We start from the raw sequence: 121896 nt of genomic DNA on the forward strand, positions 1-121896 counted from the left end.
GAGGTATTTGGAATATATGTGAGAGGCTTTGCTCCATTTGCATGACTGAGGGCACGCACAAAGACAAGACTGGTACACATCAACTCGTCAAAGCTAAGGTAAGAACATATCTTATTATGTAAAATCAGTGAACTATTCCTTTAATTTCATTGTCTCGCTGGGGTCATTCCTTATTCCATAGTTTTTATTTTTCCAAGTTAAAATATTTGTGAAAATAAGTTTTACTGTTACAACTTGTTACCCAGAGTGTCGCACCAAAGTTCTTTACTTGTGATACACAGTTTTATCTGTTTAAAAGGATTGTTTTAAAGAAAATGTTTTATTGGAAGTCCAATTGTGCAAACAAAAAACTTACTGTTCAAAAAAAACTACCTCAGAGACCACAAATAAATTCTTGTCAAAAAGTGGCTAGGAACAACTGAAATATTGTGTTTGTTTCTGAAAGAAATGTCTTCTTAGAAGCGCCATGTGTAAAAATTGGAATACTGTTCAAAGGAAAACAAAAGTCTTGTTTTGTTATAAATAAAGTAACAAAAAAAACAAGAAACACTTTAGTGGTCTTTGGTTTTGAGTGTGTTTGCCTTGACATATTAAGTTTTAGTAATAATAATACATTTAATTAAAAGACGCTTTTAATTAAACACTACGCAAAAAAGTGAGTTTTGTAATATTAGCACCACTTAAACAATTTAGTTTTTTCTATTAGTATTAAGTTAACTGTACTTAAACAAATTATTTTTGAAATATTGAATACTTAAACACTTTAGGTAGCGATGACTCAATATAGTAAATTGTGACAATTTTACTTTTAAGTTTACTTGACTAAATCAGTTAATTTTTTGTTTTGGGTTGATTACTCAAATCATTTGAAGGGAATCGGTTTCCTCAAACGATTTAAGTGTATTGAACTTATCCGGGTTTACAGTGTACATTTAAGTGTCGTCCAGCACTCCTCAACATCAAAATAAGATATTATTCTGAATTACCCTTGTTTTTGCAACACCTTCTCATCCCAATGCGTAACATACCAACGCATACCGACAAATCATGAGTATGTTACGTGTTCGGAGGCTTAAGAGCCGGTTGAAATGAATCTATACATGTAAATGTGTTTTACGTTCTGGTCATGAATCACTTTGGAAAATAGTATGTGATAGGGTTAAGGTTAGGATTAACGGTATGGTTGGGGCTGGAATGAATGGCTGGAGCCTCTTCTCTAAGCGTGTGTTATCACTGTGAGCGGCATTTAATTGAGAACCCAGAGCATCTCGTTACTATGAGACGCCTTGGGTCTTGATAAATCGTCGGTATGTTACGTGTTGGGAATGATAATGCTTTTTGAGTTTGGTAGGGTTTCATTTCCTAAACTGTTGTAGCTTTATGTAATATACAAAGAAAACTAACAACGTTACTCATCTAAATGGATTTTATTCTTTATGGGATCTTTTTGACTCACATTTTTTTAGAAGAAAATGTTTTGAAATCAGCTTCATAGTATAATTCGGTGTATAAATAAAAGCATGAACTTTGCAGCCAGTGGCTCAGCAGCTTGGTGCTCTCTGACAGATGGACTTTAGTGTGTTGGCTGCTCACCCATTGCAGCTTTTTGGCTGTCATGTGCAGTACACTCGTGTCATGTGTTTGCACTTAAATATAAATTTGTCTTTGCCAACCAGAAATATCAAGCCAAGGCAAGGCAGATTTAGCAATGTGATTAATGTTTTAGGGCCATGCCAATGGCTTCAAAAAAAATCAGAACAGGTAAGGAGCTCATTTATTTGAAATTGAATGTAAAAAAAAAAAAAAAAAATCATTAGTAATCTAAAAACAAATGTTGTAGAAGGTTTAATCCAGTAAGTATGAGACTTGCCAAATTACTTTTGGCAAGCGCAAAATAATTTTAAATGTTCAAGATTTTAAAACTAGGCTACAAAATTATCTTTGGTGTTTTTGTTCCTCCTTAGTTGCAACTGGACTGTGCAGGTATAGTTTTCCAAGATACACTGACACTGGTTGCAAGGTATGCAAACATGTTTTGAAGCATTTTTGGCTGCTGGACTGTCAGGCTGACAAACAGTTCCCACATTGCTTGGTTGATAATCAAGCTTGGCAACTTTTCATGGCTTCTATTGAAGCCAGTGAGCCATAAGTATTTAGTTATCAAAAGATAGATTTTCCTCTAAACCACCTGGAGAGCATTAAGACGACTGTGGCAGCATGCAGAAAAAACACAGCTTCAAGCAGAATCACTGTGCAATATCGAGCATGTCGTTGCAGACTAATGTTCTTCTGGGGAACTTTAGGTTCTGGTATTCATATGGACATTACTTTAATGGACCCTGTCACCTAAACATTGTTACAGGCCAAGAATTCCCACCCCTCGACATCAGTGGTCTCCCCAGTGGGATCTTCTGCTCTACCAAAATTAGCCCAAGTCCTCTAAACTCCCTAGAACTTAGTCCTATTATTGATATATGAGAACAAAATAATACTCCCACAGCTTAATGGGTGGGACGTGTTCTCCAGAACTTCAGACAGATGGTTTTAATGCAGAGGCAGATCAGTCAAGAATATGTTATCTATAAGCTGCTCTTCCACTATCTTTTAAACTGCTGGAGAACCCATGGGGTCAGAGCCGACCCCATTGGTTTTCTAGGGAAACCATGGGGTCAAATTTGACCCCATGGGATCTCCAGGGTTAACTTGCTCATTGCAAAGGTAGATTGTAAAAAAGTAAACTTGAAGAGTTTCTGGGTTTTTTGGACAGGGTAGAAAATGGCAGCCTTTCCTGGGCGTTCAGCACCTGTAGGATTTTCTTGGCCCTGCTGATGTGCAGTGGTGAGCAATGATTTTGGTTATCTGTGAGGAATTACAAAAAGTAGCCAACCACAGCATGATTAGTCATCGAGAGAAATGTTAACGAGACACATTATAATACATCTTGGTGCGGTGTCTTATTTATCATCCATCAAATTCTTATTTGCTCTACTTTCACTGACAGATGCACATCAGATATGAGAGTGACCCTCCCACCGATGGCAACACTCTCATAATTCTCTCCTTGTGCTTTAGTCCATTTATTTTAGGGAGCATATTTTTTTAACCGGTGTGTTGACTCCAGGCAGGAGCCACAAACACATTCTGACAGTGGAAGAAACCTACTATATATTTTAGCCTACAACACTGTGTTTCTAGGAAAGGGAACATGACAAATGAGCTCTATACAGACAATTTAACGTGTCCATTTCACCTGAACTCACCCACTCAAAAAGAGGCCCGTCTGAGAGCGCTACTCACTGAAGTCTGGCCACCAGTGGTGGATGATGCACTCATTTTAATATTTTCTCCGTGTGATGGGGAAACAATCCACAGCAATCCATCGTCTTTGCAGTGAAATGGAGGCCAGCAAGGCCTGCCAAGAGAAATGCTTCTTTTTTTATGAGAAAACCTGTTTTGTCTGCCAGCTGACCGTGTGAGTGAGCCCCACACTGTTGGATTTTATGTTCAGAGCAACTATTTAATTAAGTAGTTCTATTTTTATTAATCAGATCAGTAAAAATATTACTCAGTGGCAAAATTTCCAGCAAAAGGAAGTTAATTCAGCCTGAATAAAAATAAAAAGAGGTGCAGAGATCACATTCTGTTATTTAAAAACGATGAAGATGCTCCAAACCATCAGCTGACAGTCCCGTCCCATTCTGCGAGGGTTGTATAACAATGATGTAACTTTGTGTGATAGAGTGTTAGATAACCATTTATAAAAAGTGGACTTGATGGTTTCTGTGTTGACTGCAAACACAAGCGGTCACTGTGTTTATCAAACATGTGGCTCCCCCTCAAAGGGAAGTCTGTTATTTGGGGAATTTGTGTATTATCTAACCTGCAGGTGGTTTTAACACTTCCGCATGACCGCCAGATTAACTCAATAATGTCTTCTTCTTCTGCTGCTCACAAACAGCAGATTGTTGAATATAATAACATCAAAGTTACAGAAAAGGCTTCCATTAAAACATGAACTCTCAGTAAACGTGTCAGTTAGTTGACACATGAATCACTTTGGTTGTTATTTGCTCTGTAACCATTTTGCGTGGCCTGTTTCTGTGACAGGGAGGGAGAGGGCTTGGTCTCTCACTATGACTTCTGAAATCATCCATCAGTTTTATAGCATCAAGTCTATGCTATTTTCTATGTGTTCTAAATAGTTCAAATCAGTGAGAACACTTTCAATCATGAGGCACCTATATCCTAGTTTGTCTGCCCATTTGTGCCCATACCTTGATTTCCTGTCAGGAGCATGACAGGGATAGACATAGGTGTCATTAGAAGGTGCTGCTGGCATATGCAGTCTTTCTATTCCAATTATAGAAATCTGTGAAGTAATCTATAGTAATATTTTGTCAGGCAGAAAATACAGGGGGAAAAAAACAAAATCAAAAACTATTCTGCACAACGTAAAGAAAAAAACACAAATTAAATTTAGCTGTCTACATGTTGGGAGTTGTTCTAGTGCTCCTATTATGGTTGGATCGAGCCCTTGAAGTCGCGTTCAAAGTATACTGCCCCTTTGTTATTTTTACTATATCACCACTGTGTTACAAAAGCAACAACAAAAAATATATTGAATGTAATTTTGTCAGGGAGGGAAAAACTTTAGGCTCACATGGAGCCAAATCCGGTCAGCAGGGCAGAAAGTGAGCAAACATTGTTTTGATGTGGCCACAGAACTCCTATCTTGTGCGTACACTTGCAAACACCAGTTCCGGTCATTTCCACTTAATCTTCTTCCTTAGGTGCCTCGGGCAAAAGTGACAGTCTGACACAGGGGGATAACCTCATGACTGCCCCTCCAAAAAAATCCCTTCCACAGAGAATTTAACCCTATCTGTGCCGTCCCTCACAGGATGCCAGAGGCTGTTCTGAGAATTGTTCTCACATAAAAGCTAAATATTTGACATCTTGATGCCATAGTAGCTTATTAGCATACTAATATTATTATATTAAAATAAGACTAAAAGTAGAGGTGAAGCTAATGAGGATTTCATGTGTTGGTTAGCCATTCATAATCCTTAGTGATAGTGATGCTAAAAAAGTCAGAGGGTCCCAAAGTGATGTCATTTATCTCAAGGAGTTGTTACATCGTGACACAAAAGCCATCGTTCATTCAGTTAAAATCATGAAAACTAATCCTGTCATGATATTTCATCCTGTACCAACATGCCTAACCAACGAACTCTTACCATGGCTCCCCCAGAGGTGTGTTGACTGAATTGCAAGGTGATAGTTGTTCCCAAAACCAAAATTATCCCAGCCTAATTTTTAAATTCTGGAGATTTTTAAGCATTTTAAGGATATCAAATATCTCAAGCTTGATTTAAAAAGATATTTTAAGACAGTTATAATATCAGAATCAGAAATTCTGTATTAATGCAACAGGAAATTATCTAAATCTTTGGATGTGATGGAATAACAATTTGAAAAAAAAGGAAAACCCTGGTCCGGGGGTCAGCAGAACCTTGAACACAGAGAATCTCTGTCAGCATGTAAAAGGGTTAAGAGTCCTTTGATTACACTCAAAACTATTGATATTAAATTGAAATTTTTGTGAGCTTTTTTTCTGTTTCTCATTTTCTTTTTGTTATCAATGAAAACTCATGTGTGGCTTTTTTTTTTCTTTCAATTGTTTCAGCATTTTTTAATTACTATGTATAAAACACACAACTGAAACGAAGTCGCCATACATTGCTTTCTGCTGTGCTGGGCTCATAAAATCTGATTAATTTGGAACAGGACAGGTCAGAGCAAACCGTGTGACAGTAAAAGATCAAGGAAATGCTGGGAATAAATGCAGCATTGTTAGATACAGTTTAAAAATGGAAGTCACGCACAGGAGCAGTGGGTTTATGGTTGTTTTTATGGAAAGGGTTTTTTTTATTTTAAGAAAGACAGAAAAGGGGGTTTATGAATATAAAATAGAAAAGGAGGGAAGAAATGGGAGTGATAAATATGAAAGGGGTGGCAAAAGAGGGGGGTTAAAAGGAAGAATAGTGCAGAAACTAGGCTGAGAGTAAGGAGAGAAAAAAGAGACCTGAAAGGAAAAAGTGGCCAGGTTCTGTTTTGAGCAACATTTGATTTAAACTCAGATCCAGTCATCTCCAGTTAGTGATCATCCATCTGGACACAGCACTCGGAAAGGCCTGGAAGCAATCTTTCCCGGTCCAGTGATCTGTCCACCCACTACTCCCCACCTTCTGTACCCTGAAAAATGGGCAGTTGTACCAACCAGTCTGCAGGGTTGAGTCATCCAGGTCTTCATCCACACGGCATTAACATCACAAGACCGTACTGTAGCCCTGTCACAGCGCCGTGACTCAGCAGAGTCCCTTTTAAATTGATCAACATCATTCTTCTAACAGCATAGTTAAGTATTAAACACAAAAAGGGTCAGCTAAGGAATGTTCATTGTGTTCCACTTAATCAGCTATGTTGTAATCCTAATCTATCAACAGCCAGACCCACTTCTAAATGTTTGCTGTTCACAGAGCTTAAAGCCAAAGTCAACTCCTTTTGTGTGTAAAATTCCTCAATGTGCAGCAGCTACTCGTTACAGTTGCATCATTTCTCCGCACACATAGCAAAGATTCTTCTAACAGTAAAGGGTGGAAGAAGAAGTCACGTATCATTTTGTCTTTATTTTGAAAGGCATGTGAAGTATGCTGGACGTGCAAGGGTTAATTATAGTTTGGGGTTTCATTGTCATCTTGAATTTGAAATAGGGGATTACAGGATATTCTGGTTGAAGAATGTGTTCGCACAGGCACAGAGTGGGGCAAAAGTTTTCGTATGACACAAGTTCTGTTAGTTTGGCAGCCAGCCCAACCTAGATTTTAGCAGGACGGTACTATAATGTGACATTATGTATCACATGTCCATGATTCTGAAGTCGTCCCTTCCTTCACACAGTAAAGCAGGGTTAAAACACACACACTTTGCTCAAATATTTACAGTCTGGTTCAAATAGCTTCAACAAAACATCGTGAGATCATATGGTTGCACCCACGTAGGGCTTTTCAAAGGCTATTCTTTTTTTTCTCGCCTCTGATAGTTGTTGCCTTTGTAAACAAACTAATCCATTTCAGCGATCTTGCAGCACTAGTTTGACAGGAATGCTCCGATAGAGTTTTAACACGCATTAATACCTTAAGCTCATTAAATCTTTTTCTAAACAGTTTTCTTGGCATGTGCAAGATGATATCTGCAACATATCACATTTTGACACAGCCTTAGTAACTGCAGAGAGGTGGGCCAAGACAAACACAGTGACTCTATTTCTAGATCATGTGCATGTGCGGACACTGATGTCATCCTTACTGTGTTTCCCTAAAGATCTGCTTTGCCCATAAACTCAACTTTCTGTGACTGGTCACTTAAAATCAACTTCTGCTTTTTGTTAAATTGTGGATGTCTCCAACAGCACCTGTTGCCGTAGTAACAGATTGTTTTACAGGATGATGCTGGTGGAGCGATCCGGCAGCCTTTCGTGGTGTTGTGCACAGATAGAATGAGTTCCATGTGTGGACGGCCGTGGCGTTGCTGGAGCTAGGGGCAAGTCATCATTGTCAGTATAAACAGGGAGGGTGTGGGCCTGATGTGACTGGCTCGTGTTTATCCTCAGACTAACAGACAGTGAAGGCTCTGGAAGAAAATGAAGGCAAATACATAATGAATTAACTAATGCAAGAATTCCAGCTGATTCTCCACGCTGGGTTTCATTAATCCAGAAATGACAAAGCGCTGGTACTGACGTTCCCTACTTTGTGCAAATTCAACATCTGAGTACATCAAGAATCCCGTGGTTATTAGAATGACAGTGTGTCATTGAACTTTGGAGCTCAATGATGCACAGACGAAGAACCATCTATAAAATCCAATAAGAGCTCACCTCAAAGAAGAAAATCTGTTCAAATAAATCACAGTCACTTGTGTCTGCAAAAAAGAAATATGTACGGTGGCCCTGGGAGGTCAAACGCACTGAAACATAATGAAAGCTGAATAAAACACAGTCTAAGCAAAAAAAAAGAAAAAAAAACTAAAAAAGCCACAACTGAAGGAAATTACAGAACAGTTGGAAAGGCGACCAAATCCAATATCACAGCAAAGCGTGTAATAGACATGCCAGTCCACCGTGTGGATGTCACGCTTTGTCTATATAAGCGTGAAATGGACATGCATATTTAAGTTGCAGCAAACTGCAGTACCAGCAGAGGTAGATATTTTATTTCAAGCCAACGTGAAAATAATTACAGGACAGTGTTTAAATAGACTTTAATAACACATTTACATTTAAGTACATATTATCTACCTAGCTTGATATAGTTTAAAAGGTTTCTAGCATAGAAGGACACTGGCACTTCATACCTTTCTTGGTCACTGCTGACTTCTTGCCTTATATTAATATATTAAATGCATTATCTTAAGCATACGTGGAGAGGCAAAGTGTGTCTCTTACATGCTTTGCCTTGCACTGAGACACGCTAAAAAGAAGCGGAGGAATCTTCTGTATTGTGAGGAAGGAAAAAGATGCAGGTAATGTGTGTTTTGATTACATAATTCATATAATACTGTAGATACATGTCTATTTTTAGCTATTTACAGTTAGCTTATTGCGTACACAACTGTCCAGTCCAGTTAGCACCCAAAAACACTTTTGGTGTTTTAGCTTTGGGGGTTTTTTTGGAAGCTTTTGCAGCATTTTTCCTATTTGTGGGTGTGTAGGTTTTGTTTGTTTGTTTTTTTTACTTTGCAGAGCATTTGACCTCTCAGGGCCACTGTAAATATGTAATCTACTTGGGTCAGTAAGTAACCACTGCCTCTAAAAGTATCTAATACTCACCCAATGTAGGCTTGAGTCTGCAAAAGGTGCAAGGTGATAAGTTTTATAGCAGCTGCACTGAGCTGGATTGACAACATTGTATTTGAATGCTGACCTAAATTCGCAGGATGGAAAATATGAGCACATTAAAAATATTAGCATATTTGGAACAGATTTTGGAGCATGCAGACAGGCAGCGGGGAATCTGATAATGTAGCAGGATTTACTCGGCAGGTTTTAATGGCAATCTGAATTCACGTGTTTTTGAAGCTCAGAAGTATAGTATTTCAAGTTAGTCACAGGTTTTCCCGAATCCTCTTCTTTTGATGCAATGAGAAGTAAAAGCATTTTATCTAATGTGTCTGTTTTCCCCACTAAGTATCTTGGTGTTGATCTTTTCATTATACTGACATCCATCCCTCTGAGTCATATTTACAATATGCTTGGCTATGTGTATCTGCATGTCCATGCGTATTAATGCATGCATTAGTGTCACACAGCAAAGCATTGTGCCTCCCATCCTCTGTGCTTTAGTCAGTGTTGAGTGTGGAGCCTGGAGCGGGCAAGCAATAAATTGTACACTGAATTTAACATGAGGGGACGTCTAGTGGCATCATATTAGGCATGTTAGCTATTACACCCGTGTCAGTGGGTGATGTGGACCCATTTATGGGAACATATGAATCATAAAAGGCATGGAAGAAAGAAATAACTGTGAGCTGCAAAGTAAGATGGAGCTCTTTTATTGAGTTTTAGGGTGTCTGACATTCCTAGCTTGCATCAAGAACAATACCTTATGTCTGATCACCTTGGTGACTTAAGCAAATTTACAAGAGAATACTTAAGGAGGTCAATATGGTATTACAATGACACAACCATTGGCAAAAGCTATGAAAACAAACCCCATATTGTGTTCCTAATACAATAGATAAATGAATACATGGACTAATGGTGTCAGTCAAAACTACAATGGAAAAAAAAACAACTTCAACTTTCTACCTTTCCAACTTTTGAATGATATTTATTCTCCTATAAATTGATGTATGATGGTTTACTGTTATTCTCGGAAAATTCTAGGAAACTTGAAAGAGTTCATTCCATAAAAGAAAGTGAACAACCACAGGATTACATTATTGACAGTCTTACAGTCTCAAATTTTATGTTTGTATGTATAGTATTCAAAGAAGTTTACAGCCTTCTTTGAATGCTATAGTGCTCTTTGGTGTTTTATTTGGGTTTTTTTTACATTGTTTGACCCAAGAGGACAGGAGAGGAGAAAACACTGAGTACAAGAATATAAAACCACAAGGCTGACATTTCAGGAAGTCATCTTGCTGCCCATTTCCTTCAGATTACAAGGCCATGAGTGTGCCCGCGGCGTGGCGCCACACTTCACCGCCACATTAGTCTTTCATCACCTCCGAGTCATTCATGCAGGTGTTTCGCTGCAGTCACTGTCACGGTTTATCGTGGCCCTGACTGACAAGAGGCAGGTCGGCTCTGTGTTAGAGGTGTAATTATTGCTGTGGGTTTAAGGGCTGATGGCATTGTTGTCATCATCTGTCTGCAGTGACACAGACGGAGGAAGGGCAATAACAAAGACTCACTGTCTACCAAAGTGAAGAGGGGAGAAGAGGATAACTGTACGGTATTTTAGAAGGATGTTTGTGGTGATAGTAAAAAAAACAAGTGAATTCCAGCTGTACTTTGTTACATACAGAGTTGTTGTTGTTTGTGTGTGTGTGTGTGTTTGTGTGTAACTGCTGTTGTGCACACGGTCACGAGGACCTGCCTTCCTTACTGGAGCACAAAGCAAATGTGGCAAGCAGTTATAACAAGAGTTATAAGTGGGAAATAAATGCAGGTCAAGAAAATTTCTTCTGAAGTTATGGAGACACGAATGTGTGTGTCCTCGACCTCATTTGTGCTTTGATACTTTTTTTGAATTACTAACATGCTAACACTGATCTCACCTAATCTTTATTCAGTTCCACTTAAACCCACAATAAATCCAACACCGTTCACACTACTCAAATTATCCTATTGGGATAATCTCCTCAGAGTTATGGTAAACTACTACAGAAACACCTTATGTGATAAAATGAACATACTATTTAATGTCGTAATATGAGAAATCTTTTCTTGTACATAAAGGAAAAACAAAAGCATTATTATGATGTTCTACAACCCTGTTGTATTTTGTCACAGAGGAACTTCCTGTCAAAGGCTATTACACTACAGGCAGTTTCTGAACTGTATTCTTTAATGGCAAAACTAAATGGCCATAATGACTTATTTTTAAGTATAGCTTTAGACATTTCCAAGATGTAACAGGGTGAAAGGCATGGCACATCCTGGACAGGTTGCCAATCTAACTTCTGGCAAAACATAACTGAAGTTAATTATGTAATTGTAAATCTCCTATCTTATAAATGTATAATGTTAAACAATTTGTAAGCACACATATCAGCATAAATTCCTATGCTAATAACAATAACAGATGATAATTCATTCAACAGTAGATAGTGCATTCTGTTGTGACATTATTCCTAGGTCATTTAAAAGTAGAATGGAAGCCAGAGCCCAACTCCCAGTTTGGATTTGGGAGACAACTCCACTGTAATAACTCCAATGACATTACAGTGCTTTCTCAGCATCATTTTATTTCACTGTTGCTGTACACAGGCTGCAGCTTTGCAGCTTGCAGCCACACACACTAACAACAACAATACTGCAGGACCTAGTTCAGCTTTTAAGCCAGCGAGGCGTGATTGCAGATGCCGTGCAGGTGTGTCCATCACCCCTGCAGCTGCACTGCAGACCACGCCCTGCCACACACCCTCTCTACTTTTAAGATTAGGCTTAAAACTGTTCTTTTTGATAAAAAAAAACATGTAGTTAGGGATGGATCAGGTGAACATGAATCCTCCCATAGTGCTGCAATAGGTCTAGGCTGCTATGGGCTTCCCATGATGCACTGAGAGATTCTTTTTTACTCACTATGTGTTTATACACCACTCTGCATTTAGTCATTGGTTAATTAATCTCTGGCTCTCTTCCACAGCGTGTCTTTGTCCTGTCTTCTGCAGTGTTGGGTAAGTTACTTTAAATTAGTAACTTAGTTACATTACTAGTTACTTCTCTAAAAAAGTAACTCAGTTACTTCAAGTTACTCGTTACTTTCAAAGTAACTAGTTACTAGGGAAAGTAACTTTGGTTTTACTCAGAATTCTCTTGTTAATGTGTTGCTTCCGTAACTGGATACCCAGCAAGATTGCCAGTCTTCTAGCTTGCTTACTTGCCACACGTGCACTGTGCCACCTACCAACAGAAAGGAAAAAATAATGTGCATATTTCCACAAGAGAAATCCCACGCCTGGACCGTCGTTGACCGCCGCCATGATTCTAGCCTGCTTTTTACATCCAACACAAAAACTGCAGTCGTGGTGCTTTTGATTGTACTCAGAACTCGGAAATTCTGCCTTCCGAATAGGAAGATGTAGGTAACACCAGACTGCAGATGAGCTGCATACAGAGCTGGACTGGGACAAAAAAATCGTCCCGGGCATTTTGACTAGAGACCGGCCCACCATTATAGGAAAAATCATAAAGCCTTTGAATGAAAACAAACACTGTTGTGACAGTGATGTACACTGTTCTGATGGTATATATGTATCAATCTATCAATTGTCTGTTGTAAGACTCAGATAATTATTTTTTTAAAAGCGAGACATTTTAAATGAGAATAAGAAAGAAAAGTATTTCTTTGTCCCCCCCCTTTCCCTGTTAATGCCCTACCTGGCCCCCTGGCAAAACTTTGCTAGACCCACCCCTGCACAGTTACCAGCTGTCAGCTACGTAGAAAAGGATGCTGGTGTTATTTGTCTCTCAGAAACAGCTCATAACTTCCCTTCAACTCATTCATGTCACCTAAAAGGTAAACCTGTTTCTCCATCACCTGTTCAGCTCTGATGATTCAGTAAGGACATCTCCTGGTTTCATCTTCATGGTTCCCTCTCACCACATATCCAAACCAACATCATGACCAGCAGCTTTTACAGCTGTGGCTCCAGCAAACATCAGCTGATGCTAGAAATTAATATTAAATAAATTCTAACAACAGCTGATCAAGCTTAAACGTGCTGCTGTTGTTTAGCACAACATCCGCTGGTTTCCTCTTTCTGGCGCAAAGTGGACGATAAACAAACAAGAGAGAAAAGCCGATCAGCTGATCATTGATCAGTTTCGTGATTGAAGTAGAAACGGGAGAGAATGAGAGAAGAAGAGGCAGCTGTGCAGCTCCAGCTTTGTGTCTTTTTCATTGTAGCTGAAGTACGGGACAATCTGTGTTCCTTTTCACCTCAGTACGAAACGCGTAATATTTTCTCTAAATACGAGACGATTCTGTTTTTTAGGGGACGGTTGGCAACTCTAATAATTAACCGTATGAACAAAATAAAGTTCAACATCAGTAACATAGCACCCACCCAGCTGTATAGAAACTCCGTCATGCTAGCTAGCACGCAGTACGAAAATGTCAGCATACCGAAAATAAACTCCACCTAAACTTGGTTTATATCTGACTCCGATAGACTGCAGGTCATAACTTCTTACCTGAAGTTCAGTTCACCTGACACGCGGACCGGCGGCCGCTTCGGGTCTCTCCTCTTGCCTCCCTTTTCCTTCATCCACCTGCTGGCTTCCACCACTTGCTAATGTTACTGAATCTGTGGAAGCTCCGCGATATCCACCACACGAAGTAACGAATAACGAGCCTATCTAAATCCCAGTAACGAGTAACGCGTTCCTGGTTTTGGCATAATAACTAGTTACCGTGCTTGTTACCACAATAATAACATAGTTACTGTAACGCGTTACTTAATAACGCGTTAGTCCCAACACTGGTCTTCTGTCACTCTCCCCCAACCTGCCACTGCAGATGGCCGTACATCCATGAGCCTGGTTCGTCCTGTTGAAAGGGAGTTTTTCCTTTCTACTCTCACCAAGTGCTTGCTCATAAGGAGGTCCTCTGATTGTTGGGTTTTTCTCTCTATCATTGTAGGGTCTTAACTTCACAATGTAAACCACCTTGAGATGACTGTTGTTGGGATTTGGCCAGTGTTGGGGACTATTGGAATACGTATTTAAAATACAAAATATGAGTAACTGTATTCCGTTACAGTTACCATTTAAAAAGGTGCAGTGTAGTCCGTGCTGCAGGGAGAATGGACTGCCATACCCGTTATGTGTCTGTGAGCGCGAGGAGGGAGAAAAAGGAGCATGTAAATATAATAATAACCACTGCAGCCAAAAAGAGTGCCTGACGAGCCCAGTTGTAAGTACGCTATTAAGACTCAACTATACACTGTGTTTGTGTTTCCTCCGAAACAATAAGTCCTGTTGGAGCAGCCTTTCAACGCCTCTCTCTGTCTCTCGCTAGCAAAGTTGACCCAGACAACAAAGTAAAGCTAGTTTTCGGCTACGAGCCCAACACGAACCCGACGTATTAGCCAGAGGTCCCTTTACTGCGGTTCGGAGCCGCGGACCTGTTTTATATACGCGCTGAATAGTTTTCTATACGAGATCGCTGCAAAAAAAGTGCAGCCTTACCTAATGTCAACCTACTGTTACTCATTTTATATTAAGATTTAAAAATCTAGTTGGTATTGGTATGGCGAGTATCCTTCTGTAATAGTAATAAATCACACAGCAATAGTACATTCATGTAGTTGTAAAAAGCATGATAATATATTAAATAATCCAAAGTATTCAGAATACGTTACTCTCATTGAGTAACGTAACGGAATACGTTACAAAATACATTTTGGGGCATGTATTCTGTAATCTGTAGTGGAATACACTTTAAAATTAACCTTCCCAACACTGGATTTGGAACTATATAAATAAAACTGAATTGAATTGAATAACAACCCCACTAAAGTTACAGACCGTTCTGACCATTTTATCTCATTACGCTCACTGATATCAAGCGATAGTTGTACAAATGAAGCACACAGCAGAGAAGTTGTAAGTACACACATTATAGAGATAGGTTTCATAATAAGGATCAAGTGACAAATTAACAGCATAACAAAACTGACTTAAGCAGTATGACGTGTTCATGGTATTTTTAAGCTATACCAGGCTGTACAATTAAGAATCATACATATGAAATGATGTTAGCAGAGTCATCTGCTTACATCATCCATCTGCAGCAGTCACATAACTAAGCTTTCTTCTTTTAACATCTTCTTTTTCAAAAATGGATGTCACCTTAACCAGTGTGAGCAAGGTCCTCTTGTGTAGCAGCACACTTTGAGAAGGTGGTCTGGCACCTAGTCAGAAATCCAAATAAAGTAATTTCAGCATAGTTTAAAATGAGAAATGTTTAAATATATGAATAAAGACCTGCATATTTGTTTAAAATTTACTTATGCTCATGGCATTAATTTACCAATACAGACCAAGCCCTATTGGATTTATGCTCTTCATAAATCTTCCACTAAGCAGTATTTACATGTGTCATTAGTGAGTAATGATAGAAAAATGTACAAGGTCAGTGGTGAAAAATTGTAGTTATTAATCAGTGAACATAAAGCATGAATACAGTGAAGCCTATTTCACAGTCCCCCCTGCACACAACATATTTTATGTTGCTACATAGGAACCAGAATAGATGCATTAATTACCTTCTTGGGCTTTTTGTCTTTATGCACTCACAACGCCAACTTTCCTCTCATTTGTCTTCAACACTCCCGATTCTGGCCCAGGTGAGTGTGTGTATGTGTGAGTGTTTTCTGTAAGTCCCAGGCTATTTAAAGCAACAGTTTGATGATTAACAGAGTTTCATGTGCTTTCAGTATACAGTATAGTGACAAATAGTGGTTTTAACAGCCAATTCTAACCTGATCCTTTTAGGCTTTTGAAATTTCCAAGCAGTGTTTTGAAGCAGCTCACCACTTCATAGGAAAATAAATAGTGACGGTAGATTCCTGCCAACAAGCCCAGGTGTGTGTCATCTACCCCAATTCTGCCAAGTAAGGGAGATGTGTGTGAGTCACGACTGTGATGTGCGAGAGCATTAGTAACTCAATTTTCATTGCCAGCAGTAGTTAGTTTGAAGTGCAGCTCTTTCAGCACTCTCAAGCCAGCTTCTCCAGCAAAAATTAGATGAGGTTGAGGAGCTTCCTTATATGAGACCTGGTGTTCTTGTAGGTTCAGATGATTTAATTTTTATAAAGAACATTTGGAAGACTCAATGTACTGTTAAAAACTAAGTTTGAAAATCTGCAGAAGTGAATACATGAAGCACAGTCCCCTTTATTTGTTACACTTAAAGACATACATGCACATGAAGGACCTGATTTGCTGAGTCAAAGCATTTTAACTGTATCAGCCGTGCATAAAACAAAATCACAGTTCATCAGCTCAGTATGTCTCACTGTTTCCTTTGCCAAAGTATTTCTGTTTTAAATTCTCTTGGAGTCACCCGAGCAGCTGTTCCTCCATCTGATTCATGCAGGAATAATGAAGGTGGAAGAGCGGCACTTCTGTGTATGCCAAAGACCTGAATGTGGAATGCATCCTGGCTGAATCATGTCTCCTGACAGATGTCACCTCTTGAAAAACAAAAATCTGTCAGCACTACATCAACCAGAAGGCAAAACCGATGACGTTAAGCTTTACATTGGGAACAGATTTTTCTTTTCCTTTTGTCTTTTGTATTCTTGAGAGTCCTTTGGGTCCTGAGGTCATTCTTTCAAAGCAGGATTATAATACTGTGTTAAAACCTAGGAACCACTGGCAGGAAGATCGGAGCAGATTTTTTATTATGCAGAGAGACAAAGCTTGACAAATTAAATATACCCCTTTCAAAGCAGGCTTCTTGATTTGTCAGAGCAGTAAACGCGCAGGTGAAACCAATTTTGTTAATTATTCCATCAAGCGTCCCAGTGAGCCAGCGTTTACAACACAGAAACCTGGAAGCAACCCAGCTCAAAGGAATGCAGTAATTTTAATGTCATTAGTATCACCTCTTCCTGCTGTGACAAATCGAGAGCACATTCCATTAACTGTACTACCATATTATTTACTGTGCCAGAAATGATTTAATGTGTCCCAACATTTAGTGTGTCAAACGTAGTATGCTAAAAATGCAGAATGTCCAACTACATCGGGTCATATTTTGTTGCAGCACGCCAGAGCACTTTTTTATGCATTCTGCCCAAGTATCATTTGCAACAGCTATATGTCTAGTAGGGCTTAAAGTTAATGGTACAATGTTATGATGAAGTGGTGTGTCCTTACTTTAGCAATACTGTTAGTACAGCAGTACTTTTTAAGGGCAGCTGCAACTGAAAGAGAAAAGAAAAGCATGTAATCTGGTACTCTGAACTCTGGAGCTGAAGTCTGTCGACTTTGAGCTTCAAAATGATTAATTCTCAAGTTCATGTTTGTTGGCAGACTAAAGGTTAGTTTAATTTTCACCACATTTTACTTAAATTTAAATTAACTAACTCAAGCAAACAGCTGGAACAGTTAGAAGTACTATAGAGAAAAGTCAAAAATCATGTATAAAGGAAATAGCTCCTGTGATGTCATCTATTGTTTTCTGGACTACCGTTTTAAATCAATGGGCATCTTAGTCTTTTAAACCAGACATCAAAATGTATTTTGTAATATGTTATAGAGTACTGTTCTAAAAGAAATACAAGTTACTTTTCTTTTCATCTAAGCATTACTCTGTAACATGTCCTGAAATGCACTGTCAGATAATTACCAGTTAACAATATAAACCTCGTGCTACAGTCACACACACTGGCACAAATCCCTGTACGACTGAGGACGCATGTACCATTTTTATAGTTTTTCAATTTAAACACAGAGCCAACAACACAAAGCAAAGCTGAGAACCTGCCTAAAGAGACTGATGCATTCACCACACTGATTCAACAATACAAACATGTAGAAATGGAGGCCCAAATGCTAAAAAAGTTACCGCTTATGACTGCTACTTTTTCCTGTTCCACTGACTGCTGGGCGGAGGTCGGCATACCCTCAGCTTTAACATCAGTCTTCCTCTTTTGTTAGCTTTGTGTTAGCATGCTGTCTGTGCAGATGCTTGCGAAGATGTCATGTTAGCAGTACAATGTGCGTGTTTCTGTCCTGGATGCAGTTTGTGCTTTGCTCTTGTTTTTTCAGGCACTAAAAATAAAAGTAAGCTGTAGTTTTTTTCCTGAAATCGTCTGACTGTCCTGCAAGTACAAGAGAAAGGCGTGTTTGCTGCTTTTTCCCAAAGAACCATTTTTCTCATATAATTTTATGACATTACACATTTTACATTGTGGCTGTAGCTCAGGAGGGAGAGCAGGTGATCTGCTAATCGAAAGGTTGGTGATTCAGTCCCTGGCTGCTCCAGGCTGTGGGCAAGATATTAACATTCATGATCCAATGCTTCTACCGGTGTGTGAATGTTGGATCAAAATCACTTGTATAGAAAAAGCATAGCAAAAACTGCTTAATGAGGCAAGCTCCATAAAGCGCTTTGAGTGCTCAGAGTAGAAAAATGTAAATGAAAATCTCTACAAGTAAATATATACAGTCCAAAATAAAAACACTCGTTAGGCTACATTTAAAGACATGCAAGCAAGGAAAAGCATTTGTATTACATCAGACATTCATAAAATATTTTATCAGCATAGCGTGTTTAAATAGAAAAACAGATCTTTACTACTCCCCACCATAAGGTGGGAGGGGTAAAGTGGCAAAGGTGGGGCATGAAACCTGAAAAGAATTAATGTTACATAGTAAGTGTTCAGAATTGACTAAAGCAGACCTTAATATTACCTTAACTAAACTTTAATGTGTTTAATTCTATTTTACATTTATTTTTGACTTTATTTTTGACCACTTGCCTGTTGCCTGATTTGAGCCTAGTTCTGACTCCTGCCTCACAAGAGTAAAAAAATAAATGTGAAATAATCGTTGTGAATCATTTAGCAAACATTTGTTTCAATTGTTGATGAAAACTTATCTTTGCATTATGGCTCATGGATGTAACTCTTTGATTGCTTCATTAATGTTTTATTGCTTATAGTTATATGCTCCAACAAATATCTCAAACAGGTAGATTTGGTGGGCTAAACGTTGTACAGTTTATGTGCTGCAAACCAGACGTTGTTTGGAGGATCCCCAAAACATATGTAGCATTTTCTTTTCAGTTTGGGTCTTGTGATAAGGCAAATCACACAACACTTTGACATCTTTCCAACTTTTTCACCCCTTCTATCGCCCACCCATGAAGACCAAGACTCTCAGAGCCTCTGTCCCACCCGGGCAGCTGAAGCACACCATCACACTTACACATGTTCTCACTCACACAAAAAAACATTTCTCCTTCACGCAAACTCCCACATGGATCCAAATCCTGAGTACCAACCCCCGACTCACCCTGACAAATGTGCCATATCAATGCTGAGAAGCAGGTCAAGCATTCTGTAAGTGCAGCAAAGTGAGATAATTACAACACAGACTGCTCACAGCTTCCTATTAAAGCACACGGCCCCATCTGCACCCAAAATGATACAGCCCCCTCCACCCACCAAACACACACACACACCACCCCGCATCTTAAAACATCCTGTTTTGCAGAGGACAGTGGCCTCTGGTGCAAAAAGCTAAGTGGTAGAGGTGCTGAGCTCTTGTTTTTCTTTTCCTTTTTTTCTTAGGATGGACAGGGCATGAAATGCTTAATGACAGACCAGTAAGTCAGTATGGCTAACGAGATGATCTCTCATTTTCCCTCCCTCTCCCAAATCCTTCTCCTTGATGTGATTTTTAGCGGGTATTAGGTCACCCAGGCAGTAAGGCTGGTCTAAAAAACATGCCAGCTTTCCAAGTCACTCCCAATGACTGGTACCCATTCATCCACCGCCTACGCCTCCTAACTACGTCTTTGAGCATAAAGGATTAAGGTTTGAGTGTGAAGAGAGCATGACCAAGTGTACATGTGAACGAGTGCAAGTGATCATGTGTATAAGTAAGGAGGATGGAAGAAATAGGGAGAGGCAGCAAGCCTGAGGAAGGGTGACTAAGGGTTCATAGACATAGACACTAAGCCTGACTTTGAGTTGTTTTTAACAAGGGCTTTTTGGGATTATCTGGTTCTCTCTTAAGAATAGCTGTGCACTGCTGACACTAGTGTTATAGTACAAAACCACAGAATCTACCGTGCATGGTGTGAACAGAAAAAGGAATTCTGCAGAACAATCGTGTAATAAAAACTACCTAGTTTATTTAAATCATGATTGATTATGACCACATTTTAAAAGCTATACCTAATATACCAGTTCGTTTTCAGTCACTCAGCCTTTAGACTGTGCTTCAGATCAGAAACATCTTTTTTCTACATTTAAAGGGTTGCACATTGTGAATTTGTGGCCTGAAACTGACTGTCAGTAAAGAGTTCTACTGTAAAATCCGGACAAAATTTATGACAAAAAGTGGTCTGTATCAGTATTGCATATGTACCTACAAATCATTATGCCGTCATGTCCTGAAGCACAGTGCATACTTTAACAGAAACGTCCCTGCAAATTTGTCCACTTTCCACTAAAGGAAAGTCAAATTAGAGGGTTGTTGCTTTGACACAATCACAGAAGCAACTCTTCAGAACAGCTCTTAAGTAGAGCGATCTAAAAAACACACCAGTGGCAGAAGTAGTACAGTGGGGTGCAAGGACAATACATAAAAGGGAAGATATGTCCACAGGTATGCATTTCAGTTTTAAAGGTCAGAGTCATGAAATACACCTTTAAATATAGCTGATAAATGGAAAGTAAAGTCTTCATGTCTCCTAATGAGTATGAACTCTACAAATGCAGATCAACCCAAAGAATAAGGCTAAAGACTAATGTTTGTTGTCTATAGTTCTGGTCAAAGTTTGTGGATCAGAGAAAATCCAAAATAAATTAAAACTTGTTTTTGTTTTTTTGGTCACAAAAGGTGTGTTGTGTGCAATCATTCCACCCTGGAAAAATGTCTGATGGGCTGGTCTTAGTATTTCAGAAACTACTGAGCTACTGGGATTTTCCCAATCTCTAGAGTTTGCAGAGAACGGTCTGAAAAAAAAATAATAAAAAAATCCAGTGGGCAACAGATCTCTTGGCAAAAATTGCATTGTTAATGTCAGAAGAGGGAGAATGGCAAGACTGCTTCAGGCTGATAGGGGAGCAACAGTAACTTAATAACCAGGGTATGAAAAAGATCATCTCCAAATGCACAACAATGTTAAACCTTGAAACAGATGGGCTACAGCAGCAGAAGACAGCACTCGGTGCCACTCCTGTTAGCTAAGAACAGGCAACTCAGGCTACAATTTGCATGGGCATACCAGAACTGGACAATAGAAGATTGGCGAGACATTACCTGGTCTGATGAGTCTTGACTTCTGCAGCAACATGTTAATGGCAGTATCAGAATCTGGTTTGACCCATCCTGCCTTGTATTAAAAGCTCAGGCTGATGTTGGTATAATAGTGTGGGCAATATCCTCGGCATACTTTGGTCCCATTAGTACCAGTTGAGCATCATCTAAACACCACAGCTTGTCTTGATGCATGCTCAATCATCCAGGTAAGTAAATCCCAAAAGGTTGATCCTGTTTATGTGGACGTAGCATTTTCAGTAGGAGAAACGTTTCGTCGCTCATCCAAGTGACTTGTTCAGTCTCAGCTGACTGCAGCTTTCCCCAACTTTATAAACAGTACATTTGCACAATGACTGAAACCAGCCCACTAACAGAACAATTGTCTGTGAGGCCAGTACCTTCATCATTAATATCATTATACCTGAGTATTGTTGCTGACCATGTCTATCCCTTTATGACCACAGTGTGCACATATCCTGATGGTTTGCTTTTTTGTTGTGTTTTTTTCTGGTCATTCAGCATATATCTAACTACTTATGAAAAAGTTAGTAATGCTAGATTAAAAGGGAGAAGTCAAAGTGTTCCTGCAGTAGCTTAGATGATGACCTTAAAAGGTTGCTACTGAAAGTCTCTGGAAGCTGTCAATTGGAAATCTGTAAGCGATGGATATAATGTGTCCATTCTGAGAGTATTGTGAACAAATATGAAACACTCCCCACCCCCTGTATCATCATCATTATGTGAATTTCTGCGGTCACTACACATAAAAAAGGGCAGCCCTGTTTCTGTTTGTTTCAGCTGACCTGAATCTAATTGTAACAGCTATATTCAGGCATATATCTGTCAGTCAAAAACAGAAATGGACTTTGTCAAGGCCAAAAAACATTATGCACATGTAAAAAAAAATTAGTACATATCAAAATACATAAAGCAGTATAACCTTTCAATAATTAAAGCATATCTCTTGGAGTATTATTCTACCTAATGGGATAGCAGGTCTTTCTGTGGCCAGACAAAGAAATTACAGGAGGTACAAGGAAGCGACTGTCATTTACCATCGCCTCTGCTCTTTTCATGCTTTGACCAAGTGGCCTGCGGGGGTCAACCACTTAAAGTCAATGAATCTCCTTGCTTTGGATGTCTACTGACCTTTCCTTGTTTTCTTTTCTTTTTTTTACTCAAGTGACCCAAGTGGATGGGGGGTGGGTGGGGGTGGTGGTGGAAATTAATGGTTCAGTGGGGCTTCCTCAAAGATTAAAAAACGATAAGAGGTTCCTCGGTAGAAAAAAATCTATGATACTTCCTTAAAAAAATCGATATGCCAGATGACTGCATCAAGATCAATGGTTTTGTTTGTTTCGACCGATTTCCCAAAGCCGACTGATTTTTAAAGTACACGTTCTGAGTCCAGTAACATCAATACTCTGACCCGGGTTACCCTTAGAATGAAAGACACAAACAGGATGGGGTGGTTTGTGTTTTCTTTTAATAAGACCTTTGAAGTACACACAAATAGACTGCTTTCTATAGACATCATCTTCTGTCGCATGAAGTGACCCACAATAACCGATTTGGGAAATAGCCGAATAACAACAATAAAGTGAGCTGATGGTTGTTCAAGGCTTGTTTGAGGCATCTCGCTAGAGCTAATAAGACAGCAAAGCTTAATTAAGAGCATCATTAATGAGTGAGTGATTTGATAAGGTTTTGGGGGTGCAGAAGGGTTATTGTTCCTAAAGAAACACGAGGAAAATCACCCGAGGACGGGAAGTGACCCACATTTAGGAAGAGGAGCGATGGGGGGACAACCCCCATTCCCCTATCTGGCACCCCTACATCCTCCCCTGGGCAGCCTGCTGATTGGTTCATTACTTGCGGTAAACACAGTTACAACCCCCCGCCACAGTACATACACATATATGCACATATAGCCGTCCCTGCCCCCTTCCAGTCTGCCTATTATCATCCTGACCGATGTTCAGATTCCTTCAGTCCTCAAATCAGACTCATCATATTCTCTTCATCGATTCAAAGTGCAGAAAGGTAGAAATATTTATTTGTTTGATAGAAAGTTTTGAAAACCTGCTTGCAGACAAAGAAACAATGTAAAAAAAAAAAAAAGAAAAAAAAAGATTCTTTCAAAGAAAAAGAGATTTCAATTTTCTTTGGTCACTCTTGTAAAATGAAAGAAAATGATGAAGTACAAATAACTTTGCAAAGAAATGCAGAGTTACTATAAACACTGACCATTAAAGATGCAATTTCTTTCTTTTCTAAAGTCACTTTTGTTTTCTTAATTTAAGCAATATTTAAACACTATGTCAGATGCACTTGTAGTGGTACACATCCTTGAGCCAGTGTTAACTGATCTTGGATCTTGGATATTCTCCTGACTCCTAACTATTAGGAGGCAGGTGTTTTTATATCCCTGCAGGCTTGTGACACCGCAAAGGTGATCTGCTTTGACTTGAGATCAAAGCTAGGAGATGCATTAATTCAGACACTTACAGAGGTGGGTGTTATGCTAATAAAAAGCATGTATTTCAGGTTGTTGTTTGGAGGTGAATCCTGCCAGCTCGTGATGAAAAGTCCCTCTTCATGCGCTGCCATTTTATTCCCCCCTTAAGGGACCTGGAAGGATACTCTCTGAAGGTTACATTTTGGCAGTGTTACATACCAGATGATTTACCTTTACCATCTGATGTCTCTGCCTCTCTGCTCTCCACTGCCTTGTCACTCCCAGTTACTGCTGCTTCACTGAGTAGCTTGCCATTGTCCTCGGGCAGCGGTGCTGCTGGCAGCTGTGCTCAGATGGAAGAAGGGGCAACGTGCTGCCATTAGAATTGCCGTGAAGACTTGAAAATCAGTTCAAGAGAAAACAAAAGAATACATAATACAGCAAATAAGAGGAATGCATATTGTGAGAGAAAATACAAAAGAGATGGGTGAGAAATTCAAAACACTAAAAACAAAATTATACAGATTCATATTATTCCAACTTATGCAGTTTGTACATTCAGACCTATGAAACACATCTGAGCTTCCAGTGGGTATTTAAGCATTTTTCAAAACATCCATACACACCAGAGATGGGAGATGATGAGGTAACTTCACTAAGAAAGACAAGACAGGAGAGGAAGAATAGAGTCTGCCCAGTGGCATTTGATAAACCAGAAATTTTAAGCCTACACGTAATTAATTCATATTATTTTAATATAATATTATTATTATTTTTTGCTTTACCAGAGTGAAGACGTTAAATCAGTGCAATTTTTTTAACACAAGCATTTGTCCTTATAATTAAGCGAAAAATCTCCACAATGTTGCCACCTATGACACACACTTACCTGTAATGTTTAACCTAGAGGGATGACTAAAGGGATAAGAGCAGATCTATGGAGATATTCACAAGGGTGAAATGCAAATGTTCACTCCATAATCAGTCTTTTTAAATTACTTTAGATAAGAAGAAGAAAGAATGTCAAAGAGTGTATCTGCGCAAACACAAGAATATATTTTTCCAACTCGTCCGTTACGACTCTGCCTTAATCTTTGGTGCCCCCAAGTGTTCACAAAAAAGTGTACAAAATCAGGACTCAATTTTTCAGCCTTATTTTCTCAGCTATGGTTTAGATTTGATTTCACAAAATTATACAGTTTTTATAAATATTTACTTAATCAACTTGTTCAGTGGTTTTCCTAGAATCTATGTGAACTTGTAAGGTAATTTTGACCCAGGCTTGGAACAATAAGGTTAAGTAGATAGTTTTACAAAAATTTGGCAGGAAGTTTAGCACTAGGTTTGTTTTACTGCTAATGATTTGAAGAAAATTGAAGTTTCAGCTATTTAGCAATTACTTTTGGCTATCTTTTTGCTTCTTTGTAATTGTTTTTTATTATTATTATTTTTATTGTTGTTATTTTATATTTACACTATATGACTCTAAAAAGTGACTGCCTGTCTTATATAATGGATATTGACGCAACAGAGCATTAAAGCAATGCAGTAAATTAATAACGGTTCTGTAAATAAAAGTGTTTCATCACTCAACGACTCAATGAACATGCCTGGGCAGTAAACGCACCTGCGCCGTCACGTGACAAAGAAAAACTGGAGAACCTTCTCGATAAATCAGTTTAGGGAAGGCAGTTCGACAAGGATGGACAGAGGCGAAAACCACAGCGCTGCAATTTGCAAGTTATGTGGTGAGGTCTTCACGCTTCCTGGTAGGGGGTTTCAAATGTTTTTCTTACAATTTAACACGCCGTTATACCGACTCACATGACGGTATAACTTACTTCTGTTCGCTAGCTAGCAGCTGTATCAGTTAGCTAAGTTAGCTAATTATGCAAATATGTTCATATCAAACTTTGCCGAAAACAGCTAACCGCAAACTTATGAATTTTTCAGAATGTGTATTCTTCTGTCATGTAGCGACCTAAGGAAGAACTAAAATTGTCAAGTATATTGACCGAGCCCATAAAAAATGTTTTAATTGGGACAAGAGAAAAACATGTCTCAAATTTTAAATTTTAATAAGTTAAAGTTCGTAGTTACGTTTTCCATATGGCGTTATAAAAACCGGTATAGAAACCGGTACAGAAACACCCTTCAAATATGCTATGACTGTTGGTGTTGCATAGCTTGTCCACCAGATGGCACTTTGCAATCCTGTTGGCAATATTTCATTACTGTAGTGGTCATAACCTGTGAATGAATATATCTTATCTCCCCCTTAGTAAGGTGGGGCAAGCTCAATGAAACTTTGCACGAACATCGTCACACATACAGCTTCTATGTTTTTTAAAAAAACTGTTTATTATACATAATATTCGTTTGATTTTATATTCAATGCGAGGTTTCACTCTCCATTTGCTGTTGTTTCACGTGTCATAATCGACCTACGTTGCCCATAAATAACTTCACGTCACCAAAATTTGTATCCGCAACGGAATTTTGTTCGAACTTTGTTGAAAAGGGCCACACTAGTTGTTGTACTAGTGTAATGTCACAAGTACAACAACCTGCTGAGCAGAGCTGACAGAAAAAGAAAATCAGCTGATATATCAGATTTTTAAATATATTTCGGTATGTGTCTTAGTCGATCACACGTAGTTTGTCAAAATTGGTATTACTCCCAGATCACGTTACAAGTGTTGGTGTGTCCTAGCCAGGCCTTTTCCCCCCTTCCCTTGGTGATCAGACATATCATACAGGAATTTGTACATACACGGGCACAGAATAATTCTAAATGAATGAAGGATATTCTTGCTTCATTTAGATCAGTACAAAGTTTTAGGTCATAAATCAGCTGCAGTTATCCATATTTAACCTCTGGATTAGTTGCATGTCATTTAGCTAAACGTTGTCTTAAAAAACTTAACTACAATGTTTCCTGTTTCATTAATTTTTGAAGTACTGTGTCCAGAACAACTAAGCTAAATTTGGGTAAATTACAGACTAATGTATTCAACCAGTGATAACACTTTGTTATGATAAAATATGTATATCTGTATTTTGATAATGTATGTTTTTAAGATCAAAGTTCAAGGGAAAAAAAAACAAAGTTTATCCTCTTTTTTTTTTTTGTTGTTGTTGTTGTTGTTTTTTCAGAGGATGATATCCCTGGCAATCTCCCTCGTGTGCTTTTATGTGGCCACATCTATTGCACATTTTGCCTGCAGTCTCTTGAATGTGACAGTGTCATCAGATGTCCGGATTGTGAGGTATAAATTGTCTTTCCATTCAGTGGAGGCCACAACTCAGTTGTTGACAGTAGCAAATTTAAAAGGATCACTTTCATCATAGATTACTAAATTAGTGGCTTATTAGTTTGTAAAGCACTTCACGTATAAATGTGAAATGATTAGTTTGTCTTTCCTTAAGGGTAGGTGTAGATGTGCAAGAAATGCTAGAAACACATGTTTGTTGTAAGGTCACTGGATATTTTAGTAGTTTTACATAACACACATTGTGTTCGAACAGACCGAAAGTAGCTTTTTCTTTTATTTTATTTTTTTTCAAGGTAAATCAGCAACAGTTGCTATTGATGTGGTTTTGCATCAAAGTTCTTCATTGCAGAGAAAGTCAAAGGGTGATTGTAAGTTATCAAATTGATCCTCCCTACAGGTTGAGTCCACTCTTCCCGAAGGGCGAGTGTATGGTCTGCAGGAAGAGAGCAGAATCATAGGCCTTATCTACACTACTAAAATGAATAAGATGAAAAGGTAACATGCATCTCTGACTATTGAGCTAACCCACTGCTGTATCAGAAGTTAAATGCTAGATTAGATTAGATTAGATTAAACTTTATTAATCCCTCGGGTGGGTTCCTCCGGGAAATTCAGTGCTGTTAAGAACTTTGCCTCCTCTTCATGTAATGAATGTGCCATAGATTTTACAGTATCATTAGAGAGTCTTTATTCTCCCCCTGAAGGGAGCGAGTATGTTGTCAGTTCAGTTTGTTTGTCTGGTTGTTAGTAGCCTAGCTCCCACAGTTTTCAGGATATTATTTTCAAATTTTGTGTGATGGTAGATATCAATACCAGTTCAAGCTGATTTATTTTGGTGAAAATCAGGTGAAGGGCACACCAAATGTGAAAATCAGTAAAAACTTTATATTACCCACAGTTTTTAATAGATCATCTTCACATTTCACAACAATATACTAGGCCTTAGGTGACATAAGTACCTAGGTTGGCTGAGTGTTTGACAGAAGAAACTATATTGAGTAATATACTGTATTATATGAGAGAGCTGTACAACACTTTTTTTTTTTCAATACAACATCACAATGATGCCATAAAAGGCTGATGTCATCATTTTGTAAAAACAACATCATAAAATATGAAGTTGAGCTCTCTGCGTACTCTTGTTATGATAGATTTTCTGGTATTTCTCTTCTTAAACCTCAGATGTGACAAATCAAAGAACCGCAAAAAGAACAAGGGATCACCATCCACAGACACTCATGTCAGCTCTGATATGGAGCAGGTAAGTTTGGGTGAGGTTAGTAGTGGGGAATGAAAGTTGTTTTCACACCACATGCTGTTAATGTCAAACATGTCTGTAAATTTTCAAATTACTTAGCACACTGCATTAACACATTGACTGTGACATACATATTTATTCCAGCATGTTATGTGAGATGACATTTAAGCATAGCACTACATGTTTCTTTCTCAGGTTACTGGCATAAATGTTTGACTTATTCTCATTAGTACATGCTTTTAGTACTAACCACGAATGACTGGTAAATATTTAATAATTGTTGAAGTAAGATTTCTGATGCTGTTTTTTTCTAGCAAGCTGATATTGAGAGGATTCAGAAGACTGTAGATGAGGCATTGGCTCAGGCTGCAGAAACTCTTGCCCAGCTTGTGCACATCCATGAGGTAAAAGCTGCATTCCATACTTGTCTTTTTAAAAGTGGAAGCTGTCTTAAATGGAAACATCCAAAAATCCCTTTCTTATATACCACACCTGAAACTGATTTCATAGTTGACAGTTGCAAAAGCCCCCCCCAAAAAAAGGAAAAAACAAATGTAATGCTTAAAAGCTCACAACTGATAGAGCAAATCATAACTAATAAGGTTTATTAGCAATAGGTCCTTAACATTGATTTTGTGGGTTACGTGTTGCTCCCAAGTCTTTGAATGATAACTTAGGCAAATTGTGTTTTTTATCTTTTATACACCGCCTTTATATTTTAACAGTGTCGTACAAAAAGATAAAAACAACCTGAACACATGTTGTAGAATATTATCACTAACTGTTTATGTTATTTAACATAATATTAATTATAATACAAAAAATGTTCTTTGAGACTGTTGTTGGATTTGCAAATAAATGTTTTTCATTTGTGCAGACACTGACGACTGGTCTGGAAGAACAAGTGAAGAGAGAGGTAGCTCGGCTGGAGATGGAGATCAAGCAAGCTGCAGACAAGGCTTTACATGCTGTTCAAAACTGGTATGGATGTTAAGTCTCAAAATGTAGTTCAGTAGAAAGGCTTTGTAATGATATCCTGTGTTCACCTTTGGAAAAGTGGTTTATCAGTTTCTTAAGAGCTTGAAGAGAAGGAGACTGGACTTCTTTAAAAAGAAAATTATTATTTTTTGTCTTTTTGAAGGTTTTTCATCCAAGAAACTTCTTTAGTTTTATAATCAAAAGGTAGAGAGTACCAGATATTAAAATCTTATTTAGGGTTGTCCTTTATGAAATGATTGTTGCATTGTCACATTAGCCAAGGGGTGAAAAAAGGTGTGGGTCACTACCACCAGAGGTTTCAGACAAAACCACTGCGAAGACCTTCTCCCACTCTATCATGTGACCTATTGAGGTTGCCTGACACAAGGTGCAGGTTGGGGTTTAGATGGGGTCGGGAGTTTTTGTCTGTGGTTTATCGGATGATATGAAACTAACAATAGTAGATGGGTTCTTTTTTGTTTTTGTTTTTTTTGTTGTTGTTTTTACTTGCTTTAAATTGTTTCTTCTTTTAAAATCAAATCAAGGAACTGTTAAGAAAGTAAAACAGCTGAATTGCCCCCCCTCCCCTCCCCTCCCCCCAAAACAGGAAAGACGCACAGATGAGCCAGCTGACAAAACTGGAGACAAAATTCTCATCCAGCCAAGCAGCAGTGCGCCACATCCAGGAGCGAATAAAGGCATTGGAGATTGCCATGCAGATGGCCAGAAAAGTGCGCCGTGTCCCCTTTTTGGAGCAGTACTGCATACTAGATAAGGTGTTTGTTATTCTTACATACATCCTGACAGATTCCTCCTCACACAGTATATGTCAAATTCTGTAAAATTTGTAACAAATTGATGTGACTTCACCTGCTGCTTTAATAATTTATAGGAAAGAAGACAATATAGTGAATTCTGAAATATGCTGCTTCTCTTTGAATAATAGGTATTAGAGACACTGCAGGCTCCAGTGGATGACCAGTTGATTGATATGAAATGCATTACCATGGGGACTGGAATGAGGTTTGTTATTGTTTGGTTTGTAGGGGACATATATAGAACACTTTATACATGAAACAAGTTCTTTACTGTCTTCCCAATAGTATATTGACATATTAAAATAGTAACAATAACGTGTGCGGGAAAGTGCGGGAGTCTGAGTGCATGAGTGATATACTTTTATTTCTACATATTTTAAAACTGGGATATCTATGTATGTGTTGTAGCTGTGTTTTCCAGTTAGAGTGTCTGAATGGGAATTTAGCATTGTCCTTGAAGATGGAAGTCAGCGACCCAAAAGAGTGAGTGTTTAATTTATCCCTTATAGATTTCCCCTTGTATTCATTATTCCCTTTCAAGTGATTTAAGATTTGTCTTACCTTTTTTGTTTGTTTGTTTGAGCAGTTGAGAAAAGTATTGTGCCATAGACTTCTATATGCAGAATAGTGCTGGGCGATATGGAAAAAATATTTATCACGATATGAATTATTTTATATCACGATAACGATATATATCACGATATACCACCTGACCTGTGGTCATCTGGAAAGTATGCAGTCTTTAAACAGCGAGTGGAGAGGGTGCAGTCTTTGTTTTGAATTACTGTAAAGCATGTCGCAAATCCGGGTGCACGTAAAGCAGCACCATGTTGCAAAACCACAAGACAGAGTTTCTTTGCGAAAAATATCATTTTTTAATACTTTATTTTCTCTTGTTAAGAGTATTTATAGTGAGAAGACAACACTAATATATTTGCACAGGCTATTTAACCCTTTAAGACCTATCATAGAACCAAGTCCGCCAGAGCTTATCTTTACATTTATTTATTTTGTGTGTCTTCTTAGTTTTATTTTTGAGACACACAATTTTTTATATACTACAGGAAAAATAAAAATAAATAAATGCAAATTTGCAAAAACACAGCATGTGCATCAAAATAAACTATTTACAACAGTGTAATTTGACTTCTAAGCATCCCAGAAACGATACAGAAGAACATAAAGTCAAACATGACTTTTAAAAACACCAACATAGGCTTTGAAGCTTAAAAAACTACATTTTCCGTGAAAATGACGTCACTTCCGGTTTCGGGCAGGTAATGGCGGACATGCGAGAGTTGGGGCTGACTTATATACAAACTAAGAAGTGTTATGAACAGCTGATTGGATCGGCAAAGCCTGTTTCTGGAATATTATGTTTTTGTTGCTGCAAGTCTGGAATATTATGTTTTTGTTGCTGGAAGTGCTTTTTATGCAATTTTTGCAAAGCTATATGTGGAAGAAAACCGTGACCTAGGGCAAGCTAATGGAATAAGATGTAAGTACAACTCTTACGGTTTCATATGCAAAAAAACCCATTATTGCGCTACCTTACGTGGTTACAGTTCTACAGGGATTTAAAAATAGTTAGGCAAAACGGAGTGTGCCTGCTCCGGCCGGTTGTAAAGGGTTAATGATATATTTTATGTAATAATTTGTAAAATTCGGGCTAGAAACGATAGAAACGATAGAAGACAAATGGCACGATAGACACTTTTCTATCGTCCACACGATATATATCGTCATATCGCCCAGCACTAATGCAGAATATGCATTAATTACAGCTAATGGTCTTGTACTAACTAACTTAAGACTTGCACAATACTGTGCAAGTCTTAAGTCACCCTTCATCTTTTAAAAATATTTTTATTAGGGAAAAAATGGGGAAATGGTTGCAGAGATTTATTAAGCTTTCTGGTTATACCTTTAAGTAGTCTTCAGGAATAGTTCTTCGGGCTTCTGGAAAGACATCCAAAGCTCTTCTTTGGATTTTGTCTGCCTTACTTCCACTTTCTGTCCATTCTGCCTCTGGTGAGGCCAAATTCATCACTCATTCGTGGTGGGCTGAAAGGTATTCTTTTCCACACTGGCAATGTGTTTAGGGTTATTGTTATGCTGATAAATGCCAATCAGAAGCTTTCCCAATGTTATTACGTGATGGTGGCATTTATAATAGACCTGTTGCCGCTGATTTTCTGTCCAGTTTTTGGTTAATTTGGCATACCCCAGCCTTTTCTCCGTTTCCTTTACTTAAAAAATGCTTCTTGACACCCACACTTCAACTGAGACCATTTTTGATGAGTCCTTGGTGAACAGTAGATGGGTGAACTGGAAGCCTAGATGCCACTCTCCAGTCCTTTTTCAAATCATTGCTGGATTTTTTTTTTCCTATTTTATAAGGACATGACTTTCAGATACTGTTCATCTGCTGTACACTTTTTTTTTTCCTAAGGTCTCACGTAGGTCTTGGTCCCTCCAGTGATGCATAGAACATACTATACTACAACCTGGTACATGCCAAGTTGTAGTATAGTATTTTTACAATAATAGCATTTTAGGGCTTGCCTTGTTATCTTTGGCATTTCTTTTCATAGATTCAGTTAAAGAAATACACAATTATTCAACAGGTAACAAAGTCCCTAAAGATACAACTTCAAATCGGTTCTTTGCTAACTGCTATCTGTTATGTATGGACACAACGCTGGTTCATCTCTCTTTAGTTAGGTGCTTTTTTTTCCCTTTCTTTTTTTTCATTTTATCTTTTAAATGGTTGATTCATGGGTTTAATGTTAAGTTGCTCAAGCAAAAAACTTACCCTGAAAATGGGCAAGTAGAATGACTGGGCTGAAAATAAGCAAAGAGTGGACAATGTTCAAAGAAAACCTGTGAAAAACCTTCAGAAAGCCTGGAGAACTACTGCTGAATACTTAAAAACCTACATGAAAATCTGGCTGTTTGAAAGCAAAGCATTACTGTAGTAATGCTCTGAGAGTTTTATTTGCGGCACAATGTATTATTAAAGGGATGGTAGTGTGCTACTATAGGATTGTGTTGAAATATGTGATTGTTCTGTTGTAAAAGTTTTCAGTGCACTACTGGTGCCATCTGTATTGCCTTTAATTTTTGAAGGCATGTTAACTTGTGACATTTGTTGTAGCCTGGCTCAGTCCCCACCCAAAAACTACCAGCCAGGCAGGTTTGGTAGAAAGTCTCACTTGAAACGTCCAGATGGCAGAAACAGCAGCTGTATTCCACGCAGTGACAAAATCCACGCCCCACCAAAGCAGCGCCAGCAGAGTCCAAGAGCTAACAGTCCATCATCACGAGGCTCCTCTCCAAGCCCAAGATCTCGTTGCAGGTTCAACTTTTCTTGCCATAGCTCAACTTCAGACCTTGGAAGCCCAGATGTGATTATTGAGGACTTTTTAGATGAGGGACAAGGTGTGTTGCTTTGTTGTTAATACATTCTTTACATTGATTTTCTTAAATGATGTTTGAGCCAAATAGAATCTTAAAATAGAGGCAAAAGAGAAGCTTTAATCTATTTTTAAATATTTCCTGTAGCCCTCCCTCCAACTGGGCCTGAACTGGCCAGTGACAAACTAAGAATTAACAGGAGAAGAAAACATCAGTTCTCTGCTACTAAGAGAAGTGGTAAGGAATTGTTATATAGTGTTATATTGTTATAAAGATAAAGTCAATATAAGTAGATCAATAAGCATAATGTCAACCAGCAAAAAACAGTTGTCCTACCACACATCATTTAAAATTAACTGGTACATGCTCTAAATTTGTTGTCTGTTTTTAGCAGTCACACAGTGGGTGGTGGTAACCCACATTGTGAATCCAAGTCAGTTCTATGTCCAGTCTGTGGCTGAGAGGAGAGAAAGTGAGATCCTTTCAGACAAAATCAACCAACTCTGCAGTGGAGATGGTTGCAGCTTCACTGTAAAGGACACAGTGGAAACAGGTTTGTGTATGTGTGTGTGCACTTTGGTTTGTGTGAAAATTTTACATTTCAGTTTAAACATATTCTGCATTTGAGCTGTGCTATATTATAGCGTTTGTAATAATAGCAGTATAAATTTTTTTACACGATATAAGAATGTCATATTGTTTTTCTATCACAATGCCATTTTACGTGCCTTAGTGCAAACAACAACAATATAAGCTCAGACAGTAGTGTGGAGCTTATATAGGAGAGAGCAGTGTGTCAGGATTTATGAAGTGAATGGATCATGAGAATACTTTTTAATCAAAGCTAGATAATGTAAATTGTTCCGTAAACTGTTAATGAGTTAAGGTAACAAAGTGGTATTGAATTTAATTGTGCTTCCTTGGAAAATGTTTGTACTATAAGAATAAAAATGACTTGACAGTTAATGAAAAGGGGATATTCAATAATTTAGGAATTTTGTAATTTGTGAACTAATTACTATTGGTTTGATATTGGGTGGAGAAAAATACATTGCAAATCATTTTATTATACTTCAGTGGTAAAAGACTAATGTCGTCATCCTGCCAGGAGAGTGAACAGCTGGGAGAAAATTTGAGAACGAGGCAACATTGGATTTTCAAATTGATACCATTAGTGCATCTATTAAAAATCTTGGATGAGTTCAAATCTCAGTTAGTTCGACCTCAAGGTCAGAGGTCATCTGCATGTGATAACTCAAGGAAGTCACCTAGGATTTTCAAATTTATGCCATCAATGCACCTACTAGTAGGCAGAAGGGTTGTACTGGCAGCTTTCAATATTTTTTTATCTTGCTTCCTTGTTCCCTTTTTGATTATGCTTGAGTTTTCCATATACTGAGAATGCATCAAGCCATACTTTTAATTCAGAATGGCTATAGACATCGTCGTGTTTGATTGTTTTCTTTGATTTACTGTTTCTCTGCAGAATCCTTGATCTTTGTAAAGTGGAACGAGGGCGACTGGTGTCGGGCTAGAGTGGTCGAAGTCTTGCAGAAAGGCTCTTTAGAGCCTGTGAAAACCTGTGCAGTCACCCAGCTGGCTAGTATACGAGTTTTCTTCCTTGATCATGGACTCACAAAAAGCATCACCATAAATAGGTACACGCACACGCACTGCAGTAAACGTAGAACCCCAATTCCCCCAAGAAATTGGGACATTGTAGAAGATTATTTTGACTCTGTGTGTTATTCATTTCTTTTTCATCAGAGAGGTGGCACATAAGTATACTATGTTTGAAGTTTTCTGTTCTTAGCTTTAGTTAATTCTGTATTGTTTGGATGAATTTACCAGTGAAGACGGGGCTACTGAGGCTTCACTGAGTGCTGTGAACAACCAGCTGAGAAAAGTGGGTAGAGCCGTAAAAATTGACTTGGCTCACTTTGCCCCAATGGTCATCAGATGTTCACTCAAGGACCTGGTGCCTTATGATGTGGTAAGACTGCGGAAATGTATAGACGGATATAGAATTTGTATTTTGAAGAATACTTTCTTGGAAGGTCGATATAGTAAAAGCTCCTTTTTTTTTTTAAGTTTCACGTGCCAGTATTTCAGAAAGCACAAGAAAGAACCTAAATATCCTTTTTATGAGATATTTCTAATGAAGGAAAACAGTGAGTTTTTATTATTAAAGTTCTATTCCCAGTGAAAGATGATACTAGTTTTTCATTGCTTCTTGAAATGTTAGTTGTATTTTTTATTGTGGATAAATATTATCTGTGTGTGTGTGTGTGTGTGTGTGTGTTTGTGCGTGTGCGCACAGACAAAGGGCTGGAGTAAAGAGGCACAGGTTGAATTCCGCAGTGTGGTTGGCTCTGCAGCAGTGGAGATGCGGCCTTTGGGTCAGGACCGAGAGTCTTTGTTGGTAGACCTGCGGAAAGCTCCCATGGAACAGTTCAGCTCCAGTGTATTCATCTCTATCAGAGAGTATCTTGTTTTCATTGAAGTAGCCAGGTACCCATAAATGTCCAAATAACCCAAACCCATAAGAATTAAATCTTATTCATTAGGACTGAATAAAATTTATTTTGAAGCTCTGTCACCAAAATGGCCTAAACTTGTCTATGTTCCCCCCCAAAACTGCTCATAGGTTTTATTCTCCAGTGACACTGAGCAGGAAGCCTCTGCTGTACTACCCTCCTGTATATCCCAAGATTAACAGCGAGATCAGTGCTATGGTGTCCCATATCAACAACCCTGCTAACTTCTACATCAACCTGGTACTACACATGAACATGAATAAATATGTAATATCCTCCAACTAATGTCAGATGCCAGCAATAGAATTTAAATACAAAATATACACAAGTTGCATTGTGTCAAAAAAAAAATATATATATATACACATACTTTTTTTTTTATTATTATTATTTTTTTAAACAGAGAGAGAGAGAGAGAGATAGCATTTTGAATTTTTCCCACACTTATTGGTTAACTGAATCGATCTTCCAACATCGCCACCAGGTTGACAACATGGAGTTCATGTTGCTCTCAGCCAAGCTTCAAGAGTTCTACAATGATCTTGCATTGCTTGAAGAAGACAAGCTCAGCATCTACTGCCCTGTGATTGGACAATCCTGTGTTGCCCGTTTAGATGATAAGCTGTGGTACAGAGCTCAGGTGATAGGTAAGTGTGTGGGTGAGCATGTCAAGGATTGAATAAATGTTTTTACCTGTTTACCATACCTATTTAGCACTTCTTATTGGTCTGATATAATAATGTAGTAGGAAGTAGTAATTTTCCCAATATCTCATTTGATATTACTGTGTTGCTTCCATAGTCCACCTGCTAGATTGCAGGTTGCATTAGCACACAGTTGGTAAGAGAAGAGAGAGACCAATAAGTTTATATCCCTCTTCTCAGCTGTACAAGCAAAACGGCAGAAAATCATGCTAAACCCGGTCCCACACAGCATTAAATTATTTGGGCTTTTGTAATCTGTAATTAGTGGACATAAGTGTTTGAAAAGCAGCTGAACAGATAAGATGGTGCTAAATCTACATTTTCTATTTTTCATAATTTGTTAAACAGCTGCATAGTTAAAACATGCACTGTTACAAGTTTTAAAAAAAAATGACAACTGAATGTTAATCAGAAACACTGGTTTATTTAACAGCAGCAGCATTTTTGTTAGCAAAACAAAAAAAATTCTGTGGTTCTCATCCTCGACTGGAGTTAATTTAGGCTAGGTTAAAACTTTGGAACTGTTCGGTTGAGGCAGTAAGTATTTGGCTTTGTTAAAACAACAGAAACATTAACAGAAAATGATTATAAGTGTGCATGCTACTAGTTAAGGCTGTCGAGGTTGTGGGTTTTCATTAAAGGCTGTTGGTATTGGGGTTTGCCATGTAACATCATGCAAAAATGACTCAAGATTTATCTCACATTGGATGTGATCTAAGCATCGGTTGCTAAGGGAAAATGGCTGGCAGTGGTTTCTGGCTCTTGCTGACGCAAATTAGTTACATAGGAAATGCTGCACCAAAGACTTGTGATTCTTTGGTTGTTAGCAGATTGCCATGGCAATTTTTCAGGCTGCAAATACTTGTTATCGACTAGCAGAGTCATGGTTTTCTCATGAAGATATTTCTTCATACATAATTTTTTTTTTCCACTTAATCTTCAACCTTCTCTTAAACCTTTGTTCAGCAAAACAAATTTTTTTTTTGCTGTACACTAATGTAACTGTTTGTCTGTGTGCGTCTGTGTAGGGCATCCAGGGGGAAGAAAAGTGGAGGTACAGTTTGTTGACTTTGGCAATAGGAAAATCCTGTCAGTCAGCGACTTGAGGAAGATCAAAGATGAGTTCTTTGCCCTTCCTGCAAGGGTGAGAGCACAGAATTTTATGTTTTGTTTTGTTTTATTCTTCATTATCGGAATTTATTGCATGTAAACAGAATCTACAGTATCTGTAAGTTGTGAACAAAAGTAATATACCTAAAGATCATCCAGTAAAATGTGTTCATTTCTGACTCCAGTTCAGTTCAATTAAAATGGTCCAACATGAGGGTGTGTGCTCATTCCTTGATAAGGTTGAAAGTTATCAGTGTTTCCCACATATAGAGTTTAGTTATAATAATAATAATGGATTGCATTTATATAGCGCTTTTTGAGACCCTCAAAGCGCTTTGGGTGGGCTGGTCTGGTGTATTTGCCACCTTATTTTGGCATTTTGTTTAATATTTTATCATAAAATGAAAATGTACGTGTATTTGTTTATATTGTGTTAAAATTCTGAATAGCGTTGGTTTAAGTCATCAGGAAATGACTTCCTGTGTGCAGGCAATCAACTGCTGTTTGTCTGATGTGATTCCTGTGGATGGAGAGTCTTGGACCGATGCGTGTACTAACAGATTCATCAGCCTAGCCAACCAAAAACTGGTTACTATTATAGCTACAGGTACTGTTAATTGAAGTGTAAAACATAAGTTCCTCTGTAAACATAGCACACAAAAAAAGCCATTTATGTCGTCTTTTGTTGTGTGTATGCCCCTTCCAGGACAAGGCCCTAAGTCTGAGCCTCTCCCAGTCAAACTGTTTCAAGGTGAAGTGAATGAGCCACTAACCAACATTGCTGAACTGCTGGTCAAAGAGGAGCTGGCCTGCTTCAAAGAGAGGTTAGTTCTCCCAAGTTTGATATAGAACTTGCAATAGAAAGTGTTCATGATAAATAAGGGCATTCATTTGATTAGTGGGTAAATGTTTCCAACAAATTGATCATAATGAAATGATTGTAAACTTAGAATTAATCAATTAAAAATGGGTACTGGGTAGTCGAAGCTGCCATGTTAACCCTAATCTTGAATACAGTGGCTTAGATGGACATCACCATTGCCCCTAATCATGGCTCATGTATGTGGCTACAGACCAGCCACATAGCACGCCAAAGGCAGAGAAAAAGAGAGCTTGTAGACATTCACTTGCCGTGGAAGCAGATTTTAATTAGAGATATGAGGGATCTATGTTTTACCATCTGAGAAGGGGCGCCCTTACCAAAGAAGTGAAAATGCAAAGGAAAAGAGACGTTACCAGTATCTGGATATAAGGTTATCCTCTTCCTCCTCACCTCTAGCCTCATCTCATGACCTAATGTCGGAAAAGTTCCATAAATATGCAAATTTATTCCTGATATTGTCTCAATTACTTCATGTCAGCAGAATAAACATGTCTCTCCTATCTCTGTGCAACTGACAATGAGGTATAACTATAGCTGGTTAGAAGCTAACATTATGCAAGTTAAAGGTCACACTTCTCATCTGATAACAATTTCATTACATTCTCACACCGCATTAGAGTTTATTTGCTTTCAGTCCAACAACGTTAGATCAAGTTCAAAGAAAGTTTCAGTAACTCCGGCTAAAACCATAAGTAAACGTTACAGTTCTTTGCTAGAGTTCAGGATATCCTCAGCAACTCACCTCAGTATTGCCGTTATTGGACAGAGGTGAGCTGCACAGGCTCGTTGACTCACACCAGGCTCTTCTCACAAAGTTTTATAGCCTCCCCCACAGTAAATAGACATGAACACATATTGGCAGATGTGAGGTAAACAGGGGACCGACATTCTACATTCACTAAAGATGAACAGCAGCCACCGTAGCTAGGATTATGTCCTTGAGTTTGGAGGGGTAAGAAAACAGAACTCAGTTAACTGCAGTCTACAGTCAAATGATGCAGTATTTTTCATGCTCTAACTTTAAGAATTTAATGTATCTTGTGCTTGTTGTACCTCTTTATTTATATTTTTTTTTTTGGGGGGGGGGGGGGGGGGGGGGGGGGGTGTTCTTTGTTTTGTTCCTTACAATCAATCATTGCACCTTTCTGCCAATTTAATGTACATTGTTTCCAGTTCACTTAATTTTCTTCTTTGACTGTCCACTTACATCCCTTCTGATGTAGCCTGAACCCTAACAATGCCAGGCCCTCTGGTGATGATTCAGCCATATGGGACCCTCCACTTGAGGTTGGATTAGCAACAGGGCTAGTTGATGTCCCAGACCAAATAATCACTGGAAACCAAAAAGAGGACCCAATTGAGCCTCAGCTGAAGCTCCCTGCCCAACTCAAAGACCTGAAAGTGAGAGTCTGCCATGTCAACTCTCCAAGCAGCTTCTATGTCCGCTTCGCCCAGTATGACTCTCAGCTCAAAAGGTCAGCTTTTAAAAAGCAAGACAGTCATTATGATTATATCATTTTCTTGAATGAAATATTTATACAGATAGGTCATTCATCCAAGAATTATCTGTACTTTTCTATACTCATACTCAAAATGCTTATTCTTTACTACTTAGTCCTGTTAGCAGTTATTAGTACAATACAATACAACTTTATTTGTATAGCACATTTAAAAAACCAGCGGTACACCAAAGTGCTTTACAATAAAAACAGGAAAATTAAGACATGATTAAATAAAACAAAGTACCACATATGTCATCAGGTTGAGGGCACTAATTATACAGCAATAAAAGGGAATATAAGAACAAAGTTACTAAGAACAGATATAGCTAAAAGATAAAGTATATAAATAAAATATTGAACCAAATATAAAATAGGGACACTAACTAGATGGAAAAGCTATGTTGAATAAGTGAGTTTTTAAATGGGATTTAAAAGATAAAATGGAGTCTGACGCATGGATAGCAATGGGAAGGTTGTTCCACAGATTAGGTGCAACCAGGGCAAAAGCGCGGTCACCCCTAGATTTAAGTCTAGATCTAGGCTGAGCCAATTAGTATCTTGACAAGTAATTTAGGTTGTAGATTAATTAGATTTAGCTGTTTTATTGTATGATAGGTTGGCTGGCTGACTTGAAATGCAAGTTAAGAACTGAACTGGGGTTTTTTTGTTTTGTTTTGTTTTTTCCTCCCTCTTCTTATTGAGAACTAACACACGAATCACAACATATTAAGCAGTTGGTTGGTACTCCCATAATATAATACTGTGTAAATGTTTTGACCCTCTTCTTGTTTCTTTCCATTTTACTTCCAGACATTCTTGTCATTTTTAAGTGGTCTTGGGTGATAGTTCTCCAGTCCACTCTTTGTACCTTATCATTTTCATTGGAATGTTTTTTGCTTAAGTCACTTAAAACTGATCTCTGAATCATTCAAGCATTAAAAAAATGCCCAACTCAAGGCATGAAAAGCAAATAATTAATTTTAAATTGTATCAGAACTTTTATAGTAGCAGCCAAAACACATCGTTTGTTCCATTTCTTTAGTTGGATGTATGAAAAACACTAAAGATGTAATACTATTTTTGCACAACCAAGTTGATTTTCAAATAGTTGACAGATATAAATAGAAAATTAATAGAATTAATATTAATAGAAAAATTGACATATCTTGCCATTGTGTGCAGCATGTTTTTAAAAAATTTGAGGAAACTGTGTGGAGGAAAAAAGAACAGGTGTTGGGCCTCAAGGCACTTTATGTTGTAAATTCATAAAGTTACTCTACAGTTGTTAATGAGGTCCTGACACCTCTTTGGTGTTAGATATACTGTTATGTTGCTTGTTTTTTCAGGATATGCGAACTGGTAAAGCAGGAGTATACACGAATAGAGCCCCAGGATGTGGAATGGAAGGCAGACATGTACTGTGCTGCACTCTTTAATGGAGTTTGGGAGAGAGCACAGATATGCTCTGACGTCACATCTAGCGACAGTGCAGAGGTAAAACAAGTGTTGCTCCCAAAAAGCATCATCAAACTATTTTCTTTTAATCCAAGAGTTAAACGGCACTGAAAGTCAGTGTTACATGTAAATAATCTTTTTTTTAAATCCAACAAACTGCATGTTCAGATAATAAAGATTTTTTTTTTTCTTTTAATGGGAAGGTTGTAGGACTGCTCTGATTTACATTATGCATGACTTTTTCTGTTACCTCTAGGGGTGCAAAATGAGGTCAAACCATTGATTCATAACAGCTGTCCAGACATACTAGAATTTCTCTTTAAATGCATAATTATAGTATTATCAACACTGATTATGTCTTTGCTGGCTGGTACCAGGTGAGACTGTGCGATCACGGAAAGATGATAAAGATCGATGTCAGTAACCTGCGACCGTTGCCATCTTCCTTGATTGGCTCCCTAGCACTTGAGTGCACTCTTAACGACATCAGGTTACGCACACACAGACACTCACAGAGTTTAATTACAAACAAGGACACATGTATAATATATTTGCCAATAAGAAGTAGGGCCAGGTTGTTTAATTTAAATGTAATGTCACAGTATGACAATTTGACAGTAGTAGTAGTAGTAGTAATAATCATAGTAGTTATGTTAACCAGTAAACCTCTGATTTTTTTTTTTTTTTAAGTTTTTAATCAGTTAATGTGCTGTTACAGTTTTGTGATGGTGTATATAGATGTGTACCCATTAGTTTTACTATAATGTGACAGCTTGATTTTGCTGCCATACAGTTTCAGTACTCTGGTTTGGATAAAAGGTGTACTCCAGTTTGAGTTTCTTTCTCACTTTTACTTTTTATTTACTCTTTGTCCCTTTTAGGCCCGCGGGAGGCCGATCTACCTGGACAAATACAGCCTGTGACTCATTCTCCTACTACTTGACAGGAGCCTCGGCTGTTATGACGATCAAGGTCTTCCTGTCTTTTATCGCCCAGTTTCTTTCTACTTTGATTTTTGCCTGTTTTTTTGGGGGTGGGGGGGTTGTTTGTTTTTCTGCTTTTCAAAGTGTGTTTCTCTCTACTTCTTTCTCATTTTCAAGGAGTTAACAGATGAGCGTCCAGTACCTGTCACTTTGTTCTGCTCCAATAGAATGGGAGAGTTTATCAGCATTGCAGACTTTCTGGTTAGTGAAGGCCTCGCGCTCAGGCAAAGAAAACCAAGGTGTGTGAGTGCATGTTCCACATACATTGCGGGGTCAGGTGTGTTGGTGTGCACAGGCTTATTCTCCTTCTCCAAATAATCTCTCTTAACCTCTTCTGAATCCCTGTACTTCTGGTAGACATTGCAAAACATCAGAAATAATGTAAATATAAGAAAACCCGACACAGCAGAGTTTATTCATTTATTTATTCATTTTTTATAACCACTAGTTGATATTGCAGTTTAAGCAAACGTTTCTAATGTTTATCCTGTCTTTTGTTTGTGGCTTTGCCATGTTGCAGCAATATTAATGTTCAGCAACCCAAAGACATGGATCCACCATCTACAGTGAGAGAGGTACAAAACAAGAGTGAGACAGAAACCAGTTGCCCATCTGTTCCTGTTATTTCCTTCCCCTTCCAGTCATCCACTGTCAGTGGTCACATGCCTCCAAAACCAGCCCCTCGCTCCATTATGACAGCTGAGAAGGTGATTATGCACACACCAAGATTTTGTGTTATAAAAATAGACAAAAATGTCATTAATGATAATATGGTTCATAATAATTCTCCAAGCCAATATTTGTGTGTGTCTGTTTATGCAGGTAAAGACTTCATTGTACCAACCCCCAGAGCTGCCATGTCTTGGTCACATTCAGATAAGCATTTCTGCTGTTGGAGAGGACGGTCTCATTTATGTGAGAACACAAAATGCAGGTACACAAAAGATCACGCCATTTTTATTTATTTATTATTATTTTTTACCTCTACATACTTGCATAGCTTACATCTTATCATAGAAAGGAAATTGGGCTTAAAATATATTAACTGCGCTGCATATGCTTTAAGGAGAAGTAACTGTCAAAGTTAGCTGTCAGGGCTGGACCTTAAGAACAGTCCTGTTGTTAAAAACAGTCATTAATAGTCATTAATAGGCCTGGAAAGTGCTGCTGTTTGTATCTGTTCTATTGTATTAGGTTGATTAAGTGTACCTGTCTAAAGTGAAAGTTAAAGTATATTTTGTCAACTGTCAGGTTATCAGCTGGAGCAGCTTAAGGAGAGGATTCAGCAGAGCATGAAGGCATTGCCCAGACAGAAGCCCTACACCTGGAAGTCAGTCTTGGGCTGTGCTGTCATTGGACCTGACATGTTGTGGTACCGAGGACAGCTGCTGGAAGTGCTGGGAGGGCATGTTAAGGTCCGTTTTTTTTTTGTTTGTTTTTTTATTTCCTTGAGTGCTTTTAAAGTAAATGCATTTTGCATTTAAACAAGAGAAAAGCTAAAACCAAGACAATGGTTGCTAGGCCAGACAATGGATAGATTTCTGTAAGATACTGAGTATAAATTGACTGTATTTTTAGCTTTAGTGATATAAAAAGTAATATATATTGCTTATTTAGTATTACCATCAATAGTTACACTTGATGGAATAATCTCTGATATTCCAACTACAATATGTCATCAATGGCAGCTGTAGCTCAGGTAGTAGAGCGGGTCACTAACTGGAAGGTTGTTGGTTCGATCCCAGTCTGCTCCAGTCTCCATGCCAAATATCCTTGGGAAGATACCAACCCCAGGTTGCTCTCCGATGCATGCATCGGAGAGCGAATGTGTATGAATGTTAGTTAGGTAGCACTTAGTGCTGGGCGATATGGAAAAAATATTTATCACGATATGAATTATTTTATATCACGATAACGATATATATCACGATATACCACCTGACCTGTGGTCATCTGGAAAGTATGCAGTCTGTAAACAGCGAGTGGAGAGGGTGCAGTCTTTGTTTTGAGTTACTGTAAAGTATGTCGCAAATCCGGGTGCATGTAAAGCAGCACCATGTTGCAAAACCACAAGACAGTTTCTTTGCGAAAAATATCATTTTTTTATACTTTATTTTCTCTTGCATAAAGTTCAGAGTATGTATAGTGAGAAGACAACACTAATATATTTGCACAGGCTATTTAACCCTTTAAGACCTACCATAGAACCAAGTCCGCCAGAGCTTATCTTTACATTTATTTATTTTGAGTGTCTTCATAGTTTTATTTTTGAGATACACAAATTTTTATATATAAATGAAAATAAATAAATGCAAATTTGCAAAAAAACAGCATGTGCATCAAAATAAACTATTTCCAACAGTGTAATTTGACTTCTAAGCATCCCAGAAACGATACAGAAGAGCATAAAGTCAAACATGACTTTTAAAAACACCAACAGACTTTGAAGCTTAAAAAACTACATTTTCCGCGAAAGTGACGTCACTTCCGGTTTCGGACAGGTAATGGTGGACATGCGATAGTTGCGCTGACTTATATTCCAACTAGGAAGTGTTATGAACAGCTGATCGGATCGGCAAAGCGTGTTTCTGGAATATTATGTTTTTGTTGCTGCAAGTCTGGAATATTATGTTTTTGTTGCTGGAAGTGCTTTTTATGCAATTTTTGCAAAGCTATATGTGGAAGAAAACCGTGACTTAGGACAAGCTAATGGAATAAGATGTAAGTACAACCCCTACGGTTTCATATGCAAAAAAAAAAAACATTATTGCGCTACCTTACGTGGTTACAGTTCTACAGGGATTTAAAAATAGTTAGGGAAAACGGAGTGTGCCTGCTCTGACCGGTTGTAAAGGGTTAATGATATATTTTATGTAATAATTTGTAAAATTCGGGTTAGAAACGATAGAAACGATAGAAGACAAATGGCACGATAGACACTTTTCTATCGTCCACACGATATATATCGTCATATCGCCCAGCACTAGTAGCACTGACAACTTAGAAAAGTGCTTGTGTGAATGGGTATGATTGGGTGAATGAACAAGTTGTATAAAGTGCTTTGAGTCCTCAGAGTAGAAAAGCGCTATATAAGAACCAGTCCATTTACCAATATTCAGTGTTGGGGAGTAATGGAATACATGTACCGCCGTTACGTATTTAAAATACAAAATATGAGTAACTGTATTCCGTTACAGTTACCGTTTAAAAAGGTGGTATTTAGAATACAGTTACTTTGTTAAAATAAATGGATTACACGGCGGTACTTTCCAGTTTCATATTGTCGCGGGTCAGGACTGTTTGGATTTTGTTTGACAGCTACGTTCTGTTGTTCCAGGCAGCAGCGTTACGGTTGCCATGGTTACAGGGCAACGCGCTCTCTCTCTCTCTCTCTCTCTCTCTCTCTCTGACTGTGTGTTTCCTGGGTGAGAGAGCGCCTTTTTGTTGTTGTTGTTGTTGTGCTAAGCTAATAGGCAGAATGCTACAGGCATAGCCCTAAAGAATGTAGCCTCCTGGGCAGTGTAGTCCGTGCTGCAGGGAGAATAGACTGCCATACACGTTATGTGTCTGTGAGCGAGGGAGGGAGAAAAAGGAAAAGTACGAGCTGTCACCGAGCAAAAACGGGAGATGGAAGCATGTAAATATAATAATAACCACTGCAGCCAAGAAGAGAGCCTAACGAGCCCAGTTGTAAGTAAGCTATTAAGACTCGACTGTACACTGTGTTCGTGTTTTCCTCCGAAAACAATAAGTTCCGTTGGAGCAGCCTTTCAACGCCTCTCTCTGTCTCTCGCAAGCAAAGTTGACCCACACAACAAAGTAAAGCTATTTTTCGGCTACGAGCCCGACACGAACCCGACGTATTAGCCAGAGGTCCTTTTACTACGGTTCGGAGCCGCGGACCTTCAGCAACAGTAATAAATCACACAGCAATAGTACATTCACGTAGTTGTAAAAAGCATGATAATATATTAAGTAATCCAAAGTATTCAGAATACGTTACTCTCATTGAGTAACGTAACGGAATACGTTACAGAATACATTTTGGGGCATGTATTCTGTAATCTGTAGTGGAATACATTTTAAAAGTAACCTTCCCAACACTGCCAATATTATATGCTAAACTGCATATAACATTTAAAACATTCATTTGATGGTACGTTAATACAACTTTTGTTCATGTTTATATTACCAGGTGCAGTATGTCGATTATGGTCTGGTGGAGAACATCCCGGTGGTTCATGTGTACCCCATCCTCCTGTGTGACGATGTACCTCAGCTCTCCATGACCTGCCAGCTGCTTGGCATCAACCCTGTAAGGAAGAGATTGTGTCTGTCACTCCATCCATCTTTTATTTATTAAAAAAAAAAAGAAAAAAAAAAAAAGACTCTGCTGATGGAATAAATGTTTATCCCTGAAGAGCAGCAGAAGAAGATTACCTCCTCCATAAAGCAAGTTATAGTTTCTAAAATGACAGGCTAATGAATGTTTTTCTGGAATACAATAGAATCAAAGTGAAATAATTCTACTTTTGCGCCTCTGTTTCTTCAGGTTGGTGGTAAATGGCAGCAGGATGCAGTGGCCTTGATGAGAGAGGTGTTACTAAACCGCAGTGTGGATATGAACGTTGTGGTAAAAATGCACAGATGAGTCATTGTATATAAAACATATGTGGACAATTATATGTATATGATCCCTTGGGTGCATTTGTTTTCGTGTGGTAGGAGCTGCCAGCTGATCCAAGAGGACCTGTCACTGTTGAGCTCTTCATAGATGGTTTGAGCCTCAGCAGGATCCTCTGCCAACATGAACATGCCTCCATGGATCGGACTGTGTCGCCAGATAAGGTCTCTGTGTGTGATAGACTCTGTTTTTTCCAAAATTAAGCAATGCCAGTAATTTACTCAGGAGTATGTGTGCTTCTCTGCAGCGCCTCACAGTGATGCCTACTGCCCCCGTCTTTGACGACTGGGATATTAACACTGAGGTATTATAATAAGACTGAAGAAATGTGTAAATTTGGCTGATCTCACCATCAAGGTCATCTTCTCTTGTACCTGTGGGCAATTTTCATTGATATTATTAGACCTATAATATTACAGATGGGGTAAAGGACCAATAATGATGATGTGTTTTCAGGGTTTGAGAGACCCAGAGGAGCTAATGCTGGGGTCCTTTACCTATCCGAACTTGCCACAGGAGGGAGAGCACTTTAAAGTTGTGGTCAAGCATATGTGTACCCCCAATGAGGTAGCTACTCTCTACATTATAAATTATATACATAATTCCTGTTGTCATATAAAAAATGTTTATAATAAACAAAGCGGATAAGAATAATGTTATTATTATTAATTAAGAGATTGTTCTGTTTCCCCTGCAGCTCTTCCTGTGGCCTTTGGAAGGAACGGCTGATGTAAAGGTTAACGGAGAGTCTCTAGATGAAGCTTTGACCAGAATCAATAGAAACATTGACACGCTGCCACGACTTAGCAACTTCCCCGAGGGTAATGTTTCACTTTATCCAGACACAGATTTAAAAGATTTAAGCAAGTAACATCATTGAGATATATCTGAAATGAACAGATATTCTTTACTTAAGCAGATGTGGAGATTCATTCACACTGCAAAGTCTTTGCCTCCAGTTTTGACTTACCTTCCTGTAATAGTGATTATGTGGCAGTGCTGTCTAAGCAGCGACACCTATTGTTCAGGAGAATACTGCAGCAGCTTCCTGTGCCTTAATGGTGGGCATAAATATTAGTGACTGTGTGATGATGTTGCAGAAGTGCGCAACGTGACCAATGCAGAGGGTATTCTGACCCCTTTAGAAATGTCAAAATATTGAAATTACTTGTCACCTAAAATAAGTCCTACACTCTTTATGTGCATTAGCTAGATGCTGACCATGACCACAACTTGTGGACTTCAACACCAAAAACTCTGTTGTAGCTCATTAGGGCTGATTTTAACCTCTGAGTTTAGTGCTGTCAATGATGTATAAATCGTATGATTTTTGTCTCTTTCTTCACTGACAGAAGGCAACAGTGATGGATACACCAGTAGGATGTGTTAATGTTTCCTTCATTTAGATTCAAATCTATTAGAATTGTCAAGATGTGCAGTCACAGAAAATAACAAACCTTAATGAGTTAGTAATGTACCCATTTTGAAAATGTAGAGTTTTAAGAAGAGAGACTTGTCTAAAAAAAGTAAAAGGTTGTCAGAAAAAGAAATACTCCAGTTAAGTACAGATACTTGAAAATTCTACATCTTAAGTACAATAACAAAGTATTTGTACTTGATGGTCCCCATCTTTGGAAATATACGTAATGTTTACCATACATGTAGCATTTTATTAAATGTTAATGTGGCTTTTCGTGTTTCAGTGATATGCTTGATTTCCCCCTCCTCTCCCTCCTTTATTCATGTATCTGTTCACACACTGAAGATGACTTAAAGCAAGGAATAATGTTGCTTTTTACCGGATGACAAGCAGTCACCAAGTCGCAGATGATTCTGTGCAAGACTCAATAAGTTGGGGCCTCCCAATGCTCTGTGGTTTCCAGGTGGTCCATGTCTCGCTGAGTACAGTGATGGAAAGTACTATCGAGCCAGGTTGATGAAGTTCATCAGTGCAGAACCTGTCACGCTCCTGGTACAACACGTCGATTTTGGCTCTGATGACACTCTACCTACCAGCAAGTATGAATCTTATCATCCTACTAGCACACTTCCTCTGAAAACTATGAGTTTATCTACAAACATTTTACAGACCAAGTGTTGGAAAACTTTATGGGCATTAAATTTGTGGCTTGTCGTAGAGAAAAGCGTGGAGAAGAAGTGAGAGGGATATATCTTCTGGTGACAATGCTGACACAGAATCACTGGGTTAAACTGGGTTTTCAGTATTACATAGGTGGTTCACTTACTGGGTAAATCATCATGGTAACTAATTAATCAGCAAGTAGAGTTTTGAGCATATGCTGCCATTGCTTTCTGTTTTATGTGAACACACTCACAGCTAGTTTGAGAAACCCTAGGGTGACTTAATCCAGTTGATAAACACCATCATGTGACCGCTTAGCCTGACTGCTGATGTTGGTGTAAGTGAAGCCAGATAAGAAAAAGATATCCTGGCTTTTAATGTAGGCTCCAGTCTTAAGCTGCTGTTTGTTTAACTTTGAATTTCTTTGAGACCCACCCTGAATGGGGTTTATCTACTGATAAACAGATGATGTGGACATGCGGATGTGTTGAGTGGCGTTCTCATAATCTGTTGCTTCCTGACAGGCTGCGCCAAATGCCAGCTGAGCTGCTGGAGTTTCCATGTAGGGCACTAAAAGTCAAAGTTGCTGGCTTCAAAGCTCCGAGTGTCACAAGGGAGGAAAATGTGCTGCCCTACAGCCCCAAATGGAGCATGAAGGCTGCAATGGAAATGATCGACCTGTTACACAAAAACATCACAGCTTCTGTTGTGGTATGAAACACACAACATAACTGTTTTTAAAACTAAGAAATTACAGTCAAAAGACATATGTTTCACTTATTAAAGAAATGTCATTAAAAATGTACCATGATAGGTTTTTGGAAACAGTACTAAACTAAACTAGCTGTGTTATCTTTAACTGTGAGCTCCAAGATAACACAACAAACATGATAAATGTCCTTGCTGAAAATGTTTTCTCAGCAGATGGAAACCTGCTTTCCTTAAGTCAGTTTTTACTAGCAGTCCTATTTACTGCCTTCATGGCCCTTTTATTCTGCGTGGCACTTCTGATTTTCTTGTAAATACAAACAACATACGTTTAAATATAAAGGTAAAGAGCAAATGTAATATCAGTAATTCACTTTTCATACAGAAGAAAACTAAAATATGGTGATCATAGTTATTCTCTGCCAAGCCCTGGAGTTATATGTAACAAAACAGGTTAATGATTCAGTCAAAGACAAAGAGGCCGTGAAAATAGTGCCTCGTTGTCTTCAAGGACATCAAGCTGCAGTTTTATATGTTCTGAATGCACAAATCCTCACAATTCAAAAAGCTAAAAGTATTTCGTTTACCACTGTAGAATAGGGCTAGCTCCCATCATGTTGATATGGTGCCAAATGTGTTGGTTTCCAGCATCTTAATGAATCTTTACCATAAATTTTGACTTAAGGGATCCACCAACGGGCACTGCCATTGTGTAACTAATAAATAATAAATGTGTTTGTAAACAAGACTACCTAATAACTTCAAATCAGGCAGAATAAGTCCTGTGTTGCACTCTTTATACTGTCAAATCTTTGGTTTCACAGCCTGAGAATGTTTTTGTTTTTGCTTCCAGTCAGTATCTCACTGTCCTCCTCTGTTTAGGTTCAAGAACCAGAGCTCACAGTGCTGCTGTTCAGCGAAGATGGAGAGTTGGTCCATCTGCCTCTGGTGAACAAAGGACTGGCGGAACTTGAGTAAAGTGGAAAGACACCCTCCAAACACTGTTCAGGTAAGTTTTTAGCATTTTATTTCAAGCACCAAAATTTCTTTAGAAAGAATGCTTTCTGAAATGTCTGCATCTGTATGATTCGAGTTGTCCACAGTCATTCTTAACTCTACCAAAGAGAGTGAGTAGCATCCAGTTCCACAGGACACAGTTAAATACAGACCCCATTAGACTGTGGCTGATGAACCAATGCTGTTTAAATGTGTTGTGGAGAATTGTGATTCAACGTTTTGTTGTGGCTCTAAAGTCAAACAGGATCAGATACTAAATGTTGCAAAGAAATAAAAGTAACCAGCAAAATCTTTAGAGCTGTATATTTAAGTGACTTAATAGTAGCTTGCTATTAATAAACAGAACAGCAAGCTAATAATAAATTTATCATCTTTTTCAGGCTTCCTGGCTCAGTTTGTTTTCAGTTCAGGTTTTGTGATCTTCTGGTTTTCTTTGTGTTTTTCTATTTGTGTTCCTAGTTTTTATATAGTACAGAAATTTTCTATTTATTTTCATTGTTCCTGCACAGCAGAGATTTAAGTTTGCTTGTTTTTTTTAAGCCGTTTATGTAGCACTTTGTTTTCTTGTTTGTTTTCTCTTTTCTTTTACTGTATGAAGGTGCTAAGTAAAATATTCCTATGTTCACTGACCTCTGCAGTGTGTTTTTACTAAGGTGCAATGAAAAGGACGGTGTGATACAGTCTCTACAAAAACACTCAAAGGTTTAAAAAAATATTTTTTTTTTAAAAAGAAAATATATTTTACAAAAAAATATGTACAGCCAGCTAGGGAAATAAATATGCATTTAACATTTTTACGAATAAAAATAGTTGCAAACACAAGAAAACTACAAATGTTCATCCACAGCAGACGAAAGCCGGTCGTGGAATATCCTGGGACAAACAGACAGGCTGTCTTGCAAGACAAAACTAGGATAGTAAGAGAAAGTTTAACCCTCTGGGCTCTATCGTGGCCATTCTTGGCCTATTGAAACCTGTTATAATAACATTTTTTGATTCCTTGTTATTGACAGTACTAAATCATGCAATTTAGGTAAAATTGCTTTCATTCTAAACTCAACACATGAATTGTAGTTTTTAATGTTTTTTACCAAATTACATAATTTACCAATTTTTGGCCAAACAAGCAATTTCATGTAATATTCCTAGTTTCCAATAGGGATGTTTGATGGCTTACCACACTCCAATGGACCAAAAGAATGACACAATTTTGACATAGGTTTGAGCTTGTGCATGACATTGCAGCACAAACATGTATTTGCAAGATAGACTGAATTAAATGATGACACATCAAATATTGATGTAGGCTATTGAGCTTTGAGGTTCCCAGTCAAACTTAGCTTTGAAGCACATGCTGAAAGCACTTTTACTTTTGTACTTTTCATAAAAAGATACCATACCCAAAATATTAACTCTCAAAAAACAAAACAAACAAAAAATCGCAGGACATTTTGCAGAGTTCAAAGTTGCAGCTGCAGCGCAAACAATAACAAACACTGTTTGTAAATCTGTTCTGAGGTTTATGCAGGTGCAGACAGTGCTGCTTCTGTAAGTAAGCCTAACAGCTTCCAGATCATTTTTTCTGGCAAGATGGCAAGAAGGTCATCACTGCTTCAAGCACTGTCTGTATGATCTGGTCAGAGAGCAAGGACAGCAAGCAGTGCTCTGCCCTTGAAGAAAAGACATCTGCCCAAGGTGAAGAAACTTCCTCTCCAGAAGATGAGGGGACAATCTCCAAAGAGGCTGACCGCATTACCACTGATGATGAGTAATAGCCAGTGCCTTTGCGGGGAATTGGGGGATGGATGGCACGGAGGTGGAGGCCGAACAGCTGATGGAAAAGAACGTCGGAGCATTTTCTGACAATGAGCCGGTGACTGAGTGCATGCCTCGTGAAGGGAAACCCATGTGGGTCCCACTACTTAAGACACACTGCTTTACAATCCAGTGCCCACTGGTGTCAAACCAGGGCTCACCCTCTATGCAGTTCCCTGCATTAGCAGCCTGAGATGTATTTTTGACTATTTTATAACAAAAGGGGATCCTTTTACCTGCTGTGCACCCTTACAAACCTGCACGGGAGGTGAAGGTGTGAAGATTGGAGGATTATAGATGAAGTGGAGATGTGAGCCTGCACCAGAATAAAGCAATACGTAGCATGTTGGATGACAACACTGGAAGTTCTCAGGAAGTAAAAAAGGGAAAGGGGTTCAGACTCCAACTGACAGAGGAGCTCCAAGGACAACGTCTTTACTACGGTCACCTTGGCAGAGGAACTCCTCAGATGAAAACTGGCACAGGGGAAACAACCCAGAGCTACCTCCCCGGCTCCTCCAGTTGCAACAGAAGAAGATTTTGTTGTTCGTCTGTGGCTTCACCAAAACTACCACAGCGATATCCCACATAGAATCGGAGGAATGTGTGTCTTTTGAGCACAATCCATGATAATCAATGTTAATGTAAATCAATTACATTTCCCAGACTCTACTATTAATAATACAAGAAATTCCAGTAGCACTGCGAATATATGAAATTATGAGTTTTGAGGTTGTCTTCCAACAAGTGCATTGTACAAACAAACTGGTGTTTAAAGGGTTAAAAATGTAAAAAGTAATGACTATTTTATATTTATGGAAAGAACTGATGTTAGTTCAAAACTTTATGCAGAAAAAATTGCAAAAAAACCCCCATAAAAATAATAAAAATTACAGACCTAATCTGTTGGTGGACACTTTTGGCCATGAACAAGCTGACTGGGTGGTGACTTTGAACAAACCCAGAGGGTTAAGTCAAAACATTGTTGGACTCGCTGAATTATTAAAAAGTATCCCAGATTTTTGTGCAAAAGAAGGTCCTGTTAAGAATCATTGTGAGTCTAAGACTTTGAGGTGTATTGTGTTGCATTCCTTTTGTCTCCTCTACAACGCCAAGTCTACTCAGTGTGTTAAACCGGCATTTATTTATTGGTCTGTTTTTCATTTTTACACCCATGGGTAGTGCTTGTTGAGCCTGTGCCACTGCCAGTTGTGCTTTAGTGGGTGGGCGTAAAACCACTGGCACAAAAGTGTGTCACATCACTCTATTTGCTACATATAGACAGAAGTATTTAAAAACAACAACAAGCTGATTTGTGAATCTCAGAAGCAAGGAGTGTCAACTCAAGAATATCAAAGCAGGTTGAACTGTTGATTATGTCACATCGTTAAAACAAAATGTCCAAAGCTCACCTGTATCTGTTATCACATGTGAAGAAAATAAATAAAGACAGAGCACCAAATTCTCCAGACATCCTTCTCTGATGTCCTGGATTTTTTCACAGTTTGAACAATAGCTGCAATAATAAAAATGCTTCAAGTTTCACAGTCACTGAGATTCACCACCTTTCTACACCTTGGTATCCAGGATGACGTTTCCATCTTTGTCTTTGATCCTGAGCCGCCCGGTGGGGTAGCGGGTTTCTTGCCTCCCATCTGCGTAGACGGTCTTCACTGTGCCATCTGGATACTCTCGCCTCTTGTACTCTGCTGTGTGGATCTCCTTCTGGCCTGTGTTAAAAAGGATCTCTTTGGTGCCGTCCCTGAGAGAAACAGCATGTATACATGCCCAGTTAGTCTTGAGTGGTGGTAATACTCAATTTCTTTAACCATTAGTCAGTTGTTTGATCTATTGACACATAATAGACTGAAAATTGTAGCACCACCTGTTATCATCACTCTTTTATGAAGTATTTGCTATTCTCCAACATTCACAGTATCTGACTTTCCCATATGATGGAAAAATGAGTCTTATTTTCTGCTAGCTGTTTTTTTTTTGTTGTTTTTTTTTCCTTGTCATTTTAAATATATCACTCGTGGGGCCCAGTGCAGAAGTGGAAAGGGGTACGGAAGTCCTACAAAAATTAAGTTATGAGTACATGTCCGGTAAGGGATATCGTGCAAAAAAATACATTTTGTTATAAAGGTAGTAAGGGAAATTGATTAAAGGTAAATATAAGGTCGACTTACGAGTTAACCTGGATGATGGTCCCGTCTGTCAGTACGCTCTCCTCCCTGCCATCAGGGAAAAGGTTCTTTACTGTCTGGTCTGGGAAGGTGATTTCCTTACGGCCGTCGGGAAAATGCTTTTCTGAAGCAGGAATAAAAATTGATGTAGAATATGAGTTAGTACACATGTCCAAAGTCCACAAGACAAGCATGAGAAAGGAAATTCCTTTCCTACACTTACCTCGTGGACTTTTACTTTAAGTACTGTTGTGTTAAAATTATTTTATTTTATCCTTCTTCTTACAGTAAAGCGAATATCTGACTTTTGAATTGGAAAACCTTTAAGAACCCACGGCATGTTTTCCTGTAAATTTATAGACCAATTAATAAAAATAATCAGTCTTTAATATATTAAAGAGCTGTTATGATGAATTACTCTAAAATGGCCTCATATTTTAATTGCAGTACTTAAGCACTTTCTCGTACTGTAGTACTAACAATTTTTTTTTTTTTTGATGGGACAGAAAAGCCAATTTGCTTCCAACAGTGCATTTCAAGATTGCTACTTTGGAGAACTCATGATGCAGTAAACCAGGTGTGGGGAACTCCAGGCCTCAAGGGCCGGTGTCCTGCAGGTTTTAGATGTGTCCTTGATCCAACACAGCTGATCTAAATGGCTAAATGACCTCCTCAACATGTCTTGAAGTTCTCCAGAGGCCTGGTAATGAACTAATCATTGGATTCAGGTGTGTTGACCCAGGGTTATATCTTAAACCTGCAGGACACCGGCTCTTGAGGCCTGGAGTTGCCCACCCAACTGATTTCTGACGCAGATCTTGTTTATCACTCCTGTTATATCATTTTAGAATTACTCTGCACTCAGATGAGATGGGAATATTACCTCACTAATGCCAAAAGCCCAGCAGCTTTTGTCTCCTGGTAATTTCACTGCTTCATCATCTGCTCTCACCTGTTTGATTGTTGGCGAAGTGCAGCACCTCCATGCCATCTGGGTAGGTGATGTGTGTTGTCTGGGTTTCAGCATAGTAGTAGACCTGAGCACAAGGGACAGCACCGTTAGTTATTAACAGGTAAGATAAAGAAAAGAACCATGCAAAGGTACTTTTTACATCAAGTCATACAGAGTATATTGCTTTCATGCCCTTCGTGGACGTTTAGTTGTAAAAGTTTAATTAGATTTTTTTGTCCTGTAATGAACTGTCCACATTCCTCCTCACTTTTAAAATACTAAAAAAGCCCTGAAAAGTTTTCCTTTAAGTGTTAATTCAGATCCTATGAATTATCTCTGAATTTTTTTATTTAAAAGTAAACATTTCCTGAATCATTTCTTGTTTAACCTGATTTGTGACTGCATTCATTAAAAGAATGAACAATACAGAATCCACATCTGAACCAAAGAGTAAAACAGTGAAATGTGGATTATTAAATATTAGGTCTCTCTCCTCCAAGTCTCTGTTAGTACACGACTTAATAATTGACCAACAAATCGATTTACTCTGCCTTACAGAAACCTGGTTGCAGCAGGATGATTATGTTAGTTTAAATGAATCAACACCCCCGAGTCATTCTAACTACCAGAAACCTCGAAGCACAGGCCGAGGGGGCGGTGTGGCAGCAATTTTTCACACCAGTCTATTAATTAACGAAAGACCAAGACAGACTTTTAATTCATTTGAAAGCCTGATGCTTAGCCTTGTCCAACCCAGCTGTAAAACTCAGAAACCAGTCTTACTTGTTATCATCTATCGTCCACCTGGGCCTTACACAGAGTTTCTCTCTGATTTCTCAGACTTTTTATCTGATTTAGTGCTCAGCTCTGATAAAATAATTATTGTGGGTGATTTTAACATCCATGTAGATGCTAAAAATGACAGCCTCAACATTGCATTTAATCTGTTATTAGACTCAATTGGCTTCTCTCAAAATGTAAAAGAACCCACCCACCACTTTAATCACACTCTAGATCTTGTTTTAACATATGGCACAGAAACTGAACATTTAACAGTGTTTCCTGAAAACCCTCTGCTGTCTGATCATTTCCTGATAACATTTACAATGATTGATTACACAGCAATGGAGAGTAGACTTTATCAAAGTAGATGTCTTTCTGAAAGTGCTGTAACTAAGTTTAAGAATATAATCCACCCACTGTTATCATCTTCAATGCCCTGTACCAACATAGAGCAGAGCAGCTACCTGAACGCTACTCCAACAGAGGTCGATTATCTTGTTAATAATTTTACCTCCTCACTACGCATGACTCTGGATACTGTAGCTCCAGTGAAAACTAAGGCCTCAAATCCGAAGTCCCTGACTCCGTGGTATAATTCTCAAACACGTAGCCTAAAGCAGATAACTCGTAAGCTGGAGAGGAAATGGCGTGTCACAAATTTAGAGGATCATCATTTAGCCTGGAGAAATAGTTTGCTGCTTTATAAGAAAGCCCTCCGCAAAGCCAGAACATCTTACTATTCGTCACTGATTGAAGAAAATAAGAACAACCCCAGGTTTCTCTTCAGCACTGTAGCCAGGCTGACAAAAAGTCAGAGCTCTACTGAGCCAACAATCCCTTTAACGTTAACTAGTAATGACTTCATGAACTTCTTCAGAAATAAAATTTTTATCATTAGAGAAAAAATTACCAATAATCATCCCACAGATGTAATATTATCTACAGCTACTTTTAGTACCATTGATGTTAAGTTAGACTCTTTTTCTCCAATCGATCTTTCTGAGTTAACTTCAATAATTAATTCCTCCAAACCTTCAACGTGTCTTTTAGACCCCATTCCTACAACACTGCTTAAAGAAGTCCTGCCATTAATTAATTCTTCAATCTTAAATATAATCAACCTATCTCTAATAATTGGCTATGTACCACAGGCCTTCAAGGTGGCTGTAGTTAAACCCTTACTTAAAAAGCAATCTCTAGACCCAGCTGTCTTAGCTAATTATAGGCCAATCTCCAACCTTCCTTTCATATCAAAAATCCTTGAAAGAGTAGTTGTCAAACAGCTAACAGATCATCTGCAGAGGAATGGCTTATTTGAAGAGTTTCAGTCAGGTTTCAGAGCTCATCACAGCACAGAAACAGCTTTAGTGAAGGTTACAAATGATCTTCTTATGGCCTCTGACAGTGGACTCATCTCTGTGCTTGTCCTGCTAGACCTTAGTGCAGCGTTCGATACTGTTGATCATAATATCCTATTAGAGCGATTGGAACATGCTGTAGGTATTACAGGTACTGCGCTGCAGTGGTTTGTATCATATCTATCTAATAGACTCCAATTTGTTCAAGTAAATGAAGAGTCCTCTTCACACACTAAGGTCTATTATGGCGTTCCTCAGGGTTCAGTGCTAGGACCAATTCTATTTACATTATACATGCTTCCCCTAGGCAGCATCATTAGAAGACATAGCATAAATTTTCACTGCTATGCAGATGATACGCAGCTCTATCTATCCATGAAGCCAGGTAACACACACCAATTAGTTAAACTGCAGGAATGTCTTAAAGACATAAAGACCTGGATGGCCGCTAACTTTCTGCTTCTTAATTCAGATAAAACTGAGGTTATTGTACTCGGCCCTGAAAATCTTAGAAATATGGTATCTAACCAGATTCTTACTCTGGATGGCATTACCTTGGCCTCCAGTAATGCTGTGAGGAACCTTGGAGTCATTTTTGACCAGGACATGTCCTTCAAGGCACATATTAAACAAATATGTAAGACTGCTTTCTTCCATTTGTGCAACATCTCTAAAATTAGAAATATCCTGTCTCAGAGTGATGCTGAAAAACTAGTTCATGCCTTCATTACTTCCAGGCTGGACTACTGTAATTCTTTATTATCAGGATGTCCTAAAAACTCGCTGAAAAGTCTTCAGCTAATCCAAAATGCTGCAGCAAGAGTACTGACAGGGACTAGAAAGAGAGAGCATATTTCTCCTGTTTTGGCTTCCCTTCATTGGCTTCCTGTTAAATCCAGAATTGAATTCAAAATCCTGCTCCTCACTTACAAGGTCTTAAATAATCAGGCCCCATCTTATCTTAATGACCTTGTAGTACCATATCACCCTATTAGAGCACTTCGCTCTCGCTCTGCAGGCCTACTTGTTGTCCCTAGGGTATTTAAAAGTAGAATGGGAGGGAGAGCCTTCAGTTTTCAGGCCCCTCTTCTGTGGAACCAGCTTCCAGTTTGGATTCGGGAGACAGACACTATCTCTACTTTCAAGATTAGGCTTAAAACTTTCATTTTTGCTAAAGCATATAGTTAGGGCTGGACCAGGTGACCCTGAATCCTCCCTTAGTTATGCTGCAATAGATGTAGGCTGCCGGGGATTCCCATGATGCATCGAGTTTTTCCTTTCCAGTCACCTTCTCACTCACTATGTGTTAATAGACCTCTCTGCATCGAATCATATCTGTTATTAATCTCTGTCTCTCTTCCACAGCATGTCTTTATCCTGTTTTCCTTCTTTCACCCCAACCGGTCGCAGCAGATGGCCGCCCCTCCCTGAGCCTGGTTCTGCCGGAGGTTTCTTCCTGTTAAAAGGGAGTTTTTCCTTCCCACTGTCGCCAAAGTTCTTGCTCATAGGGGGTCATATGATATGTTTGTTGGGTTTTTCTCTGTATTTAATATTGTGCTATCTACTGTACAATATAAAGCGCCTTGAGGCGACTTTTGTTGTGATTTGGCGCTATATAAATAAAATTGAATTGAATTGAATTCAGATCTCAGCAAACAGGACAATACTCCAGTTAGACCTTGAAGGACTCTCATCTGTGTTAATCGCACTCTTACATCCAGCAGTGTGTCTGTGTAGCTCTTTCTCTGGTTCTGTGATTCAGGAAGGCTAACTGATTCAAAAGGCCTCCCCGGTCTGTCTGCCTGTATCACTTTGTTTGTCCTGATCTCGTTTATTTCTCAATTTTGAATCTGTCAGATGTTTTCATATCTTCACGTTGATTCCCTCTGAACAGCTGTTCTACTCAATACGTCAGAATAAGATAAGTCTGCTAGACACCCCCTCCCTAAGAGAGTGGTGTACGCCTGACAAAGCCACCCCTCCCCTCCTTCCTCACATCCTGCCTTTAAGCAGGATGAAATAGTCCAGCATTTCTCCTCACACACAGCACATGTCCAGGAGACCAGCGTACATGTATTTACTGAAAATATGAGTTTAAAGCAACGCAAGGATCTCACCACTCTTTGGTCGGCCGTGACTTGTTTAGTATCTCCGTTGAAGAAGATGACCTTGACCGTCAGTCCGTCTGCTGAAACCTCCTTCCTGGTCCCGTTGGGGTAAACTATGAGACGATCACCGCTGACCAAAACCTTCTCTAACTGGAAACATCAGGACAGCTCCATCAACAGCCTCTACTGAATATCAACAATAAAAGCTAATGCTAATGTAAGTTTGAGGTTATTCCACAATGACTCAATTACTCACACTTAGTAGTGCAACCTTCCTGTTTAAATAACTCACTGTTGAAAACAGGGCCAAACTCAGCTGTATGTAACTGCTGCTACCACGATTATAAAGCAGAGGCACTTCTTTAGAAGTCAAAATCAATTCTTCAGCACATCTCTTGTTTGGTGGCTCACATTAGTATTTAATATCAGGATGATTGTACATCTTATTTTCTCACCTTGCCATCAGGATGTGTGATAACCTCCCTGGTTGATTCGGTCTCTTCAGCCTTACTTAGCTCAAGTTCATTTGTCGGAGAATCAGTGTTCTGCAATACGAAGATTTTAAACATGAGGTCTGTGACAGAGCAGCACGTACAGAGAGGCTTGTTTTGTTTTGTTTTTTTAAACAAGACTTTAATTGTTCTGTCCCTGATGCAGAATCAGACTAATAAACATCTGACCTTTCAAATGTATCTTAAATTTGTGCCATAAATGTTGCCTCTTCTATCTGGATGTCAGTAGGTGTTTTGCATCATTTACAGGAAACACTGCAGTGTTTGTATGACACTGATGATGCCTCTTACTGGAGAGCAGTTGTGTAAGTGTTCTTGGTTTGGTGGTTTCTCCTGGCTGCTGGCAGGTGCTGACCTCTCCTCTGTCTTCCTGCTGGATACGGAGGTGGAAGAGGAGCCTGGCCCTGCTGGCTTCCTCAGGCTGCTCTTTATTCCTGCAGAGAATAAAAATATGGACAATAAAGACTTGACCACTCACACTATTCAAGGTGTTTATGAGAATCATTAATGATGATCATTGACAGAAACTCTAAAAATTCCTAAACTTTTACTCTGAGCCAATCCCGGGCTTTTTTGGATGATTAAAATCTATTAATATGGGAAACTTAGCTATTTACAAACCCAGCAGACACAAACATCAATGATTTGGAGTCCCGTTTGTGTCCACCTGGCAAATTTAGTTCTAATCACTCTATTAATCCTGTTCTAGTCTCAACTTGAAACAGACATAAAATATCTCAATATACACATGCCAAATACTCCAATATGTCCACCAGCTACTACGTGCACTGGGTCTTTAGGCCTGCTCTAGCTCAAACTGACATTATAAAAGCTAATAGAGTTAACCACACTACTTATGCTGAGCTGAAAGATGAAAAAAAGGTGAGGTGTCTTTTTTTTTTGGCTCAGAGTTGCTAAAGATGACTTCTCGCCAGACAACCTCAGCTTCCAAAGTTTTTCTTGAAATGGCTTTGGACACTTATTTGGACAAATATTTTGAAAGATTAAAAAAAAACCTTCCAATTCAGTGGCCACCAGGACACAAAAGAGCTTTTTCTTAAACTGACAACATACTGCTTATAGCAGTATTACAGTGAAACCTTTGGGACAGAGTAATGGTGTAAGTGTGAACAAAGCACTGTTTGTCAGGTTTGCAAAAAAATGCCTGCTTGAAACCAGTTTTCAGTGTTAAAACAAAGCATCTTGTTATATGGAGTTACATGTCAGCAAGAACCTCTTATTCTAACATCCATGTGTCACAAAGGATTTAGATCGACTGGAAACTCTTGACTGTACCTGCAGCACCCTGACTGCCGTCTCTGGAGTTCCCTCTAGTGGCTGGAGCAGAGCTGACATGTGGAGGGCTGCTGTCACTCCCTCTGGAGTCGAGAGGACTCTGGAAACAAAGTGTGATTTTGCAGTTACTCAGCAATGTCGAAATATGAGTAGAATAATTAGAGTTCCTGCACAGCTAAAGCTCTGAAGACTGCCAAAGCACTGATGATCGTGAAAAACAAAATGAAGTGTTGTGGGACTATAACTTCTCCCATGTTTTCCTCTGCGTGTTGATATAAGGTATTTATTTCAGGTTTGAACACGGGATCATAATTTTTAGATAACAATAACAGACTTTATAAATGAGCTTACAGCAAATTTAACTCCTTTGGTCACAGATGGCGTATTGTTCTCAAATGTTCTGGGACTTTCCTTCTCAGCAGTGACAGGGTTTTTCTTCCAGGCACTCAGACGGAGCTTCTCTAGCACGTGGATCTTCAATTCAAAGACAAACAGGAAGACGCAGGGTTCAGTTTTCAGCCTTCACCCACTCTTTACAATTCAGATTAAGGCTACATTTTAAAGCTACGCGTGTGTAACCAGAGAAAACGTTAGGGGGGGTTAGGCACCTCGTCACGCAGTGAGCTGTTCTCTTGTCTGAGGGAGTCAATCTGTTGGCGCAGGCGGCTTTGTGTGGAGGACCAGCGACTCTCCCTTCTCTTCAGCTCCTCCTGCAGGGAGCTCAGCTGCTGCTTCAACTCCTGATGCGAGAAGCAAAGGGAGAATAAAGGCAGACATAAATATCTTCTTCTCGAAACCTTTTTTTTCCATTAAATTTGTTCTAATTTGAGGTTTTTGTGGACATGTGCCACAAACACAATAATTCATCTCAAAAACCTTATTTTTTTTTAGCATTAATACCATCACCAAACAATAAGATTTGATATCCTTTATTTAATTATGTTTGAATTTAATTGCTCCACAGTAGGGCTGCCACGATTGGCCGACTAGTCACGATTACGTCGACTATCAAAATCGTCGACGACTAATTTAATAGTCGATGCATCGTTTGAAGCTTTGTAAGATCCCAAAAGACGCAGGAATAAGTAGTAGGATTTAAGAGTGTAATAACGGAATGAAACCGAAGATGGCAGCACTGCATGTACAAGGATGCCAGCTGCCGTTAAACCCAGAAGAAGAAGAAACTGTGTCCCAGAATTCATAGCGCGGCCCTGCTCAGTTTCCAACAATGGCGGCAGCTAGTTAGTTTTAATATCTTATTATTCTTTCTGGGTCACAAAATAAACGTTTAACATATTTTCAGGCGAGAATGTAGCTGTGTAAACTTCAAATATCTGCTCAGTTTATCAAGACACCACACATTTTCAAAAGCGCTCCGACGTTTTCGGAGACGTCTGTTACCCACTAGCTCGATAGCGAGCCGGGGGCAAGCCTCACTAGAGCCCGTGAGAACACCGGACTCCTGGCAAATTGTTTTCAAACCCACCGCTGTCTTTCACTACTCAGGTTAAACATGATATATGAGTCACTTAGATAACTTAAAAATGTTATTGTTTGGCTTTTTTCAGTATTTTATTTGTTCCTGAGTAAATCGGTTTGGCTGAGATTAAAGTTAGTTTTTACACAGCTGAATAAACGTCAAGCAGACAACTGATTATCAGAAGTGTGAGATGCTCGAGAATTTACTCCAGTGTCCTGTTATATTTTAGATAGCAAGGAGTTTATTAAACTTAACCGAAACAATCTGCAAATTTCATTTAAATTTAATAAACTATCATCTTGTTTTTATTTTTAGTTAGCACATACCTTAAACACTTAAAGCTGTAAGCTAATGATAGTTATATAAGAGCAGATGCTGCTGGTGCAATAAGCTGTACGTTTTACGTTCAATGGATGCATGATCTGATTAGTCGACTAATCGCAAAAATAATCGGTGACTAGTCGACTATCAAAATAATCGTTTGTGGCAGCCCTACTCCACAGTCATGTTTTGATTACTCCTGTATTGCTTATTTACACATTGAGCACATATTCATGTGGTTATTTTGCGCGTCATGTCTACGCTCACCTGGATCTCTTCTCGTTCCTTCTTATCAGGAATAGCTCTGGCCGCTGACACATGCTTCTCAAACAATTTGCGCTCCTTCTGCAGCTTCCTCGTCTCCTCTTTCTTGTACTCCTCAAACTTGGCCATCTCCTCTGCTTTCATCTGCTCAAACTCCAAACGCTCTGCCCTACGACACAAACAGCAAAGTACAAATGTGCATTACACGAGGAAGGAGAGGAATGACACATTTTATGAAAATATTTCTCCCAAAAGAAAACAGAGAGCTGGATTTAACACTGAAGAGGTTACTTCCAAATACCAGATGCAGTGTCTTTATATTTTTATTAAGTTTTTACACTTGCATACACTCCTTACTGAATTGCTTATGCAAAGAAGAACATATCACCTGAGAGTTTCCTGTTTTTTCTCGTTCTCCTGTCTGAGTTTGGTGAGCACAGCGTTCTCCTTCCTAAATCTCTCAATCTCAATCTCCAGCTCAGCCAGTCTCTCCCTGAGCTGTCTCGACTGGATCTGCTGGCCTGAGGGCAACAACATGCATACACAACTGATAAATAATAAAACCACACACTGAGGAATGTGTGGTTTTTAACTGGCTTTACTATCAATTTTTCATTTAATAAACACATGAACTCATGTAGCTGCAGGGTTATAACACAAAATCCGAGTTGCTGATATTTTGTACTGTAATAAGTTTATTAACATTCAATCAACATTATTTCTACTAATGCAATAATAAACAAAGAAAGTATTTGTCTAACCTGTGTCCTCCTCTGGCTTTTTGGACTCAACAGAAGCAGCTGGAGGAAGAGGGAGTGGTGCATTCTGGGCTTTTGGCTTCAGGGAGGGGAATAACTTTGTCATGAGCTGGGAGGCAGGAGGATGATCAGGCTCCAGACTAACTGAACCGATACCTGTGGCCTTCCCCAGCTCCACACCTTTGCTCACAGCCACTTTCCTCAACAAAGTTTTCTGTGGGGGAGAAATTTCTCTGGCTGTCGGCTTGGAAATCGGACTAAGCTCTTTGCTTTCATCGGCTGTGCCGATGGCAGTGTCCTCCAGGTCGTTCCATGTGTCGTCATCATCAAACACGACTCTCCCCTGCTCGCCGTCTTTGCCCTCTATCAGAGTGGAGTCATCGCTATTGCTGTGGACACTCTTACTCTCTACATCATCCTCTTCAGCCACATCTGAAGATGAGTCCCTGAAACTATCCTCATCTTCATACGACCGCTTGTCATATGGTGGGTTAATAGGTGCAGGGAAGCAGAGAGAACTTTTGACCACTTTGTCGTCTCCACATTCAGAGCGGCTGCAGGGTGTCGTGTCAGAGATGTCATGTTTGTCCTCTCTCTCAATGTCCTGCGTCTCCTTAATGCTCTCTTTGTTCTCTAGTATATCATTTCTTGTCTTTACAAATGCTTCTGAGTTCAAAGAGTTGCTTTCACATGCTAAGCCACCTGTGTTTCCAACACTATTGCACCTCTGAAATGCACCTTTAGGAGGTGATTTAATTGGAGTTGAAGAGAGGCGTCGCTGGTGGAGCCCCTTCACAGTCTGCAGCTGCCGTTGTTGATCCATCTGAAGAACCTGCAAGCAATGAGCAGAGTATTAGGTATCTCACATTTCACAGTGAGATGAATGGATTGATGTTTTTTGGGGAGAGAGGGCTTATGTCTACATAACACACGACTAACAGTAAAGTCCTGGAGAAAGGCAACCCAATCTGGTAATTTCTTTAGAAATGCAATAGCAGATTTTGACCACTTGAGGGCAGCAGAAATACTGAATCCCAACAACCCGAAACAACATAAACAAGGAAACAGAGACACTATCAACACAAAAAACTGTGACAAAAAAATTGTAACACTAGGCATCCAAACATTCCAGCATGTGAAGTGCTGAATTAAAGCGTGATGAGTTGGTGAGTTAAATAGAGCACCTTCATGACAAAGGAGGAGTTAGATGAGAAGGACAGCTCTTCAGCCGCTTGCTCCAGCAGCTCAAACTCTCCCAGCTCCATGCTCTCCAGCTGTCGGTCACACTCCCATCGCTGGAGCTTCTTCTGAAAAGACAACTCGAAGGAATCCTGTGTAACTGGGTCTCCTCCTTTAGACCCCCCTCCTGCTTCTGCTAATTCCACTTTTAAACTATAGCTTTTTTCATTTTCAGCCGTCCCTGCCTGTCCTAACTTCCCGCCCTGTTTGGTTGTAGGACATGGCTGAATGTTGAGACAAGGGGCTTTCACGGCCTGAACCGACAGAACTTTCCCCAGCTGATGTTTGGCTGGTCTGCCACCTGAATCAGTTTGGACAGACTCTGGTCCTGCTGTGTTCTGTCTCTGATGACTACCTAAAACCTTTGTCCGTGCTACTTTAGTCACTGCTCGCGTATCGTGAGGTGGTGAACCGAGTCCCTTCAACCGGTTCTCCTTGTTGAGTGTAGCAGTTTTACGCTGGACAGGAAGCCGTGGGGCACTGTTTGTGGCTCCTTTCTGAATATATGCGGGCTCCGAGTTGCTGCGAGAGATTACTCTGGCTTGAGGTGGTGGTGGTCTGGAGTCCTTCTTTACATCCGTTTTTTGTAACATAGCTTTCCGATTATTTGTAAATCTCGAAAGGCCCTCTCCTCGCTTCAAGAAGGCTCTCTTAGGGAGGGCTTGCGCAGCGTTGGCTCCATCTTGACTCTGTTCAAGGAATAGGACAAGATTTAAATTCAATGTAAATTGGAATTTTTTATTTTTTCCAGTTAAATAGAGTATTTTATTGCAAAATACAGACAGGCTCCATTTGTGCAGGAATTACATTCCTATATCAGGTTGTCACTTGCTGAATGCAAAACACAAATGAATGGTTCATTATTGATACTTTTCAGCACTTGACACATCCTCTAACCTGTTGTTGCTGGGCAGACTTTAGCCTCTGCTCCTCCAGGTTCAGCTGCTCTTCGAGCAGCTCTTCAAATGTCTGCTTTTGACCCCCAATACCTGGCCTTATAGGTCTGAGGAGGCAAACAAAACCACACTCAAACACTGATCTGTCGAGACAGTCTGATGTTAATACTACATAAATACAAGACTATGTACTATTTACCTGTCGTGAAAGACTTTGTCTTCTGTTCTGCTGTCATCTTCAGTCCTTGCCACAGCATTGTGTTGCATTAACACATCATCTTCCTCAGAAAAATGGCTCGCATTGACACTGTGCTCGTCCTCATCCTCTCTGGAGTCCAGTGAGCCTAAAAAAACAAAACGGTTAACCACTGAAAACATGTGAACCATGTGATGAAAGACAGTGCAGATCTGGCTGTTCTATAGAAAACACAAATACCAAGAAACTGTGCAAACCAGGGATGTCAAACTTGTTTAACATCGTAGGAGACATACAGCCCGCTTTGATCTTAAGTAAACTGGAAGAGTGAAACTATATGACAGATATGTAAAATTAGAGAAAATGTTTTGGAAATTTATAGCCCAGACTGTCCTGTAATAATAAAATATCATGTCAATTTTATTCTTTACTGTGGACTACCTGCAAAAAAAACCCAAAACAAAACACATTTCTATGGTAGATAGTGTCATTTAATTGTTTATCTATTAGTTACTGACTTTTGTGTAGTATGAATGGACATGGAAGGGGTCTTTATAAATAGGAAAAGCTGCAAAACCTATGAGAATACAGTGAAATGTTTCAAATCTATATACTCCTTCACATTTCACACACGTGAAACTGTGCAGTGGGTCGGTTTGGAGTCTTGGGTCGGTCGATTCTGGCCCCTGGGCCTTACATTTGAAACTTACATTTAAAATAAATATATCTTACCCTCTTCCTCATCGTCACCCTCCTCAGGTGCTTGACCTTTGGGTAGCTGCTCGTGTCTGACAGCTAGTGAAAGTTGCTGTTCTGGTTGACGGCCAATCGTAGAGCCCTGTGGGACTCTACGGTGATTTGTATCAGGACTGTATGAGCACTGTGTGTAACATGACCTGTGGAGCGTGTCCTCAACCCACTCTGGTCTGGACATTTCTGAACTCTCTGTAAGATGGGTTATCATCACTTCAGTTTATGAAGCAGGATAAATACATACACACCACATTCATTTTGAACTCAAAATGATCACTTTGCAGTTGTTCATGTAATTTCACTCTCTGACCTCCTGTGCAGTGCTCGGATCCATTCAGAGTTCCCAGTAGCTTCTGCTGCTCTTCCTGGAGATGAAGCAGCTCCTCCAGCTGATGAGCTTTTAGCTGCTCCTGCATGTGCTGCTGCCATTTCTTTAACTGCACACACATATTACATTCAATTCTAATTAGATATGGTATATCTAATATATATGGTAAATGGCCCGTATTTGTATAGCGCTTTACTTAGTCCCTATGGACCCCAAAGCGCTTTACACTACATTCAGTCATCCACCCATTCACACACTGGTGATGGCAAGCTACATTGTAGCCACAGCTGCCTGGGGCGCACTGACAGAGGTGAGGCTGCCGGACACTGGTGCCACCGGGCCCTCTGACCACCACCAGTAGGCAACGGGTGAAGTGTCTTGCCCAAGGACACAACGACCGAGACTGTCGGAGCCGGGGCTCGAACTGGCAACACAAGATGAACTGCCAACTCTTGAGCCATGATCGCCACGATATATGGTATAAATATAGCTCCCACTATGTTTTTCAGATGGTTTAAGCTACATTTAACATAGATGTTTCTGAGTACCACTAGTTTCAACTCAGTGTCAATCCACATTACACATACACAATAGACATACTGCCAGTTGACATATAGTCTAAGTGTTTAATTGCATCTGTGTCCCAGCCAACATAATTGCCTTAGGGAAAATTCTATTAATAGCAGAGAAACGTAAAGGAGTGTGTGTGATGGAGGTGCATTAAGTATACAGGAAGCAGTGATGTAATCAACAATGAAGTCCACGCAGGGCCCAAAATTTGCATATATTAGGAAATCTGTGGGATTAAAGTGTCCAAATGTTCTTACATTATTAATAAATAAATTACAGGTTCATTTTTTTCTGCTTTGTCTCACCCCTGTATCTATAAACGAGTAAAACTAAAGATCCTCCCAGTATCTGTGTCATTTATGTTAGGTATTGAAAGTCCATCTCCTCAGATGCACAGCAGCAGGGCTAGTCACATATGCCAAATTTTCTACTTTTAACAACTTGATTGTCTCAAGTTACAGGAGAAAACAGCTTCTGAAAAGCATTAATGTCCGTACCTGTTCAAGCTTCATCATAAGGGGCAGATCCTGTGATTTGCTTGCCATCTCGTCCAAAGTGTCCAGCTGTCCATCTGCAATTCTCGTTGGGACAGAGTTTACACCGTTCACCGGCCTGTCAGACTCAGTCATCTCTCCTCCTGCTGCCCGTCTAAATGCATCCACACCGAGGCAGCTGCTGTCTGTAGAAGCGGGCAACGGGGCAAAGTCGGAAGCGAAGGAATCGTCTGGCAACATGGGCGAAGATCCCACGGCAGAGGTGTGCCGCAAGGGTCCAGCCAAATCCGGAGAGGGACTGAGGATCACTCCGGCTCTGGTGCTACTTGGCATCCAACGGGCCAAGAAGTCTGCCTGGGAGTACTGAAGGCCAGCTGGAGATGACATGATGGCCGCGATGTCGCAGGCAGGATATTCTAATCCGGGATCTAAGCGAAAGATTATGGTGACAGGTTAAGGGTTAATCACGCCACGAATAAACACCGTCCAACACCCTATAGCTGACGCCCAGGTCCAATAAAACTATACATAGAGACGTTATATATAGAAAAGACATTGGTTTCCGTTCTGGTTGCTACATAGAAGCCGTATAGTCAGTTCCAGATATTTGGTTACGAACAATAATCTCAACACTGTCTATTAAAAAAACATAGGAGAGAATGGTGGCATTTATGACATGTCGCTCACGTGGAATGTGGAAGTGCTCTTTTAATTTTTGTCAAATGTCGCTTTATTTAAAAGGCTTGGCTTCCTCGTCCACACTCTCCCGTTATTAGCAGGCTGCATTTTATTTATTTCATAAAAACTTTTACCGGATGTTACACCGTAGTGACGACACTACAACATTAACAAGCATCGCAAAACACATCGACATTACCTGTTACTCAGGAGAAAAGCAGGTTTACTGTGATGAAATCGGGCGTTATACAAAGGCAACAAACAAAAAATTCGAAGCCTGCCGCCATATCAAAACAAAGCCCGCGAGACCAAAGAAACCCAACGATGAAGTTGTTGTTGCATTGTGGGTAACGTAGTCTTACGTCACGCTAGTACTAACTGTTTTTTATGTCTTTTATTTCATAGAAATTATACATAATGCTTTTTATATACAAAACATACGTTTTTTAAACTAAAAAGCAGCTTCTGCATACATGTAAAAAAAAAAATTTTACGGAACAGGTTTACGGAAGTTCTCGGAACTAGCTTATATCATATCCGGTTAAAAGTTAAATATATTTCACAATAAGAGTCATAGAGTCATCAAGCAAATGCAATTTGGTGTTTGTTTTTTTAATATTGTTATATATTTAATATTTATCCGTATTTAATGTTAATACATTATTATATATTATTTCTTTGTCCATCATAATACAATTTTGCTAAATAACTCGGACCTTGACTTTTATACTGACGTTTGCAGAGCGGATGTGTTATCCGAGAGCTGCGATTGGTCTATACAAAATACAGCCCTTCCCTTCACGTTCTAGTAACTGAAACTGAACTAAATGTGTTGATAAAATGGAAAAGGTTGTATGTAGTATCCACGGTAAGTGGTAATGGGTTAGTGGTGATTATTATGCGTTTTAAAATGCTAAACTGGATATTGTGTTTGGTTTAAAGAGGTTATAATTGTGTTTTTATCCTGAGAAAAAAAGGTTTGCTACCTACATAGTTTAATAATTACTTTAACATTCGGTTTAATATTCTTCGAGTTTTTACGTGTTTCTAAAAAGAGACTTTTTTGTCACAGGCGGCGTATGTATGTTAAAAACCGGATTAAAAGATGGACCAAATAAAGGCAAGAGCTTCTACGTCTGCGTTGACAAGCAAGGCTGTGATTTTAGTCAGCAAACCAGGTATTCCCACGATGACAATAGGCCTCTGTATTTTCAGACCTGAACCATTCATTGTCACTGTGTTTGAACCAAATAATAATCTCTTAACTATTCCTTGGCTATATCCTTACATTGTTTTTGTTCCATTCATCTCAGTAGCCAAGTTTACTATACTCATTGGCTCTCTCCAGACATCTGAGGTTAAAAGTGTTGGTTATTCAGTGACATATTGTTAAAGTTGTTGATAAACAAATGTGTGTGTTGCACAAATATTTGTTTTATTGACGTGAATTATCATGTCTCTAGCATTTCACCGTCACACTGCCTCCATCATGAAGATTCAATGGTGGAACTCCAGGCTCTCAACTACAGTCAGCAACAGCAGAGCTATAGGTGTGTGTGTGTGTGTGTGTGTGTGTGTGTGTGTGTGTGTGTGTGTGTGTGTGCGCATGTATGAGAGAGAAATCTGAAATCGCATGCTTATACGCAGCTTATATGACTAGATACCAGGTTGGTTAGACTCTCTATTTAACTGCAAATTCCTTCTCGTTTTCCAGGTTGTTCTACCGATGTGCTGTAGGTAAAAAAGCAGGCCAGAGGTGGTGTGGAAATGTACCCTGGACTGCAGTAAGTGCTGCCACAGACTTCCCAACACACACTTGTTTTTTTTATATACATTCAGTATCTCTATCACCAACAGTTTCTGGCCATCGCATTGAGACATTTATTAAAGATAGTTATTAGTTATTAAAAATGCGGTTAATTAAAGTATTGTAAACAGTCATAAGTTGCAGCCTTAAATATGATGTAGCTACATGGTATGAACATGTATTTTTCCTGTTCTGAACTATTTACTTTTTTTAAACACCACATGAGGGATTAGCTGTTATTAGACACCTTTCTGTAAATTTCTATGATATATTTTTTTAAAGTGTGTTGTCTTCCATGATTGCAGCCAGAAACAGAAAAGAGAAGCCCTCTGTCTGACACACAGCTACAGCCCTCATGTCTTCCACCTGTACGAAACCCCTTTAAGGCACCAAGCCAGGCAGACAAGGACTCTGAGTGGAGAAAGTTGCACAACAATAGACATGAGGAGAAGGAAGCAAGTCACAAGGCTGAAGGAAGAGCAAGTTACCAGAAAGAAAATGAAAGGCAACAAGGTGCAGGAGTGGAAGAAAAGGCAGATGATAAGCACAGGTCGTCGGATACTTACCGGGGTAAACAACTTCCACAGGGGATGAAGTTAAAAAAGAGAGTTTCAGATGAGGAAAACAACAGTCCCAAAGAAAACAGTGTTGAAAAAAGAACCGAGAAGATTCAAGACACGCCCGAGCAGAACCGCATCAAGCAAGGAGAAGCAGAAAAGGGCGTTTCTTCCTCCAGCGTCAAGACTGTTCATTCTGAGTCATCAAGCAAACATCAACTCAAAACAATCAATCAAACTGCACCAGTTTCTCACAGGAACTTGACTCAGCAACCATCTGATGCTATAACCTCTCAGGTGAAAGAAACCAAACAAATACTAGAAAAGAGCAGCTGCACCCATGCATCCAGAGACTCTGACAGCAGCAGGAGCCCCATACCTGACAAACCAACTCAGCCAGAGTCCAGTCAGCCCAACAGTCCCGAAAACAACGATGATGATGATGATGATGATGTGGTACTGGTGTCGGTGAAGCCTGCTCCGCAAAAGACTCCTCCAGTTTCTACTGTCCAAAAGACACTGACCAACTTCCCAGGATTCCAGCCAGCTTCTAACATCAAAAAGCCAGTGGAAAACCCCAAAGGGCTGCAGAACCTGCTCACTGTTCAGCTCCAGCAGAAAAAGGTGAGGAGAAGAAGAGACAACACATGTCATGCATGAGCACTGCATTGATTTAAAACCTAACATACAAATATTATTATAATATAAAAAAAAATATTATATGCATGTCAAACATGTCCTTATTAAGAAATCTGTTAATTAACCGCCCTGATCAGTCACTCCTAGGCTGCGTTTCCCAAAACACCGAAGAATATTTATAGTACTTGTAATTATATCATAGTAAATAATCTGCAAGCTCTCAGAATGTGCTTTTTAAATGTTAAAGTTGCCACTGTTAGCTACACTAGCTGACAAGTAGGCTGAAGTAGCTGTTAAGTACAGTTTAGTTTACAAGTCCAGCAATGTGATTTATCATTAGGCTGATATCTAATTGGCTGGTATTAGCTAACTGCTAATCCTTCAGTTTCAGCATTTATAACAGCCCATAAATAAAAGTGAGTGAAAAAGACAAGATGGAAGAAACGCCATTCAACCTTGTTATAAGTTGATCAGGACAGAGCGTAAAGTAAACAAGATAATCAGTGACCAGGCACAACTAATGTTAGGAAAATCTGTTGGTATTTGAGTTTTTGGAAGAGAATACAATTAAATCGCCAACACTCTGTATCAGCATTAAAACTCCTGCATCAGTCGGGCTGTATCTTAATCTGTCAGTCAACTAGTACACGGAAAATTGGATTAAGAGTTTTCTAGTCAGTAATCAACATCCAAAATCAAAATTCAAAATACTGAGCAATTTTATAAAATGTGGGCTATATTAATGTGAGCTGTAGTTGGCCAGAAACTCTAAAGTCTTTGTTTTGCTGTATAAGACATGAATGTAAATGTGAGTGACACACTTAAACTGTAACTTGTAGCTTTTTAACAATTCTGTTTTGATGCAGCCTGTGAAAGGCAAAATGGACTTTACCCACTCCAATACTGTATACATCACAACAACAAATACTACAGAGCAGCTGGTTAGTTTAATACTCAGGCTTATGAGAGCTCTTTGTCTTCACTCTGTCCTCAGGCCACTCTATCTTCGGTAAACTTGGAGGCGCTGCCAGATAAAGGAGAGAGGTTAAGGACACAGGTTAAAGAGCTGGAAGAAGCCCTGGAGTCACTGAGCCTCACTGCTGCTTCTCAGCCTGGTAGGAGTCACACTGCGCAATAGAAATAATAGAATAGCGTTTTTAGATGGTTTATTCAACTGCTTTTTAGTTATTCCACTATGTACCCCAGATATACTCCCAGTTAAGCCCTTATGCTTACATGGGCAAAACCTTGAGGGACTTTTTTTTTTTGTCTTAGTAAGTTGCTGTGTAATTTGATGTTCTTTGATTTTCTTTCTGTCCATGTAAAAACACATGTGCAGGTGAAAGTGTAATAATAAAACCAATAAGGTTTTTTAGATTTGGCTGGATGTCTGTGTCTCCCTTTCAGAGTCCGAGGAAGCGTGTAGCAGCACTGATTCTGGTTTCAGCACCACTCAGATGAATCCATTCAGCCGGCAGGGTGGGACCATCCTGCTCCCTGCTCCTCCAGCCCCGGGCCTGCACCATCATCAGGCCTCTGGTGGCTCTCTGGGGCTCCAGCTGAGCCAGGGATACTCTCAGATGCATGGAGGTATGCCAAATGGGAAAGAGAAACACTTCTATAAAATGTGTAATGTTTTTTTTTTTTTTTAAACTTAGATTGCTAATCATTCATCCTTAATGTTTCCAGCATACCCACAGGCACAGACATTTTATGGGGGTAGAATGACCGACGACCGTCTTCTGGCGGTGAAAAATGCCACCTGTGAGGCCATCGACCATCTCCACAAGTCCCTGGAGTCCTGTCCTGATGCCGAGGCCGAGGCCCCTGATCCCAAGGGTATCAAGGTGTTACACACTGCTTCACTCACTACTGTGGCAAAAATAAAATCTGACAACAACGACTACATTTTCACAAAAACTTCAAAAATAAAGGAAACTCATAGCAGCACTCAGGTATTCTGACTGATTACACAAGGCTTCGGTTAAACTGCAAGCCTTAGTGCTCGGCTCTGTCAGTAAATAGTTACATTTAAAAGTTTTAAGGTGTTGTGATATAGAAGATAGTGGATGAGAGACAACTCTTAGCAGGAGAGGTTGAACTGTTATGCGAATAGTTTCACTAAAAAGCATCATCCAAAATTTCAAGATATGAAAGCCCACTTTTAAATTCATCTATCAGCACTTTTTACATGACACTCAGTGCAGGCGAGCACCATCTTTACTCTGATTTGACTGCTCAGACTGAGACTGTACTGCTTGTCTGACTGAGTACCATTTATTTACTCTCATTTTAAGGATGATTTTCTGCTTCTAGTATTGCAGCAACATTTTAAGGTCAGCCTTAGAAATATAGCTTCCGATTGTAGCTCATAGTTTTACATTATTATGCTCTAAGAAATTGCATCTGAATATAATCTTTATGTGTCCATATATTTTAATTTGTAGAGTATTTCATTTTTGCATCAAAACATTTTCTTTTATTCACAAAACTGTCACAATTTAGAACAGTACAGCCTATATTTCCTCTTTTGATTGGACGATGATGTTAGGCTAAGATTGCTGCATTGTGATTGGTTGCTCAGGTGCCTCTCCTGCCCCATCAGAGGAGAGCTTTGGCCTGGTTGCTCTGGAGAGAAACGCAGAGTCCTTGTGGAGGAATACTGGGTGAGTGTTTTTTCATGTGATTTTCTTCCTCCTTTTAAAGTTGGAAATAAGCCCGTGGGGTCTGTTGGTTACATTTAATTTGCTATTCTATGTACAGAAATGGTCTCCTCAGGCCAGTCAGTTTGCTCACATGACAAAGAGAGGAACACCTTGTTTCTTACCATTTCTTCATCTTTTTTCTAGTACATCTCATTTGTATTCTTTTTAATCAGCGGATGACATGGGTCTGGGGAAGACCTTGACCATGATTTCTCTCATACTGGCCATGAAGATGAAAGCAAAAAAGGACAAGGAGGAGATGGAAGAGAAGAAGAAGGATAGCTGGTTATCCAAAACTGGTAACGAGAACCTTTTGTCACTGACTCAGTGGATCAAATAAAATCTAGCTAAATAAAATTATACAGTTCTTCCTTTTTTAGCTATTTCCTTGTTTTTTTGTGTCCAGACTGCAGCCCTGTGTTGTCTAAGGGCACTCTTATCATCTGCCCTGCCTCCCTGGTGCACCACTGGAAGAAGGAGATTGACAGACATGTCAAGACGGGCAAGTTGACGGTGTACCTGTACCACGGCCCGAACCGTGAGAGAAGTGCCAGAGCGTAAGAAAGCTGCAAACTTTTTCACACACACATTGCTGTTTATTTCTCGGCTCTGCCTTTATCTCAATTTGTAATGGTGCATTCGCATCTTATTCTTTTTGAAGCCACACAAAGTTCCCGCAGTGACAGTTGACCTTTTTTACCTTTGTGCCAAACAGTTACATATTAAAATGTTTGTATTAGAGGCCATAGTAAAGCACTGTAGGAACAAGAGTGTCCTGCAAATGTTTTATAAAGAGAAAGTTTGGAAAAGCCAAAACTCAGTATAGTCGTAAACATGACTAAAGCAGACAAAAAGGAGCTCCACTGTCATAACTGTCGTTATTTTTGCAAAACACGCCTCTTGGGAAAACATGCTTGCACAGACAAAATGAAATGATGCACACGGGGAATTGATGTGTGTACTGTAAATGTTTGATCTCGTGTTCGTGCAAATTAGTGGAGAGCAGCTCTGTCATTGTTTCTTTGACATGTCAAAGATCTTCATTACAGCTGTTCTTTTCCCATTTGAAGGATATTTGAGTCACAAAAACTAAATGCAGTGTTGTGCATGTGTCCACCAGACTGGCAGATTACGATGTGGTGGTGACTACCTACAGCCTAGTGTCCAAGGAGATCCCAGTCCAAAAAGAAGAGGCTGATAAACCCAACACAGATAAGGACGATGTGGTAAATAGTGCATATACAGCCGGAAGCAAAGCCTCTGAGTGTTAACGCTGAAGATGCTGGCAGCAGCATCAAAAATAAAAATACTGTTTTTGTGATTTCTTACTAAGATAAGAGCAGTGTTGGAAACATCACGCTCAGCAAAACTAAATAACTTACAAACACACTTCCCATCATTTTTCTTCAGCGTCCAGGCTCAGCTCCTCTCCTGCGAGTGTCCTGGGCCCGCATAATTCTGGATGAAGCCCACAGCATCAAAAACCCAAAAGTGCAGACCTCCATGGCTGTCTGTCAGCTGAGGGCCGGAGCCCGTTGGGCTGTCACTGGTACACCCATTCAGAACAACCTGCTGGACATGTACTCGCTGCTCAAGTAAGACAACAGCACAGTGAATACAAGTTTTTAACCCATCCTGTGTTTTGTTAGCCTGCTGCACATGTGTGGTCCGTTTTTAATATTTGGGACAATTTTTAAGTATTTTCATAATATGGTGCAGATTGACAAGATAAAACGCCTGTTTTTAATAAGTTACATATAAATCATGAAGTCCGGAATATTTGATCACACAGTTGAGCATCTTAAATAACTAAAACAACGTCTGACAAATCCTCTTCTCACCTTGGCTTGTGTATTTCAGCTGTGTGACATGGCTGTTTTATACTTGAGGATAAAAACATGCAAAGGATACACCAGTACATCCTCGATTACAGCTCATCTGGAAAGGCTTCATTTTCCTCTGTCCTCCAGATACAGTTTTCAGTTTGGAGGACTGAGCTTAATATTTGTTTCACAAGCAGAAGGATGTGAGACGGAGGAGACGAGGAAGCACAAATGAAATAAACACATTATGAATGATAAATGTATTTCATGAATGAGATCCTGTTCTTTCACTGCGTTCCTCTGTCTTTTCAGGTTTCTGCGTTGTTCTCCATTCGATGAGTACAAACTGTGGAAAGCTCAAGTGGACAACGGCTCCAAGAGAGGCAGAGAGCGACTCAACATCCTGACCAGGACTCTGCTGCTTCGACGAACCAAAGACCAACTGGACAGCACAGGAAAACCACTGGTAGAGAGACACACACACAGACTCCATGAACATCTGTCTTTATGGTAGCACATCAGGAAATGCACTCACCATTAGGAGTTTGCTTGTTTTTGTTTTTTATTTAATGGTGGCAAAGTACCTGTTAGCTTCTGGGAGTGTATGTTTAATTACAAAATATAACCAGAAACTAAAGCAGTTTTGTTTCAGGTGTCTCTTCCTGATCGGACTTCCGAGGTGCATCGACTCAAACTTTCTGAGGATGAGCAGGCTGTGTATGATGTGTTATTTGCCCAGTCCAGGTAAAAGTCTGTCTTTTCAGAAATACATGAACCTTTTTGAAATGCAAAGGTTAGGGTTACAGTTAAGGGTTTAATTAACATTTTTAAAGCCCAAGGTGTCAAATATCAAGACATTCTGTTTGTACATTGTTCATTTCAGTATTTTATTTCCTGCATTTTCATCTTTGTTTATTATTTGGACATCTTGATGTTTTTACCTTTTTGAGGGTTGCGAAACTAGGAATTAAGTCAATTATAAAAACTCAATTATATATATATTTTTTTCTCTACTCCAGATCTACTCTGCAGAGCTACCTAAAGCAACATGAAGGAAACGATGTGAAGAAGGGAAGCACTTCCAGTTCTAATCCCTTTGAGAAAGGTGAGGCCTCACCAATAAATAAACTTAATCTGAGCAAAGGTTGTTTTGCAGTCACAATTGCATATTATACGAGGTGCATAATTAAATTTGTGCGTAGAAAACAACAACAGAAATTAAACTGGAAGCTGGGACGGCACGTTTGCCTTTAAGTCAGACTCTTTTAGCAATCAGTGTTTGCTAGTAGCAGTAATGGTGATTTAAAATAGTGTTCACTCTCTCTGTCTCTCCAGTGGCCCAGGAGTTTGGTTTGTCCCAGGCTGATCCTGCTCTGTCGAGCTCCCAGCAGGCTAAGCAGGTGTCCAGCACCGTCCACATCCTGTCCTTGCTGCTGCGCCTCCGACAATGTTGCTGTCACCTCTCACTTCTTAAGAAGGTACACACTTTCACGTGCTGTCATAAGGCTTTCCAGCTATGTCTATAATTTAAAAAGACACACATAATGATACAAACTGAATACTGCACACACCTATTTCCTTCTTTCCATGTCTCCTGTGCTTAGACTCTGGACTCATCGGAGCTGCAGGGTGATGGGATCGTCTTATCTCTGGAGGAGCAGCTCAATGCTCTGTCGCTCTCCTCCAGCCCCTCGCCGTCTGGCCCTGATCCCAAAGACTCTGTGGCCCTCAATGGCACACGCTTCCCCTCGCGGCTGTTTGAGGGCACCAGCAAAAGCACCAAGGTGGCCAATAGATCAGCACACTAACATCACAGTTACTGGCAGAATGTGAAAATGTGTGCTGCTGTCTCATATAGATGGTGAAATAGGATCAGGGTATGATTGTTTTTGTTGATCAAAAGTCACAATAAAGTCAACAATGAAGTCACTGGGTGTGGATTGTTTGCCCTCAGTTGGAGCCTTTGGATCTTTCCCACACAGATTCAGCTCTAAATCATGATTTGACATGATTGTTTTCATGCTAAATGTTTTAAAATTCATAGCTCACCATTTGTCTTTGTTAGAGGCCAGGGAAAATGCACAATGTATGTGATAAGAGAGCATGGTGGTCCAGTTCAAAGTCTGTTTGTTAGTATTAAAAGATGAATTTTCCTTCTAGATCTCTGCTATCATCTCTGAACTGAAGGCGATTAGAGAGAAGAGTAATGATCACAAAAGGTAAAACATTACAGATCACAATAACTAAGAGTTCATGTCTTTTTTTTCACAATTAATAGACCAATTTTTATGTTACCTTCTCATGTGTGGTCTTCATGGTGTGTCCTGCCCTTATTGTCCAGTGTGATCGTGTCCCAGTGGACCAGCATGCTCCGAATTGTAGCAGTTCATCTGCAGCTGATGGGGTTAACGTACAGCGTCATCGACGGGACCGTCAACCCTAAACGCCGGATGGACCTGGTGGAAGAATTCAATACTAACCCAAAAGGACCACAGGTAAATGTCTATATTTTTGTCAAATGGAGCATGTTTGAATGAAGCCGACTGCTTTTTTAGATTTAGATTTTTATTTTTTTTTGGGGGGGGGGGGCAGTTGATGGGTTTTTTGCATTTCTCACATTCCTGGTGAACCCCACTCTCTCCCTTCCCTGTTCCAGTCCACTTCTCAGCTAATCACCTTTCGAACGACTTACATCATCATACACGTCAAGCAATGTGAAGTTTAGATTTTGGAGAACTGCACAGGAGCATGTTTAGACTTCCTGCCTGTAGGCAATTACCTTCACAAAGAGACACAGCCGCAGGAGCATAAATTAAGCATTATGAGGTGGCACAATGGATGGTTTCCATACTTCTAACCAACAGGTGGCAGTAATGCACCAAGTAAAGGAGTTGACATGAATGAAAACAATATAGAATTTAAGATGTTCATAATCTTAATGAGGATGGAAATCCATTCTGCACATTTAACAGAGTTTCACTAATAAATGTATTCAAATTTTATAAAAAATAAAAACAACTTTTATACAACTAGCTGCAAGGAAAATCCACATGGCATTTTTTACATCAAGAGCAGAGGACCTATATTTAAAATGATAAAATTATCACACCAGTAAGAATCAAGGGGAGCTTTAAATACTGGAATGAAATTGGTACCACTTTCTACTGCTCAATCGAAATAAGATTTTGAAATACAAAAGACTCAGATTTACAACGATAAGACAACAACAACAATAACAAACTTGTTTCATTTATTCTGACGTCCGGCCAGTGAAGAAACATTCAAATAATCTAAGTTGGAGGAAGACTCTGGGATCTTCCATTACAGATGACGATTAGCAGAATATCTACCTGTTAAGATATTTTATAACCCCTAAATGAAACTGTGTACAGATAGGAGAAACAACAGCAGATGGACTTTTCTTTCTGTACGATTTATTTATGTAACACTGCGAGCAACTTATCTGTAAAAGACAAATGCTTATTAAGAAGATTGCTTGCGCAGCCAATGGGAAAGCAATAACCCGTAAATGATTAAAACCTGAACCCCTAATTAAGAATGACTGGATGGCACAGTGAACGATATCAAAGACATGAAGAGATTTTCTTTTCTTTAAACTAACAAACTTATCAGTTTACAAAAAACTGTGAAAACACTGATGCACTATGTAAAACAGCAATGTGTTTAAAGTGGCTTTTTTACTTTACTCTTTTTCTTTTTTTGTACCTGCACTGATAATCTGTGCATACATGGAAGGCCAACTGTTCCTGTTTTTGTAATGTTTGCTCCATTTGTGAAGAATACAGTTAAATAAAAAGTAAACAACAATAAATTAAATATATGTTATAAACAGAAATTGCTGCAACACTGAAATGTAAATAATAATAGTAATAATAATGATGATGATGATATTGGGACTTCTAGATTAGCTGTGATCATTATACCAAGTGTACTATGCAGCTGAGAACTAAGCTTGAAGTCATAATGATGAAAATGAGTGTAATCAAACTGTTTTGTTGCACAGCTCTAAATGTATAGTGCTGCCTAATTGTTCTGGTTTTTGCTTCAGGTGATGCTGGTTTCTCTTTGTGCCGGGGGGGTTGGACTGAATCTGATCGGTGGGAATCACCTGTTCCTGATTGACATGCACTGGTGAGAGCCACATTGTCATTCAAAGAGCCGGAAAAGTATCACTTCTGTTGTTTGCTGTTCTCCGTTTAATGTCGCAAGCTGCATTTGAAATATATCTGTTGTGCAAATAATTTTTTCCACTTGTGTCCTCTCTAATTTAATTTTTATCCTCTAAAATATCTTGTGCCTTCACATTTTGCATTATAAGGAATGGCAAAGGACAATTTAAAGGCAGTTATAAACAAACATGTGCACACGTCACACAATGCATTTTGCAGTTTTGCAGAGATTATGTTATTCCAAACTTAAGAAACATTTCTGTAAGGTAGAAGAAAGTTGTTTCAATTTTAACCCTTCAACAGGAACCCAGCTTTGGAGGATCAGGCCTGTGACCGAATCTATAGAGTGGGACAATATAAAGACGTCACCATCCACAGGTGACGCATCAGCTTCTAACTGAATCTCCACAAAATTTCTAGTTTGCATCTTTATTTTTAAATTTTACTAAGCATGTACTGGTAACAATGATGTGTAAACTGCGTTTCTTTGTGCTAATAGTTTGTGTGTGTGTCTATGTGGCATTGTCAATAGGTTTGTGTGTGAAAACACAGTGGAGGAGAAAATTTCCACACTGCAGGCAAAGAAGAAGGAGCTGGCACAGAATGTGCTGTCGGGAACCGGAAACACCCTCTCTAAACTCTCTCTGGCAGATCTCAAGATCATTTTTGGAGTCTGAATAAAGAGCTGTACCAGCTGAGCTATTCAGACATGCATTCATGTGTGAATGTATTAGGTTGTAACTTTAGAAAATGTTGAAATAATAATAATAATAATAATAATAATAATAACAACAACAACAATGGGGTAATGCATTACTTTAAAAGTACCATGTTATTTGTTACACCAAGGCTAAGAATTTTCCTCCAAACACTGAGCCATAACTGAGATGTTTAGATTAGTTACACTAAACAAAATATGTGGGCTTTTTCTAAAACTCTTTTTTTTTTTTTGGTTTGTTTTTGTTTGGGGGGGTGTTTTTGTGTGTTTGTTAGTTTTTATTTGTATTCTTTCTTTCTTTCTTTCTTTTGGACTGTTTAAACTGCAGATGGTCAAATGCCACAGCTGACACACAGCTGGACAGTATTTGAAACATATGTGTGTACACATACATTTAAACAGTTTCTTACTATATTTTGTAAAATTACATAATATTATCCTCCGTGTATTTTTGGTCTTCTGTTTCTTCCACCTGATAGTTTATTTCTTTATACTTATATAAAGAAATACATTATATCATTATTATTATTATTATTATTATTGTTGTTGTTAATAATAATACTATTATCATAATCATTTTATACTAGTATTGCTGTATTTGTGTTGTTTGTGATGTAGTGTTACAATAAATTTAGGTGATTAAAGTTATTAGAAGTGACTTCTGTTTTAGGCAGTAAACTGAAACGATTATTTAATTTTCTAAAGCTGCTTAAAGTTTACTCAGTTGAAAAACATGTTGCTAATATTGTGGCTTTTAAGGCATTTCAATATTGCACTTGTCATTATTAAAATATTATACATTGAAGAATAAAAACATGAGTGGATGACGTGTTTTTTGTTTTGTTCTGTGCAGGAAAGATGTGTGCTATATTTAAATATGCATAATTAGTTAGCAGACGTAAGCCTCGATTTCTTGCTCTGACGGTCTGTTTTCACCAGGCAACGTGTTTTCAACGCTCGCAATCACTGACTTTTGATGCCTTTAGTACATTTCGTTCTTTTGGGCGTCATCGCCCGAAATGACAGAACAATAAAGAGAAAATTAAAAAAAATATATATGTTGTTAAAATTATTGTTATTCTTTAAGACTTTTCTTTCAACTTGTAGCGGGGCATAAAAGTCAGAAGTTATGGAAAGCAATAAAATAGTTGTTTGTTGGTTTTAAATCACTTTAGCGTATTATAGCGTAATGTATTGTTTCGATTAAAATTAATTATCGCCAAATCGCCTTTTTTTAGTACATCGGCAAAAATAATGCTTTTTTTTTGGTAAATACTATTTTGTGGTGATACGTTCGACGATTAAGAGCAGCATTTGAACGCCTCTCGTGACTGCGGGCGGTAACTGCCCTGGGTTCAGCACAGCCCTCTCAGAGCTGCAGAGCTAGTGCAGTCTGTAGTACTGTAGTACCACCAGGTACGGCAGCGTCCTACCTCTGTCAACGCGGCGGCCTTTTCGAGTGCAAAACCCAAAACAGGCAGATTTTAGGAAACCAACACTACCACGCAGCCATGGCGGCTGAAACCGACAAGGTAGAGCCCGCGGACAGCGAACAAGATGAGGAAGAAGACGTGTACGAAGTGGAAAAGATCATTGACATGCGGGTGGAAGAGGTAAAAATAGCTAAGTGCTACGTAGCCGCCTGGCTAGCTTTGCAAACATGGCTGGCATTTCTTTCAGTCCACTTTCACGAGGCATAGCCCACCAACAACGGTGGAAAGACCCTTTGTGTGAGCAGAATCGCGTTTCTGCGGTGCATTTACATGCACAAAATTGCTTGTGTGTTACTTTATTACATGCGTTTTCTGGTTTTAGTTGTGGGTCGCTGTTCCTCCATACATAGCATCTTTTCCAAGCACAACTTGTCCCATGATGTCCGCTCGGCTCTCCCCTGCTGAGGCCAAGGACGGACCCGTTGCAGGCTTTCACATATTTTCATCGTATTTTCCTAGCTGCAGCGCTACATCGTCTAAATCCCCGAATAATGCAAGACTCGCAGCGTGTGAGAAGATTGGTGGGATTTGCTGTTTGTTAACACTGAATTTACTTACACCAGCTAATAATGGGTGAGCCCTGTGACCGCTGCATTTCTAACTGTATAAAGTAGCGGACAAACATGCTTTAGACCCGTGCATAAACACAGATGACCCCAGCAGCTAACATTTAGCTACATTTGCTGTCTTTCTGGCTTTTTACCTTTTCTTTTTAAGATTGCTGTGAAGACATCCCCCTGGAAAGATTGCCTGAAAATATTCACACCTTTTTCTGCTTTTTACAGGATTTTGCATCTCTCTTGCTCCCGTTCAGTCACTCTTAATACACAAAAGTCAGCTGTGAAACTAGCAGTTTTTTACAACTCTTACACTTTTTGTTTTGCACACTTTCTTTCAGCAAGTTCTCACTGCAGCTTTAAATGTTTTGCCTGTGTCTCCTCAGTAAAAGTTTTGATATTAGAACTTATAAAGACAGACAGCATCATTCAAAATATCATAATTAACACTAACTAACACACAGGGCCTGTCAGCCATGTTTGCCTGTGTCTCAGCTGTCATGTGGAAGTCTTCTGTTTTCTATAGATCCTGTTGGCTCGTGATCTCACTGTCAGGTCAGGTCAGTGGGGCAGGTCATGCTAAGCACTACATCTTCGCCTTCTTGTTCTCAGGGTGAAGTGCTGTACAGAGTTCGCTGGAAGAACTACTGCTCTGATGATGACACGTGGGAACCGGAGGCCCATTTAGAAGACTGTCGCGAAGTCCTCTTGGCTTTTAAGAAGTCACAAGCTGAAGCTAAGGCCAAGAAAGAGGCAGAAACCAAGAAATGTGTGGTAAGTCTGATCTTTCAAGCAATCCTTTCCGTGTCCGGGATGGGTGAGGTTTCCCGTGTTGGTATAGTTATTCTTTTAAATGTTGTAAGCAAACATCTTTGTTTCTAAGCCAGAAGCAAACTGCCTGTAACTTTGGCTTTTTTTTAAGCCTTTTTAATATAAGTAATCTGATCTTTCCTTTCTTGATTATAGAACTAATGCACAACAGATGAACTTAAAACAAATTTTGTCTGTTATTAAGATTATTATCGATGTTATTTTCCCACCTGTCTGGACATCGTTTTGAAAATGAAGGGGCAAAATGTTGTTGGCAGCATTATTGACCTCTAATTGCTTATGAAAAACTATTATAGAGCCTTAAGTCAGAAGGTCAAAAAGTAATATCTATTACCAAAATGTTACATTTCCCTTCCCGTTCTCTCTTTAGAAACCACTGCCTCCAAAGAGTGACGTGTTTGATGCTGACTCGGAAAGTGACAGCGACAAAGACCGACCAACGGAGGCACCCGTCAAGAAGAAAAAGAAGAAGAAAGTCCGGGAAGAGGAGGAGGAAGAAGAATCGCATCTTAAGGAAAAAAAGAAGAAGAAGAAGGACAAGCGGAAAGAAGAGTTTAGGCCCCTACCAGCACCAGAAACCGATGAGGAAGAAGGCAGAGCCCCAACCCCAAGCTCTCCACCCAAGGAGAGAAAGACTGAATCAAAAAAACGTGTGGTTGAATCGGAAGAGGAAGAGGATGACCCTGTTCCCTCCAAGAAACACAGAAAGGAAAAGGGAAAAGAGGGAGGGAAGCATAAAAAAGAAAAGGGTGACGATGGGAGGAAAAAGAAGGGGAAGAAAGAGAGGAAGATCGAAACCTCTGAAGATGAGGCCGCTGCTCCGCTGGAAGATGACGTGAGCGAAGGCCCGTCAGAGTCCCAAATGGACGATTCCGCATCAACTGAGACTTTAACAAAATCGGTGGAAAAAGCCAGTTTGGACGACAAGTCCAGACAAAAAAAGGGGAAGTGGGAAGTAAAGCTGCAGGGTATAAAGGACCTTATCCACGACAAAAAGAACAAAAAGACAGATTCTGCTCAGAAAGAAAGCAGCCTCCAAAAACTGAAGAGTCATAAAGCAAAAGAGGATACTGCGCTACAATCAGACTCCAGTGACAACTCCACCCTACATAAGAAAGCAAAGAGCAAAGGGCAGGAGAGCGCGTCTGCACCACCCAAAGTCCCATCTACATCGTCCTCGTCGTCCTCGTCCTCTGTTACAGCTGTTGGTGTCACCAAGAGTAAGGAGGAGGAGGTTACCAAGGACGAGATATTGGGACAGAAGGACACCACAGGTTCAACTAACCTTTTCGAAAAGTTCCTGTTAAACTGCGAGGCCAAGGATCGCGCCCCCCGCAGGAACCAGCCCACCACAGAGAAGAGCAGCAGCAAACCCACAAAGGTGTATACTTTATTTCTATTTTAACTTTGTCATCCAGTATTTCATAAATGGAACCAAAATAAAACACAACGTGATCTTTCAGATGATGTTCTTTGCTATTTTAAACAGGATATGCTGCTCAGAGGTTTTCCTCTAAAAAAGAAATACAGCGTGTTAACAGTTTGTTGTTGTTGTGTTTTGTCCCAACACTTAGGTATTGGGAAAAATTGAGAAGATTCCCAAAACAACCAAAGAGTCTCCTGTTCAGAAACAAGAGCCGGAGAAGACGGAGAGGACCAAGCAATCAGATGGTATGCATGAAACTTGAACTTAAATCAGATTAACACAATGTGGCTTCAGACAAATCCCGCTGGACATAAAGGACCTTATCCATGACAGGAAAAAATACTAGTTGCTATTCGGTCTCCAAAAATTAACCTTAAAGGGCCAAGGAGGTTACTGCCCTACAATAAAACTCTAATAACAGCTCTGTCTTCCAGAGGCCTGTGAGGGTTTAACCCAAATAGATGGTTAATTTTTATACCAGGGTATAAAATACCACCATATACCAATCAGTCAGTTCTCCAGAAAATGGTGTCACCATTCCTGCGAGATCGCTGAGACTCCAGTGCACGGATAGTAATCATAGTCTAAAACTTTGTAAGAGCACCTAAAGCATTTGTCTTTCCCTGATGAGCATTAGTGACTAATATAGATTCTTAGAGGCAGCTTTATTCTTTTTCTGTTTGCTGCAAGCAATGAAAAAAAAAGGGGGGGGGGATTTATACAAGCACTGCTCTCAGACCATTAAATGCCACCATACTGCAACTGACTGAATAAAGCTAAAATTGCCTTAAGCACATATAAACATTACTTGAATGGAATAAAAACTGTAATCTGTCAGATTCTCCCGTGTCTTAATGACACAGCTGTGATACTCTGTTAAGTTACAAAGTCAGCATTTTTGCCAGCTTTTTTTTCTTCTGCCTTCAAATAAGCTAAACGTTATCAATATATATAGTCTTTTCAGGTCTTTGTGACCAAAGCACCTTCAAACAGCACATTTAATACTAAACTGCTCCCTTCAAACACACCTCTTATTTATCTACAGCAGCTGTGTTGCTTTCAGTCTCTATCCTGTGTCTCACCTCTTGATATTTTCTAATATTATGTTTTTATCCTTCCTTTGTAAAATCAGCTGCTCTGCTATCAGCAGGCTAATTCAATGCTTGTAATTGGTGCTGTGATGCCAACAGCACCACTTTTATGTGAACATGCTTATAGCCATATTAGGAATCCCCATCGAGTTGATAATCATCTTCGAGTGAATTCTTAGTGGGATTGCTGTAAGTGAAGCCAGATGAGGAAAATAGATCCTGAATATGTTAAACTTGCTTCATAGTACATGCCCCAGATGAGAGCAGATCACAGAAATGTAAACCTAGAGCTATGATAGACTATGGTGTGTGAAAACAAAGTCTACATGTCTTTGCATCTTTAACCCCTTCCTCCCCGAGTGTTTTATGCCAGGGTGTAGTTTGCCTTTTAATGAACACAAAGAACTGTGCTGTATAAATGGTCATCATAGAAAAAGGGTTTAAATTAGCAGTATTTTGTCATTAAAAAGTATCATCCAGCATCTCCTTGTATTGTAAAAAGATTTAAAGTAAATGTAACACATTGCTGCATGTCAGGAGCATAACATGCAGCATTAGAAACGTCTTTTCTTTAAAATCAGATGTGTTGGTCAAATATTTGATCTGTCAAACAATCAAAAGATATTATTTTATTTATTATTGTGTATTTTATATAGTTCGTCTGCTGACCAGCTCTCTAATTCTGAAGACAAAATGTGTCAGGAATGTGTGTCGCAGTGATTGACAGGAATCTCAGGACTTGGTGACGATCAGAGTAATCACAAATAGCTTACAAATAGCTATGTTTAGCTCATTCATTATTAGTATTTTTAATTAAATGTGACAGACTGTAGTTCTTTGTTAGCAAACTTGCATAAAACCAGGAACTGCAACAAGAGCATTTGAGTGCGTATACACAAACGCACACACTCTCCATGTTTGCACGTTTTTATTCTTTAAATTGACATGTATGGGCTTTCCTGAGATTTCCAACCTTTTTTTCTTCTATTCCAACATATGGCCAGGGTTATAAGTGAGTATTAGGTCTACTCCTAATAGGAACAATAAAAGAACAAGCTGTTTTTTTTGATGTCTTAGATTTTTATGACACGTTGTTCAAAAAGTATTTTCATCTTGTCTGCCACCCTCAATGTCAGTTTCCCGACCAGTTCAGAGTTATGGCTTCAGCCTGGACACCGAGGAGCGGGAAGAGGAATCTGTGGCAAAATCGAAGCCTGGAGATGATACCCGGGAGCGTAGGGATAAGACAGATGAACCACAGCGGCAAAGCTGGGAGCGGAGAACCCCTTCTGACGACAGGAGAAAGAAAAGGGAGGACAGTGAGCCTAGACTCTTTATGGCATGTGATGATACCCAGGACCCACCAGAGGGCACTGACAAATCTGGTATGTTTCTGATTGGCTAAACAAATGCCTCCAAATATGACATTCACACTTCACTTGTCAAATGCATTGATTTTAGATTTATTTTCTGAGTGAAATCCCAGTTGATGATCTCTGCATTGTGTGTTTTACAGACAAGGGCCAGGCCACTTTGAGTCTAGGAATGGACCTTAATCTGGACTGGATGACTCTGGATGATTTCCAGAAACATCTTAATGGAGAGGATGAAATCTTGTCAGGTCCACCTTTGTCACCAAGTGAGTGTTTCCTTATGACTATCTTGGTATTTAGAAGACTTTTGCTTTTAGTTGCAACAAGCCATGAGAAAACCACAACTTGTTTACCATCCAAATTATTCGTTCTGAGTGCAGTTTACCAAAAACATAGAGAAAAACGGTTTTATGTCCGTGAATGTAATAAAAAGAATTCTGTGTCCACAGTAGGTCACATCATTTTTTTTTAAGGAGGATTTTTAATTTTTAAATGAGCTTGAGATCTATAAATGTCCACTTTCTCTAAACTTCATTTGTTCCTCACCTGTTTTTGTCAGATGAGTTGCGAGATGCTGTAAAAAGTGGAGATTACATGGCTGTAAAACTGGCACTTAATTCCAAAGAGGACTACAATCTGGACCAAGAGGTATGTTCTAATAAACATTACCCAGCTGTCTGTTTATTTCCTCGCTAGTTTCTGCCCTACTTCAATATATTTTTGATTTTTATATATCTCAAGACTCTGAGCACTCAAATCTAAGACACAAACACATTTTAAAGAATTCCACAGCTTGCACCTTGGTTGGCCCCAAGAGTGAGTGTGTGCGTGTGTGTTTTGAAGGGATTGCACTGTTATTAAAAATATATATGAATTCAGTTGGTGACTATGGTCTATCACGCTATGTCTGTCACATATGACACTTATAGACATTAATATTTTCCCTATAGTTCCCCTAGTTACAAATGCATAATTAGCATTGCATCAGAATTACATTTGGTTTTACGAAAGAAGAACCATTGTTTTAAATAAATGGAAAATGGAAAACATTAGGCATAACCATCGTTAAAAGCATATTTGACACTTTAAACAGTGTTTAACATATAAACTAATATTAGCTTTGTTGAGCACAGGCTTTACCCTTCTTACAAAATATCAAAAAGATGTTTATTATGACATAAAACTGCTACTTATAAACTAACAATTTTCCCTGTCTTTTACAATAATAAGTTTGTATCCGATATTTCAAATGTTTTAGTAAATCAGCAGTAAAAGAAAATATTGATGAGAAAACGTGAAAAAAATAGCTTATCCCAACGCGTCTGAAGCATCCTAATGATAAAACTATACATCGCTTTTAGATGGAAGAACAATTTTGTTTTTCGTATTGTGCTCCAAGTAATCTTTTCTTCAAGATCCGCATCCAAAGACTTTACTTTTTAATGTCCGCCAATGATCCAACTCCTTGAGATGTTTTCTTGAACTCCAAGCACCTTCTGCAACAAAGCCAGGTAAGGATGTGGTCTCAAATGCTGTTAAACATAAATATGGCTTGTTTGAAATGCTAGTGTAATACTATAAAGTATAATATAAAAGTTTTCTTATATAGCAGAACCTACACTGTTGTAATTAGTAGGGTTTTAAAGCTGAATTATACTTGTGTAGCTTTGAGTTACAGAGCCATGTTATGTACTTTCAGATTGAACTACAGTATTACAGTAGAAAGAATATGACAGAGGTGGATGTGATTAAATTAACTCTTATTCCTGGGTATTTTCAGCAAGTTCAGGAGCATTTCTATTTAATTTACCATCTTAATTCAAGGCTCAGTAGGACAGAGAGCCATTATAAGTGTATATAAATTATTGTTATTGTTAATGAAGTTGTATTTTATGTGGTTAAAATCTCGATGCATGCAATCCTATCTACCACCAATCTGCACTATTTTGAATTCTAAAATGGATCTTTAAATTTGTGCTAACTTAGACCCAACAGTCATTAATTGCTATGTAAATTGTAATGTGTGCACCTTAGAGACTGTGATATCATTTTACATTGCAGTGAACAAGCCAGTGATTGAAGACACCGAAGACATGAAGCACTTGGACAAGATGAACTCTTTGAATCAGGTACATAATGTATGCTTTCAGAATATGTATCATCATCATTACCATAACACAATATGCGCAGCATGCACCTGTAGCCACCATTTATTACATTTTCTTTTAAATCAAACATTTGAAAGCATAAATGACAAAATTCATAGTGACTGTTATTATGTGAATGGCTGGACATGGTATTAACATATTTTACTTTGTACCTGGCCTGGTTCTGAAGCCATGATGTGTTATATTACGAGTGAGCTCTGTAAAAATACTGGTATGCCCAGCCAAAATTTATCTTTAATTATTTGTTTATTTCAAACCAGGGATGTAGGTCTAGTGTCAGTGCACATTCTGTTTTCTTCATGTAGCATTTCATCAAACACCCCATTACTACATATACTTGGTTAGATATTTATGATGTCGAAACGCTGCTTGATCCAATAAAGCCATTAACTATACTTGAATGGGTCACATGTGGTTTTTGTACTTGAGACTTGAGGTGTCAGGAGGGAGTTTTGTTACTAAACCTTGGGCCATCACATTGACTCTTGTTTGAATGGGCCTGGATCTTGGTTGGGGGCATTGCCGTGGTGCTGATGTGCTAAAACAGGAGTATAAAAATATATGAATGATTAAAAAAATGTCAGAACCATTTATCTACCAAAATTAAAAACAAATTTAAGCATCCCCTTCTACATTTTTTCCAAGAGTCTGTGTTTCAAATTTACCACAATTATTCATGGGATCTGATTTGGCTCTGAGTCTTACATATACTTGTTCTTTTACAGGCGAGTACTATTGGTGAGAAGAAGTCATTTGAAGGAGAGAGGAACTTGATTGAAGAGAGAAGTTCGAGTGATGCTCTTAGATTGACTTCTAACACTGACAGTGCAAGAAATGAAGCAGGCACTGCAAAAGAAAATATCCCACAAGATTCGGATGATCAAAAAAATGATGAGGACATTACTGAATCAGAAAACACAGCATTCGGTTCTACCAAGCAGAAAAGTCAAGGAAAGGAAGACCAAAAGGATGGAGAAGACAATGAGACGTCAGATGACACAATGGGTGGTTTGTCAAGTAAAATTAGTTTGAATTTTGATCATTCGGATCAAGTGCTGTCAAATAAACAAAACCTAAAGCAAGCAAATGACTCAGGCGACGAGCCAGGAGACGTAGGGGCAGGTATTACAGATATGGTTCTATCTGTATCAAGTACGAAAGAAATGGTTAAAAGATTACGGCGCTGCACAAAAACTGTGGAAAAGAGAGAACCGACAAGATCAAGTCTAAGGACTTGCAAGAAATTGCATCAAATGACACCTTGCGTATTGGATGAAGAGAAGAAAGAGTCATGCAAGAAACACTTCTGTTTATACTGCAAAATGGCTTTCACTCAACTTGCAAAGCATTTGGAAAGGAAACATGCGGAGGAAACGGATGTTGCCCATGCAATACACTTTCCAAAAGGCTCCAAAGTCAGACAGACATTGCTTGATCAAATTCGCAATAGAGGAGATTATGAACATAATTGCCAAGTTCTTAAAAGTGGCGAGGGGGAAATTGTGACCAAGAAACAGGTCAAGAAACCCAGCATATCAGTTCGTGACTTCTTACCTTGTCAACATTGTTTTGCATTTTATCGCAAAACTGATTTATGGAGACACGAAAGGTCATGTAAAGCTAGAAAAGGAGACGAGAAATCTTCTGAGAAAACAAAAAGAACGAGAGGTCACAGTGCTGCCTCCCGGCTGCTTCCAATGTCAGAGTTCTTAACTGGAGGCTGTGAGGAAATCATCCACATCATGCATCAAGATGACATCTCGAGGCATATCAGAAATGACCCGCTTATTTGTAAATATGGCAATGCATTGTCTGTTAAATATGAGCATGACAAGTCTCAGTTTGCTTACATTGCACAAAAAATGAGGGAACTGGGGAGATTTGTGCTTGCCGTAAATGAGCTGGACAGGAGTGTAAAGTACTTGCATGAAATATGTCTGCCATCCCGATTTGAATTAGCTGTTCAAGGGGTCAAAAGGATTAGTGGATTTGACCCCAGTTCCAGTAAGTTTAAAAGCATTTCCCTTGTCACGAAGATTGGATACTCTTTGAAACGAGCTGCAGAAATTGCTTTTGGTGAGAGTCGCATGACGGAGGACAGTGAATCAGAAAGCGAAGTGAAAAAATTCATACAACTTCTTGATACAAAATGGAATGAGTGTTTTTCTCGCAAAACACTTGCCTCCTCTCTAAAGCAAGAAGTCAAGAAAGTGGAAGTGGACAAATCAACTGTGACAGAAGACTTGATGAAACTTCACAGGTTTATCACAGAGGAAGGAGACGAAGCCAGAAAGGAGCTGAAAGAAAGTCCTAGTTTGTCAACGTGGAAAAAGCTCAGTGAAGCAACTTTAGCTGACGTCTGTCTGTTCAACAGAGGAAGGGTAGGAAATATTGGTAGACTGCTTTTGCAAACTTACATTCAGAGAAAGAGCAAAGGAATATTTGTGCCCTCTGCAGATCAAATAAGGAAAAGCACAAAATTGGAGCTAGAACTTGGTTCCGCTTTGACCAGGTTGGAATTAGAAGGTCAGTATGGAAGGAACATGCTGGTTCTTTTAACAGAACGCATGGTTTTGTCTATTGACTTGCTTGTTGAAAATAGAGAACGAGCAGGTGTGTCAAAAACAAACCCATACCTTTTTGCACGGACTGAAGGTCCATCCTTCATCCGAGCATTGGATTGTTTCCGACGGGCTGCAATGGAATGTGGAGTTAAAAACCCAGAAGCACTTCTTTCCTCGTCATTAAGAGAGCAAATTGCCAGCTCCTGGCAGTTAATGAGCCTTAGTGAATATGAACTGGATCAAGTGGCCAAGTTGTTGGGAAAGAGCAGCCAGGAGTGTTACAGACTCTTAAAAAACGCATCCCAGCTAGAGGAAGTGAGCAAACAGCTGCTCAAGATGGATCGAACGCTGCCATCACTTCCAGTCAGCAGTGCAAAAGATGGTAAGTACCTTTTTAATCTATCAAAATATAGCTGATAGCTGCTCTCTGAGTCAATTTACTTTGTTCTTGACCTTTGTACAGGGTGGGCCATTTATATGGATACACCATAATAACATGGGAATGGTTGGTGATATTAAAGTCCTGTTTGTGGCACATTAGTATATGTGAGGGGGCAAACTCCTCAAGATGGGTGGTGACCATGGTGGCCATTTAGAAGTCGGCCATCTTGGATACAACTTTTGTTTTTTCAATAGGAAGAGGGCCATGTGACACATCAAACTTATTGGTAATGTCACAAGAAAAACAGTGGTGTGCTTGGTTTCAACGTAACTTTATTCTTTCATGAATTATTTACAAGTTTCTGACCACTTATAAAATGTGTTTAATGTGCTGCCCATTGTGTTGGATTGTCAATGCAAACCTCTTCTCCCACTCTTCACACACTGATAGCAACACCGCAGGAGAAATGCCAGCACAGGCATCCAGTATCCGTAGTTTCAGGTGCTGCACATCTCGTATCTTCACACCATAGACAATTGCCTTCAGATGACCCCAAAGATAAAAGTCTAAGGGGGTCAGATCGGGAGACCTTGGGGGCCATTCAACTGGCCCACGACGACCAATCCACTTTCCAGGAAACTGTTCATCTAGGAATGCTCGGACCTGGCACCCATAATGTGCTGGTGCACCATCTTGCTGGAAAAACTCAGGGAACGTGCCAGCTTCAGTGCACAAAGAGGGAAACACATCATCATGTAGCAATTTCAAATATCCAGTGGCCTTGAGGTTTCCATTGATGAAAAATGGACCCACTATCGTTGTACCCCATATACCACACCAAACCATCACTTTTGTTGTTCCAACAGTCTTGGAGGGATCCATCCAATGTGGGTTAGTGTCAGACCAATAGAGGTGGTTTTGTTTGTTAACTTCACCATTCACGAAACTTAGCAAGCAGTTTGCTAACTGTAGCATGGGAGATGGGTGGTCTCGTAGCGTGTCTTGCATTGAAATCTGCTGCAATGACCCGGTTACTGCGTTCACCAGATATCAACACAATTTCGATCCACTCCTCCCGTGTTAACCTCTTCGACATGTCAATGGCTGTGAACAAAGAGAAACTTGTAAATAACTCATGAAAGAATAAAGTTACGTTGAAACCAAGCACACCATTGTTTTTCTTGTGACATTACCAATAAGTTTGATGTGTCACATGGCCCTCTTCCTATTGAAAAAAACAAAAGTTGTATCCAAGATGGCCGACTTCTAAATGGCCACCATGGTCACCACCCATCTTGAGGAGTTTGCCCCCTCACATATACTAATGTGCCACAAACAGGACTTTAATATCACCAACCATTCCCATGTTATTACGGTGTATCCATATAAATGGCCCACCCTGTACTCTATTACAAGGTCTTGATCAGAAATTTTACCAGGTTCAATAAAGCAAAAACAAAAAATTTAAAACTGCATTCTAAATTGGATAAAGATTCTATCTCTTGCGTAGCAGTGATTCTCAATATTTGTCATTTTAGGAACTGCACAGAAACCTGCTTTAAAAAGAAGACCTTGGAGTGAGAATGAGCAGGCTGCAGTGAAACGTTACTTGAGTGAATTTATCACAAGGATGAAGGTTCCGGGCAAAAAGGAGTGCAATGCTTGCATAGCTGCTGAGCCAGATCTCGGAGGAAGATCTTGGACAGACGTTAAAAACTATGTACACAACACGCTACAGACAATACGTAGGAGAAATAACATACAGAAGTCTGAGGGGAACCTTAATGTTTTGAATCCAAAGAGATCAAAAGCTGGAGTCCAAACCACAAAGACAACTTTGGAAGACACAAGCACTGTGTGTACTATGATAGCAGTCGACCCAGATAACTTGAGAGAAAGTTCAAGTTGTTGCATGACAATGCCGCCACCACCAGCAGCCAACTTGGGAGATGCATCACCATTCTGCCAAGAGATTACTTCAAGTTACGCATCCTTGTGCTCATCTAGTACAGATATGGTCCATACAAGTCAACCATTGATTTCTACTTTCACACCATTGAATGCTACTGATACGCAAGTTGTTCCTACATTTACTCCACACAACACTACAAATGCCCTAATGCCTCCTCCATACACTTCAGAAAACAGCAGAATTATGCCATTGTCTCCTTCATATACACAGAATGCTACAAACATGCCACCTCCTTCTGTGTATGTACCACAGGACACTACAACGTCACAAATGATTCCTTCGTTTACCTCTCTTAATACTCCAAGTACCTCAATGGTTCCTACATTCACACAGTTAAATACTATAAGTTCTCCAATGGTCAATGCATTCTCAACACTTAATGATGGAATTAGGCCTATTATGTCTTCGTTTACACCTCTAAATCATTCAAGTTCACCACCTTACCCCTTAAGCCCATCGAGGGGCCCTGCAGCCGCACAGGTTGTCCCAACAATCCACGGACCCAGTCTTTCTGACAGAAGTCCGGTGGTACCTGAAAATCCGCCTGTGTCTTCTGCAGGAAAACGAATCAATCCAGCTGTCAAGCCTCAAAAAAGAAACAAAAGGTTGTGGAGTGAGGAAGAACAGGCAGCAGTGAGGCGACAGCTTGGAGACTTCTGTAAGCTGGTAAAAGTGCCGGGCAAAAAGGACTGCGATGCATGTTTAGCTGCTGAACCTGCCTTAAGCAGCAGAACATGGAGGGAGGTCAAATATTTTGTACATAATTCTATTCAGTCACTCAAAAGAAGAGGTCATACTGTTGCATCCAAACAAAGTGGAGGACAAGATCCAGAGACTCATAATTCAAACTCTGAGTGGGATGGTCCTGTTTATCTGTCCCTGTAAACGTTATTTGACATGCAGTATAACCACACGTTATCAGCGAGGTCTTAGATGTGAGAGGGACATCACTTTACCTCAATTTGTATAAGGTATAAAAATTAAACTGATGGAAATTAGTGTAACATACCATCGTTCAGTCTTGGTGTCAATAGCCACAAGACATTTATAGGCAGCCCTTTTATTCTTCAAATTAAAGACCCCAGAGTATCCCGGATCACATTCAAGTATAAATTAAGCAATCAATTGCACAAATATACACTAAATGGGTGGAATTAGGGATGTTTGTACTGTAGCTTTGGCTTACAAGAAAATAAGCTTAGAATGCATATACTATCTAACACTGTCAGGTTGTCTCTAGGAAATATTCTAATTGAGTTTTGTGATCGTTTAGCAGACTTGAACCTCATTTTTGCCTGTAATGTTTCACTAGTGAAATCATCTTTGGGTGACAAGTAGTGCCACCCAAATATGCTTTCCCACACTGTAGTTGTAAAAATGATAACACCAAGAGTTGTTTGGAAATCCCACCTCCACTGTGGACAGGGCAGCCCATTTTAGAGCAAAGATGGCCTCTGACTGGGCGTTTACAGGGGGATTTTTACTTGTCTTTGACATGTACTTTATGCATCCGTCTTACTGCCTGTATCAATTTTAGTAGCATTTTTTAATGTGTTTTGGTGATTAGAAATCAAAAGCCTACCAGCAAACCTTTGCAGTGAAACCGTCCAGCGTGATAGATTTACTTTGCCGTTTACCCAAACAAGCCCAGGTGTACTATATTCCTGCTTTAGCCAGTAGCATATATTGTAGATAGCTTGCAGCAGTAATGATATACCTTCCTTGCTGATAATAGAGAATTAGGAGCTGTGTGTATATCTATAGCTGAAATATAAAAAGCACTTTCTTTCTTTAAAGATCCACTTAATACTTATCTATTATTATCCTTTGTTATCTTTATCTTTAACAATCTGCCTAAAAGGTGTGTTGTATTTTTCTATACCCATACAGTGACTGTGTATAGCATTTTAGCATTTAATTGTATTTAGTGTACTCTAATTTTAGTTAAAATACACTACATTTGACTCATTTACATTACTTTATAGTATGTTTTTATTTTCTAGATGTTTATAACATTAATATCCAGTTGCCAAGAACAAATTGCCTTATGGCTGGGTTGCTGTCGTTCCCACTGGCTTCCACTTTGTCATAATACCTGCAGAAGCAGCATGCCTAGGTGCTTGTTTTTGCACACCTGTGGCCGTGGAAGCGATTGGAATATTTGGATGGGTAACCGAATACTTTTGGCAATATACTGTATGCATAATTGTCTAGCAGACATTAGACAGAGGATGAGGATGTTCGTTTCTGTTTACGGTTTCTAAGTATATTTCGCATTTCATTTTAAGGAGGAATTTGTGGCTTGGTTAGTTCAGCCCAGAGTGATGGATACAGGTTTGAAGACTAATGACTAAACAAAATGATCACATTTCAGTTAAAAAAAAAAAAAATTAGTGAAGCACTTCCTCATGTTCAGTGTGTTGCTTCTTTCAGACTGGACATTCAACAAGAGTTGTGGTGTTGATGATCTGTTATTTAGGTCAGTCAACTTTGTAGATGCCATAGTCAGGACATTTGCAAAGAAAATTTAATCTTGAGTCATTTTTACCAGTAAATATTCAAAGACTGGACAGCATTGCTGCTTTCATTCACATTTGAAAGCTTTTCTGTTAAGATCAATAGTAGCTGTAGTGAACCTGTTTTTAAGAAACCAGTGTTCGCCCTTTCATACCAAAGCTATTAGTGTTGGACACACATAAGACTGACTGCGATAGGTTACACGGCCAGGTTAGATAGCACATTGCCATGTGATTTTCATCACGCCTTTCCTGTGTTGTTGCCTCCTTGTTAAAAAGGGTACATCTGTGTTACAGTGTATACCAGTAGTTACATATACAAGTCCTTCTCAAAAAATTAGCATATTGTGATAAAGTTCATTATTTCCTGTAATGTACTGATAAACATTAGACTTTCATATATTTTAGATTCATTACACACAACTGAAGTAGTTCAAGCCTTTCGTTGTTGTAATATTGATGATTTTGGCATACATAACTCATGAAAACCCAAAATTCCTATCTCAAAAAATTAGCATATTTCATCCAACCAATAAAAGAAAAGTGTTTTTGATACAAAAAAAGTCAACCTTCAAATAATTATGTTCAGTTATGCACTCAATACTTGGTCGGGAATCCTTTTGCAGAAATGACTGCTTCAATGCGGCGTGGCATGGAGGCAATCAGCCTGTGGCACTGCTGAGGTGTTATGGAGGCCCAGGATGCTTCGATAGCGGCCTTAAGCTCATCCAGAGTGTTGGGTCTTGCGTCTCTCAACTTTCTCTTCACAATATCCCACAGATTCTCTATGGGGTTCAGGTCAGGAGAGTTGGCAGGCCAATTGAGCACAGTAATACCATGGTCAGTAAACCATTTACCAGTGGTTTTGGCACTGTGAGCAGGTGCCAGGTCGTGCTGAAAAATGAAATCTTCATCTCCATAAAGCTTTTCAGCAGATGGAAGCATGAAGTGCTCCAAAATCTCCTGATAGCTAGCTGCATTGACCCTGCGCTTGATAAAACACAGTGGACCAACACCGGCAGCTGACATGGCACCCCAGACCATCACTGACTGTGGGTACTTGACACTGGACTTCAGGCATTTTGGCATTTCCCTCTCCCCAGTCTTCCTCCAGACTCTGGCACCTTGATTTCCGAATGACATGCAAAAGTTGCTTTCATCCGAAAAAAGTACTTTGGACCACTGAGCAACAGTCCAGTGCTGCTTCTCTGTAGCCCAGGTCAGGCGCTTCTGCCGCTGTTTGTGGTTCAAAAGTGGCTTGACCTGGGGAATGCGGCACCTGTAGCCCATTTCCTGCACACGTCTGTACACGGTGGCTCTGGATGTTTCTACTCCAGACTCAGTCGACTTCTTCCGCAGGTCCCCCAAGGTCTGGAATCGGTTCTTCTCCACAATCTTCCTCAGGGTCCAGTCACCTCTTCTCGTTGTGCAGCGTTTTCTGCCACACTTTTTCCTTCCCACAGACTTCCCACTGAGGTGCCTTGATACAGCACTCTGGGAACAGCCCATTCGTTCAGAAATTTCTTTCTGTGTCTTACCCTCTTGCTTGAGGGCGTCAATGATGGCCTTCTGGACAGCAGTCAGGTCGGCAGTCTTACCCATGATTGCAGTTTTGAGTAATGAACCAGGCTGGGAGTTTTTAAAAGCCTCAGGAATCTTTTGCAGGTGTTTAGAGTTAATTCGTTGATTCAGATGGTTAGGTTAATAGCTCGTTTAGAGAACCTTTTCATGATATGCTAATTTTTTGAAACAGGAATTTTGGGTTTTCATGAGTTATGTATGCCAAAATCATCAATATTAAAACAACGAAAGGCTTGAACTACTTCAGTTGTGTGTAATGAATCTAAAATATATGAAATTCTAATGTTTATCAGTACATTACAGAAAATAATGAACTTTATCACAATATGCTAATTTTTTTGAGAAGGACCTGTACAGCTGTATTTGGAAGATGAATCTGTGAATGGTATACAAATGATTGTTCAGACACTACCATTGTTGTTTAATGTTGCAAAACTAATGTTTTTCCCTGCGTAGAAGTTACATTGCTTTTATTGCTGTTGTATAAGCACTTTATGTATTAGTCTTTATGTTGCCTTCAGTTAATACTTCATATCAAAACTCTGCTTGTACAATAAAATGCTTCTTGGCTTAAAATTTGAAAACTGTTGAAAAGTGTTAAATGATTTCCTGTTTAGTGGGTGAAGGTTTGCAGCTGTATTGATTTGATAAACAAGACTATTTTATACTCATGCTAACAGTAAAATTATACTTGGTCACATACTTTGATGTTTAAAGTGGCCGTGCAAACATGTTACACATGTTCAATATCTGAGATCGACATGTCAGCAAAGTAACTATTGCTAAACAGCATTAAAAAAAGCTGAAACTCCACAAAATCTCAAGGTGCATGCTGCATGTAAATGCTGATTTGATGAAAAAGTTACCAAAAAAAAAATGTCAGAACAAATAAGCCCAATTCATTCTCACAAGCCAGTTACACTTGTACACGTTTCAGTGCCTGACTTTAGGTAGTTGTAGATGTGTGTGGTTCTAGCAGCAGACGAACCCAGATATGGGTCAAAAGAATCTATACTCTGTGCAAAAGTAATGGTATAAAAATGCAAAACATTTCATCTCCCAAAGCAGTGCAATGACAAGTCGACGTATTCCTAGAATCTCAAGGCTACTTTGGTAAACAGGCTGTATTAAGTGTTTTCTAAATACATTTTTATAGTAAATATTGATTATTATTGTTGTCATGCAGATATGTAAATGTGGTTCTCACTAGAGCTGGGCGATATATCGAGTTTTTTAAAAATATCGATATATTTTCATACGAGATATAAGATGTGACAATATCGTTTATATCGATATAGTATATGTTACGTTATAATTATACTTGTGGAGCCGCAAGTTTGCCTCTCTTTCGTCCATTTTTGTCTCTACGCTGCGTTACTGGGCCTCGCCTCTCCTTCACTGAACGAATAGTTATGTCTATAACTTCTGTTCCCTGAAGGAGAGGAACGAGGTACAACACATAAGTATGGGATATCACGCCCTTGCGTGTCCTGGCTGAAGAAACCTTTATTCACGCCTTTAAGGCAGATGACGTGTGATGGCGCACGGCCCCGCCTGCACATATAGCCGCTGTCATCACAGTCATCCCTCAGTTCGATAGCCGCTCTTCACCGAGCCAAACTGCTCAGTGGGGCCACCTTGTGTTGTACCTCGTTCCTCTCCTTCAGGGAACAGAAGTTATAGACATAACTATTCGTTCCCTTTCAGTTGATTCACTCGGTACAACACATAAGTATGGGACATATATACACGTCCCGCAGAGCAGCCACCGAACCGGAATCGGGCCACTACTTCCTTAGTGAGTGGTAGACCCAGCAGAAAGGACAGTATGAGCCACCGAAGGGGCTGTAACGTCCAACCGATAAAACTGCACAAAAGTGTGCGGTGATGCCCAACTAGCTGCCGCACAAATATCAGCTACAGGCACCCCTTTAAAAAGAGCCCATGAGGTTGCCATCCCCCTGGTGGAATGAGCCCTCACCCCGTGGGGCAAAGCAAGACCTCTGGTGCTGTATGCCAGTGAGATAGCTTCTATAATCCAGTGGGACAGCCTCTGTTTGGACAGAGATCTACCTCTATTTGGATTGGCGAAGCAGACAAACAGCTGGTCACATAAACGCACATTCTGAGTGTGCTCAATGTAGGTGCGTAGCACACGCACTGGACAAAGAGAATGCATCCTCCTCTGCTCCTCAGATGCAAAAGGAGGGGAGCAAAAGCTCAGCAACTCAAACTCCATTGAGCTATAAGATGCAGGCATGATCTTGGGAAAATAGGCAGCATTTGGACGCAATACGACCTTGTGGCCATCAGGAGAAAACTGTGTGCAGGCGGGATGCACAGACAGCGCATGAAGGTCACCCACTCGCTTTGCCGAAGCCAAAGCGAGAAGTAATGCAGTCTTATATGAAAGAAATTTCATATCCACAGACTCAATAGGTTCAAACGGGGGGCTACAAAGGGCCTCCAGCACCAAAGACAAGTCCCAAGCAGGGACACTGGACTTAAGCACGGGTCTCAGCCGGCGAACTCCTTTCAGAAAACGTATGGCGAGGGGATGTGCACCTGGTGTCACCCCGTCAAAGCCAATATGACAAGCAGATATAGCTGCTAAATAAACCTTAATTGTCGAAAATGAAAGGCCCTTATCCAGCAGCTCCTGCAGGAATGACAAAACATCCACAATAGAGCACTGAAATGGGAGAGTGTGGCGGTCCTGGCACCATTGCTCGAAGGCTCGCCATTTGTAAGCGTACAAGCCTCTAGTAGATGAGGCCCTAGCGCTCTGAATTGTCGCTATCACACTAGGTGGCAAACCCTTAGCAATCAAGTTTAGCCTCTCAGCAGGTAAGCATGAAGGCGCCACAGATCTGGGCGCGGATGAAACACTTCTCCTCCCGCCTGAGAGAGGAGATCCCTGCGGAGAGGAAGCTGCCAAGAACTCGCTGCTAGCAGGCTGATTATTAAAGGGTGTAACCTCCATTCTCTCACCAGAGGACCCCCCCCTGGAGAGAAGGTCCGGCCCCAGGTTCAGGTGGCCCGGGACATGGGTGGCTCTCAGAGACAGAAAATGAACACTGCACCATAACAGCAGAGAGCGAGACAGCCTCAACAGGGGAAGAGAGCGTGTTCCTCCCTGCCTGTTTATGTAAGACACCACTGTTGAATTGTCCGTCCTGACTAAGACATGCTGGCCCTCCAGGACTGGACGGAAATGCTTTAGAGCTAAGAACACTGCTAACAGCTCTAAGTGGTTGATGTGCAGCTGGCGCTGAGCTGCGGACCAGATCCCTCTCACTGATGCACCCTTGCACAGCGCTCCCCACCCTCTTAGGGAAGCATCTGTGGACACCACCTTGCGAAACAACACCCTCCCAATCCGAGAGCCCTGATGCAGCAGCCTGGGCTCCCTCCAAGGACGGAGAGCTAGCATGCAAGACGCGGTTAGCGGCAGCCTCCTCCGGGGATGACGCGATGCACACAGGCGGTGAGAGAGAGTCCAGCGTTGAAACGCTCTCATTTTTAACAGTCCAAGTGGCACTACGGCGATCATAGATGCCATCATGCCCAACAAGCGTAATATCGTCTGGAAACGCAGTCTGCGTCCCAGCTGAAACTGAGCGAGGCAGCGATGAAACGCAGCCACTCTGTGATCCGACAAACTTGCGCGGCTGGAAAGCGAGCATATTTCCAAACCGAGGAAAGAAATCTGCTGACTCGGGATTAGCGAGCTCTTTTGAAAGTGTGACAGAACCAGTGACAGCTGTGTCTCCGCCTGCTCTCTGGAACAAGCAGTGAGAGCCCAGTCGTCTAGGTAGGCTAAGATGCGGATGCCTCTCTCTCTGAGGGGCGCTAGCGCTGCCTCGGCACATTTCGTAAAGGTGCGAGGAGCGAGCGACAGCCCGAACGGCAGCACTAGGTATTCGTAGGCTACGCCCTCGAATGCAAACCTCAGAAACTGCCTGTGTTTCGGGTGTATAGCCACATGAAAATAAGCATCTGTTAGATCGATTGTCGCAAACCAATCTCCCGGGCCGACTGCATTCAAGAGCTGTCTGAGTGTTAGCATCTTTAACCTGTACGTACGTAGATACGTGTTCAAGACTCGCAGGTCGAGGATGGGACGAAGCCCTCCCCCTCTTTTCGGAACAACAAAATAGCGGCTGTACCAACCTTTGTCTCCGAAGCGGGGACCACTCGTATTGCTCTTTTCTGCAATAGCGCCTTTATTTCCTCTCTGAGTATCATGGCCGCCTCGGTGTTGACAGTCGTGTTTACGACTCCTTGGAAACGAGGCGGCTTGACCCGGAACTGCAACCGGTAACCCATGGCAACGGTTCGCAGCACCCACGGAGAGGGGGCGCAATCGCGCCACTGAGGGAAGTGAGCAGCCAGCCAGCTGACCTGCAGCACCGTAGTGTGTCTGCCCCCCAGTGTGTCTGCAGGGAACTGCATCACCTGCCTGACCTGGCTCATTCTGCCCGCAGGCTGAGCATTTGTGATTGTTTGAGAATAAACAACACTCTTTATTGATTGTAACATGGGAACATGTACATTCACACAGTTTGTTGGAGGCACCTTTTCTGCGGCACAACAATGAAAAACAGCGGGAACACTCGATGTGGTCACCTGAACATTTAACACACCTGAACAGGGAGTTACCTGAGGCATTTTGTGTGCAGGTGTTTTGTGCTTGGGAGACAGTGTTAGGAAAGTGCAGCGCCTTCTGGGGCTGACAACCTGAACAGAACTTAAGCGGCACCTCTTGTGCGGCAACAGAGGGGTAAAAGCAGCGTCTCCCTGCTGCTGGACCCCTTCTCCACTCGAAACCACAGCTAGGAGGGCTGAGGCTTCTTCCTCCTGGGCGTCGGGTCCCGCTGGGGGCCCGAGGGTGGGCCTTTGCTCCAGGCCGACTGGCGTGGAGCTCGGGCCGGAGGATGTGCTCTCGCTGGCGGCACACCCACTTCAGCAGTGGGCGCCGATCTCTTGCCAGTCGGCAGAGGAGCGGCGTGCCTGTGAGAGCTAACTGCGGGCTTGGGTTTCGGCTGACGTCTGGGGATGATGTCGCGCAGAGCTTCTGTCTGCTTCTTCCTCAGATCGAATCTAGCCTGAATGGCTTCAAGTGAATGTCCGAATAACCCAGCCGCAGACACTGGTGCGTCCAGATATACAGCTCTGTCCCTATCCGAGACGTCAGAGAGGGTCAGCCACAGGTGCCTCTGCGCCACTACTGTCGAAGCCATCCCTCTGCCCAGGGAGAGCGCTGCACAGCGAGACGCACGGAGGATGTGATCTTTGGCGACTCTGACCTCGTTAAGAAGAGGTGCCAGCGGGCTGTCATCAGGAACCAGCGATCCGAGCTCCGCCAGGCACATTGCCTGGTACGTCTGGAGCATGGTGACGGAGCTCATGGCGCGAGCAGTGCCGGCCTGAGCCCGATAAATCTTCTCCAGCTGCGAAGCAGAGAATCTGCAGTGCTTGGACGGCAGAGTTGCGGGGCCGCCGACACCATGGTTATGGGACGGCGCCAGATAAGCAGCCAGAGACGGCTCCATAGGGGGTGGGTTAGCTAAGCCAGCCCCCTCGGCGCAGTCCAACTCCATGTACTGTCCATAGCCGGGCACAGTGACGCGGGTAGACAGAGGTTTGTCCCATGATGCTGTTAGCTCGCAGACAAAGTCTGGGAACATGGGAAGGCAGTTTTTGGCCATTGCAGGCTCCGGTGGGAGGAAAAAACCCGCGAATCGCGACGGCTTCTGAGCTGGCGGAGGAGAGGGCCAGTCCACCTGCAGCTTCTCAGCAGCACGGCGAAACAGGGAGAAAAGAGAGGTGTCATCGTGGCCGACCGGCGCAGCAGCGGCGGCACATTGGGCCGACAATGAGCTCTCCTGCTCATCCTCCGACAAACCATGGATGTCCAGGCCGATGTCCAGCACGTCATCGTCTTCCTGGGGAGCGCTGGCGGGCTTCAACCCAGGCTGAAGCCCGTCAGCGCTCCTGCATGGTTCTGGCTCGTCATCGGCTAACCCGTCAACATATTCCATGTGGTCAGCCCAGCTAATTGCGGGGACATCGACCGGAAAATCCTCGTCTTCGGACTCAGACGAAGCCGGGGCTCCAGACTCGGAAAGGAGAGGGTCATGCCGTGCGACAGCCGAGCGTCCCAGCACTTTTTCCACAAACGTCACCCGTCTTTCCAGGGTCGAGCGCCGGAGCTGGCGGCAAAACGCACAGGCTTCGGGCTTCGTCAACGCTCTCCTAGCGTGGACGATCCCCAGGCAGACAGGGCAGGCATCGTGCTGGTCGCTGTCGTGCAAAGAGAAACCGCATCCCTGAGGACAGGGGCGAACAGAAGATTTCTGCTTTGCTCGCTTCGGTTTGGAGTCCATTCCAAAACGCAAAGCGAAACGCTGCACAGGAAAACTTGAAATTAGCGCTCCGCGGGCAGCCTACACACCAACAGCGCGGTGGAGGCTAACACCAACAGGGGCAGTTAAGCTAAGTTCAAGTCGGCAGACAACGGAGCTAACTAGCAGCAGCTAGCTAGCCCAACTCAGCAGAGGTGTTCTCAGCGAGGTGAAGAGCGTAAGAACTGAGGGATGACTGTGATGACAGCGGCTATATGTGCAGGCGGGGCCGTGCGCGTGTCATCACACGTCATCTGCCTTAAAGGCGTGAATAAAGGTTTCTTCAGCCAGGACACGCAAGGGCGTGATATCCCATACTTATGTGTTGTACCGAGTGAATCGACTGAAAGGGAACACAACACCCCCTCCCCCATAGCTTCACCTGCAGGCAACGACAAGATGAACACGGCAAATCTCCGTTAACGAGTTACCGCGGATCGCCCCGTGCGTGGGGCTGGACGGCGTCAACTTGTTAGCGAGCTAACCGTGCTAACAAGCTAACCGCGCTAACGACAAATCCTTTCATTTTCTCAAAAATCGACAGTGCACCTTATGTATGAATTCTGGTTGTGCTTACTGACCGCGAACCGTTTTTATGTGGTACACGGCGCTCAGTAATCTGTCAAAAAATGTTTTAGTACGACTTTGGTGAGCTACGGAGCCGCACCGCTTAATGCAGTGGTTCCCAAAGAAAAATGTTCGCCCCCCCCCCCCCCCCCCCCCCCCGCACGCACGCACACACACACACACACACGCGCACACATCCTCCAACCACACCCATATTTTGCTCCATTGCGGTTTATTTCACACCTCAAACATTTAGTAAAAGATTAAGCAAATACAAGTAATCTGCAATAAATTACAGGTAGTAATAAAATAAACTACTAACTCTTTCACGCTACGTCCACACCTACACGGGTATTTTTGAAAACACAGCTGTTTCGTTCACACGTAAACGGTGTTTCGAATCACCGAAAACGGAGATTTTTTAAACTCCTTTTTTGCGTTTACGCGTGGTCGAGGAATACAGAGTTCATCACGCAACGTCAAAGGTATGTGCCTTTTTTCACGTCACGCTGTGCGCCACGTTATTGTTTACATGAGATGAATTGCAGAATGGCAGATAGAGACACAATACTGTTAATCTGACTGTCTGCAGGTTTTACACGCTTACATATACACACGCTTACATATACACACGCAGATACTGTCCCTCCATTTAGAAAGGCAGAGGCGTCACGGTGTAATTATTTTACGTGTACTTGTTTTTTTCCTGTGTAATAATATTCAACATTGCTATCAATACATTTTTCAAAAAATGTCTCTCTGTGCAAAATGGGTTCAAAAACATAAACAGCTGTGGGATACTGTTTATCCGTGATTTGGAGAGCCCAGCGCTGCTCCCGACACAGGGAAAACTAATTCTGCAGGGGAGACCTACCTCAGCACTTGTGCAGGTGAAGCCAAAGGGAAGATATGCTTCACCATATTTTCTAGTCTTTGGCTTAGAATGAGGTTCGTTTGGAAACATATTCAGCGATGCTTCATCTCCTGCTTTGCGTTTCTGTGGCCGCCCCGTGCTAGCAGTGTCCAAGCGTTTTGTTTCCCCCCCTCTTTCATGCCGTGCCCCCCCTGCAATGGCTCTGCGCCCCCCCTAGGGGGGCGGGCCCCACACTTTGGGAAGGTCTGGCTTAATAGATTGTCGGAGCATTACGGCTACCGTAGTGGAGCCTCGCGGAGTGATACGTACTGTGCTTCAACGTAATATTATGGTACCTGTTACAAAGAGGATTTCAAACTCAAGGCTGTCAGTAACGCAGTAGAACTTGGGAATAGAGGAGCTGTGAAATCTGTCTCTTTGTTATTATGCTCAGCGTCTTTTAGTTTACATTTTGACTGCACAATTGTAAGCTTTTTGTTATGCACAAAAACAACATTGTGTTTCTTTTATTTATGGAGCATTATTATTTAATAAATGCTGATAATTTATTTTTGAGTAATTTCTTCATGTACATCTACGCTGTATGTTAATAAAAGTGCCTGTGTGACATCTGGGACACAGCTTTGACTAAACTCTCTTTTTGTTCTTACCTTATGGCTTAAAAAAAATATCGAGATATATATCGTATATCGCCATCCAGCTAAAAAATATCGAGATATGAATTTTGGGTCATATCGCCCAGCTCTAGTTCTCACTATCCTTTTCACAAGTATTTTTTTTATTGTTTAGTTTTTTAATATTGAGACTATAAGTACATTTAAAAAGAAATTCTATTTCTAACCCATATTTTTGTGAAGACGTTCAAGTAAATATATCACAACGTAATACTATTCTAGCTTCAGTTTTGCACAAGGAGGTATTTATATTAAACTTGCACACTGATAAGCAGGTTATTAATCAGTACATTGTCATCTTCAAAAGCTGCCTGAGTTGAGCAGTTAGTCTTCTGTAAGTAAAATTGTAAACAATGATATCTATGGTACTTCTCAAGACAGCAAGATAGACATGGCCACTGTAACGTCATCCATTATTTAAGGTGGTCGTGTTAGTCAGTCATCAAAAAGAATGCAGGTTTAAGATACAACTGTGTTAGGTTTTGTTTTCAGATTAGGAAACCAAGCCGGTGTTATATACAGTTTGTGGTATATGGTAAATATCTAACTAAAACTTAGAGAATATTGACTGCCTTCACTGGTTAGTACCTAAATCGGGATTGGTAAGTATTTAGCAGGGATATCACCATAACTTTATTATTATACGAATAATGATTTCATTGTGTTTGCAAATGGGGCATTGTACAAGGAGCTTCTCTTCACAGTGTTGTGTACAAAACATGCCCAGAAAACTGCACATGGTAATTCACTTTTTAGGCATTTCTATACAGTGCAATGGACTCCACTGCAGGTCTGTAAAAAGCTTATTGTTTTACAGCCTTTGTTTATAGTTCTGTGTCTATCTGTTTGTGTGCAGGATGGCAGTTGTATGACCCTCACCATGCTGGCAGCAATAGGGGGGCAGGATGACATCCTCAGGTTACTGATTAAAAAGGGGGTGAGAGTGAATAAACGACAGAAGAACGGCACTACAGCCCTGATGCATGCTGCTGAAAAGGTAACTCTATCTTTTATGTAAGTTAATCCTGCAGCCTTTAACTATACTGTGCATACAATTTTAATTCAAATTCTCAGTGAAAGCCAAACCAGTCAAAGACTCTGAAATAAAGGCACCTGCCTCTTTTGTTTCATCTTATAAACACTTGATTCTTGTGTGTGTCATCCCAGAATTGTTTGACAACTGTTGCAATCCTACTGGAGGCCGGGGCTTATGTAAATGCTCAGACACTGAGTGGGGAGACGGCGCTGATGAAGGTAACACTACACAAACACAAACGGTCACTTTGGTTTTAATTAGTGCAAAATTACAATTTGCATGCAGATTACAAATGATGCTGTTTTACAGCAGATCAGTCAAAAATTATATATTTATTTTATAGTCCTTACCTGTGGTGTATGAGGTTTCTTTAGAGAAGTTCATTACGTCCTTCCTTTTAGGCATGCAAAAGAGGGAATGCTGATGTTGTGCGCCTCCTGCTGGAGTATGGAGCTGACTGCAACATCCTGTCCAAACACCAGAACACAGCTATGTACTTCGCCAAGCACAGCAACAACCTGACGGTGTGTGACCTCATCAAGGACCACATCAGCATGTGAGTGCTAACCACATCATAGTTTCATCAGTTTGGTGATGTTGTTGGAGAGAGCATAGTGTGAATTAATATTTAAAGAGACAAACATTTACTTTGGTTTTTGTCCTCAAAGGGAATGTCAGTAAATTTTGTCCTGCACTGTAGTGGTAATACAGACCAGTTTTACTACCAAATATATTTGGTTACAAAGAACTAATTTATGTTGCAGGCTGTCCAGTGTGGCGGAGGACACCATCCGAGCATACTTTGAGTCTCGTCTGGTGCTGTTGGAGCCCGTCTTCCCTCTGGCCTGCCACAGGCTTTGTGAGGGTCCAGACTTCTCTATGGATTTTACCTTCAAGTCACAGCCTCAACCAGAGGGTAACCCCAAATTTTTACATATTTTAACATTACCTGATATGCAGATACATCACCTCACTCGAGAGGTGGTCGTCTGTTTTTCTGTTGCCAGACAGATTCATGAATTTTATGTTTTTATAATGTCTGGCCACGCTTGGCGAGGATGCTACTCTTTTAGTAGCTTTGTGCTACTAATGCATTTTTTACAGACATGCGATGCAGAACTGAACTTTACTAGATGTTACAGACTGCATAAAAGGAGGATAACACTGCAGACATCAGATACTGAGTACTGATGAAAAGGATGAACGCTGCTTACGTTAGAATTCTTAATTGATTCATATTACATAAGTTTTAATATGCAAATGAGGTGATTTGTTTTAAACGTGCTGATTTGCAGTCTTTCCAAGAACATAAATCTAAAAGCTAAAAACTTTTAGGCTGTTAACATTAAAAAATGTTTTGTAAATGACATCCCGAGAGAAAATAAAACTGCCTTTGTACTGTGATGTTTTGTACATATTTATTTGAAAAGGTAATTTACAAACTAAATATACATATACCCTCAGTTTTAGCTTCAAAACACAAGAAAATATCCAAAGATGAGGGAACTGCGGACAAGACAGTTTTACACCTGCAACAGCTTAGATTAATAGGGACTTGAGTAGATGCTACCAATGAACATGCATGTCTAAATAGGTGTTGTAAAGATGAAAAGATTACTCAGATTTGTATGTCTCTTTCAATCTTTAAAGTGAAACTTCCACAGTTCATATTACATGAAGGCAAAAGTAAATTGTAATGCATAGACCAGGAGTGGGGGAACTTCAGGCCTCAAGGGCCGGTGTCCTGCAGGTTTTAGATGTGTCCTTGATCCAACACAGCTTATTTAAATGGCTAAATTACCTCCTCAACATGTCTTGAAGTTCGCCAGAGGTCTGGTAATGAACTAATCATTTGATTCAGGTGGGGTAATCCAGGGTGATATCTAAAACCTGCAGGCCCTTGAGGCCTGGCGTTTCCCACCCCTGGCATAGACCATACAATGCAAAGTCCAGCAGACATTATGAGGTATTATGAAATAAAGATGTAAATTCATATTTTGAACATTTTCTTTCCATTAGTCTGTAAGAAGACTTGTTATGGAAGCAAATTAGCCCAAACTCCCAAAATTGACCAGTGTGTGCAGTTTTTAGCTGCAGTGTCTCACCTTAAACTGTAAACTGAACCTGCTATTCAGCTAGTACAAAGTGTAATGATGGATTGTGTTGCTGTGCGACAAGCACTGGTTATAGTCCAGAATGAAATCATTTGAGGTCATGGGCAAAGGCTAAACATCATACCTCCTGCACATCACTTGCGTCCGGGCCTTCGTATGAGAAAGGTCCGAACATTACCCCGACGTTTTCCAGAGTTGATGTGCAAAAGTGGCTTCAAATGTCAACGTCATTAGAACGTTATCCCACTAATGTGTTGGCTATAAATTTCTATTCCAATCGAACCTTTCTGTGAAGTTTTATCATCCCTCCTACTTCCAGGTTCAGGTATCCTCCTCTTCATCTTCCACGCCAACTTCCTGAATGAGATCACAGCCAGGCTATGCGGACCTTGCAGCGTGCACGCCGTGGTGCTCAACGACAAGTTCCAGCTGCCCATTTTCCTGGTTGGTTGAAATGATGATTATAAAACAGTTGGTTAAAAACAAAATGTGCCAAGTGATTAATGAAAGAAAAAATTAAGAAATTTGATAAATTATAAAACAAATCAATAAAAATAAAACTGAAAAAGGATTTTAATCCATCTGATTTTTATTATATTAAACCCTCAGAGTGGCCGTTTGTCTTTTGTTTAACCTCACTGTCTCTCTTTACAGTGTTTTTCACTATTGCTCCTTTGAGCAAATGAACAAGCAGTTCACAGGAGACCATGTAGCCATGTTTAATGTCACTGTGTGGATTCAATGTACTTCACCTCATTAAATCGTTTAAATTTTAGCCAGAGTGCTAATTTTTGCTTATTTTTTTCTACTTTTTGCCTTCAACGTTTCAGGATAGTCACTTCATCTACTCTTTCAGTCCGAATCCAGGCGTCAACAAACTCTTCATTCGCCTTGCAGAGGCGCCAGCAGCCAAGGTGACACACACACACACACACACACAGTGAGACACAAACATGTGAAACATCTTAATCAGGCATACAAGGGTCACTGCTTCTAATCAGCCCATTGGGAAATCTGACTAAATGTTTTTGAAACTGAGGAATATGATTTTATTTTTCATGATTTAAAAGAAGTATAAATAATACCACAAATGTTAATTACTAATGATTTACGTGTAGAACTAGGCATGTCCATTAGCTTAAAAGCAACCCAAAGAAATATACAAAGTTGTTTTTTTACAGAAAACTTTCAATGCAATCTTTGGTTTTTGGCTGCAGCATCAATCTAAGTTTAGCCAGCTACCACAAATAACAAAGCTTCTATGTTTGTGTCAGAGTTGATGTTGTCAAGCATCCAGAATCCTGTAACGTTTGCTCTCATGCTCCGATTTTAGCATTTTTAAAAAGATACTGCATGCAGCTGAGTGGGTTTGTCTTTTTCAGTCATGACAAAAGACACTTCATCCTCAAAGATGATACCTGGGCCTGTCTGTGTGCTACTCTCACTGGCATTCAGTCCAAACCCAGAACATGTATAAATCTTTAAAGTGGGTCACTGATATATATTTTGATTATAAGTAAGTTAATAAATGAACTGGATGCTCTGGGTTTTATTTGTAGTTATTACTCTCAGTTCATTTCATTGTTTTCTGTTGGAATGTTAAATCTCATTATTTCAAGCACAGAATGATTTCTTCGGTCTGTCCTCAGCTATTGTTGACTTCCATATTGATGATCTATCATATCTGCTACAGAATTTCTTAACGGTGGAAAATATAACACACCTAACCACAGGCCCAACCTATTTTTACTCCTGGTTTATGTATAGACCCCCCACACAGCCCTCTGTCCTAGTGTCTAACCGCCAATGCGTCATTTTTGACACAGTTTTACAGGCACGGCTTTCTTCTCCGAAGCAAACTACACAGACAGCTATCTTTAATGTGCAGCCAGGTTTTCAGATCTCTTCTCTATTTTTTTCCTGTATCAGCACCTACATTTTCAATATCGATGACTTGGTTAATTAGTGCAATGGTATCTGCTCATGAGCTCTTGATAATGTGGCTCCCTTATTAACCCCAACTGCCAATCCTTCCCTTTGAAATGACAATGATATTCCTCCCCATAGCAGAGAGTGTAGAAATGCTGACATAGCCTTGACTACCTTCATAGGAAGGTAGTCAAGGCTCAACAAAGTTATAAAAGATGTAAGAGCTTCATTAATGAAAATAGGCACAATCTAAGGTTGCATGCCATTGTTAGGGACTGTTTCCTTACTGTTTTATCTTTCTTTGCCCTCACTGTCAGTGGAGAAACACGTCACTGTAACCTTGCAGTTGCTTTTGATGTGTTTTAATAGTTTTGGGGCGAAAAAGTAATATCAGACTTTGGAAACGCACACAGTATTTTTCAATAGGATATGCTCACTGCTGGTTTTCATGTTAATAACTCAAATCATCACCTTTACGTTTTGTATTTGTTCAAGTCAAAAAAAGTAAAACATTTTGCAGCAGAAAACAGGAAACAGTTTGAATTGTTAGTCATCCAATCATAAAGCTGAATTTCTTTTGATAAGTAGAGAGGATCCAAAAGTCGAACCATCTCAGCAGCGTTTCCGTCTGATCTTCTCTCCTCAGGTCAAGCTCCTCATCTGCGCGTACAGAGTGCAGCTGCAGTGACGCGCTCTCTGATGATGTTAATGTCATCCCAAGCTTGGACAACACATCATTCCACATGCAGATTCTGAGCAGCAGCTGAGATACTTTACCAAGCGCATTACCCTCTGAGAAGGAAAAAAAAAAAGTTGTATCGTTGTCGTTGTGAGGTGAAATTTAAAGCTGGCTTCCTGAGATGGAAGTGCACATTCTTGAAAACTGAAGTTCAGGGATGAGATCTGACTCCAGACCAGGCCCGAGCGCGGTGAGGGCCAACATATGCAGCATAAATGTGAGGATCTTACAGAGACTTGCGTAACCTTTGAGCAGTCCGTCCTTTGTGGGAGGTGCCATCACTACGCAGTTATCTGGGTCGAAGAGGCGATCGGAAACTGTTACCGGAGGAGCTTTGAAGACGGACGTCAACCTGTGTCGTGCCTTTCTCCAAGTTCCACCTTCTGTCGGGGTGGATCTGTTAGATATGTGTGTTGATTGTGTGTACATGTGTGATGATTGTTTCTATTCTGGTGAATTTGAAGAATATGAAGAGGGGATTTTCAATCACTGTTTGTTTTTGGGGGGGTTCATGTTTTTAGCATTTCACTTGGACCAATGGAAATGTTTTTCATGCATGTTGTTTTTGGTAACACATTTCTTTATGGATTTTTCTTCATGTTCTAACTCTGGTCAGTGCCCCCCCCCCCCCCCCCCCCCCCCCAAGAAAAACTCATTTGTAAATATCTACCCTTAAATAATATTAACATTTCTGTTCAGTTCTCTTCCCTTAATAATTAACATCTCTTTATTTGTACTAAATCTGTGTTGTTTGTTGGTATTTCACTTTAGTAGAGAGGTGTGAGGTTCAAACACGGATTCTGGGGAACAGACACAATACATGCATCCATAAATTTTCCATCCACTGGCCCATTGTCTTGTTTACCACTTGTCATTACACTAGTGTGAGGTTGTTTCAAAGTGTGACTTAGAGAGTTTTTAGCGAATGAAGAAGAGTTTTGCCTTCCGAGTTGCTGTTTATATTTTCTGCTCTGTACAGACTATATATAATTATATACATATATGCAGTTATAAGGTGTCATGTGATGACCGCTGATGTTTTTGTTCCTTTTTGAGTTAATTTATTTCGTTTGTACAGGAAAACGCTCTGGGCTTAAATGTCTCAAACTGCCCGGCTAGTACATTGAAGAACCCCATATTTACCATCTCTATCACTGCTGTGCTGAGCCTACTTACTGCTCCCTTTCAGTCTCCTCAAGCAACCTTCTTTGTTTTTAATCATCTGATATTAAAGGAGCCCAAACTGGAGGATACCAAATCCAAGTATCTGGCATTGACATTCATCTGCATAAACACACCTAGCTGCGTGATGTTGCCTACAAACCCAGCTCAGGCTAGCAATATGTCTTTAAATTGCAGCAGTGCTGTTTGATTGGATGTCTCCATGCTGCCTTAATGTTCACTTTTTACATTAGTTTGTAGATCTTTGTGGTTGAAGCTGAGTGACTGAAAGTAAAGAAAATACCCAGATTTACATTTTTTTTATTTTTTTTTATTGTGTTTTAACTCAACACATCGCATATACAGTAATGGTGACTCCACCCACTGCTATTTATCTCTCATTCCTATAGTTAACTACCAGTTTTGTGGACTAACTTAACAATGTTACAAAAAGCATTAGTGGTGATGTTGTAGCTACGAGAGAACAAAAGGGATTTGCTGTATTTGCACTGTAATAGGCTTTGTAAGAAAAGAGTTTTGGCATGGTAACGTCTTAGTAGTGAAACTTACCTTTAAGTTGCATGTTAACATTCAGGGTGGCGCGGTGTTGGTGGTGCGGTTAGTGAAGGTTGTGGGTTTGACAGCCGACTGGGGCATTTCTGTCTCTCGGATTTTCTCCAGTTGCTCCAGCCTCTTCCCAGAGATATGCATGTTAGGTTAATTGGTGATTCTAAATTTGCTGTAGGTGTGAATGATGCCTGGTTCTCTCTTTGCTATGTGAGATACCGGCACCGCTCACCTTATGACAGCAGGGATAGGCTCTAGTTCTCCCGGCAATCCTGAACTGGGTAAACAGTTCAGAAAATAGATGTTCACAGTCAGCTGCTCATCCCACTGGCTACAGTTTGATCTGCGGTTTTAAAGAAACTTTGGTCTGCTCTGTGTTTCTGTCACTTTATGACCATATACTTGTCAGGTGTAGTTTTTTTAAATCGAGCTGCATACTTCTGGCTCCTCTGGTGTCACAGCTTTCAGACTCCCTATATTTTTTTAACAGGCATGCAGATGCTTCAAAAATCAAGCGCAGCCTTACACCGTGCTGACACTGTAATAAGATTTCAAATTTGACTACTTTCGCTTTGCTCAGCGGATGGATGCAGCGCATTTCACCTTACGGCATTAAAAGGGAGCAAATCTAAAACCCTGTCTTAAGACACCTGTAGCCTGTTCTTATCTCAGTACAGCGTGAGGAATCGGTACATGGAGTAGGTGTTTTGGTGTCGGATATCAGAGACGAGCACGATACGAAGGAAGACGTGAAACTGGAATATCTGAAAAGCCAAAGACAGATCTAGTTCAGACATCACCGCTGATGTTTTCTGCTTTACAATTTCAGCTAAACGGTTTGAAATGCATTCTGATGTCTTGTGTTACTTGATATATTTTTTTCCAGCTTCCCACATTGTGATTGGTTTCCACTTATTGCCAAATGAAGTAAAAAAAAAAAAAAAAAAAACAGCCTCCATAAACTCGCTTCAGATGTGTAAAGCATCTCAGTGAAGTCCACCATCACTTAAGTTACATAAGGACAAAATACATGTATTGCTATTACTGTGACTGTGACCACTATGACTGTTTGTCAGTCAGTGTTAGAGCAGAAGTGTTCACTTTAATGTATTACACATTTGTGGTCAGTTTCAGGAGTGCTACATTACTTTCATGTAAGAGATGAAAGGAAGGATTCAGACCATTAAAGATATTTTAAACTACAGCAATAAAGATTAAACCACAGAGTTGTTTTTTTTAGTTGTTTTAGAGCAATGGGAAGCTTGTTTTTAATGATGAGAACTGTCTCTTGATTCTGTATAACAGTTTCTCACCGCCTTGTCAGCACCTTCCTTTACCCGTACAGTCGCTTCACTTTGACTTTTACTTTTTTATTTGGCTCTGAATGTTTGCCGCAGATAGATGCACTGTTTGTGTGAAAGAGTTCACTGTTGTTTGTAGAGGTGCTGCTTACCTGAGGCCGTCTCTCTGTCCTAAATAAAATGTGTGCATATATTTGCACACACTGCTGAGTTTCATTCATTACATGGAAAGTTGTTTTTTTAAATTATTCAGTTTGAAAGATAAGGTTGTTATACATGATAAGTCATCTGCTTAATACATGTTTTTGCCTTCTTTTTGTACAATATGTAGTATAAAAGCTCCTCTGCAAAAGATAATATGTTCTCCCGCCTTTCATGCTTCTCTTACTTTTCCATGGACTTGCATTATTTGCACTCTTTTTCTTTTTGTTTTGGATTGATTAGTCATCTCAATTATGATTTTTATTCATAAGTAATAATTATATAAATGAGCAGTTGAAGGTATATGAATGATAGAGGTTTGCCATTGGGAGGTATAAATGCATGCAGCTAATATCAGTGCTGTAAAACTAAAACCCAGCATGATTACAAATTTCTACTAATTGATCTAATTCACACTTTATGACAGTTTGTTTGTTTTAGCTCAAATGTGTGTCATTTTTGGTCAGAGACACCTGGAATCTCCACCAAATTCTTTTTTATCCAAGATGGCAGTACATTGAAACAGCACCACTCAGAGGACGGATAGAAAAATTCCCTGAGAGTTTTGAAAGAAGATGTATGAAGCTAAACCTATCTTGGAAAGGCAGTCTTTAAGCAAATACATTTTAAAAAAAAAAGACCCTGTGTGAAGGAAATTTATTTAAGTTACATTTTCATATTCTACTATGCTGCATTCAGACAGAAATACTGTACTTTGTATTTTCCACAATTATCTGATAATTTAGTTAGTGGTTACTTTACAGTTACAGATTTAAAAAATAAATAAAATTACATGCTGAAGAGAGCATAGAGGATTTTTAAGACCGATACCGATATTTGGTGACTTAAAAATCAAATATTCCAACATACTAGCCAATGTTACTATGATGCCGATTTTTCAGGCAAATTAAACATAAACATATTTCCCTAACATTTTTTTTATGTTTAGTTAGTTATTTACTAATTTATGATCTGACTGGCTTTGCTCGAATCAGCTAGTTATTGCTTGTGGCATTCCAAACACCTTTCCAATAGGGAAGTTGCAGAGTGCCCTCTGGTGGCCAAACTATGCAACATCAGCACTCATAATATGGCTGAAGGGTGTTTTTGCTGTCTCGCTAGACCATCTACTTTGTCCTGCTACGTATTAATATGATATGCATCATTATGGTTGAGCTGTTGCTCATTTAAATAATGTAGAGTAGTGTCCTCAACATTTTAATAAATCGAGTAAGATAATTCCAACTAAACAAAATCTAAGAGTATTGTACAGTAGCAAAGAACAGCTCCCACTTTTAAAGAGAGAGACTGAATAATGTAAGATCATTTTATTGGTCATTACGTGTAAATAATTTTAAAGCTTTGCAAGGAAAAATGACAGGTGAAAAGTGTATATTGAACTGCTAATCTGTTTGTCAATACATTTCTGGAATCCCTCTTTGGCATACAGACAGAGGTAGAAGAGAAACTCATATCCTTTACCTAAATAATGTGTAAGTAATGCTTACACCCGAATAACTTTCACTGGAAAGCATTACAAGTTTCTCTCCTACTGTTTTGAATGTTACTGAGAATGGGTAAAATCACAACTTCATCATTTATTACTTGTGACATTTCTACATGCATCTCCATAGTAGAAACTATATTTTTCATCCATCTGCTTCCGTTTATCCTTTCCAGGGTTGCAGGGGGCACTGGAGCCTATCCCAGGTCACCAGTCTGTCGCAGGGCTAACACATACAGACAGACAACCATTCGCTCTCACATTCACACCTATGGGCAATTTAGATTAACCAATTAACCTATTCCCACTAACTGCATGTCTTAGGACTGTGGGAGGAAGCCAGAGTACCTGGGGAGAACCCATGCAAACTCCACGCAGAAAGACCCAGGCCTGATGGTGGAATTGAACTCAGGACCTTCTTGCTGTGCAGCAACAGTGCTAACCACCGTGCTAACGGTGACATGGACCATTTGATTTTGGTTTTTTTTTTTTATAACCATGTGTTTTAAAAACCAGTACAACACAGTAGCTCAGATGTATTTAAGTTTATATGGTTAAATGCTTTAATGTTCTGGTGGGGATGATAAGATTGGAAAGTCGCTAAACAAAAACAGGCAGCTAATGAAACATCTCACAGAGTAAATGATGGCATGTATAAACAGAGCATACTAGTCAAGCTGAGTGTTTCAGAGGTCATGATGGTGAGGGGTTCACTGCTCAGTCAGAGAATTTTTGGAAAACTAGGCAAGTTTTCAGGCAGCACTTTAAAAACAGACTTAATTCTGTTGCAGAAATCACAGCAGGGGCTCAGCAACACTTGTGAAAAGGATCCTCGGTGACCACAATTCATCCCGAACCCACAGTGCAATTTGGGGGACAAAAATTACATTTAAACAAAAATCCAGAAATACCACAGGCTGGACCCAAGATCACTGTAGGCAAGGAGTTTTATTACTGCACATATAACTTGTGCACCCATGATCATCACTATCATATGAACATGCTTTAAAGCAAAATATCGAACATCTGTTTCAAACAGTGTCTTGCATCTTTAAGCAAGACCATGCCAAACCACCAGCAGCATGTATTACAGCAGCATGATGGATTTTACTTCTCTGGGAAGCTATTTGAGTGAATCTATATGAGAAGAAAGGACCAACAACACTGCACGCGTATGAAAGAGATCTCAAGCCAAGAGCCCTGGAAAAGACATGGAGCTTTTTTTTAATTTGCCCTTTTTAAATAAAGTAGATGTTTTAAGGAGGGAGTTTGCTACCAGTTGTTGTTAATTAATGCAGTTTTTACAAAATGTGTTCATAAGTAGTGGAGCAGTAGGGACATAAAATCCTACAGCTAAAATGCAGCATGTATTCACACTGCACAACAAAGTTTAACTTCCAAACCGATGGTTTCCAGTCACGCCACTGTAGCCTAACAATGTTATCAGCGTCATTTCCTCTCTGTGTTAGTGGTAATAAACTGCTGGTTGGTCAGTGTAACTCAGGGCAAAAAAAACCAACAACAACAAAATAACGCACAATTGTTTATTAAAACCGCGTGAATTACAAAGAGGCTGATTACAGCCATTGTGGCACATCATCTTCGATCTTTATCGAGGATCGTATTTAAAAAGATTTCAGTGTGATTTGCGCCTGTGAGAAACTGAAATCTCCGACATTTTGTGCAGCGGCGCACAGACAGAGGATCTGGCAACCAGACACTCAGCCTCATCAGACTGACTTAGAAATAAATCCGTGTATCTTCCATCCATTGCTACCCCTCATCTCGTGAGTTCAGAGATAGCCTGCGCGTAAGGAGGGTAAGGAGGTGGCGGTCCTTTTGTAATTGTTCTCTTTGATCTCTTTGGGCAGCCGACCCTTTAAGTGAATCTGATCTGCACGTTTCAGTGTGACATTTGAACGCACCTGATCCGCCATATTTAACAAACGTGATCACCGGCTCATTCCACCTTTGAGCCACCCCGATTTTTTTTTTAAAGTAATAACAAAATTACTACTAAACTATAGATTACTCACCTTTACATGTAATAATTTGCACATCTGCTTACTGAAATCCGTAGTTACTTAAAGCAGTGTAATTTGATTTGGGCTTAATTTTGCTTTGTAAAGGTGTGTGCGGCATTTTTCTAACACTTTCTGGTGGGCGTCATTAATTTCCCGCCGCCGTTTGGTTTCTGGTGAGTCTCTGGGTGAAATTATGAGAGGAAACCCATGTTGAGCCGACACAGCTGAGAACATGAACTCTCTCAACCCGGAT

The 121896-nt window shown here is 39.9% G+C and overlaps 4 protein-coding genes across 5 annotated transcripts; 3 read left to right on the plus strand and 1 right to left on the minus strand.

The window, feature by feature from the left end:
* The first annotated feature begins 25455 nt into the window (after positions 1–25455).
* On the plus strand, positions 25456–51593 carry rnf17 (ring finger protein 17). The gene is made up of 37 exons (XM_063497581.1): positions 25456–25522; positions 26910–27022; positions 27426–27523; positions 28211–28289; positions 28601–28690; positions 29164–29267; positions 29872–30040; positions 30211–30287; positions 33240–33523; positions 33647–33736; positions 33894–34052; positions 34986–35157; positions 35351–35492; positions 35820–36010; positions 36147–36276; positions 36521–36683; positions 37769–37884; positions 38340–38457; positions 38557–38674; positions 39957–40208; positions 41582–41729; positions 42068–42180; positions 42572–42662; positions 42791–42912; positions 43329–43380; positions 43496–43607; positions 43925–44088; positions 46869–46988; positions 47226–47306; positions 47399–47521; positions 47605–47661; positions 47814–47924; positions 48055–48178; positions 49241–49376; positions 49965–50151; positions 51031–51157; positions 51546–51593. Exons 1-36 carry the CDS (start codon positions 25456–25458, stop codon positions 51124–51126), a joined length of 4569 nt encoding a protein of 1522 aa, XP_063353651.1. The 3' UTR covers positions 51127–51157; positions 51546–51593.
* A 2196-nt stretch (positions 51594–53789) lies between these two features.
* cenpj (centromere protein J) lies at positions 53790–70435 on the minus strand. Its single transcript, XM_063497375.1, has 19 exons — positions 70352–70435; positions 69478–69902; positions 68393–68519; positions 68062–68274; positions 67333–67477; positions 67135–67240; positions 66183–66926; positions 65002–65830; positions 64629–64761; positions 64244–64409; positions 62784–62915; positions 62527–62649; positions 62176–62275; positions 61171–61313; positions 60823–60912; positions 60377–60517; positions 56119–56203; positions 55170–55290; positions 53790–54742 (listed from the first exon to the last, which is right to left on the minus strand). Exons 2-19 carry the CDS (start codon positions 69859–69861, stop codon positions 54550–54552), a joined length of 3975 nt encoding a protein of 1324 aa, XP_063353445.1. The 5' UTR covers positions 69862–69902; positions 70352–70435; the 3' UTR covers positions 53790–54549.
* Positions 70436–70943: 508 nt separating this feature from the next.
* ttf2 (transcription termination factor, RNA polymerase II) lies at positions 70944–83335 on the plus strand. Its single transcript, XM_063497377.1, has 23 exons — positions 70944–71020; positions 71225–71330; positions 71616–71702; positions 71867–71936; positions 72265–73140; positions 74150–74270; positions 74563–74745; positions 74845–75002; positions 75740–75821; positions 76034–76159; positions 76267–76417; positions 76981–77086; positions 77271–77455; positions 77996–78149; positions 78336–78427; positions 78703–78788; positions 79019–79161; positions 79288–79467; positions 79844–79902; positions 80025–80178; positions 81753–81835; positions 82177–82251; positions 82406–83335. Exons 1-23 carry the CDS (start codon positions 70993–70995, stop codon positions 82548–82550), a joined length of 3450 nt encoding a protein of 1149 aa, XP_063353447.1. The 5' UTR covers positions 70944–70992; the 3' UTR covers positions 82551–83335.
* A 606-nt stretch (positions 83336–83941) lies between these two features.
* On the plus strand, positions 83942–118130 carry mphosph8 (M-phase phosphoprotein 8). 2 transcript variants are annotated; one of them, XM_063497086.1, is made up of 14 exons: positions 83945–84204; positions 85254–85415; positions 85843–86853; positions 87047–87143; positions 89126–89374; positions 89506–89628; positions 89922–90010; positions 109924–110064; positions 110235–110321; positions 110505–110659; positions 110868–111019; positions 112537–112661; positions 113048–113131; positions 114793–118130. In XM_063497086.1, exons 1-14 carry the CDS (start codon positions 84103–84105, stop codon positions 114832–114834), a joined length of 2619 nt encoding a protein of 872 aa, XP_063353156.1. In that variant the 5' UTR covers positions 83945–84102; the 3' UTR covers positions 114835–118130. The 2 variants fall into 2 exon arrangements, with proteins under 2 accessions (XP_063353154.1, XP_063353156.1); XM_063497084.1 differs by lacking the exons at positions 109924–110064; positions 110235–110321; positions 110505–110659; ... (2 more) ...; positions 113048–113131; positions 114793–118130 and adding exons at positions 92256–94476; positions 96015–99653 and having other exon boundaries at positions 83942–84204.
* The last annotated feature ends 3766 nt before the right edge of the window (positions 118131–121896 follow it).

The sequence above is a fragment of the Pelmatolapia mariae genome, linkage group LG16_19 (genome assembly GCF_036321145.2).
Source record: "Pelmatolapia mariae isolate MD_Pm_ZW linkage group LG16_19, Pm_UMD_F_2, whole genome shotgun sequence".
Lineage (NCBI taxonomy): Eukaryota > Metazoa > Chordata > Actinopteri > Cichliformes > Cichlidae > Pelmatolapia > Pelmatolapia mariae.

Bases quoted from the DNA above. Each gene is read 5' to 3' on its own strand.
- rnf17 (XM_063497581.1), top strand. From the start codon at position 25,456: ATGGACAGAGGCGAAAACCACAGCGCTGCAATTTGCAAGTTATGTGGT. The intron at 33,524-33,646 runs GTGTGTTGCTTT...TATTTCCTGTAG, and splicing joins CTTTTTAGATGAGGGACAAG to CCCTCCCTCCAACTGGGCCT. The intron at 38,675-39,956 runs GTTAGTTCTCCC...CTTCTGATGTAG, and splicing joins CTGGCCTGCTTCAAAGAGAG to CCTGAACCCTAACAATGCCA.
- cenpj (XM_063497375.1), bottom strand. From the start codon at position 69,861: ATGTCATCTCCAGCTGGCCTTCAGTACTCCCAGGCAGACTTCTTGGCC. The intron at 64,410-64,628 runs GTGATATGTTCT...TTTGTGTCGTAG, and splicing joins AAAAAACAGGAAACTCTCAG to GGCAGAGCGTTTGGAGTTTG. The intron at 56,204-60,376 runs GTGAGATCCTTG...CCTTGTGCTCAG, and splicing joins TCACGGCCGACCAAAGAGTG to GTCTACTACTATGCTGAAAC.
- ttf2 (XM_063497377.1), top strand. From the start codon at position 70,993: ATGGAAAAGGTTGTATGTAGTATCCACG. The intron at 78,789-79,018 runs GTGAGGCCTCAC...CTGTCTCTCCAG, and splicing joins TTCTAATCCCTTTGAGAAAG to TGGCCCAGGAGTTTGGTTTG. The intron at 79,903-80,024 runs GTAAAACATTAC...CTTATTGTCCAG, and splicing joins AAGAGTAATGATCACAAAAG to TGTGATCGTGTCCCAGTGGA.
- mphosph8 (XM_063497084.1), top strand. From the start codon at position 84,103: ATGGCGGCTGAAACCGACAAGGTAGAGCCCGCGGACAGCGAACAAGAT. The intron at 87,144-89,125 runs GTATGCATGAAA...CCTCAATGTCAG, and splicing joins GAGGACCAAGCAATCAGATG to TTTCCCGACCAGTTCAGAGT. The intron at 89,629-89,921 runs GTGAGTGTTTCC...TGTTTTTGTCAG, and splicing joins AGGTCCACCTTTGTCACCAA to ATGAGTTGCGAGATGCTGTA.